Genomic DNA, 144,179 nt, shown 5'->3' on the forward strand with positions numbered 1-144,179 from the left:
GGGAGGATGCCAGTGTACCTAGAGACAACCCGTAGACGCAAGGAGAATATACAAAGTTCATAGTAGCCATTAGATAGTAGTAATTAAGGAATACTAATTTCTGATTGTTGATATTTTTTGCAGGTAGGAAGATGGTGTCGAGGATATCACTACAGTCTCACAGCTGTCTGCATGGACTGGTGACCAGAGTCCTCAAGACTTGGATCAGAAGATCAACACCACTCTTACATCTCAGCTGTGGCGCTAGCGATAGAAGGCTGTTAGGTTGGCTTAACAGAAATCACTGAACAGCATTTGTGTCTCCTGCCAATTTCTGGATTATGGTGGGTTTAATTTTCAGATTTTCAACAAGAACTATCAGCTCTTACAAAACAAACAAACAAACCAACAAAAAAAGATATCCTTTTAAAATACAGTTTACACTTTACTGTAATTATTCTCTTGAGGAAAAGCGCTGCTGTGGATGTGAAGAGAAGCAATCCTAGTTCCCCAGATTCCCCTGAAGTCTGCTTTCTCACTGGCTTTACAGCTAATTCCCCCATTCTTCTCTGCTGTGCTTAGTGCAAAAGTAGAAACACATACACCACCCCCTGCTTCACACAGACACGCATGCCAGTGCATGTTTTTACACTCACACACTCACACACACACGCACCCACCACTCTCACACACACGCGCACACACACACACACACACACTTTTCTTTACTAATCAGCCCTATTGAATTCCAGCAACAATAGGCGCTCATCCTCGGGCCACCCAAGCAGTGCATGCACACAGACACACACACATGCACACCAACAGCACCAGATCATGAGTTCTGTCTTTTGTTCCTTTATCATGTTTTTTCTTCCTTCATTGATCTCACCTCACACAGGTCAGGAGTTGGCACTGGAAGATCCTGTTATCTGGACTATCAGCTTCTGGGCCCACACACTGCACTCGCTTACAGAAAGGAGGGAAGGAGCTCCTTTTTACTTACTGTTAACATCCACTGTCCTGGCAATGCTGACGAGAAGCAGACACATCGAGTAGTTTTACGTCCAATGCTGTCCCTTCTGTGACGCTTCATAGACAGACCGTGATGTGCCTGCTGCCGTCATTACGACTGTTGCATTCCTCCCTAATTGCAAAAGCTGTTACCGACTTTAAAAAAAAACTGTGATAATCTACCTTGTAAAAAGGGTTCATGAAGGCAAAAAAGTTCGGACTCGAAATGATTAAGAAACTGCTGCTCTCACATTTGCCATTACACAATATTGTTATTTAATTTCTTGGCTGGGGAGAGGAGGCAGAAAAAGTTTAAAAGTAGTTCTTGTACTGCTCAGGAATAGTCCAACACACCTTAATTTTTTATCTTATTAACTCCTATCTTATGTGGTTCCCAGAATGACTCAGCACTCTTGAAAACGCACACGTTCTCCTGTTTCTTAGGCTGTGGGGACATAAATCTGTGGGGACCCACCTTCTTTTCAGAGGAGCAGGTCCTCACAACATAAATCAATATATTGTACTGGGTTTGAGATTAGGGTGAGCTTAAACTAATATTAACCTCAGGATAAGGTTTGGGTTTAGATAAGTAGTTTTTATGCTTAAGGTAAGGGTAGGTTTCCAGGAAATTAGTAATACTGAGTATAAAGATGAGGTTTCACACACACATACACTGTCATTTCTTCTACTCTTTAGGTACATGCAAAATAATCTCTCATAATTGTGAACATTAGTCTGAACAGTTGTTTACAAAATTTCCCTCCAAAGCATGCTGGGTAAGGCTCCAGCCCTGCTGTGACCCATAACTGGACATGTTTTCTCGTCACTGAACTGTGACATTGCGCACAAATGTGATGACATCACTCGCTGAGCAAATGTTCTCATTAATGAAGAGCTTAAAACAAAATCAGCAGGGCCCGCGTTGTTCCTAGCTCGAGGCCGTACGTGAGATAGTAGAAACTAAGAGATATTTAGGTTTAGCTTACCCCGAATATAGACACATAAACACTGCGTTGTGTTGTTGCTGTCTGCCTGTGTGCAAGAGTATGAGGCTTGTGTTAGATGTGCATGTGCATGACAGCGACTTCAAAAGAGCGAGGTATCAGATTCAGACATGGGCTGCTTTGCCTGGGCTGACAAACGAGGAGCTGTTGTGTGGGAAGCAAAGGAATTTACAGCATCTACCTTTTATCTACACAGGTGGGCCTGTGTGTATATGTGTGTGCATCTGCGCACATAGAGGCAGGGATGTGGGTGTGTGTGTGTTTTTGAGAGAGAGAGAGCATGTAGCTTGTTTTATGTTTGTGTTTCAGAATCTGCAGTGCACATAAACACAAGAGTCTTGATGTTTGTGTGTGGGGATGTGCGTCCAAGATTTAGACAGATGAGTCACAACAATAATTCAGGCAACCAGTGATCCCAGGCACCTTACAGGTGGTTCAAAGCTCCAGTTCACTGGTTCCTACTGTTAAGTCATTGTTCACGAAGTGGGGACGTTTCACTCAGCAGGAAGACACACGCTGCTAAATGCTTGTCCGTGTGCGACAACTCTTTCTGACGGATTATTTCCTAACCCTAAACCTGTGCGGCTTTCAGGGGGTGTCAGATGACTGTCAGGAAGCTGAGGGCACTGTTATGCTTGCACAACACCTCAGGCACAGTGATATAACAATAAATCTAAACCGATAAGACATCCAGTTCATTCTGCATGGAGTTTTCTGTCCTTTTCATGTCCTTAGACAATCATCATAAATTTGTTTATCATCCCTCTGATCTGTGAAACTCACATTTATTTGAACACAAACAAAACAGTGAGCGAATAGCTGCGTTTATGTCGTGTTATCCTTTAATTACTGCGTACCAGACAAATGTAGCAAGTATCTTGAAGACTTGGGATGAGAAAAATTAAGAATGTGGTCATCAAAATTTTATGCAGAGTTGGGTTAACTGGGGATTCCTAATTGTGATAGGTGTGGATGTGAATGGTCGCCTCTCTCTGTGTTAGTCCTGCAACTGATTGGCATCTTGTCAAGGATGTAGCCTGCCTCTCTCCCTTTGACAGCTGAGGTAGGCCCCCAGCTCACAGTTATCCAACACGCTCTGTAAATACTTTTTACTGTATGAAAGATTTACATTTTGATCTGAGGTTGGCAAAAAAATAAAGGGAAAGACAAATGTGCAAAGCAAAATTAATGTAGTTTTCAGAACCAAATGAAGTTAATCTGTGTTATCTTGTGCTTAAAATGGATGGATGGAGCATGCTTAGAAAGTTCATGTCTATCCTTCCCTGATAATATAATAAAGATAATATTAAAATCTTAGTCTTTATCTTAAGCATCTCTTTGATTTTACTGCTTTAGTAACTCAGTGCTTGTATGTCAAGGCCAGAAGGGTCAGCATGCTTCTACCCGACACCTCAACATCGTGTCTTGATGAGAGAGCAGGCCACAGTGTGTGAGATGTGTGCTCCCATTTTATTTATTTGCAGGGCAACAGGTGGACGTACACACACGCAAAGACTGGCAAAGACCGAAGAAGCACTTTTTTTCATTCCATTTATTTTGTTAGTTAAATTTCTATAGCAGGTGAGGGAACATAATGGTCACACAAGGGTTTTTTCTTGAGCATAGTTTTCAGAAGTCACAGTGTTTTAGACGTGGACAAGAACATTTTTAAAACTGACAATGAAGAAGGAAGGGCCAAGAGGAGACTCAAAAACAAGGTGTAACAGTGACTCCTACACACCTTCTCCTTCATGGTCCTCCAACCGCCCCCTCTGCTTCACACACACACGCACGCATGCACGCCTCCTGCTCTCACACAGACACACACACACACACAAAGGCCTCAGCTCTAAAGTGTTGTGAACCCCTTCCCTCCCATGACCTCCCGCCCTCCACTCCAACCCCCCCCCCCCCCCAAAAGTCAACAGAACAATAAAATAAAAGCAAACTCAGCCACAAATAGATATATTTATATATAATATATATTTACTCTTTAAAAATAGAACTTCAGTCTAGATACTAACAACTGTACAAACTACAAAAATAAAAATTTAATATAAATAATTTATATGGCATGACATTAACATTTTTTTCTGAAATAAACTACAAATCAATGCAGGACTCCCTCGCCCACCCCCTTCCCACAAGCGCGCACACACGCACCCGCACATTCACACACACACACACACACGCACCCGCACATTCACACACACACAAACACACACACACACACACACAGATACTGACAACACCTCCTGGCTGTCTATGGTGTGATCAAACTGTGAAAGGTGTTTTTGTTCAGCTGCAGTAGCTACTTGACTGTTTTTTCATATTTCCAAAATAAAAAAACAAAACAAAAAAAACCAAAAAAACCAAAGCTGCCACTTAGAAAATGACACACACATATAGACAAACACACAAATAGATCTGCAAGTTTCTCCCTGCAATTATTTAACCTGGCAGTGATTAGACCAATACTGAACAAGAATAATAACAACTGAAACTCTGTAAAGCAAATGAAATGAAAGAAATGTAACATGACACATATATGAGGTTTGCATTAACAGACAGAGTGAGTCAGAGTGTGTCGAAGCGCTAACTAGATTGAAACCGGTTTACATCGTGTAATAATTGCACAGGGTCACGATAACAAGAGACCCTAATAACCCTAAAGCAGCCAGCAAAGAAAAAAAAGAGAAGAAAATAATAAACTAAAATAACTCCCTTTGCATTTGTGAATTTTACGATTCCCTTTCAAAACTAATACGAGAAGGTGAACGACACTTTTGTTAAAGTGACAAAAGTAAACATCACCCACTGTAGAGCTTACAAAAACTGCAGGAAAAAAAAAAGACATCAAAGCTCCTTCAAGTAATTTAAAACTGCAGAGGCCGTTGGGGCACAGGCAACATGAATTAAGCGTGTCATGATGGCTGATTGATCAGATTCGACCATTTTCAGATAAATGGTGACAAGCGTCAGCCAATCACTGCCAATCGTGGTACACATTCTGTGTCTCGACAAGAGAAAGCGATAAAAACATATTTATACAATTACAACATAATACTGAGCTCTGAATGCTGTGATAACAGGGGAAGGGTGATGTAGTGAAGGCACGGCGGTTACTACTGTTAAGAAAACACCATCTGCTGTGTAAGTTTTTACAGTGCACACTACGGCAGAGAGTCTGTCAGATGCAGAATATCTCACAGCGCAACACTGTGATAGATGCTAACAGGAGAAGGGGGGGGAAGGGGTACTGCATTTTTCTTTTAAGGCAAATTGCTTAAAATTATTTTGAAGTGTAGCAGCAAAAAAAGGAACATAATACAAATAGAAATAAAACACTGACCATGTATGTTCAATAGCCTATAATCTTAATAACATCTCAGCTTTGTGAAAACATATAGCACATTTCTTATTCTATACAGTGCAGGGGGGCAACCCAAAAAAAAAACAAAACACAAAAAAGAAACAAAAAAAAATCAACCACCCCACTTGAAGATAATCTTTTACATCTGAACTTTTACGCAAGAGAATACCCAAGTTATACAGTACTCTTTTAAATAGCTTCCCTCTTGTTTAGTATTAAAATATATACTCATAAATTTATATAATTCTTAAAAGAAATATTTTTTTCGTCTTAACACGTCCTTGAAGTAAAACCTCTCATTTATTCTTTAGAGTCTATGTACAGCTGTCAATGCGTGACGTGACGCCATGTGGACGCTCTGGGGAGTAACCCAGAGATTCGAAGAGAGAGGGCGAGGCGTGTGAGAGGGTCTAGCAGTCTTTGGGTGCCTGGATCCTCAGCTCACCTGCAGCAGACAGAAGACAGAGAGCGATCAGACTTTAGGCACGGGGGACATTAAGTCACGGTCACATGTTACTGTCAGTGACAAAGAAGCCTGAAAACTTTGCTCACCTTGTGTCTTGTCAAGCTGATATTCTGTCTGGCCCTGTGTTGCTTCCAAGTCCTGGAGCTCTAGAGAGTCTCTTTTACATGAAGAAAAGTTTGTTTTGTCACCACATGTCCTCTTAGCAGCCTCAAAACAGTCCGACTCGCTGTCCGTGTCAAAACCTTCATGCATGTAGCCTTGGTATGCTGCTCCCGGCAAGGTCGGGTGGACAGCCACTGTCACAGAGGCCGTGGCTGTAACCATAGTAACAGGTCCCCCAGCGGAGCCTTGTTGTGTTGGCAGGGTAGAGTTGCTATGGCTATAGCTCAGCCCTTTAGTCCTGTTTGGCTGAGGCCCTCTAACGTTCTGGAACCTGGGGCCGCTCTGAAAAGTCCTCCCAGGAAAGTGGGCTCTGTCGCCGGGTAAGTGTTGGCCAGGCTGAGCCTGGAGTCTCTGGGAGCCCCTCTGCTGCTCCCGCTTGTTTTCATCCCAGCATGTAACCTGGGATCCAAGAGGAGACTGTGCAATGTAGGAAGATTCACTTAATGGTTCAATCCTCCCACCAGGAGCTGTTGCATTTTCTCTAAATGGCTTCACCACCTAAAACAAAGAAATGTTTACAGTTAACTTTCAGAAGATTTGATTAAAAATTGGGCAGCTTAATTTGTCTGTGTGGTCATGCAGCGTACCGTAAGTTTAGGGAAGCTCGGGTCTTTGCTCGCTTCCAGCAGTATATGAGATGTTGCTGGTGGAACGCTGGTGTGCGATGCTAAGTATGCACTCCGTTCACAGTACTTATAATCCTCCTCCCCAATCCCTGATGTAGTGGTCAACTCAGAGTAATACTCAGAGTCTGATGACTCAGAAAACGCCTGTTGACGAGAGCGTGGGTTGGGGTGGCCTGTGTAGTACCCATGATGGGTCATTGGTGGAGGCAGCGGAGGCTCTGGAGAAGGTGACGGCAGGCAGCTGGCATTGTCAACTGGGGTGACCTCAGCTGGAGGACCCATCATGGAGAGGAGGACTGGGAGGAGAACCAAGCCATTAAGCATCCCCAAAACAGTCAGGATGGCTAGCACAGCGAAGAAATACCTGAAGGATGGAGAGACATGAGATGTTAGTTTGGGCGTGAACCAAAAACAGACACGACAAAGAATCAGTGTCAGAATAAAAGCAGACGGTAACACACAGTAGTGACTGATCGCTGTTAATGCATTTAACCATCCTGAAATCAGACAAATGCCAAAGGACAGAGCAGGTCTGTCATCTCTCTTTAGCCTATTGGCAATTTTTTCAATCAACTGGAACGTGCAGTGACAGAGCTGCAATCCATTTAATCTTATTTTCTTTTGCATGCTAAGTTTTATAGGGATTTGGCTAAAATACAGTTGCATTAAAACTGTCAGCCAAGCTCGTGACACTTTCACACAAAGTACAAGACATTTAACATTTGACAAATGTTTGGTTTTTTTTTTTTTTTTTTTTTTGCTTTATCCATTTTTCTATTTAACGTTTTTGTTATGCAACACGTTTTTGTTTTTTTTTCTTTAAATGGACAAAAACACACGTGTGTGTGTGGCTCCAAACACTCCAAACACACACATAGTTGGCACATGAGGAAGGGAAGTAGCTCTGGGGAAGAATACAGGGAAAGCCCAGTGTTTGTGTATCAAAGGCGAGGGGGTTGGGTGGTGGGGTGGGGGCAAATCTGATTCCCTGCTTAGTCCAACTAAAACATGCTTTGATGCCTCCACTGCTGCTGCTACAAGATATTCTCTCGCTTGTTTTCTTTTTTTTCTTTCGGCTCACACTGTGCGTGTGTGTGTATGTGTGTGTGTATGTATGTGTGTGTGTTTCCATCTCTGTACAGCTCTGAGGAGGCCAGGGGTGGAGGCAGGCCACAAGAAAGAGCTCCCCAAGAAAATTAGAGAGGACTCCACTTAAACACTAACAGAAAGCAGGGAGACAGTGAGATGCTAACCACCAGCCAGACTTAAAGAGGTAAAACAAGAAAAAAAAAGAGGGAGGGAGGGAAAAAAATGACAGTTGGTATGAGGGAAAAAAGCCAACAAGGACAAGGATAATAGCTGCAGAGTGTTATGGAAACATTCCCTCTCAATGGACTACTACAGTGATTATTACTACTACCTCACTTGACAAAGGTCACTCTTTTGTCTGATATGTTTTCTCTTTTCCTCTCTAGCAGCTGTCCTTATTTTCCTCTGTTATCAGAAGGATATTCATAAGCTGCTCTGCCAAAACCCTGCGGGGACGCACATATTTAACGAGCATGCTTAATCGAATTAACGCACATTCACCTGCAGATGGCGAAATGATAAATAGTTTATCAATATTATTATTACTATTTTAGAATGGCGTCCACATTTGAGCTCACTTGCTTATTTTACTCCAAAATGACAATTCTTTACGTGGCGGAAAAAGAGACAGAAAGAAAGAGAGTGAGACGTTGGTGGGACCTCCAACAGTGTCTCACTGTTAGGAATTCTGTTGTTTATATAAACTGTAATCTTTTCCATTCGTTGTCAGGCCTGCAGAGTCGTTTTTGTGTGTGTGTAAGAATGAGACAGTAAGCGCTTACACGCATGTACGTATGTGCGTTTCTCCACGTGTGTACACCCGTGTGTGTGCGTGCGTGCGCACTGACTTGTGGCCTGCCTGCATGCATGCACATTCTACGTAAGTATGTGTGTGAGAGAGGTCTCTGAGCAGAGCTGAATTAGGCGTGCTGTTTATTCAGTGCATTACAAGGCCAGGAGATGTTTACAGCAGTATATTTATGCTACTCCCCAGCTAGCCAGCCTTGGCTTCCCCCAATCAGCTACAGCTACAGCTACAGCTAAACAAGACCTCCAACAGAGACTAGTCCCCTCTGTCTCTCCTTCACGCTGAAAATTGTCTCTCAAAAATGTGAGCAGACAAAAAGTACTGGAAATTTGCTCTGGCACCCTTAATTCCAACCCAAACTTCCCAGGTATTCTCAAATTCCTGCTACCTAAATATATGTACATTTCTTTATGAGTGTAATCCAACACTTTTGGAAGATCTACTCATCAGGCTGTGACCTAGCCACCCACAAAGACCTTATGTCCTTGTACGGAAGCCACCCTCAGAAAATGTCTCCTGCTCCCTCTGCTTCTGTCTCCGTTTCTGCAGAAAACTGTGCTTTTTATGTCATGGAGGCCTGCTGCAGTCTGTGAGCCCAAGGCTGTGGTTTAGGGTTTGGGCCGAGACCACATTCGGCTGAAAAACATGGAGGTATTCGCCTTTTTTCCACTCTGACCATGAAACAGTGGTAGAAAACACACGCACACAGAGCAGATGCGCACACAATTTACACTCACCAGTGTAGACTCTCTTACACACACACACACACACACACACACACACACACACACACACACACACACACACACACAAACAGAGGGTCTGTTGGTGGGCCGCAGAGCATCTGACCAGTTCAAATTTAGCTCCATTTTTTTTTTTCATTACGGCATCCAACGTGGAAGGCGGGAATGCCAAACAGATGATAGGAATTTTTACAGATTCCCCTGTGTGTGTGTGAAAGAGACAACGTGAAAGAGTGAGAGGGAGACACCACCCAGTGGGCAGCAGAACACTTCCATGTTTACAAGCAGCTGCTACACACACCCTTGATGTTTTCCCCATTTGTTTCACTCCAAGCTCGAGGAGTCAGATGTGTGTGCGCTCCCAGAGTGACAGAACCAGGTGCTTATTTGTCACTGTTTGTGTGTCTCTGTGTGTGTCTACAAAAACAACAAAAAAAGGACTTCCACCTGCATGTAGACCTCCAAAGTGAGGTTTCCTACTGCACCCAAAGTGAGACGAGACAACCGGCTCCACACAAAATGCTGATTCTTCTAAAGGTAGCATATGACCTTTCCGAATGAACACACACACACTCACACTCACTTACCTCATGATGAAGTCAAATTCGGACCCGGCCAGCATGAGAACACCCAGCAGCGTGGAGATCGCTCCGTCAACCACCGGGGCAAACATGTGCTCCAGCGCCACTGCCGAGCGCTTGTTTCTGTTGCCAATTGCTGTCAGGAAGCCCTGCGGAAGAGAGAGGGGGGAAGGTGGGGAAGAGAAGTGAGTTGGAAATCTTGCCGATCACACAAAACCTGTGCTTGCGGTGAGGCTTTGGCAAGCTCCCTAGTTCCTGCGTTTGGTTTTGTTGAGGATTATAACACTATGCTACAAGACAGTACAGTGTGCATGGAAGCAGGTTGCCAGCATGAGTGAGCAAGCCAACACCTCAATAATTTTAAAATAGCCAACTTTTCGCCAGTTATAAATAAAATATTTTGTAATGCATTTTCTTCTATTAGGTATGATTAGGTGGTTAGGTGCTGCTCATTCCTTACCAGAGCGATGTGAACAGTGAACTCCACTCCGATGCCCACGGAAGCGATCAGGATGACCACAGGAATGGCACTCAGCTTGATGCCAATTAGACCCATGATGCCAAACAACTCCACAGTCATCATGGCCAAGATAAACACCTAAAAGCACACATGAAATTTAGCGTTACCACTATTCCAGTGCAGGAAATGTTAAGCCAGCCAACACAGTAGGATGAAAAAAGAAGATATGGCTAAACGAGATTGTAAAATTAAAGCATTTCAACTATAATGCTTTTCTTTCTAGATGGAGCTGAGTCCTGCTACCACAATCTTTGACCCTGTGCTCAAGATCTTAATGACATGAGATCAAATTTCCCACCCTCGGGTTAATCCCATCCCCCTCGCCCACTCCCATATTCCTTCTTTCTCTTTCTCTTCTTCCTTCCCATAGGTGCTTAACACCAGAGATTGACAGCGCCAAAGGCAAAGTGTTTGCACCACATTCACATTTACTTGTCCATAACAAATTATCTTGTTTCATTTTTTTCCACAAGATTTTTAGCCTGTGTCGCTCATTTTATTGTTTTCTGACATTTAATACAACGGCTAAGTAATGCAGTGCCACAGCTTTCGAATGCCTTCATGTGGGGTGTTACTGTAAAACCGCAATACAAACAGCAACAACAATCCTTAGAAAACAAGGAGGAGAAAGCAGTTCCTGGCCAACGGCGGCTTTTGATCCCAGCAGGGGCTTTTAGCTGGGGCATAGTTAAATTGGAAATGATAAAAGCTGTTTTACTGCTCGACCACATACAGGCTGGGTGAAGCCTTCACAGGCCGGTTGATGCTTGGAGACCATGCATGCACGTAGCTGTGCCTCTCTGTCTGAGAGACTGTGTTGTGTTGCTGTCTCAATCAGCGCTGCTGTGGGCCGCTGCTTAAATTAAACGCATTCCTGCTGAAACCGGCTCTGTAGTTGAGCTACAGACCCCTAATGGGGCTATGGGGATGTGTGTTTCTGTGTGAGTTTGGGGTCTTTGAGGACCACCGGTCCCACCAGCTTGTGTGTGAAATGTTATCCATCTGTTGACCACTCAGATTGTCTCTTTTCCGCTCTCCCACACGCACATACACGTACAGACAAATATCCCTGATGGATGGGTTGTGCAGGCCAAGGTCGCAACTGGGCAGATCTGTCCTGTCCCCAAATCTCTCCCTCTCCCTTTGACAAAAGGAGTGAGAGAGTTGGAGGTAGAGGCTTCAGGAGGGTAAAGCCTTTCTTGCTCCTTTGCATTTCCTTTTTTTTTTTAGGCTCGCCGAGCGCACATTAGAATAACAAAGGGCCTTGTGTGTGTGTGTGTGCATGCTGGCCCTCAACAGAGAAAAAAGGGGCCCCCTAGACAGTGTTATTGAGCTATGCTGAGAAGGGTGAAAATAAAGAGAGCGAGAGGGAGGAAGGGGTTAAGGATGCTAAGTTAGGATGAGGTGGAGAATTAAAAAAAAACAAACAGAAATGATGTAGAAAAATGCACGATATGAAGGAATAAAAAAGTGGAGTGCAGGATGAAGAGCTATCCACTTACAATGATGCCTGCAGTCCAGGGGTTGAGCAGGAGGATCGCACAGACCAGGAAGGTGCAGGCCAACACCACACTGATCGACAGCAAGAACCAGTGTCGGAGGCCAATGTACTGCTCCCAGAACAGGAAGGGGTATCCGTTGGGGTAATTGAACACACCCTTGCGGCCAAACTCATCGCAAATGGTGCGCACACTCTCGATGGCTTCCACAAAGTCGCTGGCCTGACGAAGGCCGTTCAGGTAGAAGGGGAACTGAGCAAACTCCAGGGGCTCTGCAGCTGGGACTGCGAGAGGAGATTAAAAGAAGGTAAAGTGACTTTGTATTCACACTGTAAGTCACCTTTAAATGCATCCACTCTGACCAAAATCAGATGACTTACTGCGCAGATTTTCCCCTGTAGTGTCATACTTGTCATGAATCCATTCTCTGGGGTGAGGGTAGAAGTTGGCCTGAGATGCAGCGTAGCCCAGGGGATCATTACTGACCCAGACTGTCAGGTAAATGTAAAAAACCTCCGGGGGGATCAAACCCTCGACATCCACCAGCCGACGAGAGGTCAGCTAGAGAAAAAATTTGCATTTGTTGATTATATTTTCATCTATAATGCCAAGCAAACACATTATGAGACAAAGCCATCTTTTTTTTTTTTTAACTCACCTGGCTGTAGTTAAAAGGCTCTTTCTTGGAGCCAGTCTGGATCAGGAGCTTGTATGCCAGAGCCCCGTCTTCTGTGCCGTTACGATAGCTGTCAGCGGTAATTCTGCCTGCCTGCCAGTCAGCATCAAAAGCCGCCTGAAGACCTGTGTGTGAGGTAGAACACACAAAGAAGAGAGAGGATTATTGAGGCTGTCATTTATAAATGCTTTGATTTCTGTTATCATAACAGTTCTTCTGCATGTCTGCCTGTGTGAGCAGTGATGCTGAAAATGTGGAATATCAAGTTTCCTTTTCTGGATCAGATTGACCTGATCGCTATTACTTCTTCTTCACTGGATCTGTGACACATTCTAGCCTAAGGACGCGCGCACACACACACACATGCCAAGATAGCCTATGACCTCAAACCGTGAGCGAGTACGTCACCTCTGAGCCCAGGTGGATGCAGTCTAACAATATGACTGAACTTCCACTCACCCTTTGCACATTCTAACCCCCACACCCATTCACTGTTGTCTTTAGCAAAAAGCATGTCTGAAAAACCTAATGCATTAAATAGCAGACTCATTATCAGAAAGAGACAGAAAGAAGAAGTTATTACCTAACTCCCTCTAAAAAAACCCCCCAAATAACATTACTCTGAATTCTTACCTCTGAGCCAATCCTGGAAATAGTGCAGCCACATGCGGGGCAGTTTGTTGTCGCTGTCTCTGACCACATATCGAACTGAGTTGAAGGCGTTGTGCAGCTGAATCAACAGCCTTTGAGATCGGGCATAATCGAATCCGTCCATAGTAACCAGGTACATGTTATAGAAGGAGAAATACTTGAACTGGGCGTCGATGAAGTCGTATTCCTTGGTGTCACGTGGCACGATATCGGTCAGGTAAAGGCCATCATGCACCATGGTGGTACCGTACAGGCTGAGGCCCAGGAGGCACAGGAAGAGAACAACCACGGCTGCTTTGCTCTTAGGCTTAAGGAGCAGAGGGGCATATTTCTCCCTGGCAAAATTGGACAGGTTCCAGTGCAGGAAAGGGAGCGGTACACACTTTTTCCCTGATCTGCAGTCCTCCACCTGGGCTAAGAGGTCTCGTGTGGAGCTGGAGGTAGGGGTGAAGAGCTGGGAGCCATAGGGGTCTGGAACAGAGGTGGTGGTGGGGGAAGGAGAGGCGGCTAAAAGGAGGAAATACAAGCAGGAAATGAGCATTCCAGTATCATAAATTGCTGTATTGTCAGAATCATCATAGAGTTCAGTTTACCTTGAGGCTGGGAGGGAGGGCAGAGGATGATGGAAGGAGGGCTGGTGGAAATCTGTGAGGTAGGCGGCAGAATTGTTACAATATGCTGGCCTGCCGCGTCGCACTGCGTGAACGCCTGCACCGTCGTAGTAATTTGGGTGCTGGTGGTGATGGTCGAGCCTGCAGTGTACTGGTGCGTGTGCGCCGTTGTTGGCGTGTGAGGCTGTTCTCCGGCGTCCGATAACTCTTGAGGGGAGAGGTGGATGACGCGATCGGAGCACGGGCTGTAGAGACAGCAGAGGATGTCCAAACGCTTGTCCTCGCGACGGTGGAGGTCCAAACTGAGGATGGCGGGGAAGATGAGCAGCACCATGGCAAAGTTAAACACAACCACAATGGCCGCCTAGGGAGAGGGAGAAAAAAATACAGCGTGAAATAAGAGCAAGATAGAGCTAAGAAGAGACTGAACAGGATATAAAATTACAGACACACCAGCCCAACTGGGAAGAGTCAAGACTTTTTTTTAAATTCCTGACACCACAGCCCGGTAAGTAAAGAAAAGCTCTTCTCTAAATCACCAGCCACGAATACTAAGCGAGCCAGGAGGGGAAAGAAAAGAAAGAAGTCACAAAAAAATATAGAAAGATATATATAAATATAAAGTTTGAGCAAAACCATCACCCTTCACCAGTTCAGCTACAGCCTCCCCGCTCACCCGTCCCCTGAAGCTGACATTCTAACTGGCTGTGGTTTCCAGAGTGTGTCCATCTTTGTGTGTGTATTTGTGTGCGAGCTTGTGTGTTTCAGACCACCCACAGTTAGTCACAGATCAGAGAAAACCGCCTTGACGGCCCAGTGATATACTGGTCCACTCCCTCCCTCTCCCTGCCGTTTTCTGTCTCTGTCTGTTCATTACTGTCTTTGCTCTGATTATTCCCCATTATACATATTATACATATTATATGCGCATTACATATATATATATATATATATATACATATATGCACACTTACACACAAAGACATGCACACACACACACACACATACACACACAAAAAACGTTGGCCCTCTAGGTGCAGTGGCAATAAAACTAGGAACAAAGGCTTCGCTTGCTTTGAATAAATGTCAACTCTTTTAAGTTATCTCTTTCATTTTAAAAGGAGCCCAAGGCCTCATGGTGTGCGATTGTGTACAGCTTGTTTATGCATGCGCGCATGTGTGTGAAGGCGTGTGTCTGTGTATGTCTGCAAAACATACCTGCAATGAGAAAGCTCGGAGCGCAGGGATGGGTACTAGAGCAGCCATGAAAAATGCAATCATGTTGTTGATGGAAGTCAGAGCCACACTGGTGCCGGTGCGACGCAGACAGTCTCCTGTCCGCTCCTTTACAAAAAAAACAAAAAACAGAAGACACAAATCAGAAGAGAGGAAAAAAGAGGAGAGGACAAGGGAAGAGAGGAGAAGAGGCTTTGAAAGGTACCTTGAAGGGTATGTTGCTTTCAGTTTCTGTGAAGGAGTGAGCCAACAAAAACATATCATCCACACCGATCCCCAGTGCCAGGAAGGGAAGCACCTGGAATAGGAAAAACATCAGTCGAGAATAAAGGGTCTGAATGATCATTCAGCATGTGGAATCAAACTCTGTGATTTAAATCAATGGAGGACCTCCTTAAATTTAAATGTGCTTATGAACTGAATGATTTACGCCGCTCCCTTTATGTTGTACCTGTGTCGTAGCGGCATTGAAGGAGAGGCCAAGCAGGGAGCAGAGACCCAGTCCAGCTGCCACTGACAGAGCCACCAACAGCACCCCAGCCAACCCCACGGCCCCCTGGGATTTGGCGCAGTCCCATCTCAGCATGGTCACACAGGCATAGGCCAGCTGGAGAGGAGAAAATGTATTATTATTAAAGACAGTGAAATGATACAAGATACTTATTATCCAAAAATAATGGGCAAACGTCAGTGACTATAATCACCATGAGCAGGTATCCTCCAGCCACCCTGATGACGCTGACATCAGAGAAGGATTTCATGATGTCATTGAGGGTTGTGGTGGAGAAAGCGTGGATGGACTGACTGGAGTTTGCTGGAATACTCTGGTGAACCACCTGATGGGGAAACATCAATCAACTGTTAAAGCGTTCTGCTGAAGAATAAAAAAAAACATACTACCCAATTTATAACTAAGCAATGTGGAAGAGCAACTGAAGGAATATGGACCTTGTTACACACATGGTTCAAAATCCCCCTAAACTACTACAGCCCTATATCTCAGGACCCCCTAAAATTTCTGTTTGAAATGTGCATGGCTGTGAAAGCGAGTAAGACGGCCCGAGTGTGTTTTTACATGTGCTAGCATGTGTGTGTGCGTGCATAAGTATGACAACTGAGGAGTAATGAGCACAGATGCCAGAGGTTGTGAGGTCAAAGGTGAAAAAGGATGGGATCGCATGGCTCAGAAGGCGTCTCCTGGTACTTCATGCCCATGAAGGAACCAAAGCGCCTGAAAGCCATTTACCTGTAAGCGTTCGACCATCATTTGCTATCTCGTACAGATCTGCGCTTGTACTTTAATATGTCGGGCTGGGGGAGCCTCATGTCTCTGTCAGTTTACATTTGAGTTTTGTTACCCCTCCTCCCTCCCGCTGTGCTTAGCCTCGCCGTGGTGGGTGTCAGCTATCACAGCAACAGCTTGTTCCTATAACTAGGGTCCTGACAGAGAGGGAGATGATTGGCCTACCACACACACAAACACACACTAACCCGGTGCTCTGGTCTGCCCTGCGATTCAGTTTACAAGGGAGCTGAAGACTGATGGAATTCAGACACTGCAGATTAAAGTCTCAGTGTGCTTGTGTGTGTGTTTATGTGTGTGTGTCAGTGAAGATGGCAGCATGAGGACAAGGAAATGAGCTCTAATTTTTCTCCCCCTCCTCCTACATGATCTCAGTGACAACAAAATATCTTTATTTCTGCCCTGCTGTCCTTGAAGCATGGCGCGTTTAAAGGAGCGTGAAATCTGTGCGCGAGTTCGTACCTCGACAAACTTTCTCTGCCAGGACTCAAGGATGGCGGTGGCTTTCTCCTCATTCCAGTTAATGTCGTGGATTTCGTAGTCGTCCTTAAAGTGCTCATATAGCTGCTTAGGACTCATCAGCAGGAACATGGTCTGGAGAGCCTCCGCACTGCAAAACATGCAAACAAAGTTTAGTACACATCAGGAATGATGAGCGACTCTTAAAAAAACCATAATGTAACCATTAAGTCTGAGTGTTTAGATGTCCCTTGTATCTGAAAGCAGGTGCCGTCTCTTCTAAGATTTGCCGCCTGCCTGCTTGCCCATCTGCCAGTGTAAACAACTAAAAGCAGGTGTTATCTAGCCTGTCTGCTCATCTCTAGGCTGCAGTCCCAGATGTCCTCAGGTTTTCTTGGCACCGGCAAAGCAAGCAGCAGTGCCGCTCAAAATGTGAAAGAGATGATCATAAATCACATCCAAGAATAAGTGTGGCTCTTGCAGATGGGCCTGGAATCCTCTTTCATTCAAGGCTCTCTTGGGTCTGTGGAGGGGGGCTTGATCTGGGCTCTGACCCAGTGCTCTCACTCCATTTGTACTGTCCATGCTTTTATAGCCAGTTGAACTCTGAAGATTGTCTTATAAAGAGCCCTGGGTTAGATGAAAGTGAATTTGAGTGTTATTCGCCTCCTTGTTTTTCTTCTTCTTCTTTGGTCCCGCACACAACAAATGTGCAGCAGGGTGGTGGGGCTTTATGTGACTGTCAATCATCTTTAATTGGCTGATCCCAGACCGGGGTCATTCAGGAAACTGATCCCTCTCAATATGAGGCATTCCTAGCATGTGTCTTCACTGCTGTTAGGGGGTTCCATAGATTCAGAGGGGAACTCGTAGCCTACTTGGCTGGTAGTGATCGCGTCGCATCCTTGCTATTGGATCCTTTAATCACACAAGAGGAAGACAATGTATAAATATACCCACAAAAACACACACACACCTCAGCAGAGCATCCTGGCTGTTCTTGACCCGCCCTCCCAAAATGAGCTCCTCTTGCCAGTGCATGAACTTCCGGCTAAAACCATGGCAACCACCCTGGAGACGCCCAGCAATGTCAGGACTCTGAATAAGAAAGCAGAAATGTCAATATGCGCGCCTCTTTGGTTTACTTTGTGTGCACTGTAAATAATTACTAAAGTTGCACTCTTTCATGTGAGGTTACCTCTCCTAGCTCCTTGTTAGGTGCACTGAGGGGGCAGTCAGGGTCTAAGGGGTCTAGACATGGTCTGTTCATGTAGGCATGTCCCACCTGAGGAATCAAACAATGTTAGAGATGTCTCAGTACACAATAAGAGGTGTAAACATAGATGACACGCAGCCTTGTTTAGTAAAGATATCCATGTAATTTTTTCTGTGCGTCACCTGGGCTTTGTCCAGCATCTCCTTGAACCCTTCCAGTGAGGTGAACTGGCTCAGCTCCTCCATCAGCTTGACTGGATCTAGATTCATCCACTGGATATCTTGCATACCCCTGCAGAGCAAGGACACACTTTATAATGGCAACAAACACACACACACACACACACACACACTGATTTTACATTATTTGTAGGAACTTAAGGAAGGAAGGCAACGTAGAATAGCTTTTATGAGCATGTGCCCACATGGCTACGTGGCTTTGAATTCTTCGCTAATGTTTACTCTGGGCAGGAAAACTTTTACTTCAGTTTCTCTCTCGCTCCTTTGTTGTGGTGGGCTACACAGGAGGCTAGCTGCAGATACAGGATAAAATAGCGTTTATTATCCTGTTTCACGCTGCCACAATGCCCAGGGAAAAGGCACAGTGGCTGCCTGCTCACTTTCATTCCTCAATGCCCTGCACTGAGTCATAACAATTACCTCTGCCTCCCAAACATCTTGATAAGGAGGGAGGGAAGGGAGAGGCCAGGAGGATGGAAGGCAGGGAAAGGGAAAACGGGCGAGGGATGAGATGTACATGGACAAATAACCTGTTTGTTAGCTTCATCTGTACTGCGCTGGTTTGCTCTGCAATGTGGCCTACATCAGGAAATGTAATGCACTTGCTCAAGGAAAATGAGAATTTTGGAAAAACTGGAGGAATTATGTTTGTGGTTTGTGATTCAGCAAGACAAAGGGAAATAAAATTATCCCAAAGTATCTAAACTCCAAGCTGAATCTCCCCCCGATGGCTCATGAAGAGAGCTGCTCTCCTATTCCCACATACCAGGGTCCCCCTTTTGCTGCTGGTTGCAAAGACACTCCTTTATCAGCTAGTTTTTGCTTGACTGGACTGGGCCTGGGCCCTTTTGTTTTTTCATAGATTGCTGCTTTTTGTTCTCCCCAGTTCTCTCACTCTCTTTCTCTCCCACTCTTCATTCTCTTTCCTGATCCCCCCTCCCCTTTTCTTGCTCTCTATCATACTCTTATTTCTTCTGTTTTTGAGTTGGTTTTTTTTGTTTTGTTTTTGCAAAAAATGGTTGGAGCAGAAGCTGAATAAAGGGACAGTCCCGCCAGTGAATGCAACAGGCTCTCGTAAGCTCAATGACGACAACAAATAAATGAAGAAGTTAAATACATTTAATAAATAACAGCAGATGTTGAGCACTGTGTGAATGTTTGGAAGATGTGTGATTCATCAAAGGCCCCCTTCTCTTTCTCTGGTGCTATGCTTTTCACACAAGCCAACAGGGAGATGCTAAGGATGGGAAACTTGTGTTTGTTTCTGTATGTGCTGGCTTGTCATGCAACATACCGCTGTCAGCTAAGACACACACATAAACAAATAATTCCTCTGCACAGAAACATCTGCTATGATCTAAACTATCTTTTCTAAACTAAGCACACAATTGAAATATCACTTCTGACGAGGAAAAAAAGAGATCCCTTTCAGTGACTCAATTTCTCAAGAGAACTTTATCCCCCGCAGAAAAAAAAAATAGAATCTCCAAATGCTCAAATACGCCCAGACTCCACTGTTAACTGTCTTGTAGGCTCTCTCTGTCCTTCTCGGGGGACTTGGGGCTTGAATACTGCCCATTTTATTTGTTGGACAACTTGGGAGCTAGGAGCCCGGGGCATTACCATGAGAATGCCGAGTGTTAGCCGTGAGCTGACAAAGCCAGCCCCCCTCCCTCCTCCGGGGCCCCTGCACTGATGGACACTCACTCGTAAACTGAAAGAATGCTTACCATTGTCTGACCCAAAGGGCTCCCCTGCCACCACCACCACCGCCGCCGCCGCCACCACCGCCTCCCCGCCCTCCGTTCTACCAACCCACCACCCAGTTGCTGTTACAGCCATCTACTCTCTCTCCATCCCTGCCTCGCTTGCTTGCCCGCTGCATCTCTCTCTAACCTTCTCTCTTTGAATTTCTCTGTCAGTACACCCCTTTCAGTCCCTCTCTGGGCCCTAAAAGAACTCTATTACTGACCAGCACTGTCAGTCACAGCACCCACTGATAGACTACTGAAAGCTCAACTGTATGTCTCCATCCATCATGTGCTAAAAGTGACGGACCCCTCCAAAAGCTCTACTCAGATCAGATGGAAGCAGTGCATAGAAACAGCCAAGCTGTCAATGAAGTGCTTAAAAGTGCACCAAAAAAAAAAAGTTATGGCAAATATTCCAAGACTTACGGTAAATAGGCAGAGCCTCCCTGTAGCTTGGCCCCTTCCCAAAAGCAGTCCAATGGGGTGATTATCATACAGGGGAACAGCTTGTCAATCATCTGGGATCAGGAAATAGAAAAGAAAGAAGTAAACATCACAAATCAGTGATAAATAAACATAGACACACAAAAAAACCCCAAACAAAATGAAACAGATATTTCTTCATCGACTTACCCTTTCGATCATGACGTTCTCTATAATGGGGACTCCAGATTTATAGCATATTTTATTAAGATCCCATGATCTAAGAGAAATAAAGGTTTTAGATTAAAAGTTTTATTAAAAAACATGGGTGCGCGCAGCAGATCTTCGCAGAGCATGTCCACTTACTTTCCAAACAATGACACCTGCACTTTGCTGGCGGACAGCGCGGCTTCCATGTGAACCAGCAAAGCTTCCTGGGTGAGAATGTTTGTGCCCTCTTCTTTGGGGGTCTGGATAAGCATCTGTGAGGTAAATACAGACTCCTCTCCCTGCTTTTCCCTTGTGTAGCGAAGCTCTGTGCTCACACGACTGCCAGCTAAAAAAGTAGAAATGAAAAGTGATTAGATAGATAGATTTTCTTTAATGCACACGCAAAGACACTCACACATTTGTATCCTATTACAGAGTAGGTTTTGTGCGTACATACACACACACTTACACAAGAACACACACATATATTGACCAACGCCCTTGGCCTTCGCCAGTGTTGGTTTTGAAGGCACTTCACACAAGCCAGTGTCTGGCCAAGAGAAATGAGTAATACAGCTTCTCATTGGCTCCTTCTGCGAAACAGATGTGCCCTGTTAGTTAGTGAAACCAGCCTTCTGATGCCCCCAAAACGCTCTACTGCTCTGTTTAGAGCAGCAGATACAGACCGGGACAATCTGAACTCCTAAAAAATAATTATGATGGGCACTTCATCTTTTAATCCTGATGTTTATGCACAGTTTTCAACCTTTAAAGGTTGTTTATTGGAAAATGTGTTCATCTCAGACTCTGTATTTCTCTGCAACTCTTCCTCAGCGGTGTTCTTGTGATATGGCATTGAAAGACATAAAAGTGCGAATGGATAAAGAACGTTGAATATATTAGTGGAGGAAAGAAATATGGCTGTCAGAGATGGTGATGAAGACAAAGGTTAGAAAACGGATGAAAAAAATGTAGAGCGAGAGAGAGAGAGAGCGAGGGAGAACGAGAGAGAGAGAGAGCTATGTTGTGCTGTGCAATAGACCCCAGCCCCCTAATTACAGGAGGTTGCCCTGAAAAGAGTTTGCCAGCCGGGGGGATCTGTGCCAGTGCCAAGTGGACATGAAACATGCCGCGCTGGATCACAGAGGGCCCGTCTGCCCCTCTTGCTGTCCCACTACACGACAACCCCAGAGAGACAGAAGGGAGGGGAGAAAAGAGGGAAGTGGTGGGAGTTTAGAAACTAGGGCTACCACCTTCTTGATTCTAATTTTTGTCAGTCGTTCACCCAATTTTACTGCACTGCACTTCGCAGCTCCGAGCATCTATTTCTTTCATCCTTTTAACACTCTCCCATCTACCTCTCTCTCCATCTCTTTCTCTCTCTCACACTCTCCCGCTCTCTCTTTTCCCTCACACTTTCTGGACCTCCCCCTGGCTGGAACAGGCTCCCATAATTGATGGGGAGAAAAGAAAAAACAAACTATTCAGCCTACGCCGCAAAAGTGTGAGATCAGGTTAGAACTGCGGTCCTCTGTGACACAGTCCAATATTTCTAGGCTTCGCTTTCAAGGCTTAATTACATTCGCAGGGCCTTGAGACTATCGGGTCACCTTGTTTATTTGCAGTCACTGGTGTCGGGCTTAGTGCATCTCACAAAGAAAACACTTCAAAATGGGACACGCTCTTGTTGGATGTTCTTTGCACAAAAACTTTTTTTCTTTTTTTAAAGCTAATGTATTTATAAACCACAGCAGGACATATGTGAAAGAAATAATTCTGCCTGGAATTTTGGAAATGTTAGAAAATGAGATTTGACTTTCATTAAATCATTTTCATACTGTCATGAAGTGTAAATACGAGATTTAGTGTAAAACATTTTAATCTTCGTGGCCCCGCTTGGGTTTTCTTGCCCCACTAATTTCCAATCAAAAAGAAAAAAAAACCCACTAAAAAACTGAACACTTTCCGTTTGAGGACCTCTTTGACATCTGTTAAACCTTTTTTGACATTTCGTATGTTAACCTCTGCAGCGTGGGGTTTTGATCCCAACAGGAACTGGGTGGCTCGAAGAGACTCTGGCTCTGTAATTACAGGCCTCCTGAAGTAAATTATAGCTATTTGTGTCTCGTTCCTCCCATCTGGACCACCCAGGCAGCCAGTCCTCTCTCGTTTCTCTCTCCCTCTCTTTCTCGCCTTCTCTCCTCAACCCCCGGTCCGGCCCCAACCACCCGACTTCTAAGCTTCCCCAGCACTCAGCTCTGCTCAAGTTCACCACTCTCTCCATAAGAAGCCTCTCCGTCTCTACCTTTCTTTCCCTGTTCCTCGTCCCCCTTTTCTCTCTCTCTCTTTCTGAGGCTGTTTTTCCCTTTCTCACTCTTTTTCAGTTTCCCCCCCTTCTACCCTCTCCCTTCACCCAGGCTTCGCTCCTCACAGCCTTAAAGAGACAGTTCCCAGAAACTTTCTTCCCACCCTGGGAAGAAAGCACCTTTGAGGGTCTAAAGCTGGGTTTTAACAGCCCAGTGGCTGGTAAGTTTATTACACGAGCGATTCTGAAACATGAATTATTAGTCCTTGTTTGGCAACATGATCAAAATTGAAAAAAAAAAGAAAAAAGAAAAATGGGGGGCTTGGAGATGAGTGAACACAAATGATCGCAACTCTAAATCACATCCCATCGGTTTGTCAAGATGCTTTCGCGATACTCGACCACCATCTTACAAATTTTAGCAAACAATTCGACTCTGATGGGTGCAACATATGAATTCATTTACTAGCTTCACCACTAAAAGCACTTTCACAACAGTTACGACATTGGGAAAGTGAAAAGCGAGGGGAAAATGTCATAACAAGCCCCGACATGGTTTCATGGCTGTGGATGTACAAAAAGTAAAAAATAATAATAATGTTTTTAAGAAAGCGTGTTTTCATGTGCCGGTGTATATATATGTGTGTGTGTGAGTGTGTGTGTGCACTGAGGTGAAACAGGACTCTGTCTCCACCAACCTCAGTCATTTCCTACCCACCTGACCCTTCCATCCTTACAAGCCAAACAGACAGCATCTCCTAACTCAATAAAACATCTGGCTTCTAGAATGATCCAAGACCACCTTTAAAGGCCTGTTTCTATTCTATTCTATTGTGGTTATGGGTACCTAGTCCCAGTTCCAGGCCATTCTAGGTCAGACCAGGCCGCCTTCAAAGTTTAGTGTGGTAGATTAGCTGGATTAGGGGGCCCCTGAAAGGCCCCACGCTGCTATGGAGGAAGACTCAAGAAGAAGAGGGCTGAAGGTGACATGTATGCTATTACTTGCTATGTAGTGCATTTGACGTTTTTCCTGATTTACACAGCATGACAAGATGAGAAGAAATATACAGCCGATTTCTACACAAAACTTCCTTTGATAAAATATAGTTCAGGGAAGGTTGCTACGCTACTTTATCATAGCGTAGCAACAATATGAAAAATAGATTAAGTTATCCCTCGCCTGCTGTCTTTTACCTATGATTTACTTCCTTCTCCACTGTTTTATTCACAAAAGAGCTGCTTTACTTCCTTTTGATTTTCAGCAATGGAGCTAAATGAGACATTCATTCCTTCATCTTGGCACCCAGATAGGCCCCCTTCTTTTGGACCCACCAGAATCTCCACTTTGGATTCTTCAGCCCAGTCCTGCCCTATGGCTTTCCCTAGCCAGGGCACTGCCTAAAGCAGGCTGCACCCCAGCAGATGGGCTGTTCCTCTATAGAATCCGTCAGTACAGCTCCAGACTGAATGCAGACCCTTTTGTCATTCAACCCTTCAATTTCTTTCAGATGTTTCCCAACAAACAGCAGAATAAAATAAAGAGGGAATGTTTTTTTTTCCTCCCCTCAACAAAAGCAAATGGACCAAAACTTTCCCAGCCTGTAAAACAATGCCAGAGTCGGGATGTAAGGGGGGGTGAGGCAAGGGGCAAGAAAGAGAAGCTGGCACTTTGCTATCTTACCTATAGAAATACAGTGTATCTGTTTAGCAGCTGTCAAAAACACCATTCACTCAGGAAATGAGCTAAACTACCCGCACACACAAAAAACAAATGTGTTCTCTGTTTGTCCTGTAACTTTTCCCTGGTATTAAAATAAAAAAAAAAAATACATAAATAAAAAGCTGTCTCCAAATCACACCTTAAAAACTGCATAAAACAGCAAAAACAACATGAAAAATCAGTTTCACTTACTTTCTATTCAGATGTGCCAGTGGTGTTAGCCACCACACATAAATTTCCACGAGGGCTGGCATTTAGGCACTTTCTATTTCCATATGTATAGGCTTGCCTCTGCTAATTATGCTAATCATGGGCAGTGTTGGCCACTGTGAAAAATAGTCACATTAGACACTCCACTGACCGCTAATGCTGCTTAATGTGTGGTTGAAACATACATTCATCCCCGCCTGAAAAGCAAAATTTTTCCACGTTGCTGGTCTCATTCAGATGAGAAATGAATTTATTGAGCCCCAGAAGCATTTCTTTTTTCCCTCCCAAGTACCAAGAAAATGTTCAGTCCCCCTCTCTCTCTCCAGCCCCTCTCACTTCACTTTTTATACTTCCACGGTGTAAAGACAGAGGCAAATGGTGCAAACTCTAAGGTGACTGGTGTCGCTTTATTCCCCCCCACACCCACCCCACAGCCAGAGACAAAGGTTGCTCTTCAGCGAAGAGATAAAGGGTGCCACACTATACTGATTGAGTTTTTATTATCCCATTTTCGGTTGCATTGCGGCCTTTCTAAGGATATCGCATTCAATGTAGCAAAGAGCCTGACAGTCCAGTGCCCTTTTTTCAGCCCAAAGACCTGTTTTATGCTATCACTGTAAACCGGTGATACTCATTACCCAATAAATATATGAAGAGCTTTTGTTTTACAACCAAAGGCAAAAAAAAGAAGAAGAAAAAACCCCCCAAACAAACAAGACTTTAAAAAAGGGAAGGTAGAGCACGCTCTTTTGTGCTTCCTGTCTCAGTAGAAGCAAGAGCCATGTGTCTGTCATATGCAGATGTATCTGTAGCTGCTCAGTGTGTGTTTATTTGTTGGGGGGTGGTCTTGGGCTCTCTGTTGAAGAGCGTGTGTGTGTGTTTTGGGGATGCTGAGAACGGGGATGGAATGAGGTAGTCTTGGATTGAGGGATGGAGGGAGAGGGGGTGAAATAAACATTTAGAAGTGACCCAGGTTGACTCTGTCTTGTTTGTTCTCTCTACCAGTGAGGTCCCGGGCCCTGAACGCTGGGAGTTTATTTATCTAGTTGGGGCACCACCGCGCACTATTCACCTCCAATAATACCTCATAGAGCTCCCTTTCTCTGTCTGAACTGGGGCGCTGTGTGCACTCCAATGAATTATAGCATTTACCTGCTGTGCCACTCTGAGGTTTGTTTAGAGAAACCGCTCCAAACGGTGAAACGCCCACGTGTGCATTTGTGCAAACTTTTTTGCTCTCCTCTCTTTAAATCAGTCCACACCTCGGTCTCTTCATATCTTGTCTGATTCCCTGTTATTCTGTATACACTGTATGGTCTTCACCTCCCTCTCTCCTGCATAAGACTTTTTATGGGGCAACTGCTACCCGGATAGTCCTCGTCTCGCTGCGCTCATATTTGGACAGCTTGAGTCTGTGTACATGTCTGTCATGCCTCACCCAAACAACTGCCAAGAAAGATGAGTTTAGTTAAAGTCAGAGTAAACAGCACCACTGTTACATGAAGGCATTTTCTTTACCCTCTTTCCCATACACAGCTTTTCGGCTGCGGCTTGATACGCACCTGAAAACAATTATCCAAAGGCTGCGCAAAGGCATCCTTAAGTTTTACACATTTTAGTGAAAAAAACAAAAAAAAATTAAGCTTAAGAAAGTAACTTCTCTCATAAAACAAACAGGGCTTTATAGAGAAAGACATCCACGAGACTGTTTCGCACTTGATGTTTGTTCAAATGAGACAGGCAAAAACAGCAGCAAAAAAAAGGAAAAAAAGTGTGAGCTTGCAATAAACCTTCCACCCCGTTCCTGCCCCCCCACACCATTGTCTCCTCTTATCCTCGTCCTCTTCCTGCGCCTCTTTTTATGATCTTTTTCTTTTCTCCTTGTGAACAATACAGAGCCGGGTCACACGTTGCCCAGGTCATACCTTAACTTTCAAATTCTCAAATGTGGCCCAAGCTAGATAAGCAGAACCACAGTGTAAACTTTATCTAATTCTAACTAGATAACATGAATGATTTTTTGAAACACAATTTAACTCAATTTAATCCAGGCACTTTATGAATGAATTAGGAAATTGGCAACAAGTGCCATCCCTCGGGCCAGCACTGCAGTTTAAGAAGGAAGAAGAAAAAAAGATGTGCATGGGTGTAAGGTAATTTGATGGGCGATGTCTGTCTCAGATCCTTTAGAGCAGAGGCAGTTAGCCAGAAATAGTTCGTAATCCCCTTGTCAGACAAAACACCCTGATACTCTAGCTTTTATTCTCCACTACACAGGTGTGAGAGTTGAAGGTACGATGAAGCCTTCGACTTATAAGTTGCTCATCCGCTCTGGAAATGCACAAGAGTCCTCAGGTTGAAGTAAACGATATGAATAAAGACATAAAGAATGCTTGATTGATTGTGAAGTGTAGGCACAAATTCTGTCGCTCTCTCTCTGTCTACACTTTCTAGACACAGACTGCACTGCTGTGCTTCACGGTATTTTGGTCCTGTTGGAGGGAGGAAGCAATTAAAAAAAAAAAAAAAAAAGCCCTGGTGGCCTGACTTCACAGAGCAGGCAGACAGACAGGTAGAAATATAAACAGGCGCACACAAAGCCCGGGCAGACAGACGAGAACGCAGTCAGGAACCTGAGGCGGGAAGACAGGCGGCCAGGCAAGCTGCACGCACCAGAAGTGACAAAGATGACAAGTGTGCGTGTTTGTGTGTGAAAACTGCAGGGGGCAGCTCCTAGTATGAATATATGATGGGAAGCATATGCTCCTAACACATTCAGATACACACACACACACATTCACATTCAGCTTGGAGTGTTAACACATAAGGTGTCAATTCACAGCTAGTTTCATCTGAACAAATTAGGGTGCAAGTGGGAAAACTTTCATGTATGCCGCTTCTTAAAGTTGCTTTTGATGTAAAGCCAAATTATTTACATGTTTAGATTACAAAACACGACAAATAAAACTTAGGAACTAATGTAAAATATATTTTTATAATTTCGTTCCATCAGTCTGAAATCTGATGTCTTACTAGAAGGCATATTTTTTTTTGTGCCCTGGCTTATGTGTATTGGTGCATGTGTCTTTTTCTGCGTGCGCGTGTGTGTGTGTGTGTGTGTGTGTGTGTGTGTGTGTGTGTGTGTGTGCGTGTGTGTGTAAAAGAGAAAGAGTGAGAGACAGAGGGAGAACTAACCTCTCCTTGTTACCGAACCACTTTACTCTCCATTGAGGCCCTAGCAGCTTTGTCAATGGGCTATTGGTGGAAACAAGGCAGGCAGAAACTTTAGAAAGATGGCCACGGCCTCTTAAAGGCACAGCATTCCTTTTGAGAGCACCCCCCCAGTTCAACTCTCTCAATCCCACAGCAAAACAACTTGCACACAAACATCTAAACATGTCCTTTAAAAGATGGCTTGGCCAATTAGCTCAAGAGGTAATCCCAAAGCTTTACACTAACCACAGTGAAACCAAAGAAAAGGGACACAGTGGCAGCTCTCCTTCTTATTGTGGGAGATGGAGGCGTTTCCTTCAAAGCTAACAATTTCAGTGCCTACATTTTTAAAGATTTTTCTTTTTGTTTCTTTTTTGTTTTATTGTGCTTGATAGAGAACCTTATTTAAATTCCTGCGCAAGTGAAGCGCACAGCCTTCCAACAACCGGCGGCGTGTGATTCCACCAACACCTCCACACAGGTCCTGTGGGAGCCGCCTGTTCCTGTCCTCCAGTGACATGGTGGGCTTAAAAAACCCTATAGAGTCTGTTTATATTCACCAACTGCTGTGGCGCTTTTAGAGCGTGCAAAACAGGTGGGTAAACTTCAGCTGCATTCACTTAGATTTTTTTTCTTCTTGTGAGGAGGAGAGAAGGGAGGGAAGGAGGAGGGTAAGGGAGGGAGGTGGTGCCTGCTTGCTTGCCTGCCTGCCTGCTTGCCTCTTGTTGAATGGAATCCAAGAATAGTTAGGGACCACACAGGGAGCTAAGGGGGGGAGGGGTCAGAGCCCTCAAAGATGGCTAACCATTCACACAGTCCATCTGCTGCAGGGATCAGCCCCGGCACTGAAGCCTGGGGGTTTAAAAGGAATTTGGTCAGTGTGAAAAACCAAATAAAGCTGCCTCTGCCGCTGGAAATGTACAGATAACCTTAACTTAAAAAGTTCAGAGGTAAGGAATGGGAGCACTATCAAGAGAAGAGGAAATTGTAAGATATACAAAAAAAAAACACGGCAGAAATGTCAGGGATGTGTTTGCTCTCATGATGAAAAGACGTAGAAGATAAAGAAGTCAAAAAACATAAAAAATTGCTGATAAAAACATATACAATGCACAGGAGAGAGTGGCATGAATCTGCTGTATACAAGGCGGTTAATACTGGGTGTAGTAAGTAGGACTGTTTTCCTTATATGGTGCTAATGCGGTTAGAAATGTGTGCTGTAATTCTAACTTTAATAAAAGCCCCTAAAAAGATAAAAAATACTTAAACTAAGTCCCACAAATCCTCAGTTCTGTCATCAGGATTTCAACAAGACAAGCCATTGTGTCGCTCACCGAACACCTAGTGCCCTCCCACGGCACTGAGACGACACTAACCTGTATCTCCCTGCCAACACCTCTCATCATCAGAACTCCAGCTACACTCAGTGGAAAACAACTGAGAATTGTGTACAAACCAGGGGATGTCTGCACCATTTGCTCTATCTCAATCACTCTCATAGTTTCATGTCACTTTATCAGCTGTCACGATCCAACAAAAGCAAAAAGAAAAAAAAAAGTCCACAAACCAGCTACAACGTTGTGAGGAAGCATACCGAATGATAGCTTTACTGTAGACTCAGTGCCAGCGCCAGACAGCATACAGTTAAGTGTTCAAGACATTTTAACATTTAACTGCTTCACATGATTACGACCCAAAACAAGCTCCCTAGGGCAACGCATGCACTGTCAAACAGGAAATATCACACACTCACCTTCCACCCATAGCTGTTCAATGTTGGTTTCGATGGCTGCGACTCGGAGTCCCACAGACAGAGCCCCGAAAACTAAGAGTCCAATAAAGAGGACCTTCCCACAGTGCCTCTGGATGTAGCAGCCCAGAGAGAATAAGAAGGCCTGGAACCTCGCCCGGATCCAAAGAGGAGCTTTTTGACCTACTGCCTTCCCCTGGATTGGAAGCAGGAAGAGGATGAGAAAAGAACATCATTATTATTATTATTATTAGTTATTACTATTATACTACACATAATCATGCTTACTGTCTCAGAAAGGTTGGTTGCATATCTTTTCAAACAACGTTGTGCAAGTAAATTCTAAACATTTGAAGAGACGTGCATCTGTATTCAGAGACAACATATGTTTGTTATTTAAATCATGCTTTTCATAAAATGGAGACAAGTCGTGGTGCCAAAGAGCTCTGATGTGATGCAGGTCTTATGTGTTAAATCTCAGGCTAGACATTATCTGTAGTCCTATCCCAATAATACGATTTAAATGACACTGTGTTGGGACTATTTTGTACTTAATGACATCCTTATTTAAGGAGAGAGATTTCCAGTGTTTTACCTTACAGCCTAGAGGAGCTCCCATAAATAAGAAAAATAAGAGGTGACAATTTCATTCCAAAGCAAAATGCGTGACTTTAAAAAAAGCTGTGAGTTTGTTCTACTGAAAAAGAGCCATTAACACGTTTACTATGCAGTTCAAGCTATTTCTATAACTGTAGCCCAACAGAAAAATATTAATGGATATCTTTTGCTTTAATTTGGTTCTACTTCACATTTTATCAATAATTTTACACCCAGCTGTCTAATCTCTCATTTGCTGTGAACTGCCACAAATGTCACTGCTGCGCTAGGAGACATTGCTGTAGTGTTGTGGTTTCTCGCAGCAGTGCTGAAACACGTCCAAGCATCCGGGCGGTCCAAAGATGCTTTGTCAGATCAAACTCAATCAGTGAATTCCTTTACAGGACCCACCACATTTCCAAACAGACCCCGGGCCAGTGCGCTCTCCGCTGGCTGCACACAGTCAAAAAAACACGCACAGCATGCCTGGGATAGGGTATGGGAACAAGCCCTTATCTTTCTTTCTCTCTCTCGCTCTCCTCACGGTGGCTTTTAACAGCAGAAATCAATGAGAAGCCGATGTCAGTTCAAATAAACAGCAGAGTTAACATACAGCTAAAAAAGAAGACTCGTTCATTTGTTATCGCTTTATTCCGCTCCCCCAAAATGTCACGCAGGTAGGCTTTTGGTTAACACGGCTCTGTCCAGTTAAAACGATTTATGTTATATTACATCAGCTTCTAACGGCAATGTTTCCCTTCAGTATTAAATAGTCAAATCAAACCGATCCCGATTTCGCAGTCGTCTCCCCTCAGGGGAGCACTGGTGGTCCCCGGACTCCGGTTTGATAGCTGCTGCTTAAAGTCTACACCGCATTCCCACATGCGACCCTCAAATCCCGATTAGATAACCTAACTCCTAAATAAATAAGCTGCCTTTTTTAGGGGAAACCTTTCATTCACATCTGCCGACTGGATGAAAGCTGTATTCACAGAAAAATCCACTCTAGACTGCGACCAGTGTATCACCTTTGAGATCTGTTTGAGTGCGAAAGCAGCGTGGCAGTAGCTGGGTCTCCGGAGTAGGTCTGGGTTCGCAGGCGGCTGGGAGCGTGTGTAACTCGGGGGTAAATCTCCAAAGACGCCGGCCCCTGGGACCCCGCGATCCGAGGCCATAGTCCAAAGAGCGTGAACGGCACGCAGAGCGAAGCGACACAGAATCGGTGCGAGTTCAGAAAAAGCGACAATAATCCAACATAGAAGTAGAGCGCATCCAGCAGCACCGGCAACAAACTAGAAGAACGTTTTCTAGTCTTCCTTTGAGCCAAACAAGTCTCTAAACTCCATCCCAACATTATGCGCCGGAGTCCGTATAGATCCTTCCGTCTTCATTCGTCCCGATGGTGTGTGAACCGACGTCTCAGAGAGGAGTAGTAGCTGTAGTAGTAGTAGTAGTAGTAGCTTATGTCTGAGCCGTCCGTGTCAAGTCTAACTCCGATCCCGTGGCGGTAACATTTGGAGAAGTTCGCCTCTCGGCAAATCCTGAAAAGGAAGGTTTGATGGAAAAGTGCTCCGGCTCCCATTGGCCAAGGAAGAGGCAAATTACTTTGCAAACATCGCCTATTATTAGCTGCTAAGCAACAGCTCACCAAAGTGGAGAGAGAGGGGGACCACCCAGGCTGCTGCTGCCTGGGCTGGAGGGAGGGGGAGGAGGACGGTGGGGAGGAGGGGAAGGGAGAGAGGAACTCTTTCAATAAACTGTGCACGGCCGCGCATGCAAACACACACACCCGCGCGTGCGTGCGCGCGCGCACACATTTACGCACACAGCTCGCTCCCTGCCCCACTCACTTGCTTAGTGAGCATTATTCCCAGTGGCCTGGCCTCCAGTTTGTAGAGGCAATCGCACATGCCATCTATTGATATAACAGCGACAGGCATGCACGCACACACAATTTTCAGATTTTCTGTTTCATCAACACGAGCCAATCAGTGAAAGGAAGAAGGGGGGGAGAAGGAGAAGAAACGTGTTTTTATAAAGGATTGTAAACATGTGATTCTTCTTTTGTATGGGGGGAATTAGAGATCTTTCAACACTTTTCATATCACTCCAGGGCATCTTATGTTTTGGAGCCTCCACATTTGTTAGACATTTCTAGCTTCCCCAGCCTTTGCTGTGAGTGCAGTTTGTTTCAGGCAGCTGTGGAAAGAAGCGTGTGATCCTGTAGGTTCTTAGCACTAAACAGCTGTAATCTCACCTCTTACGGCCAAAAGCTTCTAAAAGTAGGTTGGTGGGGTTTCTCACATCCTAGAAAATATCACCCCTCAGTCCTGTAAGGCAAGCCTTTTAAAAGACGGGGCAATTATTGGACACGTGCATCTCTTTCATTAACGCCTTGGTGCCGCCTGGTTTCTCTGCGAAAGCCTTATCTCTCTGGAGAGACTTTTGGAGAGTTTCCATGTCTCGCCATGCATGGTTTCATGAGTTCAGAAAGCAGCTCACCTAAGAATAATGTCTGAAAGAAACAAAGAAAGAAAGATTGTTTTCTCTCTCATAAAGTAAGTAAAGGGTGTCTTGGTGGTTTGCTAATGTAAGCCTCCACTGGCCCCACTCATGACTGTATGGGGGTGAAGTACAAACACTTTACTGGATTACAAAGTCATTCTCCACCTAAACACTGACCTGTGCTGCTGTGCAGAACATTTGTCAGGTGGCTGTTGCTAATTTGAGGCCCGTTGGGTGACCGTAAAACTATCTGAAGCTAAAGTTAAGCTGTTTGAACATGTCTGTGATGGTGCTATGAGCTCATTTGGTTTATCACTTTGCTGCTAAGTTGTTATGTCAGTTTTCACTGTTTGCATGATATCTAGACAAGAATAAGAGATAGAGAGACACGGGCAGGCTTATAGTGATATTCTATTAAAGGGGCTCTTGCACACCATGAAGAGCATAACACGGGGACTGAAAAATGATCTTTATTTCACAATTTTTCATTTTTTACTACTACTAATAATGAAAAGTCATATGAGGAGTCAGATTGCAGAGTTAGAATAAGAAAGAAGACACCGATGCAAGAATGAGGTACCAGGGATGATATCGGTCTACAATAAAGTCTGATGTACAGGTTCTGGTTGACCAAAACCTATTAATTGTGCACATATAATGAATGATAAAACAATATTAGGTGGGTTATGGATTTTCCAAATTATTCAGATTTTTTTCAAATTCTTTTTATGTTTAGGTGTAGTGATAAAATAAAATACATTTGAAATATTTGGTATGAATGTCTTCACTGTAAAGTCTAATAGTTGCCAGAACTTTAAAAAAAATATGCAAACTCATTGACTAAAAAAAACTAAGTAAAGCTTACTCAAGATAACTAAGTTAGGGCAACTTAGTACAGTTGTGAATGCCTAAAAAATAAGTAAACTACAAGAGCCTTTGAAAGAACTCCCTGTACCAAGTTTTAAATAAAGTGAATAGAGCCACACACTAGTAAAAAAGAATTAATACTGTTATTCTTTTACATGCGTGCCATGTCGCTATCAAGTTTAATACAACTCAGTAAGATAGTTTTACAAACAGCACTGAATATGTTTGTATAAATATTTTATTGCATTGCATAAAAAGGGCTTATTAACATCACTGATATGAATTATTAAAAACAGAAACACATATTTTAAATGAGCAATGTCAAACTCATTTTACACTGTGGGCCACCTACAAGCTGACTTCGATCTTATGTTTCTGTCAGTGTGCAGAACATTTAATCCCATGCAAGAAAAAGAAGTACGTCTCTTAATCTATATGATAAAGAAATGCTGCTGTAGTAAATGAAAGAAATCTGTCAGCACGACTCTTCGAGCTTAAATTGTAAGAAATAAATATGTCGGGTAGCTCATTGCCCAGACTGTCCTGTAATTATACACATTTCTTAAAAAATTTCTTAAAAAATACTGTGTAGCCACTGTATAAAAATGAAATTTTTGTAGTAGATGGGAAAAAAACAGGAACATTTCTATTATTTCATTGATTATTTATTATGTATTTAATTAGGTGTAGTATGAATGGCCATGGGGTGGATATTTATCTGTAGCCAAAGCTGTAAAAATGCTTTTAAAAATCCTAAATGAATGTCCTCCTTTACATTTTCCAAAGCTGTCCAGAGACCTGGCTGGAAGTCTGCCAGGCCAGTTCTGACTCCTGGGCCTCATGTTTGACAACGCTGTTGTAAGTAGTTAATAGGATAGTATCATAAAATCACTAATAATTGCAGTAAGAACAAAACATAACGTGACAAATCACATAGAACATGCTGAGTAAACAAAGCATGTTTATATTATTGTCATTCTTTTTCATTAGCATCTTTAAACAGCAGCCAGTGTCCAGCATAAGCCAATTAATATGAAATATTGCGCAAAAAAAAAAAAAAAAAAAAGTGGTTTTATATTGAGTAAATATGTGCTATTATTTTTGACCAACACCACTGGTTAATTGTTGAGTAACTCAGATAAGGACAGTAAATATTACTAAAGGTTTCATGAATTTGAAAAATCTGTCAAACTGCTTAGAAAAACCATTGTCATCATCTTCATCATCTTTTAGAGTAAAACAGCACAAATTCACCATCACTCAGTGTGTCATCCTATCTATGGAGGTTAAATGTAGACTCACAGTTCTCATTAACCACCCCTGCCACTCTGCAGATGTTCACTAACATAACTGCATATTGTAAACACTTCTTCATCTTGATCTTCAGTCACAGGCGTCCATCTGCTCCTATAACCTGCTCCTATAACCTGCTCATGTCCAGGAGTGGCACTCGAAGGCCTGTTTTTCCCCTTCGTGGAACTGGGCACGGCTTGCCTGGACTGGGTTGGGCCGGGCTGAGTGGTAGAGGGAAACAGGCAGCTGGAAATGGGAGCTCATGTGGAATGTGAGGAATTGGGTTGTGTGGTAGGGGGCCCCTTCAAGCCTAACAAACTCAGGGAGGTCCGAGGCCTGGTCTGGAGGCCTTGGATAAATAAACCATCTGAGATGACCATGCGCTGTGCAGATATCTGCCATCACACCTCCCTGGCTTCTAAACACAAACCACCCAAGCCCTCTCTCCTTCTTTCACCTTTCCATGTCCTTTGTCCCACATGGTGCCTCTCCCAACTTCCTCTTTCTTTATCATCTCCCCTGTTCTGTCTTCCCTGCCTTTATCTCCACTTATCAGAATCAGATTTCCCCCCCCCTTCATCTCGCATTCAGCCTCCCCAGTCCTGCTCTCCCTCTCTCCGTCCCTCCACCTCCCCCTATCTCCATTCCTCCATTTCATCTCTCCCCAGAGACTCCATCCATCGAGCCGTTCATCCATGCATGGCTGGCTGTCCGTCCGGGGTTCTGTATGTGCTATAGGCAGCGCTACGGAACCGCTCTGGCACTCAGCCGTCTCACAACAGCAGAGACACTGGGTGTTCAGGCCCACAGTGTTTATTTTCTCAAAGGCTCACACCGCCTTTTCTCTCATAAAGAATAAATAAAAGCAAAGAGGGTCTTCACGTGGAAGACACACTTAAACCCATATAGCCAGCAAAATGAGCTATTACAAAAAAACTGGTTTATATATAATACTTCAAGAAAGGAGCATGGAGTCATGTTGCTCAGAAAAGTGCTGAACTGCAGTGCTTTCTGGGGGGGACAAAATAACTGATTGGATTTGGAGCATGCACAACATGTCAAAAATTTTCTAAACGTTTCTGGATTCACTTTTGAAAAAGACGACCTTTAAAATAAAAATCCTTCCATTAAAATGCACCAATGCAGGAGGTCAAAGCAGAAGTGGCTGTCCTTCTCTTATCCTCTTCTAAAGTTGTGTGTGTCTCTGTGTCGAGCTGCATATCATATTATTATTATGTCCTTTTATGTCCAGTTAATAGTTAACATGCCAATTAGAGAAAGTAATATAATTTAACCAAATTTTACACACTTTCCCAGTATTACCTAAAGGCACATAAAAAATAAATTAACAAACAATCAAAACTTCAGAAGACTAGTCAGCGATTAGGACGATAAGATCATAATAATTTTCTACCCCTTCATTACACAATTTTGATATTTTTCAATATTTTGTCATGCGTCTTAATATTTCAGTATACTGAAACATTAATCATCAGAGCATCCCATCCAGATCTAAAAGAGAAAAAGACTCAGACATAACAAGAAGAAACAAACAAAAAAAAAAATCTCTGAGAAAAAATAAAACAGAACAGCCACAAGCACGTTTAAAGTCAAGTCCCATTTAAACAGATTATATTGACAGATGACCAAAGCAAATATTTTAGAAAGATAAACAAAAACACCTGATCAGTTTTAAAATTCTGAAAATGTTTGTATTGTTTCAGTTATAAACTAAATTGCACACGATTCGTGTAAAGTTCACAAAGTCACATTGGTGGGAAGACCCTGTAAGTTTTTCCAGCTTGATGACACACACAAACTTTTACTTCCCAGATATCAGTGAAAAGGCTCAAAATTTGCCCGGGTGCTGAGAGACACTTTCTTTATTGAGCATCTCTGTCAGTCTCAGAGCAGAGTCAAAGCTGCCACCCACAGTCTCACACAAGATTAATTATGATAATGCACTCCTATACCCCTTTGTCATCGAAATGAATGGTTGCCTTTCTGGGGGGAAAACACACAAAACCCAGAGAGAGACAGTGAAACACACTTTTCTTTAAGTCTTTGTTCGTGCGGTTGTAACAGAGGTATTGTCAGATGCAGCAAGCAGGTGGCAATGGAAACTTAGACCTGTAGCCTTTACAAGAAAGTGCGAACATGCATATGTATGGCAGTGAGAGCAAGCATAGCTGAAATGGTATAGCTTTTCCAAAAAAAATTTGTGCCACACTAGCTTGATTTAAAAGTGTTGAAGCTCATCAGAAAAGCTCCACCTTAAAGATTTTGAAACATCGGGTTCTTCTTCACATGAGACATTTTTTTTCCTTCAGTAGAAAACTGAGGCTGAAATTGCTGATGTCTTGCATTTCAGACGTCACTGAAGACTTTCTCACTATTTTAAAGCCAATAACAAGCAGCTTTTGCTTAAAGCTGGACAGAATCAAATGAAAATATCACTGAACGTCTGAGAAACAAACTTTGGGCTGTTCCAGCTAAACACACAGCGGAATGAGATCAGAAAGAACGGAGTATCTGAAGACTTCTTCCTTTGATGTTGCTGAGAAAGATGTGATCCCAGCCGAGCGCCTAATCAAAGTTTAGTTAATTTGCTGGAGAGGGCAAGGGTGTGCGTGGGAGGTTGGGGGGTTACAATGTGACAGACAGCGATATCTGGCTTAGTGTAGGTGTGTCCGAGGAATGTCACAGGGGTTGTTACCCCACACACTGAATCTGTGTCGCCACACACACTCTTTGTTGGCCGAGCAGCATAAGCAACTGTTGTATGTAATACTTGTAAAAGGGGTGTTTGTGTGCATATGTATTCAAATGCTGGTGTGTGCGTCTGTGTGTGTGTGTTTTTGGTGTGGTGGTAGCATCTTAAAAGGTATAGTGTGTGGAAAAAAAAAAGAGGGAGGGAGGAAATTCATTTGTGGCCAGAGAACACAGAAGACAAATTGAGGAAGTGTTGTGCTAATGTGTAGGGGTCAGCAGCAAACACACGCAGGTTTCTGACTGACTGCCACTTGGGTGGCCTGCTTGCTCTCTCTGTGTGTGTGTCTGTCTCTTACTCACCCACAATCAGCCCTCAAGCCACGAAGCCACCCATCGTCTCACACCCCCCCACCACCACCCAGAGCACAGACTCCACCCCACCTCTCTGTGCATCTGTTTGTCCGTGCACCACACATTTGCCTCCACTGTCCATCTGACCCACCCATCTTGTACTGCTCTTTATTTCACACTTCTCCATTAAAACTTGAGTTCACGATGACGGACCCATCACTGAGCCACTCTGAATCTGATCTATTTGTTCTAAAAAAAATTTAAAAAATGAACAAACTCCCAACAAACTTTGAGTACTTTCCTTTCTGCTTCTAACATAGTGATTCTTAGTACTCGTCTTAACTCATAAGTCAAAATTTAGAAAAGTGAACTACTTCTTTACCAAATCTATCAGCTTTACTCTGGATGATCCAGACTTTACTTTGGATAGTTTTCCCCACAGCATCTTCAGTAGACAGTATCGCTCCAACAAAAGCAAATCAGTCATTTACAGACTATCAAGAGTCTCTGGAACACTAATTTCTGGAAAAGTATTATATATATTTTTTCATGATTTTGTGTAACTCAAAGAAGATTGATTTTTTTCAGTTTTATTCAGGCGGTGGCCAGGGTGTGGCGTTATAAAAACTAAAAGTTCACAGTCCCTGGAGGGTAAACGAGACCCCACCTTTTCAGATTTACATGAACTTCCCCTTTTAAACTACAAATCGGCTAACCAGCTGTCTTTTATTATACAAATCAGATAGCATCAGTCTAACATGCCCAGAGGTGTCATATAATGCATTTATCTTGACAAAAAGCATTAAATGTTGACAACCATTTGAATCTTCCCCAACCAACACTGAGCCACTTCCCAGACTCTTAACAAAAGGAAAATAAAAAACCTCTGATGAGAACCAGTCTGCTGAACTCCAGACCTCTGTCAACTTTTATGTCTTTATAATTCAAGCACACCATCACAAAACAATACACACTTCACACTCTACAACCAGGTGTAAACACTCACCACAGAGTCACGCGGAAAAAATTAAAAGTTTGTCTAAATTTCACAACCGTTAAGACAAATCTTGTGGACAACCAATAATCATCTATGAAATGGTTCTGTATCACAGATGACTGGTTTTATGATAAAACACACGATCAGGTCTTCATAGCTTGCAAACCTTTGGATGCACGTGTGCACATGTGCATTTGCAGTCGTTCACAGGGTTATTAGTTGCTGTAACAGAAGATTAATAATGGTCACACACACACACGCACAAGCAAACAAATCTACTGTATGTGCCGGAAGACGGGTTCAGCCACGGTGGTGCTTTACTGAGGGGGCTCCGAGGTATTTGCGTAAATATACAAACCTTTACCCAAACACACCCGGCCGCCAGATCTCATCATGTGGTCGAGGAGAGAGGTCAGAGTGGAAATTTACCAAAAGCGTAAACACAGCCAAGACAAAGAACACAGACAAAGTGAATCTTAACTGTTGTTTTTAGATTTTTTAAGCTAGTAAATGCAGTCTTTCAACACCGCATTTAGTCACCCTCGACATATGAGGAAAAGTTCCAAAGTAAGAGCCCTTTGCAGAAACCACTGGCTTGTCGTGACTGCTGTGATTGCAATACTTCATCAAAAATGAGACAAATTCACATTGAGAATGAAAGGTAGATTTAACGTTTAAATAAGCATAAAAATGATTAGTAAAACTTTTAGCAAAAGTTTCACACAGAAATTGGAATAAAGATAAAATGAGGTAGAAAAAGCAAGAAGCTGCAAAGTAATTTAGTCTGTGTACTTTCTGCAGTAAATACAGTGAGAAGACATTTCTGTGGTGCATCCCGAACAGCCACATAAGTGTCTGAAAAAGCTTGTTTTTTTCAGCCTGACGCACACACTTATAAATAAAGTGTAACTCCTTTATTCGTATCACAACCCCCAGCTTAAAACTGAACTCATGACAGTGTCATTTTACATTTACATGCATATTCTAAACTTCTATTTAAAGATGACCGCCCGGTTTTCTACAAATCCTGAAACAAACTGCTATGGAGAGAGATTACGATCCTTCTCAAGCTAATTAGGACAAGTAAGTCGCTGCTAATTAAGCTTACAAAAAATAAAATGTCTTTCTACAAATTTAAGATCCATGATTTAGTTTTCCAAGATCAAGCTGTGAGTGGCTCCTGTTCTCTTTCCTAAACGATCAAGGTTATTTTCGACACATTACACAAACCACCGACTGAGTTTATTAATCAGAGAAACAACCCTTTAAGGGTAAAACTTTGTGTCAACTATTACTGCTTTAAGAAACTCAAATAATGAATGAAATCTATAGTTTTGACTTTTAACTGCATGATTCATACTTAAGTCCATATCTCGCATTGTTAAACTGTTATGGCAGTAAATTGTACTTTACAAGAGTTTACATACAAAGTCAGAGAACTGTCATTTATAGTGAGTATTTATTTGAAACACATGACTGTACAGCTGATATAGACAAACAAGGCTATCTAAAGGACACCAGAGAGGGGAAGAAAAAAAAACAAAAAACCCCAGACCACGATAATCTCTCTCCTACACACACGGGAACATCACATAATCAGGCCACAAGAGACAGTCTAGATGTCTCATGCAAGGCCACAGACACAATAAGAAACGGGGGACAGTAAATCACGCGCACGCACATGTACACAAAAAAGCATCCCTGCAGACATCCCTGTCCTCATCTTCTTCCTTTGTGACTAAGGAACCCTCAAACCTGTAATTTAAGAAAAAAGTCGAGTGATGGAATGCAATAAATCTCGTGACAGCAAAAGGAGCAGTAATGGAAAGAGGAGAAGAAAGAAAAGCATCGGGAGCAAGTCGGCTTCCTCCTTTGCTGCGTTCGTGAACGCGTGTGCGTGTGAGGGCGGGGTGTCGGTGTTAACTGATACAGGATCAAGTTGGGTGGTCCGGGGCCTACACATACACCATTTTTGTGTACAAATAAACTCAACCCCCACGCCATTGTGGTCTCCCTCCCACTGCCTTTTCTCTCCCTTCTCTGGTCTTCACAGCTGCACAGTGTGCATGTGTAAACACCCGTGAACATTCGAACGTGCATGAGTGCGCGCTCCTCCCTCTGGAACAGGCTAAATTGAGTAATTGACTGCTGCTATTAAGAGACAGTAATGATCTGATAATAACTAATGTGGTGACATGATTGCTAAGATTGACTCGGTACTGCCACAGAAAAAGTCTGTAAAATGAAAGAAAAAGAGGATTTCTTAAAAACAGTAAAAGAAATAAAATAAAATAAAAACACAGATCCACAGGTTCAAGTTGACGTGAGTTTATTTGGACACTGTGTACAAAAAAGCCAATTGAGGTCAAAGTCTAGGCTTCTGATTGGCCTATCCGCTGGGGGAATTAGGGCCGTGTTTTGCTGCACTCGGATTGGTTAATGAGGTGAAAACTAGATCTCCATGAGCTGGTCTGTTCCAACGATGATCTCGTTAGTCCGTTCAGCTGCAGAAAAGAGATATGACAAAGAGATTATATCAGTTGCAAACTTTGCAAGTCCAGCTCTTGTGATCTTCACAGTTGAAAAAATAAAACAGGGGAAAAAATGACGCAACAAATTCATAAATGTGCAATCCACAAATGTCAGCTTCAGTGATCTCTTCCTGAATATTGCCACCATGCAATATGGACTTGCACTTTATTGCCAACTGGTGCACTAAACACATTTAAAAAAAATATTTCAAATGCTGAATGACTATAGATAGTTGTTGTTGGGCTTTAACAATACCCATAATGTGCTCATCGTTTGAAAACGACTGCCTGTAATGTGAACACCTTCCCTTCCACATCACACACACAGCAGTGCTGACATATCACTGGCTACAGGCACCAAACAAATATTCGATTTTTTTCGTAAGAATGCAAAGATTTCTAATAATAAAATTTGTCATTTGGCAGCTACATTTATACCTTGCACTTCTCGTGCACTTCGTCATGAGTTTTTTTAATCATTTGTTTATAAACATTATACCATGAAGATCCTGGAGCACAGTTTTAGTGCTAATGTTACTGCTGGAGGAGGTTTGAAATCTGGAGTTATTCAGTCAGCAGAGAGTTGGTGATTTCTACAATCTACGCTCCTCGGGTTGCTGTTGTTCAGCTTTGCGATAATAACACTTACAGCTGATCGTGGAATATCTAGATGGGAATTAATTTTATGAATTGACTTTTTGCAGCAGTGGTGTCTTATTGAAGTACCATGTTCTAATCCAGTGAGCTTTTCAGAACAACCCACTCTTTCACAAACGTTTTCAAGGCAGACTGCATGGCTAGGTGCTTGATCTTATATACCTGTAACAATTTTACTGAAAACACCTAAACTAAAAGATTAAGAGGTGTGGCCTAACACTTTTGTCCATTTAGTGTAACCTTCATTAACTGAAGGAGAAAAAAAATCAACAAAATATTTACTGCAATAGAAAGTCTGTTTTTTATTTCTGCATAATATTTCTAGTAGCTAACAAACTGAATACACATCCAATAAGGAGTTAATTGGTTCTTTTCCTTTCTTAAATCATTCTCTACTCAAAGCTACTTTAACATGAGGAAAGTCAGCCCTGACTCCTCCCCGCATGGCTCTTTCCCTCCATCCCCGAGCATCGGTACTGATCCAAAGCAAACGGTGGCAGAGAGTTATGTTCCATCCACACAGACAGGTTTTAGTGTGAAGGAATCTGTTGCTCAGAATGAGCTTATCCTCAGCTGTGAAGAGGGGAGAACAAATGGAGCATGGGACAGCAGGAGTGGGAACAAGAGGGAGTGACTGGGAAGAAAGGGAGGAAAGGTTACTCACACTGGGCCAGATAATTTGTCACTAACTAATAGAGTTTGTAGATGTATTAGGACCATATGTAACATTACATGTTACATATTTCTACTGCTGGGCCTGTGACACACATAAAAGGAGCCAACACGTGGGGGTAAAAAAAAAAACCTGTGTTTTGGAATAATTATTACTGTGACTATTTCCTTTTCCACCCTTCTTATAGCAACGCATTCTTATCAAAAGCTGCTGTTTGCATTTGGTCATAGATAATCTTTGCCTTTTTTTGTCTATGTTTTTGAAGCCCACTTATTCTATGCCTACATCATAAAATGTGCTACACATATGAACAGAAAGAAAGAGAGCTTTCTTAAAGAAAACACTGAATTGTTTTGTAACTCACTGAATAAAAGCACACATTCAAAAGCATCTAAGACCAGTGCGTGATCTCGCATCGTTGGCATGTGTAAATAAAAGGCAGTGTATGTATGACACCTGCAATAGCGAATGCATATCTGAGTGTCAGAACATCTACAGGAGAGGTATGTATCTTTAAAATATCAACACCTGATGGACGTAGACGTGTGTATTGTATGTGTGCGTGCGTGCATGCGTGCACGTGTGTGTGCGTGGCAAACTGTCAGGGTGGTCCTTAGCTGCTAACAGCTTCAGCAGCAGAGTGGGTGTGTAATGTCTTTAGCAGCCCACTGTCAGCCAGCTAATTTGGTGGTGAGAGGTAATCTTGTGCTCTCCTGCAGTAACAATGTAATGCAGGAGGGAAAGAAGGCTTATCTTTACTGCAAAGCATTACACAGAATAATCTGATCTGACCCGTTCTTCATACACAGCCAGGCTGTGTGCGAGCCACTGTTAAACTGAATCTCCAGAATTGTTGTGTTAAATCTTTTGAAGTAGGTTACGGCAGATTAATCGAACATATATTAAAAACCTGTGTGACACTCTTCTTTTTCAGTCTGTTTTTATTTCCTAGCCTGCTAATTGATTTTGAAATCCAGCACATGCATGCCAAAATATGAAGGTAAGTTTATGTGCCAAATTAGAGGAATAACAAACATTTCAGTGAACCCAGGACCTTTATGGCATGTCGCAACTTCAGTCACCGAATAAGATTCAAATCTCTCTGCTGTATCTGCTACTTTTTTTTTGTTTTTTTCTTAAACTGTAAAATCTTCTAAGGAAGACGACTGGCTTTGGGTTGTCTGATGAATCTGACTTCAGTTTGCTGTATACACTGGACGTGTTAAAATAAAAGGAGACAATTTATGGTGAAAGGCTGGATCTTTGCTGTTGTTTTGGCCTTATAGCACATGCAAACACAGGTCCAAGTTTCCAGTGTTTAGTATAATAATGTCAGGAACTATCTAACAGCAAAAAGGGGGAAAAAAAACAAAACAGCTGAAGCAAGATCAGACTTCCTGCAGCAATCGCTCACTGGATGCTCCAAAAGGCTTCAGCTGTTTCCAACAGTTTTAGACAAGTTTAGCTCAAATTCACACTGTTGTTTCTTTGAACACCCTGTTGTTCACTCAATTAGGCTGCTCAGTCTGGTAGCTGAGCTCACCCTCTCTTTCTCTATATGTGTATGTGTGTGTGTGAATGCGAGTGTGTGTGGATGTGGCTGGAGGCTGTTGAATTCCGGGTGGTCCTGTTCTGGCCCTGCTCTCTAACCTCTCCATCAATGTGACACACACATACATACACACACGCACAGCTAGCTTTTGGGACAAGAGGATTAAGGAAATTTAAAAAAAAAAAAAATCTCTGACAAATCAGACTTGAGAATGAAGAAACTTTCCTAGTTGGCTCAAACACTTGGCACTTATAAACAGATACCACACACATACATTAACACCTTATCCGAGTCAGCCAGGGAGAAGTACAAATAAGCGCATCAACAAAACCTGGATGTTACAGCCTGTCAGAGCTATTTTTTGTGCTGGAAAATGTTAAGAGTGCAAGATGTCTCTGCTTTTTTTGTCCATACTAGGATTTTACTGCCCATTGCTCAGGATATTTGTTTTACTGAGGCCATCATTTATCCCATAGTGTCCATTTAGTTAGGGGATTGAAAACATGCTCCTGTTTAACTGTGTCATTTAAAATAATTAAAAGTCCAAATGTACAAACCAAAAATGCGAGTACTGACAGAGGAAACAGGAGCTGACTACAGTGTGGGCACCAGAGCAGCTATTAAACTCACCTTGTGGTGAAACTGCTTTGCCAACTGGTCAAATAAATAAATAAATAAAGCCATATAAGTGCTTATAAAGCCAGAAATTATAATGTTCACAAACCCTTTACAACCAGACAAACTACCTGCCGATGTAGACTGTTTCCTATGACTAAAATCGAACGGCAAGACGTTGGCGTGCTGAGAAGAGTGAACAGGATAAAATGAAATCAGGTGATAAACACTGATAGGCCATTTCTTCATATGTGTGTATTTATCTCGGTGCCTCTTACCTTCTGGTTCGATGTGTTGTCCATTTCCCACCAAACAGTATTTGAGGTCTGCTCCTCTGCCAATAACAGCATTACTGCAGATCACGCTGCCTTGGATATTACACCTGAAAATAACACACACACAAACTGCATGAATTTGATTTTATATCAATAAATCTGCATGTGTGCTGGCCACTATGTTCCCACAGTGATGGCTGGTGGCTCTATGCATGGAGAGCTAACAGGTATACATTATACCTGCCGTGCAGTACCTGGTGAATGGCATCTTACGACGATGCCATTCGTCAGCATGTCGGTTTTTACTGCAGTTTTAATGGTATATCAGTACAGATGTTCATAGAATCACAGATGTTGCAACAATTTGAAAATATAAGACTTTGTAAAAAAATTCTTTGCCTCTGGTTTTGACTTCTTCTCTCCAATATCAGTGCTGATGGGAAGGTGTTTTTAGAGTGATCACACCTATTGTTCAAAAGAAAACTGCAGCAGCTACCTACACTGTGGTGATGAGCATAAACGGACGTGGCTGCAAGATGACGTTATCGGCAGCACACGAAGCGACCAATGCGGCACGTATACTGGGACCTTAACGCTCCTTTAAACAGAGGAAAGAAAACTGACATTACATGAAGAGATGCCACAAACTTGTGGCTCTCTTTGCATCACCACTTTACCAGAGATTTCATGAAAAATACTCTTGTTCATCCAGCTAAAAATCTCATCGGGATTTAATCGCTGTTTCAAGAGTGATTTGGCCGAGAGGGAAAACCATTACATGAGTAACAAAAGCAGTCACATTGTCCAAGAGAACTATTTTCTCAGTCTTCTAAAATTGACATAAATATTATTCCACACTATCCTCAAAATATTAAAAAATGCACAATTTACCCTTCCTAAACATACAGTTCAAGAAAATCCTCTTGAAAGACTCATAAATCTTGTATTACCTGAATAAGGGATGAATCAGTGGATCATTAGTGCTAAAACATTATTTTTCAGCTCAGTTGTTTGCTCTCTGGGCCCTTGTGTAAATACGCACAGGCAGGTACACACAGCACAGAACATTCATGCAGCACTGGGAGCTTCACAGGAAAGGCGCAGCTTTCCAGCTGGGCGCTAAGCTTCTTTACTTGCACCGTCATGGACTGAGGGCCACACCGGAGGTTACACAGACATTCGGACTGTTTTCCCCACCTCACACCTGCTCCGAAAACTCAAAACTATCCAATCAAACAAACTTAATGACACAACATTAGCATCTCTATTAAGTTAAGGAAGGCGCCCACGTTGTGTGCGCATATATGTGTGTGTGTGTACGCTGTAGGCCCCGTTCTGGAGTCCCACCTGAGCTGGCAGTGCCAACCCACTGTGCATGCTCACATTCAGCCAAACCATCACCATAAAATTCTTGGAGAGAGACACAGACAGTCCTGTGTGTCCTGTGTCGACTAACCATGAAGGGCGTGTATGTGCGAATGTGTGTGTGGGGTAAGAAACACGCGTGTGTTTCAGAAGCTCGGGAAGCCCAGTGGAGAACACATGTAGGTCTTGCCCAGGCAGTGACGCACACACACTTGGCCCTGTGCACCTCACACACAGACAGGTTTGTATTGGCCCATTCTATTCAGGTGGTTAGGCTTGGAGGGAGACAGAGAAAAGAGTGTGTGCGTGTGTGTGTGTTTAAGTTACTACCTAGAAGGTGGTAGTTGGTGATGGGAGATTACAAGATTCAGAGTTTTGTAACATTAGAGAGAGAGGGCGAGAGAGAGACCACCAAAGAAGCTTCGAAGCTGAAACACCACTAATTACTAACACCAGGGCTCCTCCTTGCCATGACCCCCCCCACCATCCTCCCTCTCTATTACACTCATACACAAACACACACACACACACACACACACGCATGTCAACCCCCCACCTCCTGTGCCAACCCTCCCCTATAAAGTTGACCCCAACTATCCCCCTTCCCAAACATGCAGCGCTTTGTCAACAAGCTCTGGTCAGCACCAAACAAAGAAACCAGAAACGCGAGGGGTTTCTGCGACATGGCTGGGGTCTGCTAATCCCCTCATACTGGCTCTTTCTTTCCTTCTTTCTCCTTCCTTCTTATGTCCTCAAAGAAAGAAAAGAAAGAATTGCAATTTCTTTCTTGCGTGCTAGCCTGCTTTCCCCTCGCTTCTTTCTTCCCTTCTCCTGTCTCTCTCATTCTTTCACGCCTTTGTGCGTGCACCTACATGGGCATGATGAGGGTCCCCATGCTAACTGGCTGGGGTCCCTGAAAGGCTTAAGAAGAGATTGCAAGAGACAGAAAGAGAGGGAGATGGCGTTGAGGCCTTGATGTAAAGAAAAGAGAGAGAGGAAGAAGAATTAAGATAAAAGAAACAGGAGCCTGTGAATGAGAGCATTAAAATCCAGAGCCAAGATGAGTCCCTTTAAACCAATATTCCTGCCCTAAGACACCAAACAGATCAATCTACATGCTAATTCTACAGTAGACACTGTTGCTCTCTGTGCAAAGCAGTCAGTTCTTTCCACCTTAACTCTTGACTACAGCTGAAACTGGACTGGATAGAAATCCTGCTGCATCCTTACTCAGACTGGACTCAAATCACAACTACAACATCTGACATGCTCTCCATTGAGCTTCTGTGTTTCTTTAACCAAGTTGGAGTTCCTAAATCTCAAGTTGACATGATGCAATTTGCAGCACATTGGCTGTATGGTGGGTTTTTGTTTTGCTGTTAAAAATGATACGAAGTGGAAGAATAACATCATTAAAAAAAAAACCTACACAATTTGCAACACGCTACATGTAAGCACAGATGTGCATGTGTGAAGTAACTACAATGTTTACCTCCTGGTGAGCCTGATTAGACCCCTGTGCTGAAACCATTCTTTAAATAAAAGATGGCAAACTGGAGGGACAACTGATCCTTAAAGGCTAAACCAAACACATGATTTTATTAAATAGCGGCGGGCTATTAGGGAAAGCATCATCTGAACTCCTGTGGTATTCCAAAAATTCTACGACCAGTGGGAAACTGGGTATAGCCAAGTAATTTAGGCGCTTAAATGAAATGCATGGATGTTGTGTGTTTCACTTCACCAGCTCTGTGTTTGTTTGGAACTGGTCTCTGGCTGGTTGCACACCAATAGTTACATTGTTAACTCAGCGATCCCACAGAACGCAGAAAACAAAAAACCTGTTACACGTCCTATCACTGGACACACACACACACACACACACACACACACACACACACACACTTACACTTCAATAAAAAGGTATGCAGCGAATGAAGAGGGAGCCACATCTATGCTTTTATAAATTCTAAAAAAGCCAAACAGGTTGATGACAAGTTTAGTGGTTTTTCAGAATAGCTGAGAGGCATAAATGTTCCTTCACTTCAAGTCAAGTAAATAATATAAACAGCTGAACAGGAGGATAAAAGTGTTTTTTCATGCTTCTGTTTGGAAACGTGTGCTTGCTAACTGCTGCTTGTCACCCACCACATGCAAGTAGCAACTTCACACTTAAAAAAAACAAGCCAGATAATTAAAACTTTAATCTATAAACATGCCTTCAAGGTGAAATTCCCTTTTTTTTTTTTAGGTTAAATTAATGCGTTCAAGAAACCATTTCAAAGTACACAACCTCAGCAAGTCTGTGCATGTCTGTGTACAACTGTGTGTGTTCTCACCCCTCCTCGATGGTAACGCCATGCATGATGATGGAGTTGGTGACTTTGACCTTCTCTTTTACAGTGGTGGAGTTTCCAATAGTAGACCTTTTTATGGAAGTCTTGTCTGCAATGTGGCACACAGCTCCGATGATACTATCTGATCCCATCTGAAAGCCCACCACAAACAGCAACGGAGATACATGCATACACAGTTTTAGTCCACGTATTGTAAAGTGCCTTTAGATGACAATAAAAGGCTCTGATGAAGTGAAGACAATCTGAAAAAGTTCAAAACAAGAGGGAAATGCTAGATAACTGAAATACAAGCATGGTTTGTAGTCTATATTCACCTGACAACTCTCAGAAATGTCAGCAGATGGATGGACTGATGGTTCTTCAAACAGCTTTGGGGCCTAGCAGAGAGAAAACGGGGGGAGTGAAAGAGTGATTAAGAAAGTAGTAATGAGTTTGAAAACAGACTGTAAACAAAAGATGGATGGAGTGTCCGCGTGTTTACAAAGTTTCTTTTAAAAAGCCAAACAGGTTGACCACAAGTTTTGTAGTTTTTAGAATAGCTGAGAGGCATAAATGTTCCTTCACAACTTAAAAGTGCATTCCTAAAAATGGCCATCAGGGGGCAGTTCCCACGGTCCAACTCCAAAAAGTCTTTGATAAAAGGACCAGCTCTTACTAAATGTATGACCTGAGTAAATTTATCATCAAATTGGTGACTGGAAATACTAAATTTGAAGTTTCAAGATGACATTTTACTGACAGCGGCGTGATGTCATCCAAGAAAGGAAATCCGAGAAAGTTGACTCATTTGGATGTAGCGTTTTCAGTGGGAGATGCATTTCATCACTCATCCAAGTAACTTCTTCAGTCTGGTTTCTCACGTTTCTCCCACTGATGTTGCTACGTCCAGACGAACAGAATCAACTTTCTGGGAACAGCATGTACACATAAGCATTTAACCACGATTAGGCTATTGTAGCCATGCCATACACGTAAAAAAAACCCAAACAAACAAAACAAACAGTCTAATGTTTGACTCACCAGTCGGTTCACCTCTATATAAGCAGCTAGAGTATTAACCCGGCAGCACAGACCCTGGTCCATAATGTGAACATAGCAGCGCAGCTTTCCTCCATGGTAGGCCTCACTCATATCACCGCGGTGGTCATTCCAGCAGGAGCGCTCCTGCGCCAGCTGGAGGAGAGGCTCGTCCCGAGATGAGATGAGGAGCTCTGGACACCAAAAGAGGAAGAGATGCAGGAAGAGAAGAGGGTTAGAAGCTGATGCCTTAGGCAGCGATGCCCTAACCTAGAAGTTCTTTATGATGAATGTTTATAAGCAAGATGAAGAAGAATTTTAAAAAGGTTGCAGTCTTTGGGCAAGGCTGAGGTTTGGACATCTGCAGAGGAGGGATAGTGGATGTACTGAACAAAGGATATCAATTATTTTGCCTCCAGGCAGGAGGAAAAGATGAAGACCACAGAGAAAATACAAGGATAAATGAAGGAGGACATGCAGAGTGTTGTAACAGAGGAAGATGCTGATGACAGGGTGAGATGGAGGCAGATGATCTGCTGTGGTGCCGCTAAAGGGACCAGCCAAAAGACAAAGAAGAATAATCATGCTTGGGTTGTTAAAGGCTGTTCCTCCTCCGATTCTGATGCGTGAAGATATGTTATGTGAATGCAAACAATAACCGTGGTTTGCAGGCCCATCGTTTTTTTCCTGGGTCTGATCGTCTGTGTCGTCTTTCAGTTTCTGGCTGTTAACAGTTTTGGAGAACTGTTTACGCACCAAATATGGCACCAACTCTCCACGGATCGATGAGATAGACCTAGGATACAAAAGAAACACATAATTAATTTAGTCATTTAGCAACTGGATCAGGAAAGAAACACTAGTTCATCCTATGCAATCATAACATCTTACAATATCTCGGTAAAAATGAAAAGATATAGACTATACTGGAATAAAATGGTTGTATTTTATGAATATCACCAGAGTAGTTGTAAGCAGTAATTGTGTAACACTCAATAACAGCATGTAATAAATAATTGAATGATGTATAAAGGAGTCATTGTCCCTATAAAGACGTCGATCAAAATCAGGAAAGGAAGCACTGACTAAAGACTGATGATGTTCCAGCAAGAAATACATTAATTAAAAAAAATAAAAAGAGCTAACAGTGAGCTTTCTTCGAAGTTTCTCTCTGTGTAAATCAGGAGGCAATATCCTCATCTTAATTTCTTTTTCCTCCTCTCTGGACTGCGCTGTGCTCAGTGTTCCTCTATACCACACCACACACCCCTCCACTTGCCCTCTCTTACTTTCTTTTAAAGGGAGATTAGAATTTCCATCTGAATGACAGGAGAAAAACAACAGTTACTCTGTCCATTTCTCTCCTTGAGCAAGAGACAGAGAAAGAACATTGAGGAGAAAGGAAGAGAGGCAAAGAGGAGCCGTGAAAAGAGTCCAAGAAAAGAGCTGAAGAAAGAAATGAGTCATCTAACAAGAGAGATGATATATGGTGGCGGTAGAGGGTGCGTTGGTGATGCAATGATGTAAGATTTACATCTGCATCTCTATGGCAAATTGCTACTTTCAAGTGCTTTAACCAAAAATATTCACAGGATTAGTAAAGGGGATTTGTGTTTGTTGGCTTGGCTTTGGATTTATTGAGTGGAATAAAAGTAGCCTGGTGTGGATGCACTCCATTTATAGTTGTTGAACTTTAACAATGGGTAATAAATGATTTCCACAATTCGGCTTTCAGCGTGGTACCCACTTCTTCATGAAATAATCTGCAAGTTACAAAATACACGTGTGGAAGTCTCATCGCCACCCAGTTTTGGGAAGTTGCCAACAAATAATATTATATTTGCTTCCCAAAATTAAACGGATACAATCAAGCACTATTTAAATTAAATGCTTCGCCAAAAGACCACAAAGCAAAAGCAAATCAAGCGCTCCCTATATCAGAGCCTGACAATGCGACTGCATGTGACAATCACAGCTGTTCCCTGCACTGCACAACTAGAGGATTCCTGGATGTACTCAGGATGACTAACAGTGTGTTAAAAGACAGACGTACAACAAAAATCAAATGTATGGCACAGCAGACGGTAAAGAGTTTCTGCTCAAAGTGGACTATCATCTGCTGTTTGGAGATACTTTGGATTTAGTGATATTAACCAAGAAGAAATCAGATGCAAACAGTGCTGTAGAGGTGTGTCTGCGCCTCAAAGCAACATAAGCCACTTATTCACATGCCTGAAAATGCACCACAAACTGCAGGATAATTAAGGCATGAAGGCCAAGAAAAACAATGCTTTGTTGCTGACGCAAATCGTCCACAAAACTCAGGCTGTGCAGTGCGTCTACGTATTCCTTCACAAAGATGTGCTGAAATCACAACTGCAATCACACTTCCATTGAACAAAGATAAACTTCCGTTAAACTTAAAGTTAAACTTCATGGAGCAACGATGTCATTCCCTCACACATTTTTTTTTTTTCCAAAGAGGTCACAGCTGTCAAGTATTTAACCTTAAGTTCATCCTCATGTCCATCATGCAGGTACGATAAATGAAGTGAAACATTACTTTTTCCTTCTAGTAGTAGGGCTGCCACAAACGATTATTTTGATAGTCGACTAGTCACAGATTATTTTTGCGATTAGTCGACTAATCAGATCATGCATCCATTGGACGTAAAACGTACAGCTTATTGCACCAGCAGCATCTGCTCTTATATAACTATCATTAGCTTACAGCTTTAAGTGTTTAAGGTATGTGCTAACTAAAAATAAAGACAAGATGATAGTTTATTAAATTTTAATGAAATTTGCAGATTGTTTCGGTGAAGCTGAATAAACTCCTTGCTATCTAAAATATAACAGGACACCGGAGTATATTCTCGAGCATCTCACATTTCTGATAATCAGCTGTCTGCTTGACATTTATTCAGCTGTGTAAAAACTATAACTTTGATCTCAGCCAAACAGATTTACTCAGGAACAAATAAAATACTAAAAAAAAAAGCCAAACAATAACATTTTAAAGTTATCTAAATGACTTATATATCATGTTTAGCGAAAGACGGCGGTGGGTTTGAAAACGATTTGCCGGGAGTCCGGTGTTCTCACGGGCTCTAGCGAGCCTTGCCCCCGGCTAGCTATCGAGCTAGTGGGTAACAGACGTCTCCGAAAACGTCGGAGCGCTTTTGAAAATCTGTGGTGTCTTGATAAATTGAGCAGATATTTGAGATTTACACAGTTACATTCTCGCCTGAAAATATGTTAAACGTTTATTTTGTGACCCAGAAAGAATAATAAGAGTAATATTAAAACTAACTAGCTGCCGCCATTGTTGGAAACTGAGCTGGGCTGCGCTATGAATTCTGGGACACGGCTTCTTCTTCTTCTTCGGGGTTTAACAGCAGCTGGCATCCTTGTACATGCAGTGCTGCCATCTTCTGTTTCAGTCCGTTATTACACTCTTAAATCCTACTACTTATTCCTGCGTCTTTTGTGATCTTACAAAGCTTCAAACGACGCGTCGACTATTAAATCAGTCGTCGACGATTTTGATAGTCGACGTAATCGAGACTAGTCGACTAATCGTGGCAGCCCTATCTAGTAGACACACTTATATCAGGTGAATAAACACCTTATTTGTCTGTAAAGATGTTTTACTTAACAAGACCATAGCACAATGTAAATTCAGGGAAAGCAGTCCCCTCTGATGTCATTTTGTGCTTTTCATATTTTGTATTTTTATGTTTTTTGTTCCTTCTAAAAGATGCACTCAATTTGGGTAAATGAAGAAAAGTAGTTTTATTTTTACATAAAGATGGAACATGTTGCATCACATGGAAGTGAAAGCAGTGTTAAATTTAGAAAATTACTGCCACTAAAATGAACGAATTATCATGACAAATAATCAATATTGCTGAAAATAATATTGTTTAAAAATTGTCAAAACAATTTTCATCAATTTGCTAAATATAAAAGGAATAAATGTAAGAATGCAAATGCTAATTTTAGGACTTCAAAGTGCTAGTTCCCACTACCTGTGTGAAAATAGGCATTTGTATAAGGTTTTGTCAAAGAAATTCACAGCAAGCATTTACCCAGCATTCAAGAAGTGACAACGTTTGAAGCGGCCCGCTTCCTGTTGTCTGTTTCAGGTTAAAAAGAGCAAGTGCTGACAAACCCTGATTCTCAAAATAGTGAAAACAGCTTTAGCCTTTCATTTTTCAGATGCAGCACAGAGACAGACTCCTATACAGACTCCTCCGGCTATAGCGAGCTCCCCCGTCACACCGCTTCACTTCAGAGGCTAAAGGCCTAACAGCCTGTCTCAGTGGCACATAGTAAAACAAATTAACACCTCACTAGAATACCATGCTAACAGAACCTTTCAAAGCCTTACACACCATGTAACCATGTTAAACACACACAGATTAAGCAGCGAGGTAGAGTTCATGTCAGCTTGAGTGTGGGGGCGTATGCATATATTTTGTGTCTATATGTGTCTAAGTCTGTTGGGTAATACCTCTCATGGAGCAGACATAAAATTTCAAAATTCAACAAAAAAAATACAGTCAAAAATAAGTGAAAAAGGTCTGGGGAAATTTTTATGTCCACTGTGGACTTACTTTGCAGAAAGATCTAAACATAGACATACTTATATTCATTATTCACTTCAAAAGCATCATAAAGAATATGGTGATGGAGACATGTTTTTCTTGAGAGTTCACTAGTGTTTCTTGGTGTGGTTATTTGTATTTTGTTCTTGCAGATTTTTGGAAATATTTTGTGAGTTTGTATAGTCTCTCTTGTAAAACAGTCTGATCTCAGTAGGACTTCCTGTTAAAATAAAGATTCAAACCCCCCCAAACGTACTTGTTTTCTGTGAGGAAGTCCACGACAGCCTTTTTCAGACAGTAAAGGTGAGCGTCCACTAAGCCTGTTTTGATGAGCATCCTGGGATGTCTGTAGGTAAAAGGAAAAACAGAGATGGAAATCAAAGCTCACAAAGTGTCCTCAGTTCACGAAAACAAAGCATTAAAATCCACCGTTTGCACACAATGGAAAAGTGTGATGCACAGAAACGAATAGATTAAAATACACACTGCACACCTGCGCTGCTTTTACCATCTTAATTGGGTGCTACCTCTGGGGGAGTGTGCTTTGATTCTCTTCGTCACCTGCTGGTTTTATCTTTAATGCTTACTTCACGTTTGCTCAAGCCACTTTTAATCTGTGTTCCTTTGCACGCAGGACTATAACACTTGATGAAAAAAAAAACAGCAAAACCGGCTATAATGCCTGATTGTCCTCTGCCATCTACCATAGATGTCGCCCCTCGGGCAGCCGTCATGCATTCACTCATTCACACAATTTTTTCACATAGGGAAACGCGGAGTCAAAAGTCTGAACGTGACATTTACGAAGCGACAACCTAAAGAAAACAATGCAGTCCCAGACGTTTCAATAAACAAATCTATCAACACCCCTACGTCCTCTCCGACTACTTACCCTTTCTTCCTCTGCCCTTTCAACCACGACATAATAAAAACTGTGGGGTGCATTCCTCCTTAAAAGGGCCATACCACTTTTAGCCCATTTATTACCAATCACATAGACCTTTCATTACTGCTTACCATCTTTCACAGCATGCCGCAGTGATTTAGATTTTTAAGGTTGTACAAACAGGTTGACGTCTGTCTCATTATCACACAATAACTCCGACCAAATTAAAAACAGACACGTCCACTGTTCGCAGAGGTGTTCAGTTTTGATTTATTATTCCACACTAAAAGCAACAGGAATGATAATTACAACTCTCCCTGGAAAGTGAGTGTGACAGCAGGAAGCCACGCCAACATTACTTTGACGTGATAAAGTTTTATTCAAAGATGTGTAAAAATTTAGAAGTCATACAAAATTAAGGAAACCAAAACAAATCGACTGCAATTGTGCAGAAACTCTATGCAGCTTTGTGAAAAACTAAGTACACCCCATTATTTAAAAACTTGTTGAACCACCTTTAACAGCAATAACTCGAAGTGATTGTTTCCTGTTTGACTTTATCGGTTTTTCACGTCATTGTGAAGGAATTGTGTCTCAATCTTCTTCACAGCGTTGATTCAGTTCATTGAGGTTTGTGTGTATTCGTTTATGCACAACTCAGGTCATCGAAACACCCCCATTCTTTTCTTGTTCGCGCATTCTGTTGTAGATTTACTGCTGTGTTTGGGATCATTGCCCTGTTGCATTACCCAATTCTGGCCAAGCGTTAGCGTTAGTTGACTCTGGAACACTGGTATTCGGAGGAGTCCATGGCTCGCTCTATGACTCCAAGGTGCCCAGTTCCTGTGGCTGCAGAAAATCAGCCCAAATCATCAGCCCTCCAAAACTGTATGAACTGTTTGTTCTGACATGCTGTATTTGTTTTTCACCAAAAGTAGTACTGTGCATTACAGCCCGATATCTCCACTTTGGTCTGATCCACCCCAAGGACATTGCTGCAGAAGTCTTCAGGTTTTGTTCAGATGCAACTTTGAAAACCTAAGCTGTGCTGCCATGTTCTTTTTAGAGATAAGACGCTTTCCAAACAACCGACACTTGTTCCATCTTTTTCTCCATTTAACTTGCTAACTGAGACTTGCAGAGTCTGAACTACAGCTCTTAGGATTTTGCAGATTTTTTGAGCATCACAAAATCTGACCTTTGGGTGAATTTGCCGGGACCTCCACTCCTGGGAAGATTGTGGCATTCTGTTAACATACACCTGAATACTTCACACCAGCTACTTGCCAAAACTACTTCTTTTATAGAGGCGCACACTTGCTGCTGATGAGTTAATCAAGTGCATTTGATTACCAGCACCTGGTTACTTCTTTCTCTCTGAATTCCTTTGGAAGCAATAAGGGTGTACTTGGTTTTTCATGGGACGGCGTAGAGTCCTGTGAACACTGTATTTTTCACATGACTGATTGTAAGTCTGTGAATTTCCACTTAACTGTATTTCAGCTTCTCTTTATGTTAATTCTCCTATTTTTGGTATTAGTATGTAACACTGATTAAACAACCTCTATGTACATATATGACCAAGATTTAATGAATGTTTAAAAAAAAGAGAGAAAAAGAAAATAGTTTTATTTTGATCATTTTAACTGATTTGAACTGAAACTGGGTTTTTTTCTCCTCATACACACAACTAATAATTTAAACTGCAATTTTTTTAAAACAGCGATAAAAGAAATGAGGAGAAAAATATCTGTGGTGACCCCACAGGAGCCATCAAAAAGATCTTCTCGACAAGCTTTCCCCTCCCACCTCAAACACCAGGCTTACAGTATAACTGGAGTGACTCGGGAGGATTACTTAGTCTCACACACACACACACACACACACACACACACACACACACACACACACCAGATGGTAAAAGCTCTAAATCAAACTCGGTGCGTGTCTGTCTGTGTTGAGGTATTTTATTAAAAAGCATAAAAACACATGTTCACTCTCACACACAGTCATGCTCTACGGGTGTCCCAGGTGTAAGTCTCTGTGTGGCTATCGCATACATAAAGTAAAACTCATCAGAACACCCAGCATGTGACATCACTGTTTAGCACCTGCAGACGGGCAAGAGACAGAGCCTTGGATAATTGGGTTATGAATGACGATGTGTGTGTGTGTGTGTGTGTGTGTGTGTGTGTGTGTGTGTGTGTGTGTGTGTGTGTGTGTGCGTGTGCGTGCGTGTGTGTGTGTGTTTGTAGGTTAAGAACAGGTGCCCTGAATCATAATAAAAATACGTTAGTAGCCATAAAAAGCAGCACAGTAGGTACAAGTATCACCATATCAAGACTGTTGCAGTATAAAACCAAAACATATTCACTTTTTTTAAGGGGACCTCGTTAAAATAATTTTGAGGTCCATATGTTTTTATTCTGGGAATCTATTATGGCAGCTTTGCATGATCACCAATTCAAAACAAGTCCTTATTTTCCCTCATACTGAGCCTCGGTTTAACTACTTAGCTCGTCTTCCTCAAAGTCAACTTTCTTTGATTGCCTGCAACTGACAAACTGAACATTTGAACAACACCCTTGGGGGGTCTGCATATGCCATGTTAAGAAAATCCCCTCCCCTTGACATACCGCAGACCCAAGAGCAGAAAAAACTGTTGGAAACAGAGTTTTTAAGAGGAGTCTGAAGCATGAGCACACTAATTACTTCTACACATGCTGACTTTGAAATGTTCGTGTTTAATGAGTACACACCATTGTAACAGTACATATATTACCTGAACATTAGAAATCAAGTTGCCTTTCCTAACAACAGCATCATGTGATTTCTGGTTGCTGCGAGTGCTGTAGAGCTCATTGTTGAAGGGAGCAGGAATTTAGTGCCTCTGCAGGCAGGGATGACTCAACTGTTGGATTAATGACTGACTACTAAAGTACCACTAAAGTCCTCAGTGGGAGAGAGGAGTCACATCTCTTGCTCTCAAACACACACAGCATAATGTCTTATTTAGTTACAACTAAAACCCCACAGCGGACGGTGAGTCAGATGCAGCAGAATGACCGTTAATACCCTCATTAGTCAGGTTTTCACAAGAGCCAACAGTGCTGAAGGGCTTTTTAAAAAAATTTTTAACCACTCCTCCAAAGCAAAATTTGTGATTCCCGTAATATTAAACTAGCCCCATAGATGCTTTCTCAATTGAATTCACATATCTGATCTTGTGTTGCAAGCCTACAGTGCACATGGCTCTGCAAGTGCAGTCAGACTAATGTTGATAGCTGTCAAATCCTGTGCAAACACACTCATTATGTGGGACCATTGATACATATGTTTAGTAAATTTAGTACAAGGATCTTTGGAAGGGAAGTTATTTAATTTTTTTAAAAGGTACTTTGTGTAATATATGTGTTTATTGGCTTTTAGCCCCACGTGTGCCATCATTAGTAACAGATGTAAGTAACTCCTAGTCTGTTTTGCTGAAGATCACTGCAGTTGATCTGACCTAAGCTTCCTTGCCTTTCCTTTATACACTTTCTGGCCACTTGTTAGGCACTGCGTGCTAGTACTAGGACACTCTTTTGATTTCAGAATTGCATTAATTATTTGTGGCACAGATTCAACAAGGTCCTGGAAAAATGCCTCAGTGATTTCCATATCGTCATGATAAATCTACCACAGCTGTGTGATCCTATCAGCTGCCCATCCATCATGTGACTCTCTTGTTCACTACATCTCTTGACTTGAGTACAGTGAGCTCGCTATCATGTTCAAGAAACCAAAGTTTATTTGTGCTTTATGGCATGGATGTTATCGCTGTCAGAAGCAGCAATTAGAAAATGCATACACTCTGGTCATAAAGGGATGGACATGCTCAGCAGGTAAGCAGTGGCATATTAGCACTGCTCAGTTTTAGCATCAACAAGCCATTCTCTGTGAAATCTATAGATGCTTGTGTGAGAAATCCCAGAAGGTCAGCAGTTTGTGAAATACTCAGATCAGCCAGTCTGGCACCAAAAACCATGTCACATTCAAAAACTTCTACATCAACTTTCTTACCCGTTCTGATGCTCAGTATGGACTTCGAAAAGACGTCTTGACCATGTCTGCATCCCCAAATGCATTGTTTTGGTGCCATGTGATAGGCTGATCACATATCTGCATTAAAGATCAGCTGATCAGCTGCACCTAAAGTGTATGTCATAATTTTAAAACCTCCCAAAAACCCAAAACTAGCTGCAAAACTTGGCGCTTTGCTTGTTTTGCTTGAAACGTTCTAGTTTTCCAAACTATCCTGTTAAATCAGCAGATTAATACACAGTCAACCATTTCTCCAGACCTACATCCACAACATTCTGACAGGTGGAGCTTAATGTATGAGAGGAAGCTCTGCTGGATTCCTTTCACACCGTTTAAGCGATTTCCAGGTCAAACAATCTCACATGTGCAGAATGTTTTGAGCTAACACACCTCAACCATGTGGAAACTATAGAGAAGGAAAGGGAAGAGAAATTACAGAGAGGCTGAGGCAGAACAAGCATGGAGACTGTAAGAACAGATGGTTGGTTGTGTGGATGCACACAACAAGAACTGGTTCAATGAAGTGAATGAAGTGGGAAATTAAACGGACGCCAGTCAATGAAGAAATTCAGGAGGTCGCACACACCGATTCATTTTTCTTTCACTAACGTTCCACAGAAACTGAAAAGAACCAATTGCAAAAGATACTACAGGTGTGAAATGTTAATGTGTACAAATGTAACACGAATACGAACATTTAATATCCAAAAGACGCTTCATAACCTGTATGTACAGTACGTGTAAGCTGTGACTACTCTGTGGGTGATACTGCTGTTTAAAACAGTCAGGTAGCTACAGGTGGGAAACAGGAATCCATACTCTGGCATTTACTCTGCTTACTACCTCAGGCAAAAAATAATTTTGTGTGGGTGTGTGACATGCGAGCGTATAAATGATCAGAGGTGCTTTCAGTGTTGGAAGTCTTTCAGTATAAGCTGTAAATGTTTAGCTGTGGGCTCAATAGGTTTCCATAACACTGTGACAATGTGTGACTGTTTTCTCTCCATCAATGTCCGCCTCGAGGTTGTGTTATGCGTTCATATAAGCATTTCTGAGTTTATGAAATAAGACAGAATGTGTGTGCGTATATATGTTAGTGTGTGCCTCAAGAGTTTTCCTGTGCAGAGAAGCATGCGAGCAGCTGCTCTGGCCCCCCTCTTATTGGCCAGAATTTACTGTGTCTTTGGCTCCATGAAGTATTTACGAGCTCCCAAAACACCCGCTCTCACACATACATGCATTTTAGGAGTTCGAAACAAAAACCTACCTAGAACACTCTTCCTGTAACAAAAATCCCACACAGCCACCACAGAACCTTCGCCCTAAAACACACCGACTCTGATTAGAAACTTAAACATCTGCTTTGCCAGAGCTAAGAACCTACAGATGTACAGAACACGTCACCATCAGGCAAACCTCCAAACTCTGATCCACGCATGGAGGAATAAGAACCTGCACGAGAACACGTGCCGCACATGCTCAGCAACTTATAAAGTGAACACTGATTTGCTTTGGTTAACAAACCGTGCTGTGGACAGCTGTCATTCCACTAATACAGAAGAATCAGGAGCCTTTAAGAAGACAGAGACCCCTTTGATGTGAACAAAAACAAAAACTCAACAGTGAAATGATTGAATGAAAGTGGATAACCAATCAGAAATGAGTAGATTTTCACATATATGTATAATTTCTAATGGCTCATTTGGACATATAAATAAGCAATGTGTGGTTAGACTTACTTCCTCATAATGGATTTCCTGATTGATAATCCGTCCTCAAGATCGGCCTCATTGGCCATGAAGAGCAGCCTCTTTCCTGACTGATCAACACCAACAAAGTCTCTCTGCTCAGCTGGGGAAAAATACACAACATATGCTATTAATACAAAAAAAATTGCCCAGTTAAACCACTGCAGGGAAAAGAAAAAAAATATAGATTAAATAAACAGCAGATGCAAAATGGTCTCATTTTCGAAGATTTATTTTCATTTTACCTGTCTTTTTCTTGCCCTTCTGGCCTGGGACGGTCTCTGTGAATTCGTGGGCTTTGCTCATTAGCATGGCCATTGTCGCGTTGTGCGCCCGGAACAGATCGACCACCTCGTGAAGCGCTACGTCTGTTATCAAGTCACAACTCAACACCAGGATGTCGGTCTTAAGAGAAAGATTTGAAAGAAAATCACAGTGATCTATTCATGCTGAAGTATTTACTTGACAGCGCAATGGTAAGACACAACAGAATGTCTAACATAATGAACCTGACGTGGTTTGGTGGGACTAGGATTACTTTATTAAGTATAAAGAGGCTTTTGACAGGAGCTTGCAGGCACACACACAAAACTCTGAAACAGACACAGAAATGGCTGAAATACAGTTGGCAGGGTGAAGCATTTAGACTATTGTATACATAAACTTTATTTCCGCACAAGTGCTTGTTGGCCCTTTGTTAAAGTGACTTAAACTCTGATTACAGAGTAGTGAGTAATGATTTCTGCTGTTATTCACCATCTCTGTTTGAGAATATACAATTTCTCTTCTGATTTTGTTGTTTGACATTGTGTTTTAATATGAAAGCAATATAAGTTGCCTTGTTATCCTATAGGTATTTGTGTGTATTGCTGTGAATGCCTATATTATTCACAGTCTTAACTTCTTAAATTCAATGTTATTTAAAGTCTTGCTTCTACTCTCAGCAGAATCAGTAACGTAAATATGTAAGTCTGGGAAAACAAAGCTTTCAGGATTATCAGTATTCAGTTCAGTTCAATTCAAGTAATGCTCTATTTATCCCGATAGCTGAGAAATGACTGGGTTATAGCAACGCCCCCCCCAAAAAACAGCTTATAAAGTCAAAAAAATTATACTTGAGTAGCTCAGTTAAACGGTAAATTTAAAAAAAAAAAAGTAAACCAAAAAGCACAGATCTAAATAAAACAGGAAGGAGCCTGAATCAAAAGGGAATAAAGGTATTGTGGTATAAGGTGGTGAAGAGTTTCTGCATCTGTCTTCATGGAAACAAAGCTGAACCAGACGTCAGACAAAAAGTTCAGCTGCTGATCTAGTAAAAAGCGCAGAGGTGGTGCGAAGAAATTACTCAGCAACTTTTGACAACAAAAGTTATCTCCAGACACTTTATGCTGTAAGCCAAGAACCCTACAGCAGTGAGTTACACAAATCCCAGAGTACCTGTTTTTTCTTTGCTCCCTTCCCTTCTCCATTCATTCAGGTCTGAGAGACAGAATCCATAAACAGTGAGTGTAACTATATTTTTCTGCCGTTTCTCTTTGTGCAGACCGTCAGCTTGCTTGGATCTAAGCAGACAATTCAATTCATAAACACATGGTCTTCGTCAAATTACTTTGGTATTAATTTATTAATTTGTTATACTTCTAAGATTTCTGAAGTCCTTAAAACCTTGCTCTCTTTTTCTCCTAAAAGCCCACAGTAGATCGAAACGACAAAAAAGTCTCAACAGCTGATTAAACTACAGATATTAAAAATAGGAACTGTAACAAAAACAAAACTGCTCAGTCTGGTTTGTGATTATATACACTGAACAATATTTCTGGCATAACAAATTAATGCTTTCTATCAGGTCTTTAACATTGCTGGTAGTAAGTTACACTATGTCACAGTCTATACATTTTAATAAAATGTTATGCAACAAGCCTACTGCTCTTCCAGTAAGCCATTTATGCTAGTTTTACTCTCTCTAATTACTGCAAATGAGTAGTTTTACATCAACAGATGCAGCTACTTCTGTTTAAAAGCTTTGAATTTGTATAAAAGAGAAATTGCATGTGATTGGGACATTTGTTTAAATCTTTTGCAATCTCACAATTTTCTATTTTTTGTTTGAAGTGCTTGAAAACGCCTGACAAATTAGACATCGGTCCTGTTTAGTTTTCAGTGTGTGTACGCAGTTATCTCTCTGAAAAACCTGCCTTAAATAAAGGAAGATTAACTCCACCCTGTGTTTACATCCACATGTTAAGTCTTGCCCATATTTGAGTCTTCTTTTTAAAAATCATGCTGCACTCACTGCATTCAGTGACACAATATCACATAACTCCCTTATCCTTCTCTATTTTACCCTGGCTGGCTGGTTTTAAGTACATTTCTGTGAACTGATCCACATAAAACACTGCTCTAACGTTACACACAGGCAGAGAAAACCAGCCAGCGTTCAACAAAATGCACTTCAGCTTAAAACAGAGCCCACATTTTTTTTTGAGAAAAGTCTTATTTTAGAAGATGACTATCTTAAACTAGTATCAGTATCCCTACTATCTAACCACATGTAAATCAATACACGTTTGGAAACACAAATAAATATGCAGCTGTGAATTCCAGTTGACGTATCACTTGCTCTTATGGCGAGAGCAAAAGCAGTACCTGTCATTTGAACTGTTCTCCACTGTCTGAATGTGTGTTTGCATGTGGGTGCAGCCGCATTTGTGTCTGTGTGCGGTATCCATCTGTCTGTCCAGAGATGAAGGCTGTCAGCATAGGGACTAATCCCACCATTAGCACCAGCAGCCTTAACGACAGAGACATTATTGCTCTGTTTGTGAAGGAGAACACAGAGTGAGAGAGAGGGGATAAGGAAGAAAAACACATGAGCAAAGAATCCACAGACACTCAAACAAAAGAAAGAAAAGGAAAGATTACAGTGAAGTTTTTTTAAAGTATTTATATAGAATAAATGTAATATATTATCTGGTTTAAAAAAGGATCAAAGTATGTAGAGTATGAGATCAAGGGTCAAGTTGACCTAGATTTACATGCAACTCTAATCTTGACCTGGCGACAGGAAGCTGCCACAGTAAAATTGAAGGTGCCTGCAAGAGATCTCCTGACTCCTGAGACTCTGAGACCTTTCAGCTCTCTCCTCGCTCTATCACAGACTGATAAGCTCGCACACATGTTCAGAAACAGAGCACTCTCACACAGCCACACACATTAAATGGACAAAGGCGTGCTTGCTTCATTCACACATGCACGCACGCAGGCGTACACTCAGAGGCGACAGCCGAGTGGAGTCAGCTGGAGAGGCAAAGACACTTTGGCCTTTCAACAGCCAGGATCACTGGACAGGTCAGGACCACACACACTGGTGCACAAGCAATCACACACAGATGCGGATTTGTCCTAGTGGTAACTGACTTCAATCCAAAACTAGTGCTTGCACAATCCTGACCCGTTTCAAGGACACTTTCTTTGTTGTGTGAGGTATGAATCCACCAGTAAAGGCTGACATTCACAACTCTGTTATTTACAAGTTACAAAATTCAGCAATGTCACGTACATAAAGAAAGCTATGACGTATATAATAAACAAAGAAAGTATGAAACAGAGATTCAGGCTTCATCCAATTTCATGGTTTGATTCAGGAGTTGAAGCTCTATCGTGACTGCTTTCGTAAATATTTCACCTTTTTCAAAGAACCGATTCCCCCAGAGCAGCGTTTAGCTGCGTGTCGGAGGTAAAATAATATTATATTACTATTTCCATATAATTGTATATTCAGTACCAGTGAATGTTTTGAGCTACAGTGCACTTGTTGGTATACTGCAGTATACTTTATGGTATACTGCAGTATGAAAACTGACAATACTTTTGCTCAGCTGCATGCATGCATGCATGCCAGTCAGACTTTTTACCACACTCCAAATAAAAACAGTCTATTTGTTCAATCTCTTTTATATTTTGATTCCTTAAAGGATTTTTGAAGCTAATAACTTGAAATGACTCGGCTGTGCGACACTGGTCATCAAGTCAGTGTAGGTTTGAAGGATACACAAGCTTTGACTAATGTGTTCATCATAAAAAAACAAAAACAAACCACTGAATATTTTCCATTTCACCCTGGGATAAAAGTAATGTGGGTCACTTTTAACATGTACAAGTCTTGCCTGGTCTTCTTAAGATTATGAAGTTTCAACATTGCAGTTCAGTGAAAAGACAGAGAAAATGCACATGGAGTAAGGGTGTGGAGCAAGACTGTTGAAAGAGGGAAAGAAATAAAAAAAAGACACATCTAAGCATGTTTGCTGTGTCGCTTTCATGAAAAGCCTCAGTCCCATCTCTCACTCCTCTCTTTCTTCACCTTTTGTGTCGAGTCTTACAGGCTGACTAACAGATGTGGACCAAAGGTGAAGCCTTGAATCACAAACTCCAATGTATATATAGCTGTTTTAGTTCATACGCGCTCATTATACCAGGTGATTAAGCCTCAACGATAATAAAAATGTCAAAGAGGCTTTTGGCGTACAAAGCAAAACGTGCATGCAAAGTACTCCTTTCACTAGTTTGGCTTATTGTGAAAGAACTCAGCATTAATCAGCATATCCGTCCACTTTTGTGTAACCTCACTGTTTGCGGAGTGAACAAAATAAAAAATGCTCCCTGTAATCTCTCCTTTCAGTGTTCGAGAGAAATGGCCGACTGTGCTCACCCAGAGCACACACCGATTCCTGTAACTATTTTGTTTGATTGGTTACACCAAATCCCCTCATGGAAGGGTGTTTGCATCAAGATGTGTGAGTGTCTACACTGTGCGCAGGCTTCGGTTTGACAGATTGAGTGATCTCTGTGCGGGGATTTGGCAGGCCATGGTTACAGTTCCTCACTCATCACCTTGCAGTGTGTGAGTGTGTGTAACTCAATGCCTCTCATCCAGCTGGCTGCTCAAAGGATTAGAAACTCAACGATTCTCAATGAGAGCATGCTGAAGCTAGTTCTGCCTAAGTGTGTGAATATTTGTACATGTGGTAATTCCAAGCATCTATTAAAAGGACTAATCTAGCTAAGAAAATAACTAGAATCTGTACACCAATTCAAAGGGGAAAAAAGAAAAACGATTAAAGCCATTTGACCAAAAGAACTAAAAGACTGATCATGTTGTAAAGAATGAATGTCAGAAGGACATTTTTATCTTCGATTGTACAGACAGTCACAAAATAAAGAAAAAACCCCTGAAAGCTTTATCATTACAGTGAGAGCATTTAGTGCCTTTGCTACACTGTGAGGAGTATTTTGCTGGCAACTTGAATGTAAAGCTGTTTTCAATGATCAGTTTTATCCATGATTTAACATTTCTGTCCTGAGAAGAGCCACTCTCTTTTCAGGACAATAACACCCAGAGAATCACCTGGAATCACTAGATTTTTAACCCATTTGAATATCTATGCAACATGTCAAGTGTGGCGCACTTAAAATCCTTTAATTTTCTCAAAAATCGACAGTGCGCCCTATAATAATAGTTAAAAACTGTCTAAATTCTTTCATCTTTAATAAAATGATCAGCGCTTCTGCTTTACTAGGTGTAACAATTAAATTTAACATGCAGGCATCCATGAAAACAGAATTTATTAAATTTAACAGAGTTAGAAGTTAGCAGGAAGTTAGCTCGCTAGTTTCCACCTAAACATAATATAGCATGTTCTGACTGAGAGATTTCTGAAAAAATTAAAACACACAACTCTGCTATCACTCCCAACATAAATGAAGACCGAAAACTAAACAGCAGTGTCTTTTGTAGGGTTACTGAAGTTGGACTAGCTGGTATATAATGATGTGCTACGTGATTGCTAGCAACACAGCTATGTTAGCATAACATAAACACAGTGAAGCTGCAGGATGAATGCTAACTTTTTTCCACTGGATAAAAGTTAACGTGAGGGTTCCCGATAGTTAGGGACAAATGCAATCGCATGGCAGGATGCTGTAAACGGACCAAATGTCAGTCAGGAGAACAACTGAGATAATCCATCCACAATACGAGGTTATTAATTAAAGTACTGCAACAACATGGGAATAGAGAAGCTGCAAGAGAATTGAACATTAATGAATCAATGGTACGGAAGTGGAGGAAGCAAGAAGAATGAGTTGATGTTTGACCTATCTGACTATTTTGTTTCGATTAATGCGCCTTATAATCCGGTGCGCTTGATGTATGAAAACAGACCTGTTCATCGACATTGCGCCTTATTATCCAGTGCGCTTTATGGTCCGAAAAATACGGTAATTGTAGTGATTGAGGCTCTAAAACAACAATCAGATTGTGATAGAGATTTCAAGATGATTGTTTGTGACCTGACCTGGGACAAAGTTAAAGAAGCTACAACTCACATTGTAACTGAAACTATAGCCTGCTAGGGTTGTCAAAATACTAGAATTTCAAACTTACCAAAATGCAGTGTAAAAAAAAAAAAAAAAAAGCACAGGGGGAAAAAGATTAGAACAATACAAACTTTACCAACTTAATAACACATGGCTAATATAGGAACTGTGAGGAACTGCTTATAGTTAAATGACTAACGTTAATGTGTGTCAGTCATGCTAATGTTTATGAGTATGTAATACTTTACTCTTTGTAAAGACATGTTCAGTCTTGGGGTGCTGGTATAACTCATTGGGTTGAACAGTCAAAACATATGCCTAAAGGCTTCTGCAGAGTCCACCCTGTGCCATTTCCTGCATGTCCATGCTTTCTCCCTCCTTTCCTTACTACTCTAGTCTCCTGTCATGAAAAAAGGCTAAAAAAAAAAAAACCCTAAATTAATCTAAATAAAGTTGTCCAGTGTTGCTAATGTCAAATACTTCAGCTGCTAGTGAGGAGAGGTGCTGGGTGAAGTGTGTCAACTAGAGGAGGCAAAGACTGCACTGGTGGTAATGATACTGATACAAATGAGTAATTTGATAGTAATTTTTAGTATCTGAGAATTGATTTTTTTGACAACCCTACTACGCCCTACATCTACTTATCATCCAGTAGGAATGTAGCATGTAATGATGCTTAGTGTTGGGAATGGAAATTCCTGGAAATATTAGGATCCTGTGGTTTTTCTTCCTTTTGAGATTAAGGGTGGGTGATATTGTTTCAGATTGTTCCTCTTTTCTATATGTTGATAATTAAGTGGTTCTGGTATTGTGAAATTAGTTGACTCTTCTAATAATCTAGCTTTTTACTACAAGCTACACTCGTATGCCTTTCTAAGTATCAAGCAAACACATTCACCCACCTGCACATACACACTCTTTGGGAATTTGCCAAAAAGGAGGAGCGAGGGATCAAACCCCTGACCAGAATCACAATCCAGATCAAGAGTTGTGATTGTGCCAGAAAAAAAAGTCATGATCTTCTGGCCAATCACCTACCAACACTTGGTTCAGATCATAATATAATTTAAAAAATATACCAGCAAAAACTCGTCTTGATTAAATAAAGATGTGACTGGATGCAAAAGTTAATTTCGGATGACAAAATGTTTGGACTGTATTTCTGTAACTGCCAAAAATGTGTCTTTTCTTGTAAATGTTTGAGTCAGACAATACCGTAGATCAGCACTATTTACCTTGCTGATTTCATATAGCATTACTGTAAATATGTATTGGCTGAAAGCCTGAAAACAACCATAAAACCTTACATTATTGACATACGCATGAATCACAATGAGTTAATTACTCGAAAGCCTTCATAGTATCACCTTCACTTAAGATTTGATGAGTCTGAATTAATTGTGATTCTTAAAACTGACATTTCTAACTAAGCCAGTGGTATACAATTCTTTGATAGTAAAACAATAAACAAGAGAAATTGCTTTTGAAACATATCAACGGCCAACCCTAACCCCAAACTAACCCTAAACTCATATAAACATGTCTTCATGGACACAAGGGGCCAGTCAGTACAATGGCATATACACAGGGTCACCATACACCCTTACATACCCAAACACAAATGTTGCACAGATGTGCATGACTGCTGCATGAGAATAAATGGTGCACTGGGTAAACTGGCAGCACAGGGAGTTTAACCATGACCTCATCTGTTTAGAGTGAATCGGATGAAGGGAGGGATGGAGGGATCAGCAGGCAGGATACAGAGGGGGGTATGGAAATTGCAGTTGGGGGTCATGGATACCAAGACAGCATATGTACACGTGTGTGCCTGTGAATGTTTGTGTGTATTTTAAAAATGTGCAATGAGGCACCTCGGCGGCCTTGGCCATTCAAAGGAGGAAAAGGCATGGATCGGTGGTCAGCCCAGCAGTGTGAACGTTAGGGCTGCCACAAACGGTTATTTTGATAGTCGACTAGTCACCGATTATTTTTGCGATTAGTCGACTAATCAGATCATGCATCCATTGGACGTAAAACGTACAGCTTATTGCATCAGCATGCATCTGCTCTTATATAACTATCATTAGCTTACAGCTTTAAGTGTTTAAGGTATGTGCTAGCTAAAAATAAAGACAAGATGATAGTTTATTAAATTTTAATGAAATTTGCAGATTGTTTCGGTGGAGTTTAATAAACTCAGCCGTCTGCTCCCTGCTATCTAAAATATAACGGGACACCGGAGTATATTCTCGAACATCTCACACTTCTGATAATCAGTTGTCTGCTTGACGTTTATTATTCAGCTGTGCAAAAACTATAACTTTAATCTCAGCCAAAACGATTTACTCAGGAACAAATAAAATACTGAAAAAAGCCAAACAATAACATTTTTAAGTTATCTAAATGACTTATATATCATGTTTAACCTGAGTAGCGAAAGACGGCGGTGGGTTTGAAAATGATTTGCCGGGAGTCCGGTGTTCTCACCGGCTCTAGTGAGCCTTGCCCCCTGCTAGCTTTCGAGCTGGTGAGTAACAGACGTCTCCGAAAACGTCAGAGCGCTTTTGAAAATATAAACTGAGCAGATATTTGAGGTTTACACGGCTACACGTTTATTTTGTGACCCAGAAAGAATAATAAGAGTAATATTAAAACCAACTAGCTGCCGTCATTGTTGGAAACTGAGCTGGGCTGCGCTATGAATTCTGGGACAAAGCTTCTTCTTCTTCGGGGTTTAACGGCAGCTGACATCCTTGTGAATGCAGTGCTGCCATCTTCTGTTTCAGTCCGCTATTACACTCTTAAATCCTACTAGTTATCCCTGCGTCTTTTGGGATGTTACAAAGCTTCAAACGACGCGTCGACTATTAAATTAGTCGTCGGCGATTTTGATAGTCGACTAATCGTGGCAGCCCTAGTGAACGTCCACCTAAACTTCCCCCGCAATCTTTGTCAATTTTTTACCTTACCTAAAACCTTTCTGCAATTCTTTGTATGACCGTGACATTAAACAGAATAAAAAAAAAAAAACTCCCTACAAAACACTGTCAATCAGAGCAATGGAGAATGAGAGAGCAGAACATGCAACATGCAGTGTCTGTGGATGCAACATGCAACTCTTTACTGGCACTGCATAATAAAGCAGAACTCAAACCAACGCTTCCTGCAACTAAACAATTTAATCATAATATTTTGTTAAAAAAAACACTGCAAACAGTATCCTAAATTTTTGTAGACACTGGAACAAGTGTTAGGATAGTCGCAGTCATGCAGGACTAGAAACTGGAAACTAGTAACCAGTTGCTAGGGAAAAATAGTTTATTCTTCCACCATTTGGGAAATGGTTGCTAGGGGTTGCTGGGAGTCGCTTGCAAATGGGTGCTATACCAGGTTCCGCAGTTGCCCACAATTTCAGACAACGACTTGTCTGCAAACACTAGCCCCGTAGTTGCAGAGTGATAATGAAACTGTGAAAAATATGATGGAAATGTAAGCTATTCACCTTCAAAGTAATGTATAAATGTTGTGCCTTATCACTCCAAACAAAACATTTTAAAAATGTGCAACTTTTATTTTGAAGGTGAATGTTCTTTCCAGTTCAAGTCAGTCTCCAGACCCGTGTGACTGAGGCCTTTAGTGTAACCCTTTCATTAATTCAGTCTGATCTAATTTATGCTTGTATTTTCCATACATAGCAAATAAAGGTCCAAGAGATTCAGAGTAAATATGCCCCCCCCCCCAAAAAAAAAACCCACACACAAATACATACGCACCTTGATCTTTGGCTGGATGTGTCTGAGAGCATCAGCGGTACCCATGTCGCCATCTTCCTGGATAGAAACCACATCCAGTTTCATCTTCACGTCCTTTATTTTAAGGTCTGTGCTCATCGCCTTCTGGACCTCTTTGGTAGTGATCACTATCACCTCTGAAAACACAGTTCATAAAAGTATCCCTTTGATTATCTTACCTTCATAAAAAAGGAGACAAGCCACAGCAGATGCTTACATGGCTATAATATGTTGTGAGCTTCAAATAAGCCACTTTTCTGTTTTTTATAAAGTTGGTAGGAACAGTACTAGACCACTTTACGAATCTAAAATGTTGTAGAATCAGTCTAGTTTAATTAGCCTTGTCTGCATTAAATGGTTTATACCGGGCATTTGCTCACTCTAGCTGTGTCAGCCTAGTAAAACCTAATTGCACAGATTTGGCTAGGAAAATGAACACTGTAAACTGCTGGCCACACAGAATGATTATGTATAGAAAGCAACTTTTATTTAACCTAGCACAGGCTTTTGTAATGAACAGCATATTGCCAAAAATAAATAAATAAATAAATACTTTATAAGGTCAGGCTTTCTGAGCCCCACTGCATGCTGCTGCACAAGAGTCAGAAAACTTGACTATAAAAAAATGGTCAGGAAATGCACACCTGACGTGCTGACAATGTGTTGACAAGCTGATGGAAGTACAACTAAAACAGACCAGAGCAAAATCTGACTCAATGTAAAATATTTGTAATGTTGTTAACTGAGGATTTCAGTGCCAAACAAAAGCAAAACTTTCACTGACCTTGAAGAGAATAAAGCATTACAACTGGCTTCGCTTTTACATATTTAGATTTTGAAAAGCATAACACATTTTAAAGTAACCTGTTGTTTCTTTTAGGTATTTTGAATGTTTTAACAATGGTGAAAAACATCTAACCAGTTTTAGCTCCCCAGAATTTAGAGTCCAAGTAGTTGGTCAACAACTACTTGTGTAGGATAGATCTTGCTTAAAGTCTAGTATTGCATATTATTGCTTATCCCCCAAAACAGATAATTTATTAAACACACAGCTATAGTTTGCACTTCCCTGGATTCTGCCTGGCTTTAACACTCCAAATGATGAACCCGCAATGAAAGAAATATCATTTTTTAAGTCACAGTTGACATGATTGTAATCATAAAACCATTTTTATGACCTCCTCTGACATTCTCTCTTCATTATGTCACTGCACAAATAACTCTGTCCCTTTAAGAGTGCTCACAGTTTTTACATCAGTTTTTGTATCTGTAATTTAATCCTGACAGTACTAACATTAAAAAAGGAGTCCTCAGTTATAATAGGAGGTGAAACTATTTTTCTTATAGGTCTGAGTTTCCACTTTTTGTTCCAGACTTTCCAAGTGGGTCACATAAACTTACTGGCAGGATTTTTGCTTCTTTACATTTTATGTGGAAACCAAGAATGACTTAGCCCTAACTTTAAGACTTCTCCCCCGCTACCACTTACACAAAACTTACATGCAACAAATACAGTTAATGTGAGCTGTACGCTACAATATCAGACCTGATTTTATAACTTAAGATGACCTATAAAGCAACAAATATTTTCACATATTATGGACACCCAGACCTCTGAATAATATTTCTAATATTCAGTATCAGCTGAAATAATAGCTGAACCAAGAGATAAAGAAGCATTATATTTATTGCTAGCTCTCACCTTCAAATCCCACCTTCTCCAGAAGGTTAAGGGGATACCACATAAGTGGCTTGTTGCCAACAGGCAGCATAGCTTTGGGGGTGTTGTATGTCAGATCAGTCATACGAGAACCCCCACCCGCCGCCATCAGCACCGCTTGGAGCTCCATGTCTGCTGCAGATGGCTAAGAGAGGAGGGGACATTGTAACTGAAAACGTATAACATATAGTACTGACCACAGGTGTAGACTTAGTACTTCAACAAATTAATACAGCACTAAAATACTGTCTATAATATTTGTGTATAATACTCTGTAAAATAGTATATAAAAGCACAAAGTGTAAATTATGTTCATATTAGCAATAATGTGAGTTCCTAAATGTAAATGGACACCATGGGTAAATGGGCTATTGTACATCAGTTCAATATAGTTCATGCACAAGAGCACAAACAGATCCTTGTTAAAGAAGTAAGTCTTTTTATTACTTTAATTACTGGTTTTTAAATGCATTTAATGCTACTGTTATGTTCATTTTAAATAAAGTGTGTTCAATGTACACATATAACATACTGATGATGCTGTGTGCCTCAGCTATATACTCCAATCAGTCTTCCAAGTGACACTCCCTCTGCTCTACCCTGTGTACCTTATTCAAAAAGTCTCAGCTCACACCAGCCAAGATTGCAGGTAGCCAGTCTAACAGAAGGCTAACACAGACAGACAATCAATAATGCTCACATCCACATCTATCGTCAATTTACAAAAACCAATTAAGCTAACCCCATGAATATCTTCAGACTGTGGGAGGAACACAGAGAACATGAAAACTCCACACAGAGAGGCCCCAGCTGGCTAGCACACAGGAAGCTAATGACAGAAGGTTAGCAGTTTAGAGGCATTCCACACCTGCTTCAGATGTTTAGTAGTTTGTGAAATTGCAATTTGTGGTCACGTGAACTGACACAACTGACAAGCTCTCTATGATTCATTTACTCTCAAGCCTGTGTGACTGAACAGTGATGCTAGACGGATTTCATTTTACAAAGTCAGGACATTAATGTTAGGGATCAGTGGACTCCTACTCAAAAGACTGAAACTGTGAATTCCCTAAAACACTAGTATCATCATTATGATCATCAAGAACTGTATTTTTCTGTCTTTCATGGTATTGGGTTGATGTCACTAATGAGATCTCGTTGCTGATGGATGAGCACAGGAGTTAGCTTCTAACATTTCTGAATGTCATGATCATGCTGGCAACTAGGGCAGTGCCACATCAAAACAACCACAATAATACCAGTATAAATTTCACACGATACAAAAATGTCTTATCGCAAGTTTCTTGCTATAGCAACGCCATGCATTTACATTCCCTAGTGCACACGACGACAATGAGACAAGACTAGGCATCTCTATGAGTGAGAGTCAATGACGGTTTATTATAAACAAAAACCATACTTTGCAAAATATTGTAGTTCCCACTAAAAGCGAAAACAACAAACATATTTCAGCACTTGGAGCAAATACACATTGTACAACCAGGCTATAAAGTAGAAGATACAGTGCAAATGTAAACAAATGGCTTCACCGAGGACCACTAGCTGTTCTCTAAATGCCAGGGAGAACAAACAGTGGATGGAAATTACATATGTGGTTACATAGTGGAATAAGCAGGACTTTAAGCAGCTGGTTAAAAGGCTGTTGACCCAACATACAACATCCCAGAATGTAATGCTATGTAATCACTACTTCAGTATCGTGCTGGTACTTCTGGTACCCGAATAGATTCATACTTCAATAAGTCACACTTCAATCAGCATTATTGTTGGGTCTTTACCTTAAAATATAAAGCACATTGAGGCAACTGTTGCTGAGATTTGATACTATATAAATAAAATTGAACTGAATTTAAATTAGTGTTTCATCAATGGAAAAGAAGAATGGAAAATACACTTTATTTACAGTGATGCTGATGCCTGCAAGCATCACTAAAATCTTGTTCAGAATTCTTTTCTATATCATCAGTAATACTGTTATTGCAAGTTTCATTGAAATACTGTGAGTTATACCGCCCAGCCCTACTGGCAGCACACAATCTGCTTCATTCACCTTCACACCAAGAGCCTGCACAGCTTAATACTTGTTGAATGGACTCCTAGTGTCTTTTTTCCCCAAGCATTCAGTGGTATCGACCTTCAACACCATGATACCAGTGCATCACCAACAAGTTTGCACAACTGTGCTTCACTGTATGTAAACAAAGATGCCTGTGCTTTATTGTAACGTACGGCACCTATGGTTGAAAATGAGGAAAAAGAGGAGGAATCTGCATATTGTGTTTATCATAATGAAATATGACATCTAAAATCACGCAGTTATTTGACTCCCACAGTCACAGCTTTCTTAGTCTCAGTACAGCGTGTGCTTCACACAGCGCCTGCTCTCCTGAACGTTTATATCCACATTAATTTTATATCTACCATGTCATCGCTGTAGTAACCACTAGCGCCAAACTGGTATGTGTGCTCAGGACATACCCTGTTGACCGAGTGCACACCCATGCTTTAAAAATTATTTTGAATTAAGAATTAATTCAAAGCCGAAGCAGTGAGATATAAAACTTTACCTACCTGTCAGAATCCCTCCGAGCTGTTCGGCTGCCTGGAAATGACAGCGGTGCTAGACGCATGTAACTTGCCGTCAGTGTTGTTAGCACTCGGCTAAGGACGAGCAGCGAGCAGTAAACGATGCCGCTTTTTTAGAGATAGATTACAACCAACCGGACACGTTTCTGAAAACCGACAGGTAACTTAAATACAAGTAAATAACAGATATTAGATTTCTCACCAAATAATTTAACAGTAATTACGCAAAAGACGCTAAGCAACTAGCATTTTAATGATGACACCTGCGTGCCTTTAGTGAAATATGTCCGTGCGGGAAACTACTTCCTCTGCAATATGGTTCCGATCAGAGAATAGGAGAAAAACTAGACCATGATTTGTCATAGACTAAAGTTTTTTACAGACAAGGGGAAAAGGAGGAATAGGTATGGTTGAGAAGGACAGATCTGTTTAAAAAGAAAAAAAATCTTCACTCTGCTAGGGTATAATATCATCATGCTGGCAAGCTAAACTATGATTTATACTAAATTAATTTTCCGAGTGATGATGATGATAATTGTTTTACATTATTAAACAGATAAAGAAGATTCTTTTTTTTTTTTTTTTAAAGCTATGGTACAAGGAATTACAAATGTTCACACATTGTAAAAATGTGAGCAGATTAGCGGCCAGAAGCCAAACAGCAAAAGCTTAGAAAAATCCGAATTCACAGAGCTGAGACGTAACAGCAAATTGAGCTTGGGGAATGTGGCTCTGGTTTTGTTTGCTCTGGCCAGGAGATGAGCTTGACTGCTCGTTACTGCCTGCTCAAAGCCAGGCAAGCACGAGAAGGGAGGGAAGAAGGGGAGAAAAAGAAAACAACAAAGAGACGAAGAGGCCTGACTGCCTGTTGTTGCCCAAACACCATAATGCTGAAACTATTGAATGCAATTTCTCCACCGTGAATGGTGATTGCTGAAAAAGTGGGTGTCCAGCTGCATTTGCTGTCTGTGAAGCAGTGCAGAAGAGCCATGTAGACAAATAACAAAAGAAAAAACTCTAAAATCAAACAATCCCATATGCTATTTATCTTATAAAACACACTTTAACGGACATATGATCATTTCTGTTTATCATCTTCATCTTCTCAAGCCTGCAAGGTGTTGTCAGTAGGCAGGTGGCAGCTTTCTCAGTTCATATCAAGGAATCTGGGGGAAAAAAATTAAAAAGGCCACAGTAAAAGTCAAATAAAGACCACAAAGATTGCTTAACTTAAGCTGGTTAACCACAGGGAACTGAAGTGTGTGAGACATTAGAGAACTTGGCTAGTTACAAGAAAAGCTCAAACAGCAAGAAAGCAAACATGTCTAAAAGGATATCAAAGTTGGTTTTTGTTTGTTTGTTTTTGTAATAATAATAATAATAATAAACGGGGATAGTATAGAAGTTTTTTGTTTGATGTCATCTGCACATTACTTGAGTTTTCCTGTATAGTGGATGTGATATCCTTGTGATGGTGTTGTTCTCATAATAATGTTGTGTTGTAAAAGCTTCAGAATTTTGTGAGGACACAAAAAAGTGTTTGTTTACATAAAACTCTCTTCTGGAATAAATGGTAAGTGTTTTAGTTTTTAATAGCAATAGATAACTTCTTGGCTAATGCTAACTGATTGCTCAGACAGTGTGATTGGCCAGTTGATGAGATGTGCATGTGTTGTATGCTAAGTTCTGTATTACTTAAAAATGTAATTAAGTACAAAGATTTTACATGGCTCAGCTTCTCTCCTCCTCCCCTCAGACATCAATGTTTCTTGCTTATGCTTTCCATACTTCTACATTCATATTCATGTTTCTTTATATTATTGCTTTTCAAGGTTATTAAAGATCTCAATAACTGTCATTTTAATCTCTCTATTTTTAATGCAGCTTTGACTGACTATAGAAAAAAGGAAGCTTTTCAGCAAACTCTGGTTTGCTTGCAGAAAGGTTTCTAATAGGCTTTGTCATTATATACTGCCCTAAGGATATCCTTCCATACACATAGAGACAGTGCTATTGAACAATCTCGCTCTTCATTTAGCATGCTCATTGTAAGGAGGAGCCCTACAGAGACACACTGTTTATCACGGTTTGACTTCTTTGATATATGTGGGGAAAACGGGGGAGAAGAAAACAGAATTGAAAAATGAGACAAAGAGGAATCACATGTAAATTAAAAAAAATTCCCTGAGCGTATGTATTTTGCATATTTTTAAAATACGCTTTATTTGTCAGAAATGAAGACATCCGACTGAGCGGTTAGAGGAAGACAAAATGAAAAAAGGTCCAAAACAGAATGCCACAACTCCGAGACAGAACCAGATGGGGATATGCATGCAAACAGACATGGAGACAGTCATGCAGGTCTAATCGTTGAGTGACTTGAAATGGAGCCCTAAGATTTCCTCTGATTTCCTCTCCCTCCTTGGCTCTGTTGCAGCATCTTGTAAATCATTCTCAGTTCACTGAAACAAGCCAGTTGGATTAGCTTGGTTTAGATCATAAACATTTGTAGCACAGACCACCCAGCGAGAGAACAGAGCCAAGGCGAGAGGCTGTGTGAGTGTACATGCATGGGTGTGTTTGTGTGTGTGTTTGAAGCCTCCCTCTGAGTTTAGAGGTGGGTACTGCAGAACATACAAAGTCACACATGCACACACACACACACACACTTATACTGTGGTTTGTGTTTGCTCCACTTCCAGGGCCAGTGCTCTGTGGGGCCCTTAGCACTGCTATGGAAACTAACACCGGCACGTTCGCCCAGTCAGTGTCAGAGATGAACGCACATGCTCACAGTTCAAAGATTAAGATGTCTCACTGTGGCAGAGATGCAGAAACTGTTTTACATTCCTTCGGTGATGTGATTAGTTTTTTTTCTTCTAATTTACTGTGAATACACTTTAGTTTATTGCATGCTAAAAACCTCCCTCTTGTTATGAAATACTTCACAAGCTCCATTGTCACTGTTTTATTGGACTGAAACCCAGAATGCAAATTTGTTCATCATCAGCCTCAAAACCAGCTGTGAAATGTTATATTTCAAACAACTGTGATATAAAGTGTGTTTTTTGGGGATTTGCAAATAAATGTTATTTTTTTTCCACCTGACATTCAACAGTCTGCATCACTAGACCTTTGAAATTCATTCCTTTTCACTTGAACACAGTTGGAGTAATTCTTTTCTTGTTTCTCTCTGCTTTCAGGAGGGATCTGAGAGCCAAGCTGGTGTCAGAACCAGGAAATATCTGGGTTGGGTTTTGAGAAGCCAGAGTGGGAAAAGCTGGACAACTCCCTGCTGCAGGGCGCTGGCACTTTTCTCTGTAAGATGCTGTTTGAGGGTCTCTATAACCCATCTGGCTGTGTATGTTATCCATTTGCATCCCTCCCTGTTGAGCTACAATACTGGCAATTGTTGTCTATCGCTCTGCCACATTTTCCATTACGAGACTCCGTATTTACTCAATTATAAGACAATTCCTTTTTTCTGAAAATTACATGTAAAATAGTTGTGGTCTTCATGAATCTGAGGGTAAATGCTGGATCTTCGGTAACAGAGTACAGCAGCTTCAACTGTTAAAAGTGAAATGATTATATTTTTAAAAAGCGTGCTGCAAATGCAGAGGCTGAAGTTTGTAAAGGCCTTTCTCGATCGTCTCTGTGTGATAAAGGCTGTACAGGAAGACTGTTTTGAAGATCTACTAAGGTGGTAACAGAGGAAGATTAATATAGACTTATACAGGAAAAGTGCTAATGGAAGAGGGAGGATTTTGAAAGAAGAAAAGAGAGAGTTTGACCATATCATCTGAACTGCAGCTCGCTTTCTGCGTCTGTGTGTGTCTTTGCTTGGCCACATTCTGTTTGATGGACTTTCTGGGAGGTCTGTTACCCACGCAGGCCAAACATGAACAGACACACATGCACACACACCTTTATATATACACTCTATAGCAATAAAAACAAAAGTATATGGAACATTTTGTACCTTTTGTTTAGAGATCATTCATTTCAAATCAGTCTAATTGATACCTTTATATTGGGGATGAACACCAGATCATTACATTACACTGCTGAACTGTGTTACGATAAGATAACCTTTATTAGTCCCACGCATGGGAAATTTGTTTTGTTATATATTATTTAAATGCAAAAACATGGATTTTTATAGACTACAGTATTATAGCCAAAATGTGCAACAAACAGATGAACAATAATCACGTCATCATAAATTACAACTTACCCCCTCCCCCCACTCCCCCCCACAGTTTTCAAGTCCTAACTCTGTAACTAACTCTGTAACTATCCTAAAAAGCAAAAGCATAAATGTACAAAATTAGTAAATCACTTTGCTATTCTTTTGGAACATTTTGTGGGTAAGCGATGACTCAGCTATGGATTTAACTCTTTTTATGTATAAACCTGTCGCATTTTATGGACAACACACCCAAAATATTTGGTCATGTTTGATCTCTCTCGACCTGGTTGCCTTCCTGTTCAGCAGAAAAAAAAGGACATACACAAACACACACACACACACATGCGTGCACACCCACATGTATGCATCACGCACTTGCAAAAATCGTCTTTTCAACCGAAATAAATGTTTATAGCATTCCAAACATTTTGTGTGTGAGACAGTATGTGTGGTCCTGTCTGCACCTAGCGTGTGGTTTGAGGTTAAGGTGTTTGTCTGCTGGTGTTTGAGCACGCCAGTGATGTGTGTGTGTGTGTGTGTGTGTGTGAGAGAGAGAGAGGATCAGAGAGATGTAGAAATGGAGAGCAAGAAACACTAGTGTTTGTGTTTGAAAATGGGAGCAAGGCAGAGAGAATTAAGGAAAAAAACACTGTCTGGGGTATTTTATTGTATCCATTAAATTACTGAATTCACTAAATTTACCAATTCACTAAATTGCTAATAAATTTAGCCATTAAAAAGCTACAATATAAGAGAGACACACTTAGTACTGGCCAAGACTTAAACAATATGAGTGCTTGTAAAGTCTAGTATTGTAGCAATGTCATACACAGGCATCAAGTTGCAAATTGACAAAATCCGTCATGCACAAGAGCAATAAAGAAATGCTTTAATGTGATTAGTTGCAGTTGCCCACAGTTTTGCATTCATAAGTCTCAAATATTTTTCTTTGTCTAAGAAAAAGCAAATCAAAATGAACTTTAACAGGTTAAATGTTTGGCCTAAAGGTTTAATGAGCATTTACCTTTTTTGTTAAATATGTCTCACGTCCTAAAAATAGCTGTCCTAGAACAGCACAGCGCGAAGACACTTCAATTCAGGTTCATTTATATAACATCAAATCACAGCAACAGTTACCTCAAGCCACTTTATACCACAGTGTAAAGACCCTACGATACTCTGGTGAAAGCCTCTACAATCAAGTGAGCTCCAACGTGCAAACACTTTGTAACGGTGGGAAAGAAAAACTCCCTTTTAACAGGAAGAAACCTCCAACAGAATCAGGCTCAAGGAGTGGCATCCATCTGCTGCGACCCACTGGGGAAAAAGAGGAGAAAAAGAGAGGAGAAAAAAAGGCCAAAGGAGACAGGGCAAAACACAAAATTTACAGACACTGTGATTGAATTTGGGCATTAAAAATATCCACCGTGTTCATAGTCACCCTCATGATAGTATACAAGGGGCCTGAGAAGTATAGTCCATTGTAGGAAGTTTCAAGTGCCCACCATGGCCTTAATGGGGCCACCATATACTGTAAACAAAGGTGGACATTGCTTTGCCATCTGAAAAGTTAAGCAATGCAGAAGAGTGTTAAAGCTTTGCTTTGTTCCTCGTGACCAGTACTCATATGACTGAGGTGGCTGTAGCTCAGGAAGAGTAGGTCGTGTACCAATCAAAAGGTTAGTAGATCAGTTCCTAGCGCTTCCTGTCCATGTGTTGAAGTATTCTTGGGCAAGCTACGATGCATTCATAGGACTGTGTGTGTGTGTGTGTGAATGTTAGATAATAGTGTTAACGTCCAGCTAAAAGCAGTGTGTGTAATTGGGTGATTGGGACTTGTAGTAGAAAGCCCCTTTGAGTGCTCAAAAGTGAGTAGAATGTATAATATATATATATATATACATATACGATATATAAGTACCAGGCCATGTACCATAAAGAAGTTGGAGTGTGTAGAAAACAAACTATCAGCTTAATTGATTTGTAACCTTACTATAAGTTTTTTGTGATGAGATCTTGGTCTCCATATGCTACTTTCAGCTCCTCCGATGTCAATACAGCACGTTTGATTTGGTAGTTTTATGCCTGATACCCTTCCTGACACAACCCCAAAGTGGGATTTGTGTCTGATTGGAACTCACCAGCAACCACTAGCCTATGGAGCCATAGATTATAGTCTCCATAGGTAGTTTCTTAACAGAGCATGATGTTATTTTGATAAATGATGGTCATACTTTGTCTACAATGTTCAGTAAAGCTGGGTGTGTTTTAGAGTGTGGCAACATTGTGACTGAAAAGTCACTACAGTATGGGCACAAAGTTTCTAACCAAAATGGGAGTCCACAAACGAATGAGTGACATCACAGTAGCTCCGTCTTTTACATGTAAGTTATGTGATCTAACCACTGAAGGAGAGACACACAGCTGGGGGTGATTGGTTTTGCAGTGACGCTCATTTGCTTCACAACAACAGTCCCATCAAGGTGCTTTGTATTGTAAGACCCTGCAGTAATAAAGAGAAAACCCCAACAATCAGATCCTCTTTGAGCAAGCACCTGGCGACAGTGGAAAGGAAAAACTCCCTTTTAACAGGAAGAAATGTCCAGTAGAGCCAGGCTCAGGGAGGGGAGGCCATGTGCCTTGACCAGTTGTGGCTAGAGACAGGACAAAAGACATGCTTGGAAGGCAGCCAGAAATGAATATTAACTAAAGAGTAAATGTGGAGAGGTGTATAAACACATAGTGAGTGAAAAAGGTGAACCTAATCTTGAAAATAGAGAGGGTGTCTGCCTCCCGAATCCAAACTGGGAGCTGGTTTCACAGAAGAGGGGCCTGAAAGCTGAAGGCTCTGCCTGAGCCACAACTAAGTAAGCCCGCAGTCTGAGACCGAAGTGCTCTATTGGGGTGACACGGTACTAGGGGGTCTTTAGGATAAGATGGGGTCTGATTATTTGAGATCTTGGATGTGAGGATTTTAAATGTGATTCTTGATTTAAGACAGAGTCAGTGAAGAGAAGCCAATATAGGAGAAATATGCTCTCTCTTTCATGTCCCCGTCAGTACTCTAACTGCAGCATCTTAGATCAATTGAAGGCTTTTCAAAGAGTTTTTAGGACACCATGATAATAATGAATTACAATAGTCCAACCCAGAAGTAATAAATGCACGAATAAGTTTTTCAGCATCAGTCTGAGACAGAATGTTTCTAATTTTAGAAATATTTCACAAATGCAAGAAAGCAGCCATGCATATTTGTTTCATTTGCACACTGACGGGCATACCCTGCCAATGGATTCACAGCCTATGGACTGAAGAATGTGCAATGTGTGACCATTTTTACAGTCTCATTCTATAAAACAGTAGTAATGCCATAATAGCACACCATGCCTCTCTGGCAGTTTACAAATGTCTGTTAACTCCCCAAACAACTGTTACACCAGGCACTATAAAATACATGGAAACAGTTGTTTGCATTTAGAGACCATTATACAAGTAAATAGAGCAAAAAAAACATAGATGTGGGTATTTTCACACATACAAAGGACCACACACACAAATATCGCTGAAAGGGCAAATGAGTGCTGATATAAATGATACTACTGGTACCACTGGACACATCATTACCTATACTTGTTTTTATAGGTGACTAAATGAAGCCTTTGATGGTACGCTGTCTGGTTTTTGTGTTTTTCAACCCGATTTGCATCAAGTAACGCGGGAGCATGTTGGTATTCAGCTGTTTCCAGCACACTTAGTGTCAGTGCCAGTAAAGAACTGTAATCTTGAGTCTTTCCTCTTTTATGTGATGGTTATCTTTGGCTCTTTCTGTTTTTTAGCACTCCAGATGCACGGCTTTATGTGTCTCTCAGAGTTTGATCCACCACTTGAGTTGGAGCAGATATATCTGAAGAGCTTGTTTTCACAGTTCCTAGAGGATTAATCATAATAGTCATCCCTCTAGTGCCACCATGAAGTTGGTGTCATTACTTCTGAAATGTGAAATCCTTATTATCCATTTTAAATATAGAGATTTATTGAAGAGCTTCACTACATCCAGGATGTCGAAATATCCATAGCACAAAATGTATTTTGCCAATAACAGTGTCAATTTATTTGTCCAGTGTGGACAAATAAATTGTAACTTTAAATGATTGCCCATATGTGTGTGCTCAAGGATAACTAGCTTTTTAAAAAAGTGTTTGCATGGATTAGCCCACACACAAGGCCATATAACTGTATGGGTGCATATGCATGATACAGACAGTGGGAGATTGAAGGAGGAAGGAACAGCAATCCTGCAATTCTGCACGGGAGGCTGTGTATCATTTCAGGGGTTTCTGTATCAAAAAAATAGTGCACATGCCTGCTCACGCATATGCACACACGCCCACACGCACACACACACACACGCACACACGCACACACACACACACACACTTAGATAGGTAAAAGCATCTGCTCCAGATGTTTAGAGTATTTTGTTTCAGTGAAGGTATTGCAGCCTCACATCAGAGAGGAGATAAATCACAGTGCTGGACAGCAGCGAAGACACTTTTAGAGGCATTTCTAAACCCACCGCATTCACTTGGTTCCCATTTGGCAATATTCACAGATGCCATTTGGAATGACACTCACACACAGACAGCAGCAGTACACAAGGCCGATTATTTTCAACGCTACCCGTAAAACTTTACTTTCAGTTGTGAGGGAAAGTATAAAATGGAAATGTTGCACCAAATAAAGGCTCTACTGCCATTTATAGACTCAAAATTACATTCCTATCACTCTGACGTGATGTAACGAAACAGATACGCTTCTGTGCATCCTTAAGTGGATCAGACCGTCCAGCATTGCGAGGGACTCATCAAGAGCCAGTATTTTTCTTCCTCTGTTGGATAATAGCTTATGAGACACCAGCTGAGCAGCCTCAGACCTTCTCTGATGTGGGGAGGGATTCAAACTCACCACTGTGGTTTTGTGAATGACAGCCGTTTCCTGATCTTGACCCCTAATGTAGTTGTTTCCTCTCCACTCTTGATGTGCAGCCTTTATATTCATCCGTGGTCTCATCAATCATGGGTTCAGATGTTTAGTCACACACAAACCCTTTCACACACAAATACACAATCCACAAACTGAGAGGACCGTACATTCATTTAGATTCATTTATAAATATCTATTGATTTCAAATCCGCATATGTGACTATGGTGTTCACAACATGATTAAATGCTAGCACACGAATATATTCATAAATGTTTGTTTTAAATAAGTTGTCGTAGGCCTATACTAACTACCAATAAGTGATCCAGTCTGTTAACAGAGATAGCCAGTTACATTTAGAGCTCATAACTGATCCTCAACTTATAAATTGTTAATTAAAAAAAAATTAATACATGTAATTGCTACATTTTTGATTGCTCTATCATTCTCATTGAACTCACCGGATGTGTTTTATATAAACAGCTTTCAGGGAAGATTCTATTAAATAAGGAATGATTAAGTCTTTAGATCTCTCTTAAAACTGTGGACATAAAACTCTGCTGCAGGCTTTCTTCTTCCACTAGAGCCAGGGAATGACCTCCATCTGTTGGTCGGAAGCAAGTATTGCCATAAAAATTAAAAAAAGAACGTCACTGTGTTTGCACCGGACATGAAGGAAACTGGGGCAACTTGATGGCCTTAAATTGTCACGTTATGACTTTCTGTAATTTACATAAGATTAAATGTTATAATAATATTACATTGGCCAATAAAAAGTTAACTTTATCTTAATTCTAACCAGGCATTTCAACCAGCATCTGATCAATGAAACATGACAGCTGCTACCTTCTCAGATGAAGCAGTGATGCATCTCCACCAGAAAGAAGAAAACTTAATTCTAGATCAAGAACTGAGAGCATCAGTGTTTCCTGTTCATTCACAGCTATCAATGTACTGAACTGACTCTAAACTCTAAACAAAACAAATTCAAAGAATTTCTTCTTTGCTGCATTACAATATATAAGTCAATAAAACAAATTAAAATCTCCTCTGTTTAAAACTGACTTCAATCATTTTGCATCATAAATTTCCTCAAAGCATTTCATTCAGACTCAGGTTGAATTGATCTGCTGTACTTAAAAGAAAACCCCTGTTTGATTATTACAAGTGTGTTTTCTGCTCTGAGGGGGATTTTCTCTGGACATGATGTGACTGACCTTGTTGCTTTCAATCTATTCACAGTCATGCCTTGCTTCACTGGTGGATGTCACAGTGTCACCCACAGGGATGAGGGAGCTCATAGACACACACAAACACATGCGCATACACGCACGCACAAAGACGCACAGCACATCACAGCATCCTCACATCGATCCCTGGCAAAGCCAGAGCGATGCAACTGCTACTCCATTGTCGGACCCCTTAACTCCCTCCTTCCTGCTCCCACTCTTTCTCCTCGCCACCCCAGTCTCTACCCCAATCCCTGCTAGCAGGCCCCACTCTTTTCTCCTGGTTGCCATGGAGATGGCTAACAAAGCCATCACTTTTACCAATTTCCTCAGAGACAGGTGCTGGCACAATGACTGCTTCCTTGCCGACTGAAAGGGGAAGGGGCAAGAGGGGTCCATGGGAACTCCAGGCGGACACTCTGAGGGCTGTCCAAGTGTCCTCCTCCCCGGGCCCAACCGAGAAAAGAAGGCTAATTTGTTGTCCCTGTTTTCCCAGGGAGGGGGGATGCAGGAGAAAGGAGGAGTGGGGAGAGAGGCTGGGGGTGGAAGGAGGGCAAGTGGGTAAGAGAGAATGAGGCAGAGAGAGACAGAGAGTGTATATGCAAAGGGGTGTCCACCAGTTTTCAAAACAGACCGCCTAATATCAGTCTCCTCTCGCTTTCTCTTGCCAATGGGTGGAAAGGTCCTCCTTTTTCCCCTTGTTCCTTCATCTCCCCTCACTTCTCCTATTCTCCTGTTACAACTCTTTGGGCCCAGAAACAATGGCGAGTCATGGCATCATGACTGCAAGATGTTTCAATTTAGCTTTCAGCAAGCGTTCACTTCCTTCTTTGTGTGGTGCTCTGTGTGTGTCTGTATCTGGTTTTGAATGTTTAGTGCAATAAAGTTAGACATTTCTTTTTTTTTTTCTTCAACTTTGTGCAACTTTTTTTTGCAAATATCAGTTTCTTTAAAAACAATCTTTGCGCATTGCAGGATATTCTATCATTGTTTTGTTGAAGTCATTGTTTACTGGTCTCTTCACAGCCTGGCTGACTCCTCTGAAAGAGGGGCTGTCTGTTGGAGCAGGCGCAAAGTATTTATTGCCCCTCTAAGAAGACAAGCCATAAGCTTTCAATTTGAGTGAGGTGCATGTTTGTGTGTACATGTGTGTCTGCTTATGAAGTTGTGTGCATGCATGTGTGGTAGCGCTCGTTTGAATAGACCATGCAAACGGTTTTGTTAGTAGCACAAAACTTTCTGAGGCAGCATGTAAAGCACTTAGGTTCTGTAAAGGACACGGCATTCAGCTGCAAAAGACCCTAACGGTCATTGTATTGGCCTGTGTGTGTGTGTGTGTGGGCGGGTTTTAGAGAGAGAGTGACAGCATCAGAAAATTAAATTTACATTCTGGGCAAATAAGTGGTGGTATGCTTCTAATTATTCTGTTAATAGTGTGGTAGTAGCTTGTTTCACAATAGTGATTTCTTTTTTTAATTGAATAGAGGGAAATAACACAAAATTGTTAAATACATGAATGAAACAAAACAGTGTCTTTGTTTCTTGATAAATCCCATTCATTTACCTTTTAGAAACTGTTGCCCATACAGAACTGTATAGGTCCTGGTTCACCCGTCATTTCTTTACATTTTGTTAGGAAAATGAGAAATAGATGCAGTGATTTATTGGAACTTGATAACACAAGTGGAAATACAATATATAAAGTAAAACAGAGTTTGTACAGTTGTAATGAGCTTGAATATCAGTGTTTAGTGTGACTGCCTTTATTCTTCTGCATAGTCAATGCGCTCTTAGGCAACCTTTCATGTTATTTCTTTTACCATGCTTTTGGAATCGTTCTCCAGGCTTCTTTAAGGACATTCAAAACTCGTCTTTGGGGCAAAACAGCAGCTCCTGGTAGACAGAGCAGTCGCCTGAGACTGCAAGACCAGACTGACCAACCTGTGCACCGCCTACACTGGACTGACTACAAGAAGGCCTATGACACAATGTCCCACACCTGGATCCTGGAATGACTTGAACTGTACAAGATAAACACGACTCTAATAGCCTTCATCAGAAACACAATGGGGATGTGGCAAACACCACTAGAGGCCAACTTCAAGCCGATAGCACAAGTCGCAGTCGAGTGCGGGATCTACTGAGGAGATGCTCTGTCCCCACTGCTATTCTGCATAGGCTCAAACCCCCTCAGTAAGATCATTGACAAAACTGGCTATGGATACTGACTACTGAATGAAGCAATCATCAGCCACCTCCTCTATATGGATGACATCAAGCTGTATGCCTGGAGTGAACGAGACATTGATTCACTGATCCACACCACCAGGATCTACAGCAATGACATCAGAATGCCATTCGGACTGGAGAAGTGTAGTTGGATGGTAACGAAGAGAGGGAAAGTAGTCAGAACTGAGGGGATCACACTACCATAAGGCAACATTGCATACATTAAGGGCAGCTACAAGTACCTGGTGATCCCACACGTCAAGGGAACCATGAAGAGGCTGCTACAAAACCACAACCACCAAGTACCTGCAGAGGATCAGGAAAATCCTAAGGAGTCAGCTAAATGGCAAACAAAATCTGGGCTATCAACACCTACGCCCTGCCAATGATCAGGTACCCTGCTGGGATAATAAGCTGGCCAAAGGAGGAGATAGAAGCCACTGACATCGAGACAAGAAAGCTCCCTATCATGCATGACGGGTTTCACCCTAAATCCAGCACCTTGAGACTGTACGCTAAGCAAAAGGAAGGAGGCCGGGGACTAGTGAGCGTCAATACCACAGTCCAGGATGAGACAACAAACTCCATGAGTACATCAGGAAGGTGGCCACAACCAACTGTGTGCTTAGTGAATACCTCAGGCAGCAGAAACCCAAGAAAGAAGAGGTGCAAGGAAAAGAATCATCATGAAAGGACAGGCCCCTGCACAGTATGTACCACCAGCAGATAGAGGAAGTGACTGACATCCAGAAATCATACCAGTGGCTGGACAAAGCTGGACTGAAAGACAGCACACAGAGGAACTAATCATGGCAGGACAGGAACAAGTTGTAAGTACAAGACCCATAGAGGCTGGGATTTATTACACCAGGCAAGACCCCAGGTGCAGGCTGTGTAAAGATGCCCCTGAGCCAATCCAGCACATAACAGCAGAGTGCAAGATGCTAGCAGGCCAATACATGGTGCGCCATAACCAAGTGGCCGGCATAGTATACACAAAAATCTGCAACATCAAGAAGGAACACGGGAAGCTGGAAAAGTACCAAGGGCTCAGAGAAGAACTCAAGAAGATGTGGAGGGTGAAGGTAACATTGGTGCCAGTGGTAATCGGAGCATTACCACTGGCACCGAGAGGGGGGCGAGAGGGGAACTTGTCTGTCTGTCTGTCTGTGAATATATATTCATATTGCATGCTGTGCCAACACATGCCATGTTTCCAGCTAATTTGGGAATCACCTTGGTGGTGTAAAAATACTATTTTACCTGTCAAACTGGATTATCTTTCTTGTAGACTAAGTTTAAGAAATGGGAACAAATTGTTGTTTTTTTAACAAGTAAAAAAGTGCTTAAAGATAGAATTTAGAATGGATTCTTTGCTAGGTTGTATGTCATGTGTAGACACATCATTGGGTCATCCCTTGAGTCAGGTGCCTGTTTATGGTGGCATTATTCTTCGATCACTATTAAGCTTAAGAAACAAAAACAAACACACAAACAAACATCATTACTCTGAAAATGTTCAGGTACAATGACCGGACTAAAAATTAGTGAAAAAGCAGCCAGGGTCCAAAAGAAAACTTTGAAAGCCTGGAGAACTGTTGCTCATGACCAGTTAAAAACATACAAACCTCATAATATCTTATTCAACTATGGTCAACTACTGTCCTGTCCTTCTACCAGTGGGGGTCACCAAAGTCAGAAATTTTCAGATCCTACACAAAGTGGTCTAAGTCTTATTATTTTAAACATTTTCCTTCTTATTTCCTAACAGTTCACATCTGTGAAGCTCTTTTACACGTTGTTCAAATATATTTATATGTAATTCAGGTTTATAGGTGACTAAAGCTGTCAATACATCTTCAGTAACAAAAGATGAATGGAAAAATTCACTACGTGACGTTTGTACAGGGTCCCATGAAGTTTACATCTTTGGTGGGATCACATCATCTGACCTCCAGGACGTTTCTCAGCTGTCAGGAAAATCCTCACATGTCACACCCAGACATATATTTAGCATTGGTTTATTATGTTTGCCAGGGAATGAGGAGTGAAACACAGCACAACGGAGGTAAACAAGGCTTTGAAAGATGAGTTAAACATTAGCCACAATTTCCATAACAGAGACAACCCAAACCTCTGTTCTTCAAGTTTCATTCAGTAAAATAACTTCATGTATCAACGTAAGGTGTGCAAGAAAACAAATCATCACTGTACGGTTAAAAAGTACGTTTTAAGATGTTATTTAAAGATATGACACTGAGTTGGTTTTGCAGAGTTCCCCGGGTAGTTACAGGGTAGTAGGCTGAATGTACCCTGTCCCATTATTAAACAGTGGAACATTCATGATTTCGTGCCTCACTTTACCTCCTGTTTCAAAGAGCTGCGTTTGTTGGCACGGCTCTGTCATTTAATAACATTTCACATAGTACAAATACTCGTGTCATAAATCTCTTGAGCTATAACTTCCCCCGTAGGGTCATCGGCGGGGAAAGTGGCATTGATACTGTTACAACACATGCCTTACTAACATGCCTCTTCCTCTGTGCAGCTCATAGTTACTGTTGCCACAATATCACAATATCAATTCATTACAAGAAAAATTCAATAATACAAGAGCTATTTCTCATGTATGGAGGAAACAAAATAACATTTTATGTTGTAAAGTAAAATAAGTGAAATCCTTCCATCAATTTTACTAAGAATACAAAAGCCTAGAGCGGGGATGTCAAAGTCATTTTACTTTGATGTTAAGTTGGCTGGAGGAATACACATTTAATCCCTGAGATATCTTAACATAAGAAAAAGAATTTCAGCAGTATGTCTCAGTGTTTCTACATGATAAAGAAATGTTGCTAGACTGACATTTTGGGCTTAAAATGTAAAATTACAGACGAAGTTTTGGTAGCTCATTGCCTAGAGCTACCTGTAATTATAAAACAGAAATGTTAGTCACAGAAAATATATATTTTTTCCTTTGACTGTGAAGCCACTGTAAAAAACAGAAATTTCTAGACTAGACAGTAAAAAAACCTGGAACAATTCTGTCATTTAATTGTGTATCTATTACTTAATTACTTTGGTGCTGTATAAATGAGTATGGTGGATGCCTTTATCAATAGGAAATTCTGTAAAACATGAAAATACAGTTAAAAGTCCAAAATTTACGCCATCCTTCAATTGTTCCCAAGCCAGCCAGTGGAGTACATTGGATTCTCTGCGCCTCTTGTTTGACACTCCTGGACTGGATGGAGCATATCATAGCCGATATTTGGTGAGAGGTGGAGTACATGTACTCCAGGGTCGCCCATCTATTACAGGGCGAACACAGAGACACAGACGAGCAATTATTTGTGCCCACACTGACTCATATGACCATTTTGAATCACCACTTATCTAACATCTTTGAACTGTGGGAGGAAACCAGACCACTGGGAAGAAAAACAAATCAAAGAAACCATGAAGGAGCCACACACATGCAATCTCCAAACAGAAGGACCCCCAAACACAATTCATATTTCAGTTGAGATAAACCAAATTTTTGTCATAAGTAAAAAAAATGAAAAAAAAATGAAGAAAATAATTTTTACAGTTTTACATAGTCGTGTTTATGCGTGTTTGTGTGTGTCCAGCAGATGGCAGTAAAACATAAGACATGATTGATATTCCCCTTTTTGCTTCATAGAAACTCCTTGTATCCTGACAGCATTGATCAGGCAGAGTCCACTGTGCAGTCAGAGATTGGAAATAAAGCTATTTCTCCAGGTCAATTGTTGCTGATGGAAACATGTTAAAAATAGGAGCTGCATACTACTTTATGTTCAGTCTACGGTCTTTGCCCATGATAAACTCTGATGTGGGTCTCAGTTTGCAAAATGCTTCACAGCAGGTAATCACAAAGGAAACCAACGGATATAAACATCTGTTTTAAAAGGAAGAGCTGCAGGCCTTTTCTATTCATCATGTAATTGTTGCCTGCCCAAGGCCATCATTTTTTTTCTTTTTAACCATTAGGGGGAAGCATTGTTCAAGCTATTAGCCGGTTAGTACAAGTATCTTTTGTGAGTGCAGCTGTGCTGCTTGATTGACCCCTACCATCCATCTCCCCAAGTCTGTTTCACTCTTGCCTCTGTTGAACTGTAAAAGGATCTGTTTATTAGCTTCCCGAATGAGCACAGTGAGCCGACAAAGAGACAATACAATATTGGATTTGTGATCATTAATACTCATGTGATTCTTTTGGCTGGTTTACAGCCTCTGCTTCTCTGTAGCTCTTTTCCAAAAGGGTGTTTTGTTTACTCCCGTGATCCAGAATCTAAAAGGACCAAACAGAAACACCTGGACTATCGATTGTTAGAAGAAACACTAAAAGATGTATCCCACAACACCAGGTATTATGTCATCCTCTGCACATTCTCTTCATGTCTTTTAATGAGAGTCTAATGAACATTGTAAGTGCAGCTGGCCTATATAGACTGTTTTCCTTGCATGCGTAATCACTCTGGGAAATTATTATTCGGCAGCTTACCGTTTAGACTAGCTGACCTAACAAACAGCAAAAGCGTGCACTTGCAGATAAAGCTTCTACCTCACACAGTCACTGATGGCGAAATATTTAAAAAAAATTATTTTAAATTACATGTGGTATGCTGTTAGATACGAGATGTATGAAGATGTGTATTTAGTAAGTAAATCAAAAATAGATATAGTAGAAAACATAATACAGGCACACTTGTATGTACAAACTGTGAGAAAAGCAGATCACGTAAACAAATATCAGCCTTCACACAGTAAGATTAACTATTGTACTTCAGCTGCAAATTTCATCCCCTTCTTTTTTTAAAGATTACAGCTTGGTGAACATTTAGTGAGCAGCAAACACAGAACTGTTTGCTTGAATCATTAGTGTAATAACCCCTCTACCTTCTTTGCTCTGTCCATCCAAAGTGATTCATAGATGCAGACACTGCAAAGCTGAAATAGCAGCATTCAGTCCCTCACCCACTCTGTAGATTATCTGGCTGTTCCCTTGCAGGAAAAGGCACAAGTAGATTTAACATGGATAAACAAACACTCTGTCCTAGCTGATAGGGTATGTGAAATGTGCAAATAATCTGTCTCAATTTTTTTTTTTTTTTAAATTATCAGATTCCCTCCCTGTTTTATAAATATCAACGCAGCGTCAACATAATACTGGGTTTTGGTCTGTTGGAACATTACAATGCCTGAAGTCAGGAATGAGAGCACTTCTATTTGTGGTAAATTGGCAGTTTGGTGAAGTCCAGATGCGTTTAGGCCTGCAGACTGAGCTGCTGACTTACTGTGACGTGATGTAATCCGTGATGCTTTAGCCTGTGCCCGACCCCTTTAATGCGCACATTTGTGTGGCAAATCCATCTTTTTCCTTTTAGCTTTTAATCTATTCATATCCTGCGTCAATGTCCTACTTTTAGTTGTGCATTGTTCTATTCTGGTATTGTACAAAGACGGCAAGTGATACACACACACACATACATACACAGACAAGTAGGCAACCTACAGCACAAAGACTGAAAGCTGCGGATGTGTCAAGGGAAAAAAGGAGAAGGGATAACTTGGTTTATTTCTTCTTTCATTTTCTTCACATAAACAAGCACACAGGTGTTTTCGGATTATCAATACAGAACTTTTACCTTTTTAAAAGAAAAGTCAACAGTGATTTTTTTCTGTTTGCTATAATATTGAGATTGGGGCACAGACACTGCAACAAACTGTTGTAAAAATACACATTTTGCACATTAGATACTCTTCTTTATACTGGGAATGCTTATGGATTGAGATACAATTTATTACCAGCAGTCTATTATACAAACTTACAGTTAATATGAGCCTGGTTTTCATTCTGTATCCCCTTCCTCCAGTTTGATTAGCTCTGCCCATGTCCATCTGGCGTGTGCACTAGCATGGCTATGCTTCTCAATCATTATGCACACCTGAGCATCAAGACTGCTGCATTTAAACCCTCAGTCTTTAGGCCACTGTCTGCCAGATCATTCAGTGTTCTGCATGCTACGCTTGTGTTGGACAAACATTAGGCATTTGTTCAAGTCTTTACTTTGGGAAGTATTTGTTAATGGGTTTTGTGAACCATTAAATTGAAGAGCCGTTTGTCTTACTGGTTATGTCTTGGTTGAGGTTGCTCATTATAATGTTCATGTTACCCTGGTAACAACCATAATACCATAACTTTAGTGAACTTGTCAGCAAAAGGAAAGCTTTTCCTCTACCTCCTCATACGTCATATAACTATGGTATTAACCTCCTGATAGGGGAGGTGGTGATCACAAATGATTACCACTTGCAATGATTACAATGATTACAACTCAGCTTTTGATTTTCTGAAAGATGCTGCTGTCATTCTTTGACCTGAGGAATGCCTAACACATCGTCAGCATCAGAAAAAGGATGAGTTATTGTCAGTTCAAAATGCAATTGGATGAATGTAGATGGACTAAAAAAAAATCTTTCCTATTTTCAAATCCTGATCAGACTCACTGGTTCTTGTTCTTCAGTCACTTCGGCTTCACTGAAGCCAAGAACATCAGGCCAGAGGCCTCTTCCTGCCAATACACTTTTGAGGAGATGACTTCTGATCCTAAACCCATTCTGCCTCCTTCCTGCTTTTTGTTATTCCTGTCATCCGATGAGCACATTTCCTGGACTCTGGTTCATTCAACTCTATTGCATATGACCAACCAATACAGCAAATGAAATGCCACATCAGCGCTCCAGGTCACAAAGTCTGGAGCACAAAAATATTCCTTTGAAGATTTGTAAAATTTAAATATATAATTTATTCGTATTTTATAGCTTATAGCGACTCTCTATTGTGATTTCAGATTAATCGCTCATCCTAAGTAATTTTGTCTTATATGTTACACAAGAAGAAAAAAAATCTCAATTTTAAAAAAACAAAATCAAACACTGAACAAATATCAATCAATGTCTGTTTTAACAGGATGTGGTGGTTGCAGCTGCAGTGAAGGCTACAAAAGCAAACAGGAAGTGAGTGGTGTTATCTGGAAATTTCAGAGAATTTCACTACCTCGGCTGACACCTGGCTCTTCTGTAGTTGTTTGCAACAGAATTAACCGAGGTGACCAAAAAAAAAGAGTTCATTTTTTTACTTCACCAGATAAAACCAGTCAAGACAAGCAAGCTACAGCAGCACTGGGTACAGGCTCTCGTCACTCTCATCACACACACTTGGATTCTGCATTACACATCATGCCTCTTCTGCAACAGTGTGTCATAAACAGCTTATTCTGCCCCCTACTGGCAAGTGAAATAAATGTGTCAATGGAACAAATGAACAAACTGCTAAATAACTCAAGACATTACATTTTTCACCTGAGTCCTCATCTGCATTCAGTTGGTTTTTTTTGTTATTTAACTGATTTGTAATCAGTTTTACTTTATTCATCACATTTGTGACAGACTTGGCTGCTTTATCTCTTCCGCTTTTTATGACATCTTCTCAAATTGCTGTGTTCAACACACTGTTGCTTTTCAGCGTTAGGCACATTGAATGTTTTTGCACACACAGACTCTCAGTTACAGTTGCTGCCTGTTTAACATTCACACACACACCTCAGTCGAACCACTGCTGTGTCAAATTGATCACTTTATCAGCTGGCTCTGCTCCAGCACACTCCCTTTTGTGGAAGACCATGACTGCAGCAGTACGACTGATATACAGGCTCTGTTATATTTGTGCCAATGAACTGTTTATACATTTGAAATACAAATTCCCACCATACTTTACTCATTAGCTTAAAAAAAAAAAACGCTGCAGATTTGGTTCAAACTACGTAAGAGTTCATCTATTATGAGGTTACAACATTCCCAATCTGGCACTCGAATGCATTACAGACAAATCCTTTTGTTGGGAGGAGGGATGACAATAGAGTTTATAGAGGAGGAAGTAAAAGGAGGCTACAGTGCTTTTATGCTTATCTTAGCCTACATCCACTTCATGTTGACTCATTTTCCCTCTAAACTCTGGTTATATAATACAGCATGCAACATTTTGTTAGATGCTTTCATACCAGTGTATTAAAGGTCTCTTAACAATGCTCTGGGGATAATTCAGTCTGCCACTGTGCCAGAGCTGTGCTAGTCTGAAAGTATTACTTTGACAATACACCATCTGTTTTCATTCTCTGTTTTGGGAAGCATAATTTTGCTTGTTATTTTCTTTGTATGCTGACAGTTTAATTTATTGTAGAACATGTAGAAACATGTTATATATGTCATATTATATTCATATATTTTTGATGCAGTTTAAGCAAAACCTTGTAACTGTAGTCTGTGTTGTTACAAACACTGAGATAGTCCGAGACAAGCCACAGATCTGAAATTAAACCTTGTCTAATATCACAATGGCAGGGGAAATAGATGGTACACAAGGGGCTCTCTAAAGCTTCCAACTCTTCCTGAACTAAATCAGGGAAGGACGGGCCATATAGAAAAGGAAGAATAACATGTGAAGGATTATGTGAAAAGATGTGATTGTCTTTTCTTTTAAAACCACCAACCTCTAAATTTTGACTCAGTTTGAAAGATGCTCAGATATTGAATATGCTGTAAATGGTTTCATATATTATGCAGACTTCTACCATTATGATTACAAATTACAGCATTACAGACTCACAAATAGTAATGATGACTCATTCTGTAATTTGAATGTTACACAAGATATGAATGTGTCATTTTTACCCTGTTGATAAGTAATTTAGTTTTACTACATTAATTAATAAAAACTGTAAAAGTCCTTCAGTTTGTTATGTAATGAAAGAAGAGTGTTGTCAGTCAACACAAAAGTACACACTCTGATTATTTGCTTAAACAGACCCATGCACAAACACGAGGTTGCTGCATCCAGCTTTATGAAGACACTTCCAGCCTACTGTAAAATCTACTGTTAGTTAATAATTTAAAAACAGCCTAGTGCCAGTGCTCAGAATTGATAGTTTGTTGTCAAAAGGAGGAGAAAAAAATACAGCACACGATCAAAGAGATTACGTAAGAAGCTACCCTACAAACCTGGATTTGCAGGATTTCACTGCACAATGTGATTTTCCCTCTGAGATCCCATATTTCAGATTTGCAGCCATTCTAATGTTTTCATTTTGGGTTATAATGTATCATAGTTTTATGAGGAAATGAGGAACACAGAAATAATGTCTTCTGGAAATGTTTTAGCAGTTTTTGAAATGTAAAGTTTCAGTGCCTTTGGAGCTTTCTTGATTTCATTAGGTAGTGCAATTAAAACATTTACAAAAATACACAATGAGCTGATTTATTAGGGAATGCAGCTCCATGTGGAGAAACGCTACAAGAATGAAATGAAACTGCTTGTGCCTGTTTTTTATAGTATCATCTAAAAAATATTTGCAGCAAGGCAACTCACACACAGTAACTAGATAGATAAGAAAATTGTCCAGAGGAATCTATGTCTTGACACATATTATAGATTTAACCTTACACCTCTATTGTATTGTCATTTCAGTTAAGTTGGGCAACAAGGGGGTCTGATTGGCTTTGCTTTGGAGTGAGCCTCAAGTGGTGAATAGGGGAACTGCAGGTATTGGCCCGTCCACATTGGCTCCCCAGGAAAAACCTTGCATGTTACCAACAATCCAATGCTACCTCAAGTGGTTATTTTGGAGAATCAGTTGTCTTAGATCAGAGGCCAAAAGACAACTTGCTTTTAATGTCTAGTCCCAATGCAGAGAAGAGGAGTAGGCTTATGTTTACAGTCAGAGCAGCACATAACCAACATCTAATCTTTCGGCACACAACATTTCTTAAAAACTCTTCTCCAGAGAGATACAAGCACATACGCACATGGATGTTTACAGCTCAGTTTGGGGCGTTTGCTCTGCTTTTCCCTGCTACTCTCATTGTGTCTCTGCTGCCTTCTGATCTTTGGCATTTTTGACATTCCAGCCATCTGCTGGCCTTTCATTTGCCTGGCAAGCGCCGCAGATGCACTATACTAAACAGGCTGAGGGGTGCCTCAACTTTTCTGGCTGTCTGACTATTCGGCAAAAGAAAAAGATAGAAAGATAGAAAGAGAAAGGTTACATAAAGACATTATCAACACCTTCCATTATGTGGTGTAAAAGCACAGCAGAAAGTGATGAACAATCATGAGGTGTGACAATGATATTTCACTCTGGAGATTTATTTTAGTGGTTTGAACCCAAGACGCACAAAGTCAGCCGCAGACATAACTGTTTTCTTACACCAGATATTAATCTGAAAGTGAGATTGAGTAGGGGGAGTTTTTTCGGCTAAGGGGACATCAAATAGCCGTACATCACTTTTAATGGGTCGCCGCTACACAAAACAAACAAAAAAACTACAACAAAGGAGCGATGAGCAATCAAACAGTGGTGTACTGTCAGACATTTTTCCGTAGAAGAAGGTTATGTTTGTTTCCACGCTGGTTTGTTAAAGGTGAAATGCAATGATGTGGTTGAAAAGAGAGGATGTTAGAAGGTCATCGAGTGGTTTTCAATGTCTTAATCTCTCCCCACATCTGCTTTTATGTTTTCTGCTACTTTCTGTTACATTCTTATACGTCTGGAATTTTTTTAGTTAGTAAAATGCCCGAGTAATATCTATGGGATTTTTTTCCAGAAATTTACATTTTCTCAAAAATACTAAAACCGTGTTGAACTTAATGCACCATGATACTCACTCCATTATAATATACAATTTTGACATGTAGGCAGAAATTGAGAGATTCAAAGAGCAAAGATAGACTTTAAAACTCTAGAATGCCCAACTCACTTGGCAGCAGTACTGTGAAACAGCAGCACCTGATTGTAAGGAACACTAGTTTTGTTTCTTAGTTTTGTCTGTCTATTAGTGTAATGGCACACAGACACTGAAACAGCTGGTGTTTTAGCCTGACATTTACAGACAGTGCTACATCACAGAAATCCTCCAACAGTCAACCTGCACTGTGGTCTTTACGGGTTGCTTGTAAAGACCTTCAGCTAATATTGTATTTGCAGTTTTTCTCATTGACTCTCAGCATGACTGACAAGAGGTCCAAATGTCTCTGGGCAATGCAACTGATTCATCCTCTAATGTCAGTCTAAAGGCAGAACTGGTGCTACAGTGACTCATGTTGAGGTGCAAAATGATGTCTGCCACTAGCAGGAAAATGCATTTAGAAATGGTATATAGAAGCAGACAGCAACCAAACAATGTATATGAGTTAATAGAGACTGGGTTGAGAACTTAAGAGAGAGTGATCTTAATTAGATGCAACATAATGTACAATGTTGTGTCTAGTCTAATCTACTCGACAAACATTGTTACCCTTGCTAGTGATGAAAACTATGTATCATCCTTATTTTATTCATGTATAACGGTAGGTACCACTGGCCACTAACACTAAGTAAAGAAGACAGCAGCTATGCTAACCAGCGCTCTTCTGAAGTACTTGATTGTAAAACAAAAAAACAAAGCAGCCATACAGTATGTCATGTTTGTCAGAATAAACTAGAACAAAACCAAGGAACCGAAGTGATGTGCAAACACCTTCTGCACCAGGATGCGGATGCCAGCATGAAAGAAGCCATGGCTACTGCTGCTAGTGCTGTTGAGGTTAGCCAAACTCTGCAAACTAGACTGATACTGTATTTGCAACATTTGGGCCTCAGAGCCTCAAATGTGGGCCTCAACTAATAGGCAGAACCTTAGTTGTTCTGCTCAGAGACTTTGGAGTGCACTTCCACAACATCTCCGGACTACAAACTCTCTCTTTACTTTTACATCACACCTAAAAACCCATCTATTTAGAATTGCATACCCTTCATTATGACTTGGTCTTAGTCTATATTTTTTTGTCCTTCATTAGCTTTTATAGTTTTGTATTTTGTTTACCTCATGTTTTTACTTTGTTCTGCTGTAAGGTGACCTTGTGGGTCTTTAAAGGTGCCTATAAATAAAATGTATGAGGATTAACGGTTTCATATTGCAGCTAAAATAAATATTTTTTTGGCAAATGTTTAACTTTGTACATTTGAAGTGTGCTCAGTTTCTAATGTTTTCTGTCTTTTAAACTGGTTGACCAGCTTAGTCCCCCCCCTTGTTTAAATGACTAGCTAGAAGGTCACAAGGAACAACTCTAGATTTTACATTTGTGCTGGATGGCTACTGAAATAATATGTTTTAGTAAAGTTTCAATAAATGTTGCATTACTTAGGTAAACAAAGAGACCTTATTTGAAATATACATACCTAAAGAATTTCAATCAAATAGTTACCATTAAAACAGCCTATACATTCAAATATACTGCATATAATTCTGTATTCAAGTGGGTATTTCTTACAAGAAGCATAAGTCAGAGTTTTAGTAAGCATTCATCTACATAGAGTAAAACTGATCAGGTTATCTCTGACTAATAGTCTGCCCAGTTTATCAGGTAATTATTGCTAGAAAGGAATTCAAAGGTCAGTTTTCAGGGGAGTTTTTAGACGGCAATATTTAAATGGCCCATGTAAAATGATGACAAGTTCCAGACACACTCTGACTAACACAAACAAACACATGCACACACCTTTGCACATTTGCTAAATCCAACCACAGAAGCATCAGACAGGGCAGAGCCTGACTTCCTCTGTACTCTTTCAACATGCGGTAGATACCAAGGTTTTTGTTTTTGCATTTCTCATATGTTTTCATATCTGATTGAGACCTCTTTCTGACATGACATGAGTGTGACTTCAGAAAGAGAAAGTAAGAGGGGCAAAAGAAGTGAGTGAGCAAAACAGAGAAAACATATTTGGAGCAAAACAACACATCTGATTTACAAGAATCTCTTACTATGATGTGAAATGTGTGAGTGTGGGAGACAAAAAGATAAAGTAGAGAGAGAAAGATAAAGTGGAGGAGGGAGAGGAAGAGAGGGAGGGGAAAAATGGGCTGGGGTTTCCTAGCCATTCTTTTATGCAGTCTAATCAAGGTAATGACGCAGGCACAGGAGATGATACCACCCACAAGTACATACACAGCCCGTTACACACACGCACACACACGCGCGCACACACACATACTTTGCCATGCAAGTGCTCCAAGCTATCAGCATTTTGCAAACCACCCACACTGGCTTCTCCTTGCCTCTGGGCAGGTTTCCTCACGTCTCTCTGTGTCATTGTTTGTGTTATTTTATTTCTTCCTGTCTTTATGTCCCTATCATAACTTTCCCTTTTCCCTTTAGCATCTGCTCCTTTTTCACCCTTCCACCCTCTTTTCCCTATCATTTATTTATCCTTTATTCGGTCAGCCCTTTCCAAAAGCACTTTAAGTAAATGGACTGTGTTCTTGTGTAGTTCCTTTTATCCTGAGATGCTAAAAGGTTTTTGTAGATTAACAAACATCTGTATTTTTCAATGATGTAAAGCTATGTCGAGTCTTTTGGGTGCACCTTTTTTTGGAGCAAAAATTAAACACATTTTAAGTGGTGGGCAACTCCAGGCCTTGACGGCAGGTGTCCTGCAGGTTTTAGATGTGTCCTTTATCCAACACAGCTGATTTAAATGGCTAAATGACCTCCTTAACATGTCTTCTAGTTCTCCAGAGCCCTGGTAATTAACTCATCATTTGATTCAGGTGTATTGGCCCAGGGTGAGATCTGAAGCCTGCAGGACACCGACCCTCGAGGCCTGAAGTTCGACACCCCTGCTGTAGACGGCACAAAGGATGGACATAGTTACCATAGTGCCATCCACTTGTCATATTTTGAAACCTTGACATAAGCGTTTTCACTGTCACCATCTTGGTTAAAAAAAAAATAGACATGAAGAGGACAGATGGGGTATTGGCTAATGTCTTGTCAATCACAAGTCTTTAGCCAAAGACCACATCAAGGATAGTCCTACTTTTTAAACGATATAATGACCAGAAGTCTCTTTCCAACTACATGAATTGCCATTTGGTAGTTTTCAGATCCAATGCACATTTACGGCACCAATTTGGTAGCCCCATCGATATTTTATGCTGTCTATATCCTACCATAACAAGCTAGCTAGCATGTTAAGCTAAGTCCATTTGGAATTTACATTAACTGTGAATTAAAATACAGATATAATTACTGAAAAGTGAATGGTTAGAACCTCCGCATACACCTCAAATGCTACAGTTGGTTCTGCCGCTACTTTATCTCATTTTCTCCAAGGTCTTTAAATTGGAGGTTGGGACCATAAACCTACTTTGAAAATGTTTATTGAGGCAATACATCAAATTAGAAGTAAGGTTGTTCTCGTGACTTCTGTTTGCAGGTTAAAGTGACACTTTCACTTGGCTTCACTTTTCAGACTGTTTCGCTACATCTGATCCGTTTATAAAAATTTATTATAACAAAACCCTTTAACTGAAAAGTAACTGCAACTTGCTAAGACAGACTAGCCTACCTTTAGCTTTGTTCAAACATGGATGTAGCATTTCTGAATCACTAGTAAGACAAATTAACTGCTTTTATGTATTTTTGAAATGGAGGACAAGGTCACCTTTTTTTATATGCTTGTGTTTGACACACAACAAAATCTTATTTTTTTTTTTTTCCAAAGGTGGATCACTTTGAGGTTAAAAAGAGGGTGACAGACAGGCCATGCTCTTTGCATGCAATATTATGGGTTGAATGTGTAATGGCAACGGAGCATAGACTGTTATCAGCGTGTGCACTGCTGGAACATGCTGGGTTGAGAAACAGTGTGTGTTGTTGCTGTTTTGGGTGTGTCACTGATGATGATGGTTTTTGTGGTAGGCCCCATACACTTGCTCAAAGCACTCACTATTTCCCAGCTGAGTAGATGAGGAGAATCTGATTACAACATGCAGTGATATTTTGACATCTACGCTGTAGTTACCTTCAGTGATTCAGGTTTTATTAGTTCCTTAATGCTGGTGGTTTTTCCTTTATAAATGGGCTACATCTGACATAAAGGAAAAAATATATATCAAGAATGGGGCTTAAATAATTCAGCAAAAGAGCAAAATATGGGAAACCTTTTAAATAATACTTAAGTTTCAATGAGGTCCACTTAAAAGCTTATATTGTGTGTGTGCGTGTGTGTTTGTGTGTGTGTTGCACCATATGACTTACTTGTGACCTTCTTAGCAGATGACCAGTAACAGTAATATTTGTTTGGGTAAACTGTGAGTTTCTTCACCCCCCAAAAACTGTAACTAGGCTGTTGTCTAGGGTTAAACATGTGACTTACATTCAGTCTGTCTGAACTGAACTCATTAAAGAAAATGAGGCACTTTATCTCACATTTTAAATGACTATGAAATGATAATCATTTGTCTGTGATACAACACCTTGCCTGTTGCCCCTGTAATCCTTGCCTTTTTCCGGCAGTCTATTATTACAGTGCTAGACATGGCAGATTCTGTATTTGCGTACAAACCTTAGTAATCACACAGAAAAACGCCTTTGTTTTCTCCCTAAAATCCCTTTATGTAACTATAATGTATTAGTCCAAATCTCTTACACTCTCTCACACACGCTCCTCTTATCACCCTGAAAACTAGTTTCTACCTGCCAAAATGGATTACTGGCTCTCTGACAGTATTGTCTTGCACTACTTGGAATGAATTAATTGAGTAATCTGCTGCCGTGATAAAATCTGAGCTGTAGAAATCAGCCACAGAAACATTATATTGTTGTACGTATTGTAATTCAACATTTTGGATATTTATGTTGTAAAACAGTGAGAACAAACATGGGGATTTCCAGCTTATCATTTCATCTTTGAGGAAACAGATATGAACGTATATAATGTGAAGTCTTGAAAAATCTCAAAAGTATGAAACTGCTCAGAGATTTAAATTTATTTTTAATGGAGGACAAAAATTTGAGAGTTGAGGTTTTCAGGTGTGAGAAGGTCATGCTAGATTAGGAGCCAGTTGTGAGACAATGTGTTTATATTGTGATTGACAGTTCACATAGATAATGTTATATGTACTGTGAACATCTTTAATAAAGTGGCATCTTTTCTTTCACAATTAGAGGACTGTGAAAAAAGCGCAACTGGACCCAGAGTGAACCCCGCCACTTGAGTGATCACAACACCATGCAGTGATTTTTAAAGCAGGCCAAAAGGGGGTGGGGGGGTTATAAGGAATGCATCACTGCTTAGTTTATCTCTCGGGTTAGATTAGGAAATTGTGCCCTTTCTTATTGTGGTAGACTGTCATATAGTGCTTTGGTAAAACAACGAATGTAACAGCTTAAAAAAATGTCTTTCTCTCAGTTAAACTTCTAACTATTGTTTCTATTTAACATTATTAAGATTTACAAAAAATTAAAACCCAGGTAAATTAACTTGATCTGAATCACAGGACCAATTTCTAAACACATCTTCTTAATCATCTTCAGCTCTTCTTTCAGCTGCTCCCTGTGGGATTGGCACAGCAGGTCACCTGCATCTCCAGCATCCTCTTCTGCCTCTTCTAAGACAACGTGCTTTCTCCCTCTCTTCTACTTTGTCTTCAGTCAACAGTTGCACAGCTTCCACTGTCACCCTGTTGGCCAACATCACCATGGAGGTGAATACTATGGAGGAGGCCTGTTCCTCCATTTTAAAAAATTAAAACAAATCCCCATTCTCCCTGCAGGTGGTCTTAATCACTTAAGCTCGGGTCGTCTACCGGAAACCCAGGAGCTTGAGTGTCCTGCGCAGTATCCTTGCTGTTCCTAGGACTGCGCTCTTTTGGACAGAGATCTCAGATGTCGTTCCTGGGATCTGCTGGGGCCACTCGGCCATTCTGGGAGTCACTGCCCGGAGTGCTCCAGTTACCACTGGGAACACTGTTGCCTTCATCCTTCACTTTAGCTTCCCTCTCAACTCTTGGCATTTCTCAAACTTCTCATGTTCCTTCTTCCTGATGTTGCTCTCACTTGGTGTAGCTTCATCTATTGCTACGTCCTTCTTCATCTGCTTAACCACCACATCTGCAAAGAAAGCATGCTGATGCTAAGCTAGCCAAGAACCCAGAGTGAGGTTAAAACTGAGCGAATAATGAAGCCAGCCTCTGTTTCTACCCGTTCGTGTTTCTAAAGTAGCTGATCAATGTGATCAAAGACCCACAGCAGCATTTTTGCTCCAGTAAGAGAAACAAAAGTGTTAATAAGTCTGTGACAGGTATGCAGTTTTCTGAGAGAGATATGCACCAGGACTCCACTGTTTTTATTATAGAAATGAGCATTAGATACACAACACACGCACATGCACAAGTGGAGCTCTCATGTTCAAACAAGCTTGGGCATCATCACAACACACTTTAAATACAGCAGACACGGACACGAGTGGTGTCTGCATTTAAAGCAGCTGTATCCCTCAGAAGTGTGCCAGAGAGCGAGAGAGAACAGTGGAGATTAAACGAGTGAAAAGAAGCTTCCCTCCTCCCTCCAAGCACACACACATACACACACACACACACACACACTTACACACACAACCCTGAGCCGTGACCTTTGAAGGAAGGCAACAGATGGTTCTTTTTTCTTTGGCCAGGTCCTTGCTGACAGCTGTCCAGAATATAGGGAGCTAAGATGGGGTGGGCATGTACGGGGTGGGGGTGCAGGGAGATGGTCAGAGGTCAAACATTCCCTAGAAGAACGAACTGAAGCGCACACACAAATTTATACGGATGTGTACAAAGCGCACACGTGCAGGAGCTTGCGCCTAATCTTGCATTCATGTAGGCACATCCATATTCATTAATGTTTCTGTCTGCCTTTCTCTGATTCTCTGTCCATCTGCCCGCCTCTTTGACCCGTCACCGTTTCTCCCTCTAATCACGCTATTGTTTTGTCTCAAATTAATCTGGTTTTCCTGACCTCATCAGCTCAAAGAGAGTTCAGACAGACAACAAAGCCCTGCTGATAATCGCATCTGAACACTGTAACTGCAGTTACATGTGTGCCATTTCTTGTACTTGCTGGTCTGTCCTGTAATTCAGGATGCACAGTAGTTCCCCACCATGTGGGGGCTTCCCCATTTCCTCTTCTCTGGACATGTCTGTGCATGTTTAAGAGAGAGACATGTCCAGAGAAGGGGGGGTTGAAAGAAAGTGTATTTAACACTTATATATATAAGTGGATTTCAGACAGTTTTATGCTTTCCTGTCAACATTTTTCACACCGGAGTCTTACTTAGAAAATTCATTCAGAATTTTTTAAAGAAAAATCCAGTTTAACTGTCAGTGTTTTCAGGAAACACTCAGGCAATAATTCATGTTAGTTCATACCACCAAAAACTTCCTGTTAGATCTCTTGAAAAAAAAATGTGGAAAGAAGACGATGAAGGAGAAGAAATACATCACTGTGCAAAGGTTTTGAACTACCACTCCAGGGAGCCACACATTTCTGGGGGTTTTTTGTTTGTTTTTTAAGTGATCTTGAGCAACAGCTCTCTGGAGTTTCTGAAGGTCTCTTAATGTTTTACTTTGTTCACTGGCTGCTTTTTCACTCATTTTCAGCAGAGCTCATAGGCATTTAACTCTCACATGTAAAGCATTCAGCAAAAGGCACCTTATTCCAGGTTAAACCGGTGCTACAAAAAAGCTTTAGATTGTATTTTCAGGTATTTTCTTGCCTTTTCTTTTTTTCAATTTCATGATAAATGCTAAAGATAACAAAGTTTGACAAGCATGAAATTGTAATTTAATGATAATGATATTTTCAACATGTGTTCTCAGAAATGAAAGTTTAAAAAAACACTGCACACAATTATATTTTTGTAAATTCAGTTTTTGTTTCACTTTTCTAAATCCAGTTCATGCTATGCCACTTCCTGTTTCTGTTTTTGCTTTCTAACGAATTCAAATACAGAAATGTGGGTTATGGTTAGACTTTCCATATTGTGCTGCTAGGCATCAACTCTCAAACAGGAAAAAGCACTGAATGCTACCATTTTTCTTTAAAAAAAAAAACGTATTTCAACAGTTCTTCATAAATCTTTATGAATAATCAATAAATGATCATAAATCTATATCTTTTTACAGCAATGATGCAATAATAGATCAAATTTTAAAAGATATTGTGGCTGTTGTGGCATTAGCTTCCCAAAATTTGGGGTTTTAGTACAGTTTAACTGTATGGTTTAGCATTATTACTCTCAAAAATATCACAGCTGTTGTGATTAAGCCACTGTATGCTAACCACTCAACTTAAAATAAGATAGAGACAAAATTAGCAACTGGTTGATAACCTGGTTTTCAACAGTATAGTTGCTTTGTTGGTTTTTCACCTTCAGGCTGTTTAAGTAACTGCTCTCAAATTTTTTGGCAACATAAATTATGTACATGATGTCTATGAGGACATTTTTGTAAAAGATTCAGTAAACAGGGTTGAGCAGAACACGATTCAGTCCGACGTTCTTGAACTTACAACATAGACTTTTCCCTTTAGACTTCAGTATGTTACATTCATTGTAGCTCTTGGTCCTGAGTTTGAAGGCCCACTGGAACATTTTTGTGTGTCTTTTCTCCAGGTGCTCCAGCTTCCTCTCACAAGTCACGTGCATGGTAGAAATGTTAGAGAGAATGGTTGTGTGTCTCTCTGTGTTAGCCCTCAGATAGCCTGCCGACCTGTCCACGGTGTACCCCACCTGTCACCTCGTAACAGATGGGATAGCATAGGATAAGAGGAAGGAAATGGATGGATGTGACATTCAGGGATTGGCGAATGTTCAGTTAATGACCTTCAGGTGGAGGAGTTGAAACAGCAGCTTTGTCACATCTTTTTGATATGTGACATGATGGGAGGAATGCAAGATGTGAATGACTGAGTGCAGCAAGAGTGGAAATGCTTCAAGTGTGGCTGCTTTACAGATGTTTTCTCAGAGATCTATACAGTCACCACAGTTTAATAGTGAGCAACAAAGGCCTCAGTCACCAGTTTACTATCACATTAAATGTGAAATACAATCACAGTCTGACTTTTGTCCCTTAGCTGTTGCATATAAAGTACTGAGATTGCTGAATTTTATAATGTCTCAATGAATCTGACCTTTGACTTTGTCCTCCGTTCATTTTATGCAATGGGACATTAATGCAATATTCTGCCATAATTCCTGCATGAATTATGAGTTATGACCATGCGTGGTACTCACAGAGATCCTTAGCCTTTCACCATTTAATTCTAATCAACTCATTCTTGAGACCAAATGAGTATTTGTGCCAGATATAATAAATTCCCTCTAGATGTTCCATATGTATCGTGCTAAGAAGGATGGGAAAGACACAAGGTCACAATAACTGTACATAGTTACAGAGCTACAGATATAATTTAAATCTGCACCGCTCACGTGATTTCATCGGTGACTTGTTTAGTTAACGTGAGCAAGTATGTGTGTTTACGTAATAATGCGGGTATGTGCTTGTGTCTGTGGATGTGTTTCCTTGCTGTGCGTTTTGTGGGTGTGAGGGAAAGTGTGTTTGCCCTCAGAACTGGATTTCAACTCAAGGGCACGTCATAACAACAGCAAAGTTACATAATGCAAAATGCCAAAGAGCTCATACTGAAACACTGGCTCCTCATAAAGGCTTCAAGAGAAGAAGGAAGATGATGAAAAAAATGATGCATTGACATACCTGCTGAGAAGAGCTGCAGCCTCCGCATCTGAAAAGATAAAAGTTGATGGCGTGCAACCAAAACTTTAAAGGAAAAGGTTTCTGTCAGTTGACTATAAATGTCACCAATACTGCGACATTAAGGTTTCGCCACAGTTTCGAAAGCAACACAGGGATTTGGGACTAGTGCTTTTCTTTTTGTTTAAATGAATTTATGATTTGAATAACGCAGCTAATGTCTGCTCTGACTGGGAGAAGCCCAGTCTCACAACTATTGTGAATTACTTTCAGTTTTGTTTTACATTTGATTTTTGATGCCTGCAGATTTAAAGATTCATTATAAGCTATCTTGAACACAATACCCTCTGCAGCTCCTGTGCTAGAGAAGTACTGATGCAGAAACAAAGGGAAAAGAGTTGTTAAATATTTATGCATCTTTTTTCCCTGTCACGGTGTGAAAGCGAGCATACCGTTTCAGTTATGCTTTTTAAAACAGTTTTGTTTTCCTCTAAAACTCTAATGGAAACCCTTGCAAATTATCACTCAACTATACAGGCATGGAAAGCAAACTTGTTTTTTCCCTTTACCTAATGTATTTCACTGATGTGTGTGAGACAAGCAGAACATATTGATTGGCCTTGATCCTGTGCGAACCCCTAGAGGGTAGTCGATATCGGTCCCAGCAACTGAAGCAAACGGAGATAAACGGGATATGTGTTGTGATTAGTGTGCCCTTTGAAGAATTAGTTAATATTAAAAGCAGAGGGGGAAAAATGTTTCCCCCTCGGACACTTTTTATTTAAACAGGTGGTTTCTTACATGCAAGTGTTGAGTAAATTGACTCTTTAAAGTCTGGGAGGCTGGAAGGGGATTCACATGAACAACCAACAGAGAGAAACAATAATCACACATAAATCTCCTGCTATGGAAGACAGGAGCAACAGATGGTAAACTACAGACTGCTTTCTTATGGCACAGATGAAAGACAGTTTATATGCCCAACAGACACACACTCAAATGACAGTTTTCATCATTCTTCAGTAAAGAAACAACCAAAAAAAAAAAAAAACAACTCATCATTGTCTGCTTTAACGGTTTATTTCTGCTTAATAGAAAAAAGTTAAAGTTCAACTTCAAAGCAGGTATACTGCCTGATTAATGTTTTCTAGAAAGCATTAAGAGGAACATTGAAATCAAAAGTAACACACATGGCCTATTTTGCAAACCGCTTAGACATAACAGCTGGTTTGATGGTGGATCAACGCATTCCTCGGGCTCTCCCCCCCATCTATCTTGTCTTCTTAGGCAGACTAAGAGGACAGGTGTGAGGTTATTGCCTCCACACATGCACGCAGCCGGTACTGGGATTTCAATAATGTCATTCACGAGTTCTGAATAGGAGTCAGTAGGGGCCCCGCTCTGTCCTTTGCTTCTGGTTGACAGACGAGCAGCCGTGTTTTTGTGCTGAGCCCGGGGGCCCCGAATCACTCAGCAGAGAGGAGGGGGTGGAGGAAAACGGTTGGTGGGTTTATGGGGTGGGTGGGGGCGTTTAGCTGTAGCAATCACCGGAGCCTGTAGTCATTCAGTGAAGACAGGAAGATGAGAAGAAGTGGGGGGAGACAAAGGAGGCGAGGTGATGGTTTCTAGGGCTGCAATGGAGGCAGCCGCCGAGGCTTAAGGTCATGTGTCAAGTCACCACTTTTTTCTTTCGTCATAGCAGATGGAGCTTTTGTGAGCTTCTGTTTTTTCAGCTCTTTGTCTTTTTCTGCTATGAATCAATTTTCTACTTTTTATTGTGCTACCTCTATGTGCATACTGTAAAATTCCTTGAAGTCAGCTGGTTTGCTTGCATTCATGCAAATATGTATAATGTGTTTGTGTATATGTGCACTTGTGTCTATGTGTGTGTTAGTGTATGCAGGACAGGGTGGGGGGCTGTGGCTGATCCCACCTGCTGAGTGAGGACCATTCATAGCCCAGCAGTGTTGGTTTGCCTCAACGCCCCAAAGCTGCTTCTCCTGAGGCCCGCCTGCTTCTTTCAATTATCTTCTTTTTTTTTCTATCTGTTCCGGCCACAATAAACACTGCTCTTATAGGCAGCTTTCCAGGGGTTGCATGAATATTAATACATGGCACACGCAACTGCTGTTGTCGCTTGAACTGCACCCCCCATTACAAAGCTTAGCCTGGTTTTCCAAATCCTTTGCAGCTTAAAGAGCAACCACCTATAGTTGAGAGGACAATCTATTGAAATCAGCCACAGTAGTTGCCAATGCTCTTTGGAGGCAATGTTTAATGAACTAAACTTGCTAGTATTAATAAAGACACAGACTTCTGTCAGATTTCTCCAAGCTATTACTTATTTTAGTAACATTTTGACAGTTTTAGAAATATGATTAATTACTTTCTTTAAGAGTTACAGGAGGACTTTAATGAGATACTCATGTTATCACCCATCTATATACTTAAGTATGAGTGTAGTTGCTAATTATAAAGGTTGGAAGAATGGAAAAGGGGCAACAGCCAACCTGGCTCAGTCCTAGAGTTGTCAGTTCAGCACATCTGCTTGTTAAGTCTGACATTATTAACCTTATTAACTGAGCATTAAAAGTATACAGATTCTTTCAGCTCCAATAAAATAATCTGTGTGTTTATTTCACCAGGTGTTAAAATAAAGTTGAACATGCATGAAGACATTTATGAAAAAGTAGATTCATAAGGCTGGGGAAAGTTTCCACCTGAAGTAAACACACCATGTTGTGACTGAAGTAATTTTACAAAGCTATAACCATGGAAACAAAGAAGGATAGAAATCTAAATAGTATCAATATTTTTGACGATCCATGAAGATGGACTAGGAGACATACTGATGAGCTAGCTGGTAGATGGCTATGGAGCTGTGGTTGGGCTAATATAAACACATGGACAAGGAAAACATAGGATGAGGCTTAAATTGTTTGTAACAGAAGCTCATGTTCTGAGTATCTGATGGCCAGAGACAAATGCCATCACATGGCAGGAAAAGGATACCAAAAATGGATAAAACATCTGCTGAGAGAGTATCTAAGATAATTTATTCGCAACACAAGTTTAGTCATTAAGATGCTGATGTTTAGTTTGGGTTACTCACCATGTAAAGTGAACCTAAGCTGAATTTCCACACTGAAATCTTAGTTTGCCTGAGAGTGATTCCTTTTTAAAGCATTAAAATATTTAGTGTCCAGAACAGTTAGCTCAACGATAAGCTACAAGTTAGTAGTGCTAAATAAACTGGACAGGATGAGGATAACTGCTGATTTTTTTTTATTAGATAAAACAAGAAAGAAAGCATTACAACACGTTAAAAATATGGCCATCAAAGCAGTATACAGTTGGACCCAGGAACAGTGTTGATACGCCATTGCTTAACAAGCAGAAAAACACACTGAAAGCTCTTTAACAAACCAGTTCAGGTTTTATGGGATTTTTTTAAAGTCACAACATTCTGTAAAACAACACGATGTGTCATTGCCAGACAATCCTGAGGAGAAAAACAATGTTAAATATGTGAATTTAAATAACTGTTTCATGCCTCTACACTGACATCACCATCAATGCCATTCACACTGCTGGCAGTCTCTGTAAATCATATCTGTAAATATAATCTGAGCATAAGAATTCACAGCATCCACTGAAAAATTCACAGAGCGAGTTGAGTCATCTTGCAGGGAATGACTAAAAGCAACAAAACATACCATCTGCAGAGATCTCTCATAGCAGAGTTTGTTTTATTGAAGACATGAAATATTTAGTCTCCCTTTAGGTGTGATTGTGTCAGAGTTTAGTTCACTCAGTGAGGTTTACTAAAGGAAACATTTTTGCTGACTAAGAATCAGCCATCATCTGTGCGTTTGTGCATATACAGTACAGTTACATCTTTTATTAAGTGGTGCTAAAAGTTCTACAGTGTCTTTCAACTTTGCAATGCCAAGTGTATTTAACTTGTTATTTGTGATGATGATTGACTACAACCAATACAACCAAGTTTCTTCTTGCCAGTGTAAAAAGTAGTTGTTTGACAGCACTCATCAATGCATGGAACAATGAGGTAGTCCAAGTAAGAAAATTGTAGATTTTAAGAAGGTCTCTTGGAGCCATTTCTAAACAACTGCATCAGTCATCAGTTCAAATAGTGTGTGCCACCACAAGGTCTGAAATAAGACCCAAACCATCTCCCTCAGATGAGAGCAAATGGATTAGGATGTTCAGGATCAATTCAGGAGCCACCAAGACTCAAGCCTGCCATGGACTGGAAAGTGCTTGAAGAAACTGTGACAGCGTCACTGTCCACAGTTAAGCAAGTTTTATACTGACTCTCAGAGTGCTAACCAAAATCGACATCTTCAAGCTTGACTGAAATTTGCAGCTGGCCACATGGACAAGCCAAAGGCCTTTTGGTGAAAGGGTAGAAAAGACAAATATTGAGAATTTAGCCACAATGACAAGAGGTCTGTTTGGAGGAGTAAAGTGAGGCTTTCCAGCCTAAGAAAAGTATACAGACTATGGTAGCATCATGCTCTGGGGCTGTTTTTCCTGACAGTGGTACTGGTACATTGCACTAAGTGGATGGAATAATGAAGAAGGACAACCTCCAAGTTCTTCAACTTAACTTCAAATCAGCAGCTAAATGGTTGAAACTTGGACACAGTTTGGTGTTCCAACAAGACAATGATCCCAAATACACATGAAGACTAGTTTGGGAACGGATAAAGCAGGTAAAGCATCTTGAGGAAAGGCCTTCCCACTGTGCTTAAAAGCTTGGTCCATGCCAGGAAACCAACCAATTCTCTGCCAAAAATAGTGCTCAATTATCCAGACAGAATTATTCCTGAAACTTAGTGATGGCTACCAAGAGACTCTGGTCAATGTGCAACTTGCTAAGGGGCATTTAACCAAATCAGTGGGTGTGTATGTATATATTTGTGTCTGTATGTATACTCTTGGCATTATGTAGGTTTAAGCTTAAAGATGTTCTGTACAATCATTGCATAATGGAAAAAGAACAGTTCAAAGGAATCATTAAAAGCTCCAAATTACCATTAAATTAATGCCCATGATGAGTCTATGTAAACTTCTGAAAACAGCTATGTAAAGATGCACAAAATAACTTCAGTTATATTACACTTTAGAATGACATTCACTCTGAACTGACTTCAGCTTAGTACAAAATACGATTTGAGGGCCTTGCCATTATTAGCATCATGGGAATAATGAAAGCATAAGTTAGTGGAACACATTAGAAACATGCTACCATTGACCAGAAGATGATGACAGTGTGGATGACATGTGTGGTGGTGACCCTGTTATATTGGCCATTCACTTCTGAGCTGTGACATCATTCCACTCTCTTTTTCTTTCTCATGTTTCGCTCTCTGTTTGGTATTCTGTTTCTGCTATTCAAATAGACACTGCTGCAATTACAGTCCAGTATGCAGTAGAAATATGGGAGGGAAAAAGACCGTATGTGAGGGAGGGACTGCTTGAATAAATAGAATCAAAGAAAATTTCTGTCAAAGAAAGTCAGGCAAAGGGAAAAGGTAGAGGCGAAGAAGGAAATCAATCATAATGAAAATGTTGTGGAGAAAAATAGAGATGCTCGGAGCCATAGTCAAAAAGGAAGCATAAGAGTTAGAAAAGGATAGTTGGGTGGTAGAAAATAATGCAGCATGGCCTCTGATTTTTATTCACCAAAGCAGTACCTCTGGGAACTGTCTGTCTGTGTCTGAATGCACGGATGGTCGGCTTGGTGTGTGTGTGTAAAGGAGACTATCAGATGTCTCTCCTCTTTCAGGTATCTTCCTTCTCTCGCTTTCACTTGGCATGGCTCCCTCTGAGCTGAAAGAAGCATTGTGCCCCATGTTTTACGGTCCTGTTCTAACATTCATACAATCTTTCATTCTCTCTCCTTTTCTAAACAGGGGGACTGAAAAACACGAGCCCCAAACATATTAAATTAAATCCGACAGTGTGAAAAATACTGATTTCTGTTCAGCTTGTAATGCATATTTCTCTGACATCAACACCAGGACAGGGAAGTGAGCAAACATTCAGAAAGAGCTAACAAAGAGATGCCTGTGTGCTTGAATATCAGCTCATTCAGACAAGCAAGGACATTACCCAGCTATTTATTTAGACCTAGGAGAGATATGCTCCCGTTCTATCACCAGTAAAGGAATGCATATTGACAGTTGTGAATCATTGTAACCCAATTTTCCTCCTGCATAGATCGACTCTGATAACAAATGCATGACGTATTCCATTTGGAGCTTGTATTGATTAGACTACTGCCTCTCTCCCAGACTATTGATCTGAGGAGCCTTGTGGCTTTGCTAAAGTATGATACTTTACACAAAATTTTCTTTTATCTAAATTATTATTCAGATTGTAAGTTTTCCGTTAATATGACAGCAATCAATACTTTTACAACAGCTGATCAAATAACCATATATAATGTGCAAATAGTCCAATAATTTCAACATATTTATAAGCTGTAGGAGTTTAATATAACTGATGGTCAGGGAAGCATTGAATAAATTTATTATTTATTTACTATTAATACATTAAGAACAGGAATTGAAACTATGCTTCATATTTTAAAGGTAAAATGCATCAGCGATGTGTGACCATGGGCTAAAGATTATATGACATTTGGCTTCTTTAGAGTCACGTGGTGAAGAATGCTTTGATCACACGACCGTAGCTCACAAAACTAAAGACTATCAACTAGACTAGACTATCAAATCATTCATAATGGAAAAACTTAATTCCGTGCCAGGTTTAAAGTAATTAGACATTCCCAATATACAAAGACATGGCCACTGTACTGTATACCTTTTGTTCTCTAAATCTAAACTATGGCTTTATACTAATTCTTTAAACAGTGCTCTGCTCATATATATAAAGCAGCAACTGATAAGCAGAACATCGTTGTTTGTGGGACAGTGTGTGACATTTCAAAAGCAAGTATCCATATGGTGATGACATTTGGGTCCATTACTGCACTGTGGTACGGTAACCTGCACATCTTTGAAGGCCCCATTGCTCAATGACAAATGCAGGTTCCTGTAGCAACACATGCCTACATTCAGATGCAAGTATTACAATAGCACATCTATGTACTAAAATTTCATTGCATTCTTTATGTTTATACATGTACATGTCAGCCACTCAGGAAAAACATTCATCATGTCATAAAATGACAGAGACTAATCTGTGCTTAAAAATTTACTCAGGAATTCAGCGTTGCAAATGTAACTTGACCTAAATCTGAGTAAAAAAAAACCACAACTGTAACGTGCAATTTCTGAAGAAGACACCCAGTGACACATGTTTAGAGCTGCCTGAGAGAGTTCACACCAGCCTGCCTTAGATCATTAACTCTGCTTGAGGCCAGGTATATAATTCATCCAGCAAGTGTTAATTGCAAACACAGAGATAACACAAACCTCAGCAAAACAGACCCACACACCTCCCTCCCTCAGTAATAAAACAGTAAGGGGCACAGTGCCCTGTGAAGGCTGCAGGGGGTGGGCTGTTCTCAAGAAAAACATGACTGCTACTTATTCCTTTAAATAATTAAACACTCTAAATATCAATGCACAGATTAACTGGGTGTATTAAACAGAGCACACATAAGAAAACAGATGAGGAATAGCAAGCTTGCTTGTAGTTAGCATGTCTTCACACTAATATGGGAACATATTAGTGCAGGTAACACACTTTTCACACGATACCCTCTGCAACATTGGTGGCTTCTTCTCCGTCAGTTGAAGTTGCTATTCAGAGTTAGGATGTCTCACGTGGGTTAAATCAAATGACAATAAACTGGTGGCAGAATAAGATGCATTGTACCTGAGTGTCCTGGTGTCAAGCAGCACTGAATTCAGATCGAGGTATGTTACAGAAATGTTACATGATCTGAAATTGTAATATTGCCCAAGTGACGTGCATAATTTCACATTTATGTTAGATTTAAGGAGATTTTTTTTAGCAGTGCACTTACAATACAACACAGATGAAAATGAAAAAAACAGAGACCTGGTTTCTGGAAAATGCATCAGCGAGAAAGAGAGCGATAACAAAAAGGAGGCTGGGAAGAGAGAAGCAGGTGGTCACTGGAAAAATCATTAGAGACACTGAACAAAGTAGCAGTCCAATCTTCTCCCTCTTTCAAACATGCACGCACACACACACACACACACACACACACACACACACACACACAGAAATAGAAAAGAATCCAGTATTGACCTTGATCATGTCACAAACCGATCAACAAAGTTTACAGATTTATTTTTTTTTAAAGGTTAAATATTTATGTTAACAAACATTAAGCAACAGTAATAATACACGTGGTGGCAAATGTGACAGAAATAAGCACTCCGGATATGAATATAGATTAAGTCTGGGTGACTCATCAACACACACACTCACAATGTGATTATGGGTTGTCGCATTACCATGGCAACACATCCTGTAATGTGCTAATGCCTCATTTTTGTGCATGCGTGTGTGTGTGTGTGTGCCTGTGTGTTAGTTTGTTTGTGTGTTAGTGGGTGGAAGGTGGTAGTAGTGTCACACTTACCCTTAATTGTACAAGAGTCAGACAGCACAGATATTTTCAGTATGACACGGGGGCTGTGCAATGAGAGGTTCATTGGAAAATAGTGTCTATGTAACTGAAACTTTACAAGATGTTACCAGTTTTAAAGAGTGGCTTTCAAAGATTTTTGACAAAAAAGTTCAATATGTTCATGTTATTATTTTTACATTTATTATCAAATTTACATTTATTTAACTAGCTTCCTTCTCAAGGACATTATTATAATGTGAGTCAGTTTCTTGTGTTTTCCTTTAAGCGCAAACCAATGGACAGTGGGTAGTATTTGCATGCAACCTGTAGTAGAGACTGATGCAGTGGTTAACCTGAAAATATTGTGCACACTAATCAGTCAAGTGTTGAATTAAATAACTGGTAAACCTCATCCACACAAATTTCGCTTTGAAGTAAAGAAATGTGGAAAGATTTGTATAATCAGTTGTCTGTATAACAGTTGTCAGTGGGCCCTGCACAGGATCAGTTGCGGTGCGATGTGGTCAGTTTACTTTAAGGTAGAGGTAACAACAGCCTTCCTCAGCCTACTGAAGATGTGTGCATATTCTGACACAACATGTTGTTTGTGTTTTTCTTAATACGTGGAATCCATAGTCCACAGATAAGTAAGTTAAAATATACAGATAATCACACGTGTTGTATAAAACTGTTTAATGATTAACAAAAAAAACAGTATTTGTATGGGAAAGTGAAAGTCTGCATAACACGTGCAATAATCGGAGCATTTTTTGCATTTTGGATTCTGTTTGTATGTCTGTGCAAGTGTCTGCAAACGTCTCATCAGGTGCACACACAGAGCAAAAGAGCTGGTGCAAATGTAGACATCTCGTGTGTGGTCATACAGAATGAGTAAAGAAGTGCAAAACACGACACAGATTAGGCTGTGTTGACACCATTTAGAGTGATAACTATATCTCTGTATATGGTTATGAAATCCAATATGACACCAGTGGCAATTAAGGGGCATCATCATTGCTCTGTGCAGGTAGGTGCAAGCGAGCTTCCCATGCATTGGCCAACGCAGTGACATGCACAAGACTATCCTGCACTGTTAGTTAGCAGTATTATATGTATTGTGTATTAGGTTAATTGATAAGCAACAACACAGTTATACTATGGATGTCGTGGCTGAGGCCTCAGTCCCAGGCCTAGAGACAGGTTAGGGTCACCTACAGTCACTAGGGAAAATGTGTATTCCCTGAATAGTTGGCGAGTGGTTGCTGACTGCTGTCAGGTGAAATCAGTATCAAAGAGGGTGCTGCACCAAAAACCTCTCTGTGATTGCTTTGGTCACTAGCAGATTATTGCTGTCACCCATAGTTTACATGAGAGATTCTGACTTCTCTGCAAATGCTGGCCATTTACTCTCTGAGCAGTAGTGAAACCTGAAAAAACATGACACAAACCAGAAATAGAAAACATTCACCTTTAATGTAAAAGCTGCAACTTGCCTCAACGCTGCAACCAAGCCATTTCAAAAGTTTAAAAAAGTTCATTCTTTAGAAGTGAGAATTCTCCGTTATTTGAGAGTTTTTGCAGACAAGTCCAATGCAAATTACCGCTGACAACAATGTTTTCAGTGCAGCACTGTATTTCTCCTCATATTTGACCAATGTTTCATGAGTGACTACCACCATCTGCTCACCGGCCAGTCAGAGAATACAGTGTTCTCTAGGCCTGTGTGACCAAGAGCTTCGTAACTACTAGTTGGCTACTAACCACCCAACTTGCTAGCTCATGTTAGGTAGTGTATTAAAATTACTACTAGAATTAGCACTGCTGGTCTTAATATCATCCACTCAAGAAAGTATTTTGCTGCTCGTTGATGAAATCTAACACTGACCAGGAGGAAGCAAGCACAGGTCACTTTTGATACACAAAATCAAAAGTCTCTCCTCCATTAGTTTAAGATGTTGACCGTAATGTTGGCCTGAATTTTGCTCCGATGTTTGTCACATTACCTTTCGCCAAGACTGACCTGACTAGATGAAACTGGCTTCCCTACTTAAAAAACAACATAGGGGAAACTTTGAGGAACATCTGCTCAAGGCCATCTGCAAACCTGGCTCTAAAAATTAAAGTATAAATGCTACAAAAATGCTTCATAGATTATGCACCTTCTGGAGATATCCAGTCATTATTGCAGTAGCAATGCTATGAATAACCTCCAGGGAGACAGTTATACACAGATCCTAACAATAAAGAATAAGTGTCAGGTGTAATCTGTGTCCCCACAGGAATTGATTTGCAGAAATTTGACCAGAGGTCATGAAAAGTCCGCATCAGTGGGTGGCATTTAGCAACTACAGTTGAATAAAAAAAAAAACCTGCCATGTGACGTGGCCGATTCTTGAGATGAACTCTTTTCAACTCTGGGCACACAGTTGAAGGTGTTACCAAAGAAAGCGGTGACTGATTTATGACAGAGTGATAAGGAATGTCCGCTGTAGCAGCCAGCTATCAGTCTCAACATAATGTGTGTGGAGCGACTTGCTTCCTGTGTTGACGCAGCTTGCTTTGTTTCACCTTGCGTATCTGATCTGCATCTGACAGAAAGTTATTGTTGCTCAAGGAGATTTGACTAATTGATAAATTGCAAACCTGGTAAGAAAATTTTTCATTAAACATCAGATTCATTAGTTTTGAGTTTAAGCATATTGCAGTTTGTAAATTAGACAACGATCAGAAAAATGTAGACTTAATTGCACGAGATTGACATGCCTTATTCCTGAAACTGTAATCACAACTTCTACTGTGCAAAGACCAAGAGAGCACTACTTAATATTTAAGACAGATAACAATATTCATGCATGCCTTTTATGCACGACTGAGTTTTGGCCTTGCAAGTAGAAGCCTGGAATTCCTGCAGCATTTGAGAGTGGGAGTGCTGACTGCTTACAGGAAATGGAGAAAAGAACATTTTAGAGCTTGATACAGACTGATACAGACTCCCTAAAATGAACTATGTCCAAGCCTCTGCTCAGGCTTAGGGTGACTGGGTTAATCTGTAACACTTTCAAAGGAATTTATACTGTGTCTGTATGGCTATAAATGCACTTGCGCATGAACTATAAAGACCAATAATTAACATGATGTATTCGAGTATGAAAAATGCAAGTAGGTGGTAATCATTTTGTTGGCCCATTGTGCCTTTCTTCCACAAAAGCAGTTACCATGGTACTGTCTGTCAGGGGTATATGTAATTGTAATTATGTAATCCACTGTGTGCACTGCTGTTACTGGTAAGCAGATTTAAACTGCAGATTCACAAACTTTCAGCACCGATGGCCATGAAACCCATGTACAATAAATATACAGGGGCAGAGGTGAAGATGTAAGCAGGTTCTGAAGTTTGCATCCTAATCTTCTGTTTTTCATTTGTTACACAATCATTTTTCTATTAATCTGCATGCATTATTCCCTTTTAAGGGAGTGTGTGTATTGTTATGCCCTCTTTAATGGCCAGAGCGGCTAAAAAAAAAAAGGTTTTACTGACTGTGGGCCAAAATGCAGGACATCAGATACTGAAAACAATGTTAAGAAGTCAGATAAAAATGAGCAGATGATTTGGAGGATGGGCCAGGAGAGAGGCCCAGGAGTTGGAGCACATGTAACTGATGACTTCAAGTTGACATCCTGTGACTGTAGAATTGTGACTTCCTGCCCAGCAGGAAACCAGGTTGACAGCCAGGTGACCCATTGGCCTAGAAAGGGTAACCTGGTGGTTATATAGCGCTTTTCTACTCTGTCCGAGCACTCAAAGCGCTTTATACAGCGCTTATACAGCTAATTCATTCACCCAATCACACCCATACAAGCACTTCTAAGCTTAAGTGCTAAGTATCTAACATTCATACACATTCACACTCCGATGGACATGGGGTCAGTATTTTGCCCAAGGATATTTGGCATGCTGGAGACTGGGATCGAACCACCGACCTTCTGGTTAGTGGTTGAGCCGCCCTGCCACCTGAGCTACAGCCACCCCGTACTCAGAAGGTTAGGAGTCATGAGGCCACAAAAGAAACTTCCATGAATCAGGTAGGAGCACAGCAGTAAAGGGAGTCGAGCAGATGGTGGATAAACCTGAATCAGAGCAGATGAGAGAAGGCTGACTCTGGATCCAACAGGAACATCAATGGAGATCCAAAAAACAGATCAAAAACAAAATGAAAAGACAGAGAGAGGTGCTCCAGTAGTCAGTTTTCTTTTTTTTTTAATTGTCTGTTTAAATTCACTATATATATATATATATATATATATATATATATATATATATATATATATATATATATATATAAACATTTTCTTTTATGTCTTTGGCCTTGCCATGGCAGGCGCTAAGCTAACAACCGCAACAGCACAAACATGAACAACAGTAGCCTGCAGACAGGTTTTTTCTTACTTTGCCCCCCTGGTGAGAGTAAACTCCTACAACTGTGCTCAACCATGAAAGTCCCTTTAGGAACAGGAGGACTCAGCACTGTAGTCATCAGCTGGGGATTCAGAGCTGGAGTCAAGCACTGAAGAAATGATTTATCTTCAAACTGAAAATAAAATTTTTATTTCACTGTTTGCAGATTTAGTCACAAAGACTTTAATCTGTGTGGAATGATTCAAACTTTCCTTAAAATGTTCATTTTGATACCGTGTGTCATTTTGTTGTTAGCCTCTCACTACCCTTTGGCTTCCACCTTCCTCAGCCCCTGGAATTTCTGCAGTCTGAGAAAGGTCAACGTGAAAAAGTAACGCACCAATAAGCTAAAAGCGGAAGACACAGAGAGATAAAAATCTTAATAAAACTGTCTAATTTTGGTCTACGACATAAAAAAGAAAAAGAAAAAAGAATTATAAACCTTATGAACACGTGAGAACATGTCAGAGCAGATCAAAACAAACCAATAAATTTTTACAAGCAAACAACCTCAGCAGACTTTCATAGCAATAACCACCAATCTTATCTGGCAGCCATAACAGATACTACTCTTCCAGCTTTGCCTATCTCAGCTTGGTTGTACTGAAGTCTGTTGTCACGATAAGAGAAGTTGTTTTGATTGCTATTAGGCGTGTGTTTCGCTTCTTCACTTCTTTCATTTCTTCAAAGTTGCAACCATGAGCTTGCAGTATTTACCATTGTGGCCCACTGCTTGGTTTAGTAATGGAACTGCACCCGGGTAAACCCTGAAAAGTTTACAGGAAAAAAAGGTAAACCCCTCATCATCAAAAGAAACTTCTTTTAAAATTCAAAGTAACTTCTCACTTTTGTTTCGCCTACACTTCAGTGCATACACCTCTGCAAATAGACACACACAGTTGAGATGTGAGCCATGGTTTTCTAGGATCCCCTTATTAAAAGAGTGATTATGAATACAAGCAGTGGGCTGTTCTGATGAAGGTGGAACCCGTGGGACAGCCCCGCACTTTATTGAAACACACTAAAAAAAAAGAATATATGACAAGCAGCGGAGGCTGTTGCAGGGGAGATCCAGAGATGGGTAGTGGGGTGGTTTGCTGAGTGAAAGAACTATTGTTGTCACTGACACACTCATTTTTTTATGTGACAACAGTTCAACATATTGTTAAATGACAGTGACTTTCTAGTTCCTCCTTGTAGAATTTCCCTATTTCATGTAGTGGCAGGATATCTCCACCAAGCTATGCAATACCAATGTAATGTTAATAGAAGAACAGTCCTTATAAGGGCATTTATTAGCACAGCAGACATATGACAAGCTTTAATTTAAATGATATTTCTTTATTCAAAAATATTATTTATGATTTTTCATGATTTAGTGTTTTACAAAAAAAATTAGAAAACTAGTAAAGCAAATTTATGTTTAAAATCATAAATTCAGTTTGTTATTTAGCTACTAAATAAAAAGATTTATGAAATATTTCTGTTATATATAGATTTTAAAGCTCTTAGAGATTTGTACATGTCGCAATGAAAACATTGGGTTAAAAAAATATTACAAAAATATATTAAAGTAAGGCGTTTTTTTATTTATCTGACCCTCACCGTCGTTCTTTCTGTTTTATGTGAAAAAATTAATATATTTAAAGTTATAAATGTTTCAAATATATATATATAACTCTGTTTTTAAATGTTACTTACTGTTCCTTAGCTTTGACAAGGAACTCAGCTTTCATGACTCCAAAATCAGCGCAGTTTCAGACTGTTTTTCATTTTCATTTCCACAAATCCGCAATAATCTTATAAATAGAGACTTTCCAACTGTGATGTCAAGGTTTAATCAAAAACTGTGGAATTTAACATTGACCCTGGTTAGCAAAATACATTTAATGTGCTTCTGTGCTTCAACCCCAGATGTCTGGAACCGATTTCAAGGCATAAACGCAAAAATGAGAGGACAACGAGGCATCCTTCATACCAAATTTGTCCTTTCAAAGTTTAACTGGATATTGTCGACCATTTATCATCAACCAAAAAACATTTTCTAACAGCATTATCCTTTTAAAGCAAACCCAGATACATACAATTTTATAAATAATACATATCAATTAGATCCTAATGGTTCTAATTGAGTGGTTATAGACAAACAGATTAATTTATGTGACATATGGCTAAAGGCGCACTACAGAGCCCTGGTGGGTTTTAGACTAAGCCTGGGATACGGTCCAAACTAGGTGGTGGACAGAAAAATCATTCATCATGGTTTCAGCTCGAGGGGCTCACAGGGCCAAAGACCTCTAAACAAAGTCATACAACTATTCTAGCTGTCAGTACAGGACAGCTTGAAATATAGCACAATAATCCCATTACCATGGCTCACCGAGTTTACTTCCAGTCATTCAGTAAGTCAGTTAGGTCATGGGCTTTCCCCTCATTCCCTCTGGATTAGATTAGATTTCTTTTATCTCTGTACTGGTATCTCTTTATATCCCCATGTGTATTGTTGTCCAAAAGCTTGGAGTTTTTATTGTGGTTAGTTAACGTGCTACACGATGGCCACTAAATGTCATATTTGTCCTCAAAGAGTTCTCACACAGTTTAATAAAATAAAAGGTTAAAGGTGTTTCCAATGTACTGCAAGTCTTTGGACATGAAACCGAGTGTAAATCGTGTTGGTTTACCTATATTTTAAAAAGGAATTGATCATTTATCCATTTATGGTTCTTTAAGAAAACAAAAAGCATTTTATTCGAAGAAGTTCTGTCTCATAAACAAGCTTTTCTTTTCTCTCACTTACTGTGTAAGTAAGGGAAATATCACATTATAGGTACTTCCCATGTTGTAAATCATCCCCCCTTCATGTTTCCAAATATTAAAGGAAATATGGAAATAAATCTTGACTGAATCTTGCTTTAACACAAGTGTTTCATCTGAACTTAACTTTGTGTCACAGGGTGGGAATTCCCCACTGATCAGTCAGTCTACAGTGGAATCCCTCTTTGGGAGTAATGCTTGTTTGGGTTTAAAGAGAGTAAGAATAGAAACAGTGAAAGAGGAGAGAGGAAGAGAAAGAAGCATCGCGAGGGCAAAAGAAAGAGTGTCAAATCGTGTGATTGCCATAAGCACGTGAAGTCATTTGACTTTTTAATATGTCATCTTTTCTCTTAATCTTTCCAGATAATTGTTACAGTTTTTTCATAACATTGAGAGCTTTTCTTGGTGAGGCTGTGGAGCTAATAAAGTCAACGGGTGGAGACAGGGGGGTTGGTTTAAACAACCCCCACAGTGGCCACAACACAAAGTGCCTCATTGAGCAGATGTGGTGTGAAAGGGCCGCGGCCGCCTCGTCCTACAGCATGCCCTTGTTCTTGTTCTGGAGTACAAACATACTTGTACATACTGGTGGGAGGATTTTCAGTATCTTGATTGTCAAACTGGGAAACAGAATTCAGAGACTGCATAGTGAAAATAAAACAAAACAAAACAAAAAAAAAACCCACTTAATTTTAAAGCAGGAAACATTTTCCGAACAAGGCCTAAATCCTACTCTGTGATCCTGTGAGCTGCTGGATCAGGAGATTAAACCCACACAAAGATTGATTTTTTTTTCTCCTACCCAAATCGCCACGTTTCAAAGAGACAATTTAAAAAAAACAAACACACACTGCATATTTCCCTTGTGACTGTCGCACACTGTAACGATCACATGTAGAGCTTAATCTGCACTCAGGAACCACGCGGGATTTTTCTATATGGAAGTACTCAACCATGAAAGTTCATGTTGGAAACACGATGATGTAATCATATGATAAAAACATTCTAACAAATGAGAAGTTTTGTTTTTGAGTCGTCGTAGTGGTTGTTGAGTAAAACTTGACCTATTTTTCCTTTTTAGTTTTTTTTTCGAGGCCACGTGGACAGTTTCAGTTGTCCTAAAGCCTGTTCTGGTTGAGCCACAGAACTCGCATGTCAAAAGATTAAAGATTTCTGTAAAATCTATTAAGGTGTATGAGGGGAAGATGACTGAAAGCTGACTGCGATCGCTTTGTACATGTAAACTGAAGATGCTGAACTACAAACATGATGTAATGCTTGATAATAACTAATTACAGGTTATTATGGTTTTATGTGTGGTTTTCTGCTCTGCGTGTTTCAGCTGTCATTTCTGCTAATAATAGATAGATATGATAATAATAGATAGATAAAACTGCTGCTGCATCACTCTGCCATGGATGACACTGCTCATTTTTCTCTTTAGCGCTTGAGTTGCTCATGTGAATGACCTTGATCAGCTGCCTCATGAGTGAAGGGTTAGTTAGACTGTATGCCTACAGTGATCACATTTAAAAGGGATGAGTTGTCCCTTCCATCACACCCTGTATCACATGAGTGTTGCTGACTCCAGTCTGGTCACATCAGTTGCATGTGCTTCACTTTACTTTCACATCATATATATAATGATGAATCGGGCACACGTGTCAACTTTCCTTTGAGTTGCTGCTATTCCAAATCCAAATTCCCACACCTAATAATTCCCATCCCTTTTAAAAATTTCTATTTGGAGCCTCACTACATCATCTCCCTCACATCACTGCTTTCTGACCATCTGTTTCCCTGTGCCGTTCATTTCTGTCTAGTCAGCGAGTCTCCTCCTACCAAAGACATTAGTGGATTAACAGGCCCTCACACAAGGTGTCTCCACATAATTCAAGGGTGTGGACATGCTTTCTTTAAAAGAATTAAAATGCTGTCTTTTTAGACACTTACAAAGTAACAAAAAATAAGAAAAGATGAATAAATAATAAATATCCAGTGACAATGTTAACTATTGAAATCACAGTTTAGGGCCATAAAAGGACTCCATTGCTTTTCCAGTGTGACAAGTGACAAGCTGCATCACTTTGATGTATGTACGCTGCAGGCATTGCTCAGTGCATTGCTCACTGCTCAGCATCATCAGGGATAAACCGTGATGAGCCTGGTTATTGCTAGTTGTTAACAAAGGTCCAGATGTTGTTGCTGCTATTTTTAGAATACCTGCGTAACTGTGTAATCCTGCGGGGTGCCATGATCCTGACTGAATTTCATTTTCTGGAGGGTAGGGCATTATATAAAAAAAAAAGCAAAGCTGGCATCTGGTGAATAGTGATCCATTTTATTAATTTTCCTTGTGAATAAGAGGGCATGCTTTGAAATAATTTCAATTAAGCTGCTTTTTTGTGACACTTTTTATGGGCCTCTTGTGTTATTGTTATCAATCTGATCATTTATTTACAAAGTCTGACTTAGTTCCTCTAGCTTTAGATCTTTAAGCTAGATTTTTTTCTATGAATGAGTTTCTTTCTTAATGTGTAGCAGTGTGATAATGTCAATGGTTGCTTCTCCTCTCTTGGAAAAAAAACCGTTCTGAACTCATGAGTTGTCACATCCTTGCCTATTTATATTACTCTTTAAAGAGCACAAAGAACACTATATCTGATGATAAAGTCACACCTGTGTAATACTGACATTAAAACGGCAATAAACTGCAGGTGATTGCATCTTTGGTATTTATAACTGACGGAAACACACACACACACAGTGCACCAAGGGGGTGTTTTGTTTTGCTCTGTCTCACATGTTTGTTGTTGCGTGGGCACTATATCTAGTTCCTCTATACTTAACAAACAGGAAGGTGTGTGTATTCAGTGTGCGTTTGCATGCATGCGCATGTCCATGCACGCATACACCACAGGATGTTAAACTTATCTTTCCACGAAGTAAAACACAACTGTAGACCCCATGACTCTAAAAATAGTTTTTTCTGTTTCCACGTGTACGCATGAGTTTTTTAAAGTGTGTGTCTCGAGTAAGCGCAGGCCCCTCACGCAGATTCACTCAGACAACCAAAAGATGATAACAGTTCTGACTTGGCTTACAGTGGAAAGCCATCTGGACAGTTATGTTATCGTTGGCTGCAAACTTGTATCAGTTACCAAAAGATTGAAACTACACTGACTTGGCTTACTGCATGTAGTCTGTTAGCAGTAAAGGGTTTTAACAAAATTGTTTAGGATTTACAGCCATTTTATACACAGCCCCCCATTTTCAGAGACTCAAAACAACTGTACAAACGAACATCATTTAACATCACTAAATAGTGCTGTTTACTGCTACTGCAGCTAACTTAGGCTGCTACTTAAAAGCATGCTCTGCTGGATTGTGAGCAGGTGACTGACCTGACCACTGAAAAATGTATGTGCCTTCAGGTTGCTTTTGCATTATGTTTTGGGTCATTATCTATTTGTGAAGCATTGTTTTTAAGTATTTAGTGGAATCTGAGCAGAGTCTCTTCTGTCAGTAGTCACATCATCAAAAATAAACTAGTGAAACATTTCCACTGGCAGGCATATAAGCCCATGCCATAACACTACCTCCACCATGTTTGACAGATGCTATATTTCAGATCACAAGATTATTATTATTAAGTTCATCTTGGTTTCATCTATTTAAAGAATACTTCTCAGAACTGTGCTGGCTCTTTTAGATAAACATATTCTTAAATGTGACCGGTGGTTTGACATATGAACCACCTTCAGAGTTTTCTTAACTTGGTTAGATGTGTGAAGCTGTTTTTCTTAACCATGGAAAATATGTCATCATGTGCTTTCACTGTTTACTGTGGCCTCATGACTTTTTTGGTGTTGCTTAGCTGGCCAGCGTAAGCTGACTACACCAGAATCTCACTGCTGGGCTCAATTTAGTTTTGGAGTCTAATAACGGCCTCCCTCACTTGTGTTGAAACTCCTTATTAGTCAATTCTCCAATTAATTTCGAGCCACTGAAAACAAGCAGATGTTTATAAGAACACATGCAATTCCCACACATTCCTAAAAATACAATTTATATCAATTAAAGCTGAAAGTATGCACTACAATCACATCTCATTTGTTTGACTTAAAATCCTCTTTGTTGGTGTACAGAGCCAAAATTACAACAACAAAACACTACACTATGCCAGCTGTAGGATCTGTTTGACCCCCACACGATTTATGAGCTATGATTGACTGACAAAGGAGGCAGAAGGTGGCAGGATCATCAGTCAGCACATTCATTTGACTGAACCAAGCACTTAAAAAGGATATGGCATGGAAACAGACACTAAAAGCGGTCCAACAATTTTTTTTTTTAAGATAAAACGATATACCAGGAGCTTGGAATTTTACCAAAGAACTATGATGATAAAATAGATCACAAATGGGGGGGGGGTTGACTTGAGCCTCAGAAACAGGTTGTGGGACACCTGAGATACTGAGATTTCTTGTGAATAGATGATGCTTCCTGAGAGAGACATAATCTGCAGGGTCACAGAGGTAGATGGGAAAGCCATAAACATAAGAAATCTGGGAAATGACTATGCAGGCCTGAACAATGCATTAGGATGCACCAGTTCTGAACCAAAATAAAGCCTGAGAAGGGAAAAGGGCTATGCAAATGACTCAGAAACATTTGTTCTTGAGAGGAAACCAGTGCTAGCTGAGAAACCCTAGTCCAGTAACACTCACAAGGACTTTGGCTTGTGGTCTTGGCAGCAATTCACAAAGAAAGCCTATTGCAATCTCTCTCTCTCTCTCTCTCTCTCTCTCTCTCTCTCTCTCTGTCCCTTTTGCTCTCACACACACAGGATGAAGGGAGACCGAGGAGAGAGAAAACTCCTGGGAAAACAGAAGTTACTAATTATGTAAAATTGTCCCACAGCAGTTAGATGTCTGGCCAAATTCTTTCCTTCTCTTTCCCCTCATCTGTCCTCCCCGTCTCCAGATGTTTGACTTCCTAAGCTTTAGTGCTGTTTCATGTTGTCACTACAGGGGATATTATGGCTGATCATTAGTGAGGATAAATAATGAGGCCCGCTGAGAGAACAAAGACGGAAAAGAATGATGGTGTCGAGAAACAGGAAGAGCACTTTAAGCCTGAGATACAGGAAGCATGCTCTCATACATTTCAATGCTCCATGTATGTAAACAAACAAAAAAAAAAACAACCACAGTCTTGGAACAGGCAGTCTATCACAGACTAACATGGCCATTTACAGACAAGGGAAACAAAGGATTCAGTAATGTATCAGCTCATAATAAAAAAAAATAATTAAATAAACATAAAACTCTGCTGTACCAAAGAAAGACCCTACCTTGATGAGTAATTTTATAGCTTTTGATTACTCAACTTCTGTAATGGGGAGTGGGGAGAGGCTTATGTATGTTATCTGCCTTTGATAAATGTTTAAGCTACTTTATCTCCACACATGCAGCCTCTGCACCAATCTACCAGTCTATAACCCATCCACTGACACATGATGTGATTAGAATACACGCTGTATTCAGAGCTCACAAGTCTTAATTCTAGTCAATGATTCAATAGTCTTGGAGACAATTTTCTTTCTGAAGTGCTTGATGATTCACTAAAGTGTGGCGAGAGCATTTCATGTTGGCAGCAGAAGAGTGAATAAAACATTGCGCTTTGTGCTTTTAATGGGAAACACAGGGCGAATCATAAAAGGAAACACACATTTCCTGTAGGACTGGTGTGTGACGTACATCGGTGTGTGTAATGGACTCAGTCTGGCCTTAACAGGCAGGAATGTGACATCAGCATCAGTACCCCGCATGACAGATAAACCGCAGCCGACACACACGCACTCGCACACATCACAGCCAGAATACGATGTGGCTAAGGGTCACTGAAAAAGCAACAGAGGAAGGGAAGGACATCCCTTCCTTTCGCTCATTTAGCTGTGCCACCCACTTTGCCATGCCTCACATACCATCCTTCAAAGATTTTATGGATCACAGTAGTGTTGTTTTTTGTCCCTGTAAATGTGAAGAGGAAAAGCAATACCACAAAAAAACCAAAAAAGCAATCCTGACAGGAAATCACTTCTATTTCAAAAGTCAACATGATGTAAAACTGTGAGCATCACATACATTGACATACTACCTCGCAAAGCTAATATTTGCTTTTCGGCACTCATATTTCTCCATGTGCAAAGTGAATAAAACAGCCTGAAGCTCTCAGAAGGAGACATGCTTGTGTAAGTGTGTACGTGGAGGTAGAGGAATGGAAAAAACTGGAAATACTCTCAGTAGTATTTCGTGAATGCTGAAAGACACAGTCGATCTGGATAACTGAGCAAGGTTTAAGTACTCATAGTGCCCAGAGGCCAATGGCACACATGTCATTCTATCAAATAAAGAGGGCCTAGCTGTTCAAACCTTTTATGTTTAAAAAATGAATATGTTTCAAGTCTTTCAAGTCTTCATGTTTGTACTTTTTAATCATATAGCGATAAACTCGTGACGTTTATCATTATATATACTGTTTATATTTTGTACATACAGTAGTACGGCATTTTATAAACAGGAAGTTGGATAGCAGGGAGTCCCACCCCAGCCCAGACTGTGGCCTGTCACACATATGTAATTAAAACCAGTTTTTACTAAAATTTGCGTAACGTGACACATTCAGCTGTACATGAAAGAATTGTTACCTGAAGTTGCACTAATGACTTCACAGGCCAAGCCTTTGACTTTAATGGTATTAAAAAAATAAGAAAACTATGCACACCTTTCTTGCACATAATGTGACATGCTCGACAAGTTTTAACAATGATGTGAGTCTCTCATTCATGTCATAAGTTGTCTTTATCTGAGGCTCTCAGTCAGGTCGTATTGTACTCTGTCTAAACGGCAGATAACAACAAGTATTTAATCTAAAATACTTCTGTGCATTTAAACAGGAACCCTAAACTGACCCGGAAGACCATTAAGTGGCTTATGTTGGGACCTTGTGTAGAAATGTCCTACTTAACGTGCCAAAATATTGAGCATTTTGTATGAGAAGTATACCGCATAACTCCTGGTACAGCAGCTATGATAACCAGCCAACTCAGCGGGGGGCTTGGAGTTCTTTCTTTAGTGCGTGTCATGTGATATGATAAGGAACTCGTGCACTTTAGACTGCAGACACTGTTTATTTAATGAAATTATTTTAAAAGGTGTAAAACATTTGAGGAACTCTCTCAAGAGTGTCTAAAATATTTCCGGTTAGATCTGCAGGGTAAAGGCGACCAGGGTTTATTCTGAAGGTCCTCTTTGTAAAGAACAGATTGTACCTTCCTGTCAAGCAGTCGGTCTACTTTATTTCACAGGCTTGCAGTGTCTGCCAAGATCATGAATGCAGTTCCTGCATGTTTTTCCCATTTTTCAGAGATGGAAACATTTAATTCCACTAGGATCTGTCTCACCTGGCCCGGGATCTGCCTATACTGTGTGCTGTGGTGTCATAAATCATTTGATAGCCAAAACACAAAAACATAATTCCATACAGGAGCTTTTGAAAAACAGCAGCTGAAAAGTAGAGATAATAACACTGTAAGGTTTCAGACACTGTTCTGACGGCCAGTGTGGGTCCAGTCTTTGCTAACACACATAACAATTACTGGGGGTGAAGAAGATGTGATGCATTGTGCCTTATTGCCTATCCTAATGAAGTGACAATCCACAATCAAGTTTATAGCTTTCTGAAATCATACTTAGCTTATATCAACTCATTTGCAAAGAGTCTACAAAAAACAAACAGATAATTTAAAAATAGTAGAAGAAGAAGAAGAAGAGATATTTGAGTCAGCTCAGATCTGAGCCGTCATGTTATGACTTCATCTGGCTGCCCATGTGATTTTACATATTGATTGTTTTAACCCTCTTTAACGTCAGATCTATTCCTGGCAGACTGAATAGATCTGGTGTTGTGCTCAGGCAGCAGAGCCAGATGTCCACCTAGGGGACTAAGGGGACCGAAAGAATGATGCTGTATATACTCTGACAACAGGTTTACAAGAGATGGCAAAGGCAATTTATTATCTGGCTTAAAAGTAACTAGAAAATGTGGTTAGAGGGGAAGTCGTCACGAATAACGTGCTTATGCAGTTGCTACCACAAACACGAACTTTGGACGCACAAACTTTAAATAAAATAAAATAAAATCAGACAGACATTTAGCAAACGCTAAGAAATAAAAAGTTTCATATTGTTGTTATTGTAGTAAATAAATATATTAGATGTTTCTAGAAAGATATGATACAAATATTGTAAACTCAAACGTCTCCCTCTCTAGCATTTACGTACGACGATGACAAAGGGGCGATCTTGGCTCAAGAGTTGGCAGTTCGTCTTGTAATCAGAAGGTTGCCGGTTCGAGCCCCGGCTCGAACCGTCTCGGTCGTTGTGTTCTTGGGCAAGACTGTGATGGCCAGAGGGGCCGATGGCGCGATATGGCAGCCTCGCTTCTGTCAGTCTGTCCCAGGGCAGCTGTAGCTTGCCTCCACCAGTATGTGAGAGTGAATGAATAGTGGAATTGTAAAGCGCTTTGAGGGTCTCGAAAAGTGCTATATAAATGCAATCCATTATTATTATTAAAGGTGTACGTTTGGTAATGACTGCTACATGAGTCATTTGTTAAAAATGCCATTTGTTTCAACAAAACCCATACATTTCTCAACTTTAGTGCACTGTCAATATAAAAATGCAACAAGAAACTGAAGTCATTTTCAATAAACTTTATTTTTGTCCCATTTTTCCCCCAAAATACATTACAAAAAAGTGATCGGAATTGAACGTTTACTTGTGTCAAGACCGGAACATTTGCACAATAAATAAAAAACTATGTATAAATAAAAAATAAATAAACACGACATTATGTGCCAAAAAAATAAAGACTCTTCTGAATTGGCAGATGGCTTTCACAATGTTGAGTTTTCTGAAAACACATGTACATAATACTTGCATTCCAGGTCACAGTTTTTAGGATACAACTCTGGGTCAAGAAAGCAATGTAAACCGATCAGGATTACAGTACAGTACAGTACAACAGAGTACAATGTTTTCTTTTTTTTTTTTCCCCTTAGTAGATATTATTGGAATATATACTTCTAACAGTTGTTCTAAAAGCTTATACCAGGTAGTGAGAGTGTAGTGCTATTGGACTTACTTTTAAACTTTGGTGCAAAGTCCAAAAGTAAATCCCACCTGTAAAACCCATCTCAATCTTGTTTGTAGCCAGCTTGACATTCACAAAGGGCTGTTATTGCACTAAACGGGCATCCCTCAGAAAGGCACTTTTACCCCCCTTTCCCCCACCCCATTATCCAACCAACAGTTCAGCTTCCCAGCACATGTGGAGCGCACATTCACCTACTGTGTGTGAATTTTAAAAAAGTTGAATCTTTTTTCTTTTCCCTTTTTAAAAACAAACAGAAAAGTTGAAATGCTTTTTGGTATCTAGTTAAAAGCAAATAAAAAAAGCTAACAAGTGGTAAAAGGCTTTGTACGCCTGATGAATTTACAGAAGGAAAAAAAAAAGAAAGTGCAAAATTGTGTTTACTCCTGCAGCCCCAGTAGTTTGTTATGCACCACATCAGTGAAATTTGGTTGCAATTTAAAAGAAAAAAAAAAAAAAAAAAAAAATGATGTTGGAGCAGAAGAAGCAATGACTCCCAAACTTAAACATCACCATCATCAAATAAGGCCAGGCATATTTGTGCGTGTGAGGTCAAGATTGTAGTGTGATCCTATAGCTGGCTCTTTCCATTTTTTTTTTTTTTTAAAACAAATTTGAAAAAACAAAAACAAAACAAAAAACAAGTGTACACCATGGTACCACATAAAAAAAAAGACAATTAACCAATTGAGGGTTTAGGGGGGGGTCTTTCTCTCTAGTCAAACCGTACCTCTTCACAAAGTTTCTTTGCTGAAAGATCAGTTGGAGTGCAAGAGAATGGTGTAAAAGACCTTGCTGCTAAAATACTTTTGGAAATCTGAGCATTTCTGCTGCAGGATTATCTCCATTCTGAGCAAAAGGGACAATTTTAGTGTTGAGAAATGTTTAAGATACCATGCCTGGGTGATGGGCTATCAGGGGAGGCTGAAAGCTGTAGGGTTGGCAGATTTGAAAGGCCCAAGACAAGAAGCAGTGCATTTGAGTGAGGGAGGATAACTGGGTGGGTTTTTTTGTTTTGTTTTTTTTGTCTTTTTTTTGTTTTGTAGGAATCTGCCGATGAAGGATCCATCATTTCAGGCCATGTATGAGTCTTTATTTTAGGTATCAATAGCTTCCAGGTGGATACCTTTGAGGCTTAGCTGGATAGGCACAACCCCTTGAGGCAGATGCTGCTTTGGGCAACTCCCTGACTGCTTGACATTTATCAAAATCAGTCAGTTTGATAAATCAGCTGCCTAGGCACTAAGCCAGACAAGAATATTGACGTTGAGAATCCTTTTTATCTGTCACGCATATGAACACATTGCCTTGCTTGGCTATGCCTTGAGAAACTGTATCAACCAGTCAGGTTGCCTCTAAGGCATCTGTCACTCGGGTAGCCTGGGAGGCACTGAGCTGCGCTCTCAGGCATCAGTGTGGTGCTGGAGAAGCTGGACCACATATCTAAGGCGGTGCCGTAGCTCAGATGTGCAGCCCATTTCATTCAACATGCTGAGGAGGTACGTGCACGAGGCACGTTCCCGACTGATATAGGTGAGCAGGTAGGCGTCGTCAGAAGACTTGCACAGGATGATTTTGGTGTGGTCTGTGTAGAAGTTAACCTAAAAAAAAAAAAAAAAAAAAAAGGAGAATTATAATCCAGCTGCTGTGAAAAAGTAGTTATGTAGACTCAGTGTCCCATGACTGGTTTTATTAATTTAATTATCCAAACCTGTAGAGTGCCATTATTGAAGAGCATGACAAGAGCATGGTCAGTCTTCACCCACTGGAGGAGCAGAGGAGGAGGAGCTGAGACATGTTCCTCACAATGCAGATCTCCACCCTGAGGAGGACAGAAATTATTTAGTTTCATTTGCATGAGGACATAATCTCTTCAAGTTCCCTTTAACAGGTTCATGAAGGCACAAATCCAGGCTTACAGTTGTCATTAAATGCAAGTCAGTCACTCTATGTAATGGCTGAAAACTAATGGGTGCTTTCCTACCTCCATTAGGTTCTCCTCCATGTAGTTAGCCATTAGTTCAACTATTTGTTTCTGGTTGCGCAGCTGCTCAGGTAGAGAGTTTGAAGGGAAGCTGAAGTGTTTGTTGTTGGTCAAGCAGTAGTGGACAGTCCTGTTTGGAAGAAGGGGGGAAAAAAGTTAAAAAAAAAATAAAAAAAATTGGAAGATGAACTTTGACATCTTTTCCATTTACACCATTGAGCCTAGTCACTAAGCAACTGACAATAAGCTCTAAGCACTGTGTAAATGTTGACATGACATCTTAATCTGTTGATTTTAAAGTACTTACTTGCGCTGGTCACAAAGACTGAGATGTGTTCCCTCATTGAAGAGCACGCCTACGTTTTGGTTTGAGAGCTGGTAACCAAAGCCATACTTGTTGGAGTAGTCAACCCATTTAGTCACCCACAGGAAGGACTGCGGACTGGACAGGCAGGGTGGATTCCTATTGGCTGAAGAAAAAAAATAAAATAAAAATATGAGGATTAGTAAAATAATCTTAATTCAAAAAGTCAAAATATTAAAAAAAAATGAATTTGAATGTGAAGAAACACTATGTTTCTCTTAACACATACAGTGTGTCTCAAATGAGCAGAATGAGTCAGCAGAAATTCTGAGGATTCAAGGAAAATATCCAGCTAGTTAAATTTAATGATTCTGCTGCATTTTGTAATCTCGGCAAACAGCAGAAGGACATTTCGCTTGATTTTATTCCTCTTTGGTCCACTTAAGTAATCCCACAGGGACAACAAAAAAAATAATGGCTGAGCTACAATCTTATGCATAAACATACCTGCAGGCATGGTGGCCAGGCAGTTCGTGAGAACTTTCAGGGCAGAGTCGGCAACAGCTGCAGGGGTCAGCACATCCTCACACGCTGAAGGGAAAAACCAACCAAAACGAGCAAAAATGAGAAACCCTGATTGCAATCAGCCACCACAACGAACACCAAATGTGTGTTCATAAATAACAAACAGAAACTTACGTTCAGTGCTGCTGGCCATGGTGCCCTTAAAAGACCGGGAAATGGACTTTCTGGATTCCTCCTCAGCAGGAGTCTGCTCCAGAGGCACAGAGCTCACCAGCTGACCGGTGGGAGACGGCACCTGAGCAACAACGAAACATGCGATTAGCACATGATGAGTAAGAGCAACAAAGTGAAAGAGCAGTGTGTCACATGCCCGAAAGGGTAACCAGAGATAAAGGGAATGAGCTCCTTTAATCCTTGCATGCACACTTTTGCTGTGTCAGCGCTGAAGCTCATTTATTCAATTTCTGCAACATCTTAGACTAAATGCAGTGCATCTCGTTGCCACTGCAAGGTGGGGAAACTACTTTCAGCTGCACGGTTTCCCTTTGTACACGTTGCAAGCATGCTGCAAGCCTGACACGTAGTTTCTAATGTCACGTTACCACAAGCGCTGCGCGAGTAGGTTTGTTTTTTCCCGCCGCAAACAGACAAACATGAAAACAAGCTAAAACGAGCACTACTTTCAGAGTACACTTGTACAAATCTATATTCATCTGCGCTTATTAATGACAATCTGGTTCCTCAGGACAGGCTTCTTAAGACAGACAAAGGAAGAGTCATGCATGACAGCAAAAACTGTAGCTCCTTTTTGGCTCTATAAATAAACTAGATGAGCCTGATTGGGGATCGGCCTACTGAGCATCCTGCAATTGTGGCATATACTCTAGGTTCTGTTCAGTCTTTTTAAAACAAATACGTCATGTCGTTACTGAGCAGAGAACATTTACCCCCCCCCCCCCCTCCCCCCTAAGTGTGCAGTAACAGCTTCTTCAGAATCTTCTGATAACCAAGTACCCTAACAAACACCCAGATGAGCTTACTAGAGCTTATCACGTTTCAAAAGCTACCACCAACAGACTGCTACATTTCTTCTGGTCTGAACTAGTTTTTTTGTCATGCATCTTACATTATTCTGAAGAAAAACAAATTTAAAACAACGTCTCTTTAAAAATTAAGACATTTTTTCCACCCCATTTCTTTAACAGTTCCTTTTTCTAGGGCACTTTTACTATTTAAATGAGCATGCTAATGGAAAGCAATTCTCAACTGTAATGGAGGCTGTATGCTATTAAAATATGCATTTTGTGTTTTCTCCAAGCCTTTAGAACGGCTGTAATTGCATGTCAACTGTGTGCATAACTGGCTGGAATTACCCAAATTAAGGTAAACCAGGTCAAAAGTTTCTCACAGAGGAAAGAGAGAGAGGAGAAAAAAAAAAGTACCTCATTGGGTCCCACTGTTTTGTAGCTGATCTGCCGGTTGATGGAACATTTAACGATGCCCGACACCAGCTTGGAAATATCCTTGTCCTCTTTGTCCTCGCATGGAATTTTTTCCACTGTGAAAACACGACACACTGTAGTCACAACAAATATGTTTAAAGGCAGGACTGTTTAAATAAATACAGCAGCTCTTGGATATTCTTAAAACTAAAGCTGAAAAACGAACCCCCCCCCCAAAATCGCTTTTGCTGCTTGCTCACCTTTTGCTTTCTTCTTTCCAAATAGGCTTTTGGCCATTTTAGTGAAGAATTTCTTGGCAGGGCTGGGAGGGTGTAGCTCTGGCACCATTGTACAGCTGCTGGGGGGAAGTTTGTCAGGAGTGAAACCCTGAGAAAGAGGCAAAGGTGATGCATTAAAAAAAAATGAAAGAAAAAAAAAATGGTGAGAAAGAGTGAGGAGGTTGGAGCGTGCCCACTCTGTTCTCAGTTGAGATAACAGATCAAGAACTGACATTTTCACACTCCTTCACCTCGAGATAAAAATGTCACAACTGAAAGTGTTTCGTAACACTGGCAAGAAATTTCCCGAAGGTCAACATACTTTGAAGAATTCGTGGTTGAGGATCTGATCCAGTGTGAGTCTGTCACTGGGATTCTTCTGCAGGATGCCTGAGATGAGTTTCTGAGCAGCAGGGGAAAGCGTGGAGGGCAGGTTGTAGCGAACTTCTTTAATACACTTGTACGTCTCTTTCAAGTCGAGCGTCTCAAAAGGAGGGTTTCCACACATCAGTGTGTACCTGTGAGAGAGTAATCAAGGCAACAGTGAGTCAGCTCAAAAACAAAAGTGAGTGATTTAGAGAAAAAAAAAAAAAAAAAAAAAAAAAAGTCCCCACTTTCCCGACCGACTGAGACGAAGTGACGCCAAGGTCAAAATCCCCCCAAAAAACACTCTGAAACCGGGATAGTTCTTATAATCATCTTAAAGTAAAAAGACTCACATGACACATCCGAGGGACCACACGTCAGACTCTGTGCCGTGGCCCTGTCTGTTGAGCACCTCAGGAGCCAAGTAATTGGGAGTCCCACAGATTGTTCTAAGAAAAACAAAACAAGAACCATATATGGGTAAGATGTAATGCTTCGAACATTTAAAACTGGTTTGGTTTCAACATCAGGCATACAGGTAATGTTTGAAATATTTTTTCTGTCACTCTCAGTCTTCTGGTATTCCACAGGAAGCTGTCTAACAGGAATTGAAACTGTGCTCTAAGCGGTACTTTCAACTGTCAGTTGGAAACCGGTTTAGTTAGGTACTTGCAGGAGGAAAGTTGTGGGAGGAAGATTATGCTTAGTAACTGATGTAATGGTTTAGGTTGAGGGTGCTTGTGCTAAAATAGAGCATTAAAAGTCAGATTTTTAAAAGATACATCTGAGATGGGGCTAAAAATACTCATAAATTTTTATATATATTTTTTTTAAAAAGGTAATATGGAGAGACCTTAGAGAGCTTTGTTTCATCATTACAGTAGTATGATCTATGGGCCCCATTAAGCTCATTGGTATCCTCCAACAGATAAACATTTTAAGCAATTAACTTACTTTTTTCTTTGTTCAACTGTCTCCAGCTTGGCAGCGAGGCCAAAGTCTCCCAGCCGCAACTCCATGTTCTCATTGATGAAAAAGTTCCCTGAAAGAGACAAAAGCATTTGTCCGGTCAGCATTCCACAGATGACACGCATGCTCGTCCAAAGTCACAGATTCCTGGGATGCTTTGTGTATGCGTGAAGCCGCATTTTCAGCCACGTACCTAGTTTGAGATCCCTGTGCAGGATTCCTCTGCTGTGGAGGTACTTGAGGCCGGATATGATCTGTCTGAGGTAATAGCGCACTTCAGGCTCTGTGAGTGTGTGTCTCGCCTTCCAAATGTGTGCCAGGGACTGCAGAGAGAGCAATGAGTGAACCGTCAACCCTGCATCAGTGAGTGGGACTGTACAAACACTGCTAGCACATATGCATCCCTGCAGCTGCATAAAAGAAATTTTTTTTTTTTTTTACATTCACTAGGAAATCAGTAAAAATCTGCCAAGACCCCTTTTAAATATAGCATGCAAAGCAGCACTGTAGGGTAATACAAGAAATACTGTTAGTGCAAGCAGAACACAAAGCAGCGCAGACTGTTCTAGAGTTCTGAAGTCTCACCTTCCGACTGCACAGCTCGAGGAAGATGTAGATGTTTTCTTGGTCCTCGAAATAGTGGGAGAATTTCACCACATGCTTGTGTGACAGCGTTCTGTGCAGCTCGATCTCGTTCGTAATCTGTCAACATATGACAACTCATCAATCGGTGAAGACGTTTCAATGTCCCAAAAGAAAAAACAACAACCCAGACATTGATTTCCAGTTATGCAAGACACAGGAGACACAAAGATTGGTGATCGTGTACCTTGTCTCTCTGGTGTGGTTTGGACACCCTGCTCTGTGGGATCACCTTCACTGCATACATTTTGTTGTTGGACAGGTCTGTCATCTCATAGCATCGAGCAAAGCCGCCCTTTGGGGGGAAACAAACAGAATGATCAATTTACACAAGCAGCAGGTTTAAAACCCACACATTCAGTCTCAAGGCAAGTCTGACCTGAGGATAGGTAGCGATGCAGTCAAAACAATTTCAGGAACAATAATCGAGGTAAGATTAAAGACATAAAAATGATTGTCATGACCATAAAACGATCCATCTGATGCCTCAGGCATCTTTTATTGGCTTGTATGCGCAGATATGATGAAAAACATCATCCCCCAGATGCGTTTACTGCCGCTTATACAGACATTTGTTTTTTTCCCCTTCTCTCCAGGATGTGATCAAGACTACACATGCTCGGGTACATGAAGGATGAGGTAGCCTGAGCTGCTGCATTCATTAACCGTGAAACTGGCGGAGACGTTTCTAGCTCTGCGGCAGGCAGAGGAAGGAAAAAAAAACTGGCTGCAGCACATCGATACGACCAGCAACACGTTGATAAACTCGCTTCCATAGACACTGTTTCAAAAAGCGATGCTGATGCATCATCATCATCATGAGGGGCAGAAATTACGCTGTGGTCAGACAAGCGTGTCTTTGGTTTCACGGCAGGCCATTAAAATACGAGAGGGGGCTGTAAACGTTCATCGTCGGTGGAGATTTTTTTTAATTATTTATTTTTTTATGGCTAAGCATGTGTGCGCACCGGAGCTGGGCACACCTTGCGTCTGATTCATTCAGCACTGACGAGAACAGCAAGTAGGGAGAACAGGGGGGGGAATATTGGTCGCATCCACCACGAGGTCATTCTCTATTCCCGCATCACATCACAAGCACACCTGGAACATGGCTCATAGTGATTTTAAACAGAAAGAGAAAACAAAAAAGGAAAGGGGGGGAAATAAAATCAGCCCAAAACTGCGGCTAATTAATTCAGATTCTAGATCCATCTGCCTCCTCAGTCAAAACCGACGCAGCGACGCACAGACACATGGAAAAGGAGAAAAGGGGCGAAGAAAAATGTATGAAATGCGTGTACCTTTCCCAAAAGCTTCCCTTTAATGTAGGACCTCCCCGTCTTGAGATCCGTCACAACCTGAGCCAGCTCCGGTTTGGGTTGATCGTGTTTATTCCTGCTGTTTTTCGCCGGGGCAGAAGTCTGTTGGGGTCCACCACGCTCCGGAGCAGGCTTAAATAAATCCGCATTCATGGTGTGGCACGAAATCCGCTGAGCCGCGGTGAAACAGCCGGTACTCATTTATCACAGCGGAATAAACGATCGACTCGTACGTGTCTCCGTCTCGCTTAAATATTTCTTCTTTTTTCCGTAAAAGTGCCAAGTGCGTCTTCACGGTACGTCCGTCTCTTTCAATTTTATCCAACTGGTGTGGACGAAAGGCGAACCCTGGCTATATAGTGGCACCGACGTCACGGAGTCGTGGGCGGGCAGGAGGTGGTGCACTGGTGGAGAAACCCCAGATGATTTGCTCAGACAGAAACTCAATCAAAAATTGATGTGGATTTTTTGAGAGGAAATATGAATGAAAGAGCTGATAAAAAAGAGTCGCTTGGTTTTGGCTCAAGTCTCTGAGACTGCTGGGAGGCCAGTGACCCGGACAGTGTTTTAACCCTTTATATACAAAAAGGCACTTTATGAAAAGAGGTAAGTAAGCATGTAAGGAGAGAAGAAAGTTTTTAGCCTTTTGTAATTTAAAGGAGACTTTGTTAAGAAGAACAAGACTTAAACGCAGGAAAAACCTTTTACTAGGAAATTATTTCATTAGATATAAGATGGGGCTGGAACATATCATTTCCATTCTGCAAATAAATGTATGAATCAGTTGTTAGGGCTCCACAGATTATATATATTATATGTGACCATATTCTTACAAAGAAAAAAAAGTGTTGTTCTACTAAAAAAAAAAAAAAAAAAAAATTCCAAAACTTTCAAGGCTCCTACAGTAAAATCCTGGCTTAGATTTCCCCTGTGTGCAGTCCCCCCGGAGAACGTCCTGAATACGGCTGCCACCTGGTGGTCAAAACGTGAAGCTCTCAAGCTCAGGTCTGTGAGGACTTGAATGTGCAGTATAAATGACTTATGAAAAATATTTCTCTAGTGACACAGTAGTGGTCAGTTATAAAGCTAATGTGCTTTTTTATTTTTTAAAAAAGGTAAAAGAAACTAAAGAAAAGAAAAGCCTGCTCTAACAGCATTTGTACTCAGCTTTGCAAAGTGGCCTTCACCCTTAATATTTGGCAGTTTTGTCCAGTGTTGACTGTGCAAATAAAAAGTGGGCCTACTATTAATTCCAATTCTGGACCATAGCTGTTGGTGTGCCCTCTTTGGTGAAGGCCTGAAGAAAGCCTGATGCCTGATAGAGAGGTCACCCTCTGTTTGGTGCTCTTTGTTTTGACCATGATGGGCCTCAAGGACAGCCCAGCAGCTTCTTCATAATGTTGATACTGTGCATCTTTATCTGGAGAGTAGATGAGACACACGAGGGAGTAATGAAACTCTGTGACACTAGAATTTCAGAATGGCTTGACCATGCTTACGGTAATATCACCACACCTTGCTAGTAATGGCTTGGACCCCCTTTGCCTTCAGAATGGTCTTAATTCTTCATGGCACAGATTCAACAAGGTGCTGGAAACATTCTTCAGATATAAATCTCCTGATCCACCAGATCCCAAATGTGCTTTAGACTGTGGATTCCATTGGAGATATGGTGCATTATCCTGTAGCAATCAGCCTTTGGAAGACATGTCCACTGTGGTCATAAAAGGATGCACAATAGAAGGCAATCTGTTGTCCACTTTTGGTGAGTCTGCGTGAGCTGTAGCTACACCTTCCTGTGTAGGAGCAGCAGTAAGTGTGGTCTTCTGCTGCTGCTTCAAAGACGGCCATTCACAGATGCTTTTCTGCCTCGATTATAATGATTTTTTAAAATTATTGTCTCCCCATCACCTCAAACACCATACCATGTCAAAAGTCACTTTAATCACCTTTCTTCCCTG

General features: G+C 40.8%; 3 protein-coding genes across 3 annotated transcripts; all 3 read right to left on the bottom strand.

The window, feature by feature from the left end:
- Window positions 1–3,919: 3,919 nt before the first annotated feature.
- ptch2 (patched 2) lies at window positions 3,920–32,078 on the bottom strand. Its single transcript, XM_084912568.1, has 23 exons — window positions 31,460–32,078; window positions 29,838–30,030; window positions 20,793–20,982; window positions 20,637–20,706; window positions 20,430–20,521; window positions 18,196–18,304; window positions 17,996–18,082; window positions 17,774–17,895; window positions 16,801–16,948; window positions 15,740–15,871; window positions 15,487–15,642; window positions 15,241–15,333; window positions 15,018–15,143; window positions 13,782–14,163; window positions 13,171–13,695; window positions 12,520–12,662; window positions 12,242–12,422; window positions 11,865–12,145; window positions 10,303–10,440; window positions 9,849–9,991; window positions 6,583–6,985; window positions 5,920–6,493; window positions 3,920–5,812 (listed from the first exon to the last, which is right to left on the bottom strand). The coding sequence occupies exons 1-23, from the start codon at window positions 31,604–31,606 to the stop codon at window positions 5,778–5,780; spliced, it is 4,470 nt and encodes a 1,489-aa protein (XP_084768694.1). The 5' UTR covers window positions 31,607–32,078; the 3' UTR covers window positions 3,920–5,777.
- A 9,390-nt stretch (window positions 32,079–41,468) lies between these two features.
- eif2b3 (eukaryotic translation initiation factor 2B, subunit 3 gamma) lies at window positions 41,469–76,316 on the bottom strand. The gene is made up of 12 exons (XM_084912049.1): window positions 76,007–76,316; window positions 73,397–73,559; window positions 71,677–71,831; window positions 61,771–61,930; window positions 61,517–61,628; window positions 55,065–55,154; window positions 50,858–50,994; window positions 50,202–50,392; window positions 49,496–49,558; window positions 49,164–49,312; window positions 45,463–45,566; window positions 41,469–41,660 (listed from the first exon to the last, which is right to left on the bottom strand). The coding sequence occupies exons 2-12, from the start codon at window positions 73,542–73,544 to the stop codon at window positions 41,608–41,610; spliced, it is 1,362 nt and encodes a 453-aa protein (XP_084768175.1). The 5' UTR covers window positions 73,545–73,559; window positions 76,007–76,316; the 3' UTR covers window positions 41,469–41,607.
- A 57,618-nt stretch (window positions 76,317–133,934) lies between these two features.
- plk3 (polo-like kinase 3 (Drosophila)) lies at window positions 133,935–142,566 on the bottom strand. Its single transcript, XM_084912987.1, has 15 exons — window positions 142,201–142,566; window positions 141,087–141,194; window positions 140,843–140,959; window positions 140,451–140,580; window positions 140,243–140,330; window positions 139,642–139,737; window positions 139,245–139,440; window positions 138,905–139,031; window positions 138,645–138,760; window positions 137,377–137,497; window positions 137,185–137,268; window positions 136,681–136,843; window positions 136,374–136,503; window positions 136,101–136,211; window positions 133,935–135,990 (listed from the first exon to the last, which is right to left on the bottom strand). Exons 1-15 carry the CDS (start codon window positions 142,417–142,419, stop codon window positions 135,793–135,795), a joined length of 2,004 nt encoding a protein of 667 aa, XP_084769113.1. The 5' UTR covers window positions 142,420–142,566; the 3' UTR covers window positions 133,935–135,792.
- Between the last annotated feature and the right edge of the window lie 1,613 nt (window positions 142,567–144,179).

The sequence above is a fragment of the Perissodus microlepis genome, chromosome 18 (genome assembly GCF_051167445.1).
Source record: "Perissodus microlepis isolate ML-2025 ecotype Zambia chromosome 18, ASM5116744v1, whole genome shotgun sequence".
NCBI classification, from domain to species: Eukaryota; Metazoa; Chordata; class Actinopteri; order Cichliformes; family Cichlidae; genus Perissodus; species Perissodus microlepis.

Excerpts from the sequence above, each read along its gene's own strand:
- ptch2 (XM_084912568.1), bottom strand. The coding sequence starts at position 31,606 with ATGGCCTCGGATCGCGGGGTCCCAGGGGCCGGCGTCTTTGGAGATTTA. Across the intron at positions 16,949-17,773 it reads AGCCAGGATGCTCTGCTGAG|TGCGGAGGCTCTCCAGACCA; the intron begins GTGTGTGTGTGT and ends CATGTTTTGCAG. Across the intron at positions 15,643-15,739 it reads CTGGAGGATACCTGCTCATG|CTGGCCTATGCCTGTGTGAC; the intron begins GTGATTATAGTC and ends TCTCCTCTCCAG.
- plk3 (XM_084912987.1), bottom strand. The coding sequence starts at position 142,419 with ATGAGTACCGGCTGTTTCACCGCGGCTCAGCGGATTTCGTGCCACACC. Across the intron at positions 141,195-142,200 it reads AAGGGAAGCTTTTGGGAAAG|GGCGGCTTTGCTCGATGCTA; the intron begins GTACACGCATTT and ends TTCCCCCCAAAG. Across the intron at positions 136,212-136,373 it reads TGGAGGAGAACCTAATGGAG|GGTGGAGATCTGCATTGTGA; the intron begins GTAGGAAAGCAC and ends TGTCCTCCTCAG.
- eif2b3 (XM_084912049.1), bottom strand. The coding sequence starts at position 73,544 with ATGGAGCTCCAAGCGGTGCTGATGGCGGCGGGTGGGGGTTCTCGTATG. Across the intron at positions 49,559-50,201 it reads ATATAGAGGTGAACCGACTG|GCCCCAAAGCTGTTTGAAGA; the intron begins GTGAGTCAAACA and ends TCTCTCTGCTAG. Across the intron at positions 45,567-49,163 it reads GGCGTTACCATCGAGGAGGG|GTGTAATATCCAAGGCAGCG; the intron begins GTGAGAACACAC and ends TGTTATTTTCAG.